Raw genomic sequence first — 144,179 nt, 5'->3', positions numbered from 1 at the left:
GAAACGTACTAGAGAAATCTCTAGGGAATGTCTTCATTTTTGACTCAAAAGACACAAGAAAATTAGAAAGCTTTAACAATCCGGCTAAGGTTTACAAGTAAACTTTGGGGGCTTTTTATCCATCTGTGTGTGGTATGGTACGAAGACTGAACTTGTTTTTTTGTATGTGTTTTTTTTAACTTGTATTCTAACTGTAAATAAAGGAGCCATGTTGAACCACCCCCCTGCAGGACACATTAAATTTAAGTTCTCCATGCTGGGTCTGTGGGATGTAAATTACCAAGTTATTGTCTGTGGACCTTGAATCTTTTGAGCGAAGGAGAAACCTGCCCAGACTCATGTATCTAGTTAACACTTCTAAGGGGACATCTGGGATCCAAATTTTAAATTTCTTTCTTTTGAAAGAAAATGCCCCCGATGATACCTATCTCCTGTGTAGAGGAAACTTTCCCTGAGATAGAGACAAGACTCATTGGTTTCTTCGGGTTTGGACCTGGGGTTCATTTTATTACTTCTCAGGCAGGCAAACCCCCTGCTTTGAGGCTGACAAATGATGGCAGAGTAAACGGCAGTGAGCGTGGGTCAAAAGCCTTTCATTCGGAAGGAAAGGACTTGGGGGAGGCAGTCTCTCTACTGGGCCCAGCTCCGCAAACGGCGACTCGCACACCCCGGGACGGAGGCAGACGCGGACCCTGGCGTTGTGGGCACGCAGCAGACCAGTGCTCGCCTGGCCGGGGTGAGGCCGGGTTCGAGTGAGGAGAAACCCAGGGGGCCTGCAGCTCTGCCAGGGAATCTGAGCCTTCCCTCAGCACCTGCCTTTGCAGGGAAGCTTTTTAAAGTGCGAAACTCACCCAGTCTTTCCTTACAAAACACACTGTTCACAACTACCCTTTTTCCATTTCTTATCTCATAGGAAAGGATGGCTTAAAAAAAAAAAATCTTTGATTTCATCCTTGAAAACAATTCCAAAAAACTCACATGGGGAAACTGGAAATACATACGTGCAGAATGTATTTGGAAAAGGACGTGTTGGTCTCCTTTAAAGACTGCCGAGTATTTTCACAAGTATTTATTTGTTACATGTAATAAGGTGCTGTTTCAAATCAGGGAGGGAGAAAGAGATCTGGGACGACTGGCGATCTTTCTGCATAGAAAAAATCTGAATGCCTGTAGAACTCCACACCAAAATATATTCCAGATGGATCAACTATTTCAGTGCAGTTACAACACATAGCTATAAAAAAAAATTAAGTGCATTTTGCTTAAAATCTTAAATGGCAAGATCCATTCTAGACAAGACATGAAAGTCAGAAGTATAAAGGAAAAGACTGGTAAATTTAACTACATGAGACGTTAAAATTCTTTATGACAAAACTATCATAATCAAAGTCAAAAGAGAAGCGACACTGACAATTTTTAACGTGTGACAAAGATGGAATGTCATGAGGAAATTGAGATTCCTTACAAATCCATAAACAGAGAAAGAGAGAAAGAAATAACCCAACAAGAAAATCAGTGAAGGACCTGAACAAGTAGTTCATAGAAAATAAAATAGCCACTAAATTTGGAAAAGTACTCATAATTAAACGCATTCATAAAGAAATAAAAATTTGGAAAAAAATTACTTTCTATCATCCTACCAAAGATGAAAGCATTTGCTAATTCTCAGTGTTACCAAGGATGTAAAGAAACAGACATTCACACACAATACTCATGAGACTGCAAATTGGTGTGATTTTTTTTTTTTTTTGGCAGTAAAAGGCAACTGGTAAGAGCTAATAAACTTATACCTCTAGAAACTTAACCCATGGATATACAAATATAAACATAAGCAGATATTTGCTACAGCATTACTTATAATAATGAAGATTCTGGAAGCATCTGTACACCGATCAATAAGGAATTGCTCAAATAAATTATGAAAAATATCTACAATACACTGCAGCCATTGTAAAGATTGGAGTAGATCTATATGCACCACTATAAAGAGATATTCAAGGCAGATAGTTAATTACACAAAGGCTAGCTGCAGAAATCTGGGTGTAGTATGAACTCACTTACGAAAATAAAAATGTGCTTGAGACGCAGGTTACTGACATTTCTGGAAAGAGCCATAGGAAACATATAATAGTGATTTTCCTCTGCATAGTGGGAATTTCATTCGTATTTTCCTTCTTTTTTACTCTCTCCATTTTCACCATGGCCTTGCTTTATTTTCACAGTGAAAATCTAGTTTTCAAAAATAAAAAATAAATAGGGGCTCATCTACTACTTAAAATTAATCAAAAGTTTTACTCAATATATTCTGAAGGTAGACTAGTAACCAGACCCTGAAGACAGAAAGATGTCCACAATGCCAGCCCCGTCCTCCATGAGCTCATTTTATGTCTAGAGAGATAGAAAGAGAGCCAGGCACCCAAATAAGTAATCGCTCACCTAGATGGGCACGATAGGAAAGATCTCATCCTTTGCGATACTCAGTGCTGCCTGAAGCAGGACTCCAGAATAGCCCACACTGGACTCACAAGCACAAACCACAGCCTTTCTTGTGATCTCAGACACAAGACTAAAAACCCCAGGAGACAGGGGTCTTCACAGCTCCCCCAGGAACTGGAATACAGCCATCCTTTGAAAGGTCTTTGTCAGTCACTCAGAACGTTAACCTTTGGAACTCATCTCTCAAACGGCCTGGGTCAAGGGATCTAGCTCTCAAATATGAGCCCACGCTCCACGGGAACCACAGGTCTATTAAGCCTTAGCTTTGGAGCAATTATGAGGCAAAGGGAGCTCGAAAGCCTGAGGCTTTCGTGATGGCAGAGGGGTCTCAGCGATGGCTGTGTAACGAGTATTATCCACAAAGCATCACTGCCCCTTCCTTCAACCCCACTTGCGTGCTAACACCCGGCTTGTCAGGAGAACTCGTTTGATAAGGACTCACTCAGCCATTGAGTGAGTCCCCAGCTCCCCACCCTTCTGAATGGCAGGACTCTAAAGTCTGTGTTCCTCCCCATGTGGGCCCCGCTCTCAGAGGGGAAGACTGGGGTCAAGGAACCATCCAGCATCTAAAGACCAACCTGAAAATCAGCAAATGGGACTAATGAGATGGCATGGGCCCATCCTGCTGGGAACATGGCCTTGTGCAAAGATCCAGATCAAAAGATTTCATGGGCTGGGGCAGAGATTAAAGATGAGGAAACTTCCACTAGGTTGGGCAGAGGAAAATGTTCATGGCCCACGCGTGAGTACTTTCAGGAACCCGCCCTGGGCTCTTTTCCGTCACACTGTGTTATCTCCACAGGCCTCCAGGGGGGGCCCTCTCCATGTGAATAGCATGGAACAACCCCCACCTTCACGACCACTCCCCAGAGAGCCCCACAGGAATACCACGTAGGCCACGAATCAAATGGGCAGGATCAGCAGAGAAGTCCTCACTGTTCACCATCAGCATGGCAACGATAGGTCAGGACAAGGGAGTCAAAGACTGGGTCTTCTGGACCGTGGGCAAATCACAGTCTCTCAGGAACACAGTCACCTAATCTGCAAAATACAGCCTGCCTTACAAGCTGTCAGGATAAACCAAGGAGACACTGGTGAATGAGCTTCGTGAATGGAGAGTCATGTTGGCATGTACCCCTTGCTCCCAGACAGCTGACTCAAACATTCCCCAGGGGTGAAACTCTCTCGGACATCATGACTTCAGGAGCAGGGAAATGTAGGATGGAGTACTCCTGCAGAATTTCTGTGCGATGCCTGTGCAAATTTTATACCTGTTTTTAACCTTGGGGGAGGCTCAAGCAAATAATAAAAGAGACTTATTTTACATTTGTCCTCAAAGAGAGAATCAATAAACTTGACAATTATTACTTTCCTTTTCAGCAGGAAATACCACTTAAAGGGAAAGAGGAGTGTCACTGGGACAGGATGCTGTAAGAGCATGATGATGGTTAAGGGCCTCAGGAAGTCACTGAATGGCTCAGGGCCTCAGTTTCCTCACCTGTAACAGTTTACTTCTCAGGCTGTAGGAAATGCTTCGAAGATGCCAAACACCTAGGAAATCCTTACAGCTGCTCCATTATAAAGGCCCCATTTTGTGCTGAAGAATGGATGCTTTTCAATTGTGGTGCTGGAGAAGACTCTTGAGTGTCCCTTGGACAGCAAGGAGTTCAAACCAGTCCATCCTAAAGGACATCAACCTTGAATATTCATTGGAAGAATTGATGCTGAAGCCGAAGCTCCAGTACTTTGACCACCTGATGCAAAGCACCAACCCACTGGAAAAGATCCTGATGCTGGGAAAGATTGAGGGCAGGAAGAGAAGGAGGTGACAGAGGATGAGATGGTTGGATGGCATCACTGATTCAATGGACATGAATTTGAGCAGACTCTGGGAGACAGTGAAGGTCAGGGAAGCCTGGCATGCTGCAGTTTATGGACATGACTTAGCAACAGAACAACAACATTTTGTGCTGGGGAAAATGAGGCAGAGATGATAACTTCCTATTTTAGACACAATAAAGTGAACCAGTTTCTAAAGAATGCATGATCCTGAGTCTGTCTCAAACCTACCCTTTTCTTCCATTTTCTCTACCATAGGGACAAAACCTCCTTACTAGTCTCCCTGCCTTCTTGTCTTGCTCCAATCCTTCTTTAGTGTTTTTTTATCATGTCTTTCTACTTCTCAAAGATCAGGTCAAAACTTACATTTTCCATTTCCCAAGATGTAGTCTACTTCCACTTAGCATTTACAAACTCAGGTAGGATCCCTCCTGGAGGCCTCTTCTACTATCAGGGCACACCCATTCTCAGGTCCTTCCTACAGTCTGGTTGCTCAGCTTCCCTGGTGGCTCAGCTGGTAAAGAATCCGCCTGCAGTGCAGGAGACCTGGGTTCGATCCCTGGGTTGGGAAGATTCCCTAGAGAAGGGAAAGGCTACCCACTTCAGTATTCTGGCCTGGAGAATCCATGGACTACAGCCCATTGGATCACAAAATGTCGGGCATGACTGAGCAGCTTTCACACTCCAACCATCAGGCTCCAATCATTCTCAGGCCCCTCCTACTATCAGGCCCCGCCCACAGTCAGGCCCCTCCTACTATCAGGCCCCACCCACTCAGGCCCCTCCAAATTTGGAATCCTTTCATTCATAGACCCTTTCTACTACAGGGTTCCTCCTACTCATAGAAATACCTACTCTTTTCTTTTATGGTTCTGAAACAAGGTGATCACAAATTTTACCTTCATTTACCACATGTTGGAGACTGGGCTGTAATATTTAACATGGTTTTATTCTAGGTTCAGAGATAAAAATGAGATGCACAGAATAAATTGCAGCTCCTAGATTTGGCTATCTGAAGGAGTCCAAGCCCAGCCCATTCTCAGAAATCTCCATGGGATTTCTCTCCTCAGCAAGCCATCTTCCCTCTGCCTTCTAGAGTGTTCCCAGCATGTCTAGGCTTGTCCATGACCAGGATTGGAGAACAAATCCAGAAACACTCCACTTGAAAGTCTACCATCTTGGAATGTGTTTCCTACTCTCTCCAAAACAAACCCATTACTAGCCACCAGGATGGGCTTGACCCAGTCACCAACGGGAAGACTATTCCAGATCTGAGTCTAAGGAGCATGCAGCATTGAAGGTATAGTCCAGGATGCACTGCCTCATCTTAATCCAGCTCCTTTCTCATTGCCTGGCTCTAGTGCCAGGAAAGATCACTCTTGCTGTGCTTACTGCTCCCTTCCAGTCTCCATACCTCTGCAAGAACAAGTAACACTCTTTAGCCATCAGTTCAGTTCAGTCACTCAGTTATGTCCGACTCTTTGTGACCTCATGAACCGCAGCAGGCCAGGCCTCCCTGTTCATTACCAACTCCCAGAGTTTACTCAAACTCATGTCATTGAGTCAGTGATGCCATCCAGCCATCTCATCCTCTGTTGTCCCCTTCTCTGCCTACCTTCAATCTTTCCCAGCATCAGGGTCTGTTCCATAGGCATGCTGCTGCTGCTAAGTCACTTCAGTCGTGTCCAACTCTGTGCTACCCCATAGACGGCAGCCCACCAGGCTCCCCCGTCCCTCCATAGCCATAGCCCATTCTAAATTAATACACAGAAAAGTAGCATTTTTCTAAAAGAAAAAGAGTCTTCAGAGATGCAAGAAGCCAATAACATAAACATTCACAGTTTAGTTCCTCAGAGTCACAGCCTCTCAAACACCTGACCATGGTGTACATTACATTTACCTAATAAAATTGCATATTTGGTTTCTTTCCAAAACAAAGAAACAGGCTACTTTCAAAAATGTATTCCAGTCATTATTTCATGTGAGATAGAAAATTGCTTGGAGCTTTGAAATGCAGGTTGATCAGCTTCTGTCTCTTCCCGGGAGGTTTTGAGACTCTCAGGGTCAGATTTCAGTCAAGATTCCAATCACAGCACTCAGTGCTTCTCATCTTGCCAAGTTTCTCTGGTAAACAGAAGCACAGAGCTCAGCAGTGACAACTCAGACCTGATCTTACTGCGGCTGAATATCTATTTTCCTCCCCACCAACGTGCTCTATAGATTGTGGCTTTTCCACTCTGCAATTGATTACTGAACTTTCTGGAAAACCCATACTTAGCCTCTTCAGCTTAGAACTTCTGATTTTACCCAAAGTAGCAGTTGGACACGACTGAGCGACTTCATTTTCACTTTTTACTTTCATACATTGGAGAAGGAAATGGCAACCCACTCCAGTGTGCTTGCCTGGAGAATCTCAGGGACGGGGGAGCCTGCTGGGCTGCTGTCTATGGGGTCGCACAGAGTCGGACACGACTGACACGACTTAGCAGCAGCAGCAGCAGTTCAGAATAAGCCTCCCCCAAATGTGTCACTTTTGTGTGAGGATTATCTTTAGCTAAAGGCAACTGAGACCCCGTGGATTCAAGAGAAACCACTGCCCCTCCTGTAACTACCCAGAAGAATTTAAATTGGGGATTTTTCCCAGAAAAGAGTTATGACTGAAGATAAATTGACTTAATGGCCCCATCTATGTGGCAGGGCAAACTACTAATTACCAAACATCTACTTTTCTCCTTATTGTCCTGTGAATGGCCCTCCTGTTCTTGGAAGTCCCAGGCCCCTGTCCCATTCTTTAGCTCAGGATGACATCTATACCTCATTTTATATTTCTCTCACCCTTTCATGCATATGGTATCTCTGACCCTCTCATGTATGTAGGATTCCCATATGGATGGAATTCAGTTTGTTTTTGTCCTATTAACCCATCTCAGGTCAATTTAACTCTTAGACCAGCCGGAAGAAACTAGAAACGTTCCTTCCCTAGAAGGGAAAGTTTTCTTCCTCCCCAACACCTACTTTAGAGCCCAAGAAGTGTCTGATGATACCGGCTTCTGCCATTTCAGACACTGAGAAGGGCAAAATCTCCTTGTCCCCAAAGCAAAATGTCTTATAGAAATTCAATCTCTAAGAAAAGTCCTTATTTTGACACAAATTATATAGAAGGAAGAGCGGAAGGCCTTGAAAAACAAATGAGCAACTTTTTCAAAAGCTTTCAGAATCAAATGTAAAATTCATTAAGAAAAGTAATGGAAATTTTATGGCTGGTGCACAGATAAATTCATTGCTGCCTCTTAATTCATCAAGCACACATACAAGAGTATATGCCAAATTGATTGGAACTAACAGCCTCTTAGACGCTCTAACCAGCTGCAGACTCAGGGTAAACTAGTTGGAACAAAACAAAGAATGCCTCCTCCTTTCCCTTCTTCTCCCAGGTGCTGACTGAATTAAGGGTTAAACTTTCTCAACTCTAAAAATGCTGAACAACTCTGTTCTTCCATGACGGCCAAGCCCTTAGCTGCTCTTCAGGCCCAAGCAAGGTCAGAACTAACACAAAGGAAGTTTCATTGGTTGTTAGGAATCCCAATTCTATTTTTACCATGGCTCTAAAGACACGATTGAAGAATTCTGGAAAAAGGAAAAAGGAAGATGTAGTAACACACTGATACTAGGCGTTGTTCTGATCCAGGTGCACAGGTTAGGGAAAGGAATGTTGAATGAGTCACTGCTTTTTGTTTTTTTTAATTGGCCACACCACACGGCATGTGAGATCTTAGTTCCCAGGCCAGGGATCAAACCCAGGCCCCCCTGCTTTGGAAGCAGAGCGTCTTAACCACCAGTTCAGTTCAGTTCAGTTGCTCAGTCGTGTCCGACTCTGCGACCCCGTGAACCACAGCACGCCAGGCCTCTGTGTCCATCACCAACTCCCAGAGTCCACCCAAGCCCATGTCCACTGTGTTGGTGATGCCATTCAACCATCTCATCCTCTGTCGTCCCCTTCTCCTCCTGCCCTCAATCTTTCCCAGCATCAAGGTCTTTTCAGTGAGTCAGCTCTTCACATCAGGTGGCCAAAGTATTGGAGCTTCAGCTTCAACATCAGTCCCTCCAATGAACACCCAGGACTGATCTCCTTTAGGATGGACTGGTTGGATCTCCTTGCAGTCCAAGGGACTTTCAAGAGTCTTCTCCAACACCACACTTTAAAAGCATCAATTCTTCAGCACTCAGCTTTCTTTATAGTCCATTTCTCACATCCATACGTGACTACTGGAAAAACCATAGCCTTGACTAGATGGACCTTTGCTGGCGAAATAATGTCTCTGCTTTTTAATATGCTGTCTAGGTTGGTCATAACTTTCCTTCCAAGGAGTAAGCGTCTTTTAATTTCATGGCTGCAACCACCATCCATAATGATTTTGGAGTCCAAGAAAATAAAGTCAGCCACTGTTTCCACTGTTTCCCCATTTATTTGCCATGAAGTGATGGGACCAGATGCCATGATCTTAGTTTTCTGAATGTTGAGTTTTAAGCCAACTGTTTCACTCTCCTCTTTCACTTTCATCAAGAGGCTCTTTAGTTCTTCACTTTCTGTCATAAGGGTGGTTTCATGTGCATATCTGAGGTTATTGATATTTCTCCCGGCAATCTTGATTCTAGCTTGTGCTTCCTCCAGCCCAGCGTTTCTCATGATGTACTCTGCATATAAGGTAAATAAGCAGGGTGACAATATACAGCCTTGATGTACTCCTTTTCCTATTTGGAAAGTTCCTATTTGTCCAGTTCTAACTGTTGCTTCCTGACCTGCATAGGTTTCTCAAGAGGCACGTCAAGTGGTCTGGTATTCCCATCTCTTGAAGAATTTTCCACAGTTTATTGTGATCCACACAGGGAATCCTAAATTAACCACAAGGGAAGTCCTAAATGACTCACTTCTCATTACTTTTTAGGATAACCCGGAAAGAAAGCTCTTAACCTCTTCCTTCAAGTTGATGCTTTAGTTCTTGGACATAGTTTCTAAATTAGCCATTCAGCAGATCCAACAAGAGAACCAAAGGGACTCTGAAGGTCATCATAATAATTTGTTGTTTTTTTTTTAAAGTGGAGGTCATGTCCTCCTGTAAACAAATCAGCACTACATACCTTAATCTAAAATAAATTCTTGTCAGAGTTGTGAACATTATTTTACTAGGAAATATAAATTATTCAAAATTAACAATTTAATACAATCTGAGGGCTTGGTCTACACAACGCACTGTGCTAAGCCTTATATATGTATTATCTCATTGAACCGTCACAACAACCTCATGAGACTGATACTATCATAATTCCCATTTTTAAAGATGAGAAAACTGACACTCAATAAGTTACATAACTTCTCCAAGGTCAGACAGCTAGCATATCTGTTCCAACCTAAAGCTAAGCTGCTCAGCCATCAAGTGATGGCTGACAGGTAAAAGTGGAAGGCGGAAGCTTGTAGGTATTTGTCCTCAGAGAAACCACAGACAATTTGGACGAGCAAACAGAGAAGCTTCTTTTAACAATGATTTTATAATATTTGTAATATTTTTATAACAATATATAATATGTATCTGTAATATATATATATAATATTTTAATGATTTTTTAATGTACAATATTTTAATAATATTTCAACCCTGGAAGGTGGATTTGGTCAGAAAGTGTTAAGACTGGATTTTGATCCTCCTGTTTGGGATCCAAATCCCTGAGGCTTCCATCCTCCAACAGTAGGTGTCTTCAGGGTCACCCTCATGCAGAAGGGAGAAAAGGTCCACATGGTTCTAAATGGTTGGAGGGCATCATCATCGACTCCATGAACATGAGTTTGAGCAAACTCCAGGAGATGGTGAAGGACAGGGAAGCCTGGCATGCTGCAGTCCATGGGGTCGCCAAGAGTCAGACCTGACTGAGCGACTGAACAACAATGGTTCTAAGAGGTACTCATTTGGGGTTATTTGTTTCAGAAAGTGAAGATGACATGGAAAGTAACAGATTCTTAGTTACAGTTATTAGAAGTGCTGGGCAGTCACCCTGGGAGGGGAAAATCTTCAGAGGAAAACAACCCCCTAATTTAGGCTGCCTGTTGCTTTTGTCTGTTCACCTCCCTGCCCCATGGGAAGGTCTCAGACAAGTTCCAGAAGGCATCTTTGGGGTAGTGACATCCTGAGCCAATATAGTCTGTGGGCTGGGGCAGCTACTAAAAGCTTGAGGAAGCTTTCCTCAAAAGGGATAAAAATGAACAAATCCTGAATAAGAAGTTATTTTTATTTGCATGACTCTGTCAACTTATTGATGTGATAAACATTTGCTGATTGCTTTCTATATGCCAGGCTCAAGCAAGATCTGGAGACCCAAGGGTGAGTAATCCTAAATGATTTTTTTTTCTCCCCTTTAAATGAACAGAGTGATGATTTGAGTAAGAAATTATTGTCATTTCAAATAAGTGGTTTCTGGGCTGGAACACAAAGGTAAATGATTTGTTTAGTCTTTACCTTTTCAAAGAAATATCTAATTGGGTCTCTGGAGAATTGCTAACTTCAGACTTGTAGTGTTTCGTGTATTTGTTTTAATTGTGTTTCTGGGTGGCTGCTTAATTAGCCATTTGTAGGGATGGGCAAGAAAGCAAAGGCATACTTTGTTTCAGCGGTGGTTCTGTCAGGGCCTCTACATTAGACAGAAATTCATTTTTCTGTCGGTATAAGGAAAGCCAATTAACAGTGGTTTAAACATAAAGTTGTTTGTCTCATGTAACAAGAAGTCTGAAAGTAGTTACGGGGCTGGCAAAGAAGCTCAAAATTGCCATCAGATACCAAATCTATCTTTTTCTCTACCATCTGCAGGGTACTGGCCTTCATCCTCATGCCACCTGCCTCCTGGTGGCCAAAGGGCTGCCACATTGCCAGCCATCGTGTTTGAGTTCCAAAAAGGAATAAGGAAGAAGAGACATTAGCAGATTTGAGCTAATATCTCACTGGCCAACATTATCACATGGCCACCTACTGACTTCAAGGGAGACAAGAAAACTAATGTTTGTTCTTATTGTCTTAATAGCCTAATAGAGTCAGAGAAAAAAAGAGAGAGAGAGAAAGAGATTGGAAGTAAGAGGTTAGTCAGGTAAGAGGATCTGTTATTCTGTTCACCTATAAAGAAAGGCCATTTTTAAAGTTCCTAGATATTTTTCAAAGGGAGAAGTATCAAAAAAAGAGTTGCAATAATTATAACATAGTTCAAATATATATATTTTTACTAACATGTAATCTTTCTTTTCAGTGCAATAACTATAGGTAGAATCTTGTTTGGTGGTACCAGCCTTTGACAAGCCAGGTCAAATGGAGCCCTGCCTTCCCAGTGTTCCTCCAGACCTCCACAGCAAGTACTGGCTAAGAGCCCCATAGCTGTAAATAATGATCAATGTCCTCAAGAAAAATTCATCATGACAGTCTTCACTGCAGAAACCAGAAGGGAATCTGAAATCAAAAGGACAGAGAAAGTTCCTAAAAAGGTCTATAAAGAGAGATCATTTAGTAATGCCACAAAATAAGAAAGGATAACCCTAAGACATTTAGGGGAGATTATGACTTCAATGTTGACATTTGAAAGAAAAGCACAGGTTTTTGCTTTATGCCATTTCCAAATGAGTGTCCTTCTTATAATCATCTAGAACTGTGTGGCCCAGTATCTATGAGCCACGTGTGGTTATTCTGCACTTGAAATGTGGCTGGTCCAAACCAAGATGTCCTATGGGTGCAAAATCCATACGAGATTTCAAAGGCTTCAGCTCAGTTCAGTCGCTCAGTTGTGTCTGACTCTTTGCACCCCCATGGATTGCAGCACACCAGGCTTCTCTGTCCATCACCAACTCCCAGAGTTTGTTCAAACTCATCCATGGAGCCGGTGATGCTGTAGTAAGCAAAAAAAAAAAAAAGTAAGATATTTCATTAGTAATTCCTTATACTGAATAAATATTGAAATGATAACCATTTGGGCATAGAGAGTTAAATAAAATATTGTTAAAATTAGTGTCACCTGTTTCTTCTTTTTTTTTTTAATGTAGCTAATGTAAAATGTAAAACTAGGGACTTCTCTGGTGGTCCAGTCACTAAGACTCCACACTCCCAATGCAAGGGGCCTGGTTCGATCCCAGGTCAGGGATCCCACGTGCCACAACTAGGAGCCTGCCTGCCACAAGAATCAAAGACCCCACGTGTCACAGAGAAGACCCAGCACAGCCAAATAAATGATAAACAAGTAAATGAAGATTCCATACGCCACAGCTAAAGATTCTGCACACCACAAGTAAGGCCCGATGCAGTCAATTGAAAGGGAAAGAAAATATAAAACAACACATATGGCTTATATTTGGGTCTTACATTATATTTCCATTGTACGGTGCTGGTCTCAGAAGGATGACATCTTACTAAAATGAAAGAAAGTGAAGTCGCTTAGTCGTGTCTGACTCTTTGCAACCCCATGGACTGTGTAGCCCACCAGGCTCCTCCATCCACAGGATTTTCCAGGCAAGAATACTGGAGTGGGTTGCTATTTCCTTCTCCAGGGGATCGTCCCGACCCAGGGATCGAACCCGGGTCTCCCGCATTGCGGGCGGACGCTTTACCGTCTGAGCCACCAGGGAAGTCACATCTTACTAAAGCCTATCTGTAATAGATGCTGTTGGTGTCCCTGCCCGTGGCCCCATGGCCAATTTCTGAGTTCACCAGCCACCTCCAAGGACATGCAGACCAACAGGTTCCCAGCTGCCCCCTCAAGGAGATGTCCCTCTGCTTCTCAGCTTACAGGCCTGCTCTGGGGCCTAGGAGCTTGTCAGGCAGCTCAGAAGGGCCCAGTAATGCTCCCAAGAGGAGCCCTGAGCCAAGAGGGGCTGGTGAGTAAACGCCGCCTTCAGCAGCCCCTCAGCAGTGATTTCTACGGTCCCCCTGGGCCCCCAGCAGATCAAGCCCTGAGGTCCACAGCACAGCTTCCTCACTAACACAGATGGTGATCCTTCGTTCCTACCTTCCCTCCCCTCACTAACAGCTCCTGGAAGCTCTCTTTGTCTCAGCTCTGCTTCAGGGAGTCCAAACCAAGAGAACAATTCGAACATTCTCACAATCCCTCCTTCTAGGACCCATGCCAAGTATCCTTTGACTTAACAACTTACACTGAGCTTTTCTTCCTGGGCTATTATCAAAGCTGTCTTTAATTACTATTGTTTTCCATCAATTCATTTTGGAGTCCATTGTTAATGGCTTTAAAAGACAAACGAAAGGATTCTGCTCTAATTACACACAAAGCAAATCATTTGAGTTTGCTTATACTTTTTTTTCTTGCCAAGTCATTTGCTTACATTTAAACTATACTTATGTAGTGTTGTCTTCATTATCAAGTCATTAAGGACATTGATGTGGCCCTTTGAAACATTTTGTTCTGCTCTGGGGCAAAGGCAGATTCTTTTTGCCTGACAAAATCAAAATGCACAAGACTCTCAAACACATTTCTCATCTGATCTGAAAAAAAAGTCATGACCAGCAGGGAATCGGTGTTGGTAGGGGACAGCCACCATTCCCTGGGCCCTGTGAGCAAGGATCAAACACTGATACAGCTGTGGGGTGTTCTGGATGCTCTGATCAGCAACACAGCCCTTGCTGACTGATCCAGTGCTGCTTTGACTATGTGATAGAGTTTTTTTAAAAAAATAGGCTTTAGATTCTGACAGATCCAGGTTCAATCCCGTTGTCTACAGCTTACCAGTGTGACCTTCTTCCAGTCACTCATTCTTTCTGAGCCTCAGTTTCCCTATCAGTCATATGAGGATCAGGGCTCTCATAGAGTGAGCATGGGAGGAACACTGGCTCACGTTTAAGAGTCTTAGGGGCTTCTCTGGTGGTTTAGTGGAAAAGAATCCTCCTGCAATGAAGGAGACACAGGTTCGATCCTTGGCTGGGGAAGATCCCCTGGAGAAGAAAATGGCAACCCACTCCCAGTATTCTTGCCTGGAAAATGCCATGGACACAGGAGACTGGCAGGCTATAGTCCATGGGGTCGCAAAAAGTCTTTACACTGTCTTCAAAAATCTCTATTTGGATACATATTTTAAGGTTTTTTTTTTTTAAAAAACTTACTTTTTAATATACTTTTGTGCATTTCTTCAGTCATTTGCACACTTGTACCTTCCGTGTATCCCAGACCTCTCTTAACCCAGACCATGATGAGAATAGCAATCCTATCTATCCAGCAGTTAGTTCCTTTAACACTAGAAAACATGGGGCTTGTTCCAAACCACTCATCCTTATCTTTCTTCTCATCAAGGTCCATGCATGCCTCTCCCCAGAGCCTCCCACTGTGGTCTTTCTGTGGTCCCCGGAATCCCCTGTACCCTAACTTCACTCTTCTGTGAGGCTCTCCAGTTGGACATTCATGGACTGTCATTCCGGGAGTCAATAAATACTTGGTATGCCCTCAGAATGTTCTCCCTCATGAATTATCGCTATGGAGGGCCTTGACAGTCTCTCTCCCAATTCCTAGAACGAGACCCCAGACCCTGTCCCCCTTAGATAATGTATCCAGCAAGGTCCCCGGCATGCAGTGCTCAGTCATCACAAGGTGTTTCTCTCTTGTACCTAGTAAATTTCTTCCAGTCTGAAACCTTCTCAGGAAGCTGGGACCTTATTCAGTGTCTCATTTAACTAGAAATAACTATCGAGTGCCTATGAAGTGTGGAGCCCATTGCTAGATTCTAAAATAAGGATGAGAAGAGCTGCAGAGAAAAATGTAGCCTCTTGTCCTTCCAGGAATTTACAATCCACCTGACTCTAGCACAGAGAAACCTATTAAGTCCTCAATCAAAGCTTGTTAAAGGAAAAACAGACATAAACACAATGAAAAGTTTAAAATTATTGTCAGGGCTTTGATGGGGCTTAAGACACACTTGTCAAAGGGATCTAGCAATACCCAAATCCTGCCAGCCTTCCTTCCACACCTTGAGGTCCCTCACACGAGGGGCGATGACAAATAGGACTTGAAGAACTGTGCCATTTTTAATTACCTGAAATTAGGCTCTAAAATCCTACGACGAGTTGGTGGGAAGCCTGAAGGGTGCCCATGTTCTACCCGAAGGTCAAATGGGCCTTTGCCATCTTCCTAAACCCAAACCCAAATCTTGGGATTGCATGCCCTCTGACTAGAAGCACAGCCGGGTCACAGAAGATGGGGAAGAAGGAGGGTAAGGCCTCTCCAATTGCTGGTTCAGTACCTGAGCCTTCTTAACACACAGGTACCCTGACCTTGATAAATGTGGCCCTATTGGTGGATAGAAATCTCACCTCTTTCCCCTATGCTAATATGAAACAATACATCATAAACTGATAAGAAAATGGTAGACAGAGAACACTATAAAACAAAGAAGAATGAATTCACTTTGCACCAAGATAATAAAAGAGGTAATGAGATGTTATTTGACAGAGTTGCTTTTGCCTTGAACATAAAAATAGTTCCTCCCATCACAGAAGGCCAGAAATCAACCTGTTCCTCCCCTTCTCCCCCCTCACACATTCTCACAAGGGAGCCCGCTCTGTACTACTCAGCCCGTGCCATCGCAACAAACACGCGCTCAATGCACAGCCCAGTTCTGCGGTCAATTACCAGCAAATTCACAAGCTGCTCCCTCTCTGAAACATGCACGCGAGAGGAGAGCTGCTTGGTTGGTTAATGAAATTCTTTTCTCAACTGCTTTCTGAGTATTTTCCGTAATTGAACTGTCGACAGACAAAACAAGGACGGCTGCTCCTAATAGCGTGTGGCATTTCGTAGACACCTTTGAAGGAACTATAACAAAGCATGTTAAACAAATGTTTATTAGCTGTGCAGTTCTTTTGGAAGGCAGCCCACTACACCTTTCTTAAATGAGAGTATGCCCAAGAAGCACTGAGTAACTCTTGATTCACGAAATATTATAGAAATGGAATCTTTTGACAAAAATTTTTAAGATGGTATTCTTTTTATTTCATTTAATTAATCCATGCATGTAGAAAAATATTACATTTCACATGAGCTAGAGGGAAACACCTTAAAATTTCTGGGATTCCGAACTCCCTTGATCTATTCTATTCCATTCTTTTATTTGCACATCTTTCTGTTTCCTGACATGAAGTGAAAGTCGCTCAGTCATGTCTGACTCTTTGCAACCCTATGGACTATCCAGTCCATGGAATTCTCCAGGCCAGAATACTGGAGTGGGTAGCCTTTCCCTTATCCAGGGGATCTTCCCAACCCAAGGATTGAACCCAGGTCTCTGCATTGCAGGCAGATTCTTTACCAGCTGAGCCACAAGGGAAGCCCAAGAATACTGGAGTGGGTAGCCTATCCCTTCTCCAGCGATCTTCCCAACCCAGGAATCGAACCAGGGTCTCCTGCATTGCAGGCGGATTCTTTACTAACTGAGCTATCAGGGAAGCCCTTCTGTTTCTTAGCCCAGGTCTATAGCCCAAATATGTTTTGCTCCCTCATCTCTGCCTTCATGGACTTGGAGACACTGATAAATGTAATGCAGGTTGAGAACCTATCTATTCCACAGTTACTCAGCTTCTCTATCTGGCATATGTTTGTACCTGTCAGTATTTGTGCGAATTATAATGTTGCCTGATTTCAAAAGAAACATAGTGTATAAGAAATGAAGAGAAAGGACCTTCAACCACTGGAAAACTCAGGCTCTTCTATTCCTACCTAAGGAAATTTGGAAAAACACTCAAAGTATATATATACTTGATACATTTATAATCAAAATGACCTTGAATAGTTTTGCTATTTATATATCTGAAGCATCACGTTTTGATGTTCCCCCAAAACTGGTAGGCAGAGTATGCAAATTTTTGCTAGGGATATATTGAATAGGATAATAATCCTATGTGGCGCTAGTGGTAAAGAACCTGCCTGCCAATGCAGGATATGTAAAAGATGTGGGTTTGATCCCTAGGTCTAGAAGATCCCCTGGAGAAGGGCAAAGGCAACCCACTCCAATATTCTTGCCTGGAGAATTCCCATGGACAGAGGAGCCCGGTGGGCTACAGTCCATGGGGTCACAAAGAATCGGACATGACTGAAGCAACTTAGCACACACTAGGAAAGCCAGTTAGGCTAGCAGTTGACAAATATGGGAACTGGAGATACCCCTATGTTTACCCCAATATTTGACCTGTTGCCTGGTTACAGTAGACACAGAAGTGGGCAGTTTAAGCAGCTGTCACATGATTTAAAAAATAACGCCACACTATAGATTATAGGGCACAAGAGGTGAGGGGAAGAAGACAAAGTGTTTAACCTGAATAATCCAGACCATCTATAGAGAGCACATGAACTACATAATTACCCAACTGACTAATTTGGTTGTTGCTGTGATATGCCGAGCAGATGGACAAAATCAACTGCAGGCACAATGCTAGACTCTAGGATTCAAAAATAAACGAACTATAGCACCTGCTCTTCACAAAGCCAGAACCTAATAGGGACGACCATGGAGGAAGGAAGGGAGGGAGGAAGAAAGGAAGTGGAGGAGGGAAAGGAGGGGGAAAGGGAGGAAATAAGGGATATAGAGAAATAAAAGAGGGGATTGAATCTACCGGGGGGGGGGGCAATAAAGAAAAAGGAGATGACGTTCAAACAGGCTCTAGAAAAAAGTGCCAGCATTTACTCAAAAGACAAGGTTGGTGTTCGAGGACTTTATGTTTGGGCAAGACATTTGCATCTCCTCTTTCCTAGAGTTTACAGTCTGAGTAATGAGAGGAAGACTTCAAAATCAGTAGAACATTCCTCAAAACCAGAAAACTGCTATTGTTGTTGTTTAGTCACTGAGTTGTGCCCAACTCTTTTGAGACCCCACGGACAGTAGCTAGCCAGACTCCTCTGTCCATGAGATTTCCCAGGCAAGAATACTGGACTGGGTTGCCATTTCCTTCTACAAGGGATCTTTCCATCCCAGGGATCAAATTCACATCTCCTGCAATGCAGGTTGATTCTTTACCACTGAGCCACCTGGCAAGCCCCCCAAACAGAAAATATGTTTGAACAATTGCCTCTTTTAATGATTTAGATGGAGAAGGAAATGGCAACCCACTCCAGTATTCTTGCCTGGAGAATCCCATGGACAGAGGAGGCTGGTGGGCTACTGTTCATGGGATCAAAGAGAGTCTGACATGACTGAGTGACTAAGCACAATGATCTATAATCACAAGCTGGAATCAAGATTGCCAGGAGAAATATCAATGACCTCAGATATGCAGATGACACCACCCTTATGGCATAAATCAAGGAATTAAAGAGCCCCTTGAAGAAAGTGAAAGAGGAGAGTGAAAAAGTTGACTTAAAACTCAACATTCAAAAAATGAAGATCATGGCATCTGGTCCCGTCACTTCATGGCACATAGATGGAAAAACAATGGAAACAGTGACAGACTTTATTTTCCAGGGCTCCAAAATCACTGCAGATGGTGACTGCAGTCATTAAATTAAAAGGCACTTGCTCCTTAGAAGAAAAGCTACAATCAACCTAAACAGCATATTAAAAAGCAGAGACATTACTTTGCCTACTAAGGTCCGAATAGTTAAAGCTATGGTTTTTCCAGTAGTCATGTACAGATATAAGAGCTGAACAATAAAAAAGGCTGAGCACTGAAGAACTGATGCCTTCAAACTGGTGGGTTGGAGAAGACTCTTGAAAGTCCCTTGGTCTGCAAGGAGATCAAACCAGCCAATCCTAAAGAAAATCAACCCTGAATTTTCATTGGAAGGTCTGATGTTGAAGCTGAAGCTCCAATACTTTCACCACCTGATGCAAAGAGCCTACTCATTGGGAAAGACCCTGATGCTGGAAAAGACTAAAGGCAGGAGAAGGGGGTGACAGAGGATGAGATGGTTGGATGGCATCACCAACTCTATGGATGTGAGTTTGATCATGCTCTGGGACATGGTGAAGGACAGGGAAGCCTGGTGTGCTGTAGTCCATGGGTTGCAAAGAGTTGGACATGACTGAGAAACCGAACAACAACAATGATCTAGAACAGTGGTTTTCAAAGTGTGAGCTCCAGGCAGGCAGCATGAACATCACCTGAGAACTTGTTAGAAACACAGGTTCTTGCCCTCAGCCACCGACTCAGAAACTTCATTGCTGGGGCAGCAGAGTGTTCTAAGGTGCTCCAGGGAGCGCTGATGCCAACGTTTGAGAACAGCTGCCCCAGAGCGAGTATCAACCTGTAATATGCTTTCTCCATCTTGCCAGTAGAAATAATGAAAGCTTTCTTAAATCTAATTCATAGAAATGCATCAAATTACTGGTTCCTAAACTTAAGAGAGTTCCAGAAAAACATCTATTTCTGCTTTATTGACTATGCCAAAGCCTTGGACTCTGTCGATCACAATAAACTGTGGAAAATTCTGAAAGAGATGGGAATACCAGACCACCTGATCTGCCTCTTGAGAAATCTATATGCAAGTCAGGAAGCAACAGTTAGAACTGGACATGGAACAACAGACTGGTTCCAAATAGGAAAAGGAGTTCGTCAAGGCTGTATATTGTCACCCTGCTTATTTAACTTACATGCAGAGTACATCATGAGAAACGCTGGACTGGAAGAAGCACAAGCTGGAATCAAGATTGCAGGGAGAAATATCAATAACCTCAGATATGCAGATGACACCACCCTCATGGCAGAAAGTGAAGAGGAACTCAAAAGCCTCTTGATGAAAGTGAAAGAGGAGAATGAAAAAGTTGGCTTAAAGCTCAGCATTCAGAAAATGAAGATCATGGCATCTGGTCCCATCACTTTATGGGAAATAGATGGGGAAACAGTGGAAACAGTGTCAGACTATTTTGGGGGGCTCCAAAATCACTGCAGATGGTGACTATAGCCATGAAATTAAAAGACGCTTACTCTTTGGAAGGAAAGTTATGACCAACCTAGATAGCATATTGAAAAGCAGAGACATTACTTTGCCAACAAAGGTCCGTCTAGTCAAGGCTATGGTTTTTCCAGTGGTCATGTATGGATGTGAGAGTTGGACTGTGAAGAAAGCTGAGCGCTGAAGAATTGATGCTTTTGAAGTGTGGTGTTGGAGAAGACTCTTGAGAGTCCCTTGGACTGCAAGGAGATCCAACAAGTCCCTTCTGAGGGAGATCAGCCCTGGGTTTTCTTTGGAAGGAATGATGCTAAAGCTGAAACTCCAGTACTTTGGCCACCTCATGTGACGAGTTGACTCATTGGAAAAGACTCTGATTCTGGGAAGGATTGGGGGCAAGAGGAGAAGGGGATGACAGAAGATGAGATGGTTGGATGGCATCATTGACTCGATGGATGTGAGTCTGAGTGAATTCCAGGAGTTGGTGATGGACAGGGAGGCCTGGCATGCTGCGATTCATGGAGTCGCAAAAAGTTGGACATGACTGAGCGACTGAACTGAACTGAACTGAAACTTCTATCCATGTACAAAATCAATGCTCATCTTGATAAAATTTTTCACTGATCTCCAATGAAATAAGTGAAAAAACCAAGACCTTCTCACAAAGCATATTCCTTTTTTTGACCAAGGAAATTGGGGCTTCCCCAGTGGACCAACAGTAAAGAATCTGCCTGCAGTGGAGAAGACGTGTGTTCGATCCCTGGGTTGGGAAGATCCCCTGGAGAGGTACTCGGCAACCCAGTCCAGTAGTCTTGCCTGGAGAATCTCATGGACAGAAGAGCCTGCTGGTGGGCTATATACTCCGTAGGGTCGCAGAGTCAGACACGACTGAAGCAACTTCGTACACATGCACCTTTTTTACTGTTAAATTTACATTCTTTTTATGGAATAACAGTAGTAAAAAAACAATGACTTTTTTCCAAATAAATTTAATTGGCAAAATAGATTGTTGCCTATGTTGATCCCTAAAAGGTTTTTTTTAATGTATTAGTCCAAAAACTTAGACATCTGTGAACCACTGAAATTGATAGGATATGCATAGCTTTGCCAGGGAGAAAAAAAACATATGAATGTATTTTTCTACCTGAGAATCAATAATGTTTCACTAAGATTTGTGTCTAGTTTTATTCTGGAAACATCTAAATCAAGTTTGAGATTCAAAAAAAACAAGCTTTAGTAGTATATAAATTTAATAAATATCCATCTCTGACTCTTATTCTAGGATGACCATTTTCTTTATGAATTGTCACTTGGAAAATTTCTTATTAGTGATATAATATTTATATACTATATCACCTATGTGTATGTGTGTGGAGGGATGTATTTATTTACTAGCTTTTTTGAGATCCCCAAGCACCTTGGGGAGAGTAGAAAGGGTAAGTAGAGACAGTATCATAAATAAACTATTATTATTTATAATGTACATTCTTCATTCTCACGCACTAATGCACAATGTTATTTATTAGTTTAATCACTGTTGTGAGAACTGTTATTATTATTTCATGATGTAAAACTGAAAATGGAAATTGGAAAAGAGGAAAGAGAAAAATACATTCTGAACTTGAGGACATGTAAGATTTACTATACCTAACTTGTGCATAGATAAACCATATTTATTCCTATTACAATCCCTTATTCATCAAGGTATTAAATTGCCTCCTACCCCAGGAGCCACTGGAGCATTAGTGACCACTGGAACACAAACCTCATCTCCTCTCATCATCTCCGCAACCTTCCTTTCTTATAGTTGCACTATAACATCCTTGTCCCAACTTAACCCTTCAAGCCTCAGATTACAGCAGGCCAGAACAGCTACTTCTGTAGATCCGGGGGGTCCAGGGGGCTCAGGGGATTAAAAAATCCTGAGTGAATCAGTTCAGACATCCCCATCCTATATCTCAGAGTCCTCTCTGCCCCCAGTGAGGGTCATGACCTGATGAAAGGCACCTGCCCAGCTGTGAAATCAACCTTCTTGGAGATCTGCAATTCTTGTCATTAAATACTGAACCTGCTCTTTAGCTTTTTCTGCCCTCTGGATGCAACAGAGAAGAATACAGTAAGTACCCTACCTATGAAAGAGTTCTGCTCTGAAAGCATGTTCATAAGTCCAATTTGTTTGTAAGTCCAATGACGTTAGCCTAGGTACCCACCCTAGGTACCCACACAATCAGCTATATATAGTACTATACTATAATAGGGGATTCCCAGAAGGCACCACTGGTAAAGAACCAGCCTGCCAATATAGGAGACAAAAGAGACATAGGTTCAATCCCTGGGTTGGGAAGATCCCCTGGAGGAGGGCATGGCAACCCACTCTGGTATTCTTGCCTGGAGAATCCCATGGACAGAGGAGCCTGGCAGGCTATAGTCCATAGGGTCGCAAAGAGTCAGACACTACTGAAGTGACTTAGCACATACGCATACTGTAATAGATTTATCATACTTTTCACACACAAAAAACAAATACAAAAAAATATAGAAAACATCTGCAATCTTACAGTACCTTAAAACATACAGTAATACATTCCTGTATTACTGGGCATGTTGGCATCTTTGAAAGTTCGCCACTTGAAGATTCATATATAGGGGACTTACTGTATTTCATCTATGAAAGAGGAACTCTAGCTTTCACTAGCTGGTGACCTTAAATGTGCCACTGATCACCCCCAGTTTCTCACCAGTGTGTACAGCCCCCAGCAAGAGCTATTCCGTTGGTGTTCTTGCAACAACCACTTCCCCCAAAGCATCCCTGTGCCTGAGCTACTGAGCCCACCAGTGTGCCCTCTTTCACTGGGGTCCCATCCCAGTTTACCACTGGTGACAGTTCTAAGAACTGCACCATCACTGCATGCCAAGAGCTAGCATCACTCCACCTGCCACCAGCAAAGGGTGGCAAATGGCCACGGCAAATGTTCGCTGCAAACGGCCTTCTTAGAATCTGCTTTCTAGAACACCTTTGAGCCCAACTGGCTTACGGCAGGTTCCCTAGCAAACAGGTCCTGAGGCAGGAGAACTGCATGTGTCCTGGGGACGCTCCCCTGAACCATACCTGTGAGGGAGTGAGGAGCAGGATCAGACAGAGGGAGACCTTGAACTTGGGCAGAGTACTTGGCCTACCCCAGGGGAGCTCTGAAGGTGAAATGGCTCTGAGGAGTTGGCCTACATTTGGGGGCAAGAGGACCAGTCCATTGCACGCCCACATCAACTAGTCATTGACTCGAGGGCAGACATGGAATGAGCCAGTTCCCTTCCTGGGGACGGGCTCAGACATGAGTTCGTAGCAAGTAGTACGCCTGACAGCTGGGGGAACACGTGTTCAGTCCCAAAGGGGGCCTCCGGGCAGCAGAGCCACTTCATCCCTGCAAGTCAAGAACCGGGATGATGCAAATGATAAAGATGCTCAGTTGCTTCCCAGCCTGGCATCCGCTGGCTTCTCCAACCTCATCTACCACAGCACCTCTACTCAGACCGCTTCGGCCAACTGGTCTCCCTCCAAGAAGCTCCCTAAAGAACCCACAAACCGTCCTGACTCTCAACCTTGGCTCACCGCCTGCCTCCTGCCTGGGACACCCTGCTCCTTCCACCGCTTCTCACTGTTTCTCATTCAGTCCAAGCCCCACCTTCTCCAGGAAGTCTTACGGGTGGCTCCAGCCTGCACCGCCCTCTCCTGTAACTCCTGTACTAATCCTGGGATGCTGAGGGACCCTGAACCCTCTAGTTCACTATTTTGAGATGCATTTTCCCTGACTTCCACCAGACTGAGAACTGCTACCTGCCAAGATGCAACCTTAGAGAGAGTGAGGTCTGGGAGCTTCGCCTTCTCCATTTGTGTTAAACCTAGAACTTATTTACTTGTTGCTGTTGTTTTAGTCGCTAAGTTGTGTCCAACTCTTTTCCAACCCTATGGATTGGACTGTAGCCTGCCAGGCTCCTTTGTCCATGGGGTTATCCAGGCAAGAATACTGGAGTGGACTGCTCTTTCCTTCTCCAGGGGATCCCCCCTACGGAGGAATCAAACCTGTGTCTTCTGCAATGGCAGGCAGATTCTTTACCACTGAGCCACCTGGGAAGCTCTTATTTACTTATTACTGGAATGACTATCTTAAGTACCTACTAAGCATCAGGCCTAACAACAATCCTTTTCTCAATGAGTTAGCAGTGGGGGTGGAGGGGTAATCTTGTTCATGGAATCTTTCGTTCAGAACAGAAAAGCCAGAGAGGCCAATGGACTTGCCACAGCCTCGGGAGGAGGCCAAAAGGGGAACAAGTTAAGGAAGAGAGAAATTCTGCAGAAAATGGACATGGAGGTGAGCCAACCCAACTCCACACCCACCCTCTTCGGCCGTGACCAACTTTGCGAAAGCCATCACTAATACCTGATGTCTGGAGCTATTAGTTTTTACTCAGTTCTCTCAAATCCCCAAGAACACATTCCTCCTCTCTCCAAACATAAAAAAGAAGTTCAGAAAAAAAAAAAGAGAAAGACAATGAAAATAGAAATTAAAGCTGGTGGGGAGGAAAGAGTAACTTTGAGAGTTCGTCTTTAAATCTGGGATAGTTCCTTTAGATTTCAGGGCCTCGGGGCAATGACCATTTCTTATTCCTAATTTAGTTTACACACACAGCTCCCTCACAGGTGTCTGTCTCACCAACTTTAAAACTGTGCCCTTAAAATGAACTTCTCCAGGGCTGGAGTAAATAAACATCCCTCTTCCATGAGATCATGTCTCCTTTTCATAAAGTATCTTTGTTCCGTGCTCCTGGAATTTCAAAATGTGTGCTTTCTGGATTTTGCAAATGGGAAGACCCTGGAGAAAGGAAAGAAGTGAGGGGAGAAGAGGACAGGTGGGCCTGAAGATAAAAATGCAGCAAAGCACAAGCCTCAGCCCAGTCCTGTCGCCAGGGGCTTGGCTCACGAGAAGCACAAACTTCCAAGACACAAGGTGCAGTCACACATGAGGGAATGGCAGTCGGTTAAATTCCCCTACATCTGGAAGGTGGTGGTGGTGGTGATGGTGGTAGTTCAGTCGCTAAGTCACGTCTGACTCTTTTATGACCCTATGGACTGTAGCCCACCAGGCTCCTCTGTCCATGGGATTCCCCAGGCAAGAATACTGCAGTGGGTTGCCATTTCCTTCTCCAGGGGATCTTCCCAGACCCAGGGATTGAACTTACCTTTTCTGTGTCTCCTACATTAGTAGGTGGATTCTTTACTACTGAGCCACCTGGGAAGCACCCTAAGAAGGTTGAAGAGACAACAAATCCTGCCTCCGTGGACCTGTTGATTCCCTTCAGTAAACCTCTTCACTAATCCTCTCATTCTCAGGTTATAAAAATAAACCCACAGAAGAGACCTCAACACTTATGTCTGCCAGCCACCCACTTTGTTTCTGACTATGCTTTTTTGAACTGTGGTGCTGGAGAAGACTCTTGAGAGTCCCTTGGACTGCAAGGAGATCCAACCAGTCCATCCCAAAGGAGATGAGTCCTGGGTATTCATTGGAAGGACTGATGCTGAAACTGAAGCTCCAATACTTTGGCCACCTGATGTGAAGAACTGACTCATTTGAAAAGACCCTGATGCTGGGAAAGATTGAAGGCAGGAGGAGAAGGGGACAACAGAGGATGAGATGGTTGGATGACTCTATGGACACGAATTTGAGCAAGCTCCAGGAGATGGTGATGGACAGGGAAGCCTGGTGTGCTGCAGTCCATGGGGTCACAAGAAGTCGGACACAAATGAGCTGAACTGAATTGATGCTGCTCCCAACCCTCTCACTGCCGATCACACCCTGTCCTTGGCTCCTTGCTTTTGTGTCCAGGAATGCTCCTTGTGCCATATCTGGCTGTATTCCTCCACATGTGTTTTCAAGGCTCAGAAATGCCCATGTTCAAGTCTATTCCACAGACACATCACAGAGAACAGTTATTGACCAGTGGTGCTTCTAGAAATGGACAATGTGCTGATCAGCAGGTGAACTGAGAAGAAGGGAAAAGACACCAATGCCCCCAGACAACAAGGGAGTGTCCCTTTTCCCACAGGGACATGAGCTGCTGGAATTACATCATCCTCATGGGTGGCCCAGAGGCTATGCGAGGAGTGTTCAGGGTCAACTCTCTCCTCCATCTAATTTCTAAGCTTCTGAACTTCTTTACAAGCCAGGCCTTACATTCAACCTGGAGGGTAAAGAGCAACCCACTGCAGTATTCTTGCCTAGAAAATTCCATGGACAGAGGACCCTGGTGGGCTACAGCCCACGGGGTCACAAGGAGTTGGACATGACTGAGCACTGCACAGCCTTCCATTCAAACTCCCCTCCTAACCCAAAGGAGAAGTGCTTATGCCAAGTCAGGACGCTAAGTACTTTTATCACAGCATCACTACCAGTTAGCAATACAGGAAGCAAGCCTCCTTCCCTCTGGGTCTCAGTGTGTTTACCTAGAAAGCAAGGATGGTGGACCAGCTCATCCCTGCACTCCCTCCAGCTCTTGGTACCCAAGCTAATACATGGGTCTCACACACACGTTCTTCTCTTACAGCATCAGGGCTAGAGCACCCCACCCCTCCCTCTGAATAAAGTTTAATTTGGTTTCATTTTGCAGGTGCCCCAGTGGCCTCCCTGTGTTGGTTTAGTCAGTTCAGTTGCTCAGTTGTGTCCAACTCTTTGCGACCGCATGGACCGCAGCACTCCAGGCTTCCCTGTCCATCACCAACTCCCGGAGTTTATTCAAACTCATGTCCATCGAGTCGGTGATGCCATCCAACCATCTCATCCTCTGTCATTCCCTTCTCTTCCTGCCTTCAATCTTCCCCAGGATCAGGGTCTTTTCAAATGAGTCAGCTCTTCACATCAGCTGGCCAAAGTATTGGAGTTTCAGCTTCAGCCTCAGTCCCTCCAATGAATATTCAGGACTGATTTCCTTTAGGATGGACTAGTTGGATCTCTTTGCAGTCCAAGGGACTCTCAAGAGTCTTCTCCAACCCCACAGTCCAAAAACATCGATTCTTCGGTGCTCAGCTTTCTTTATAGTCCAACTCTCATATCCATACATGACTACTGGAAAAACCATAGCCTTGACTAGACAGACCTTTGGTGGCAAAGGTCAACTGTGTGGGTTAGTAATCAGTCAATTTGGAAATCAAGACAGCAGTAAGGAAAAGAGATCATACTTTTCAGGTAACAGCTAGTCGGTGGTCATTCCAGAGAAAAGGAAGAGGTTTACCCTGCTCATCACGTGCATGAGTGCTATGTAGCTTCAGTTGTGTCCGACGCTTTGTGACCCCATGGACTGTAGCCCACCAGGCTCCTCTGTCCATGGGATTCTCCAGGCAAGAATACAAGAGTGAGTTGCCATGCCCTTCTCCAGGGGATCTTCCCTGGGTTGAACTCGCTTCTCTTAAGTCTCCTGCATTGGCAGATGGGATTTTTACCACTAGCACCACCTGGGAAGCTGCTCATCACGTGCTCAACAGCAATTACCTCCCTTGAACTGTTCACTCCTCTTTACATATAGGTCATCATCTGAATCAAACCCAGCAAAGTTGGGCGTAGGCTCTCCACTTCCTAGAGAGTGTAGGAAATAGAAGAGCTGGAGGTAGAAGAGTGGGAATTTGACTTTAAATTTCATGCTCTTTCGACTTTACCTTGCCTGCCTGTCTTAGAGCACCAAGGGAAGGGTCATTCCAGAGTGGCTAAGGACATCAGAACTTGCGATTACTTTTTTAGCCATAGTAGTTTAATGTTTTATTGTTTGGGCATCGTATCCTCTTCCTGTTAATGAAACAAAATCAATCTGCTCTTATTTTTGGTATAAAACTTTTGTTTCACCAGTTTTCATTGACACATTTCCACCCCCCATGATGAACACTTAATAAGCAGAATAAAATTCCATTACAAAGTCAATGAAAAAATTAACACCTATGAGTGTTTCCAGACTTTACTAGGTGTTATGCTTCAATGGGAAAATTGAGTCATGGCATATTTAAGTACATGCAATGATGAATGGGTCTGAGTGTTCTCCTGAAAGCTCTGTGATTCTCCCAGTGCTCTGAAAGGGACTCCCAGCACCCAGACGCTGTCCCCTTTTTCCTGGGCCACCCAAGAGTGGCCCTGTGCCACGCCAGCCCGCCGTCCTGGGGCTTACTATGACAGATGCACTCTGACTAGCCACTCCTATCAACCTGTCCTTGAGCTTCTTAGGCAGCCTATAAACGACACTCACATGATTGCTATTCAGTTGATTTAAGGCAGATATTCTCAGCTTATCCTTCTCACTGACTTCTACAAATTTTTTGAAAATTAAAAAAGAATACAGACAAGTACAAAGAAAAATCTAACAGTGGTCCAATCTCCACCTTCCTGGAGATAACCACTGTTAATGCATCGTATTAATTTCCTCTCTTTCTTTGGTTTTTAAATAAAAATCTACTCTTTTTGATAAAGATGGTACATACGTACTAGAAAAAGTGTAAAGAATGTAGAAAAATCACAAAGCCAAAAGCTAAAAAAAAATCCAAATCCCACAGCTAGGAATAACTGTTAATAAGTTAAAATGACCATATATGTCTTTCTAAGCATAAGTACAGAAAAAAGGAAAGATAAATAGCAAAAGAGAAAGAGGGGAAATGTGTTCATTAAAATGAGCTTATTTTTACATATGTATGTTTTTCATTTAAAAAATATTACTTTGAAATTTACTTTGATTTTACAAAAGTAAAAGAAACTGCAATGAAATAGAAGGAACTGTCGAACATCAAACAAATGTTTTCTTACTTTTTAAAATAACAATTTTAAGGTCTCTGAGGTTAAGAAATGAATTTATTAAAAACATCAGAGAATTTTAGTCTTTTTTAAGGCTGAATATTTCAGTAGAGTTTTCTTCACTCTATTTCCATATTTCTTCCTCTTCTACCCTCCCCTTTCTTGATATTTGCTAGTTATGTTATTTTTACATTGTCCATGTTTTATAACATTTACATTTTGTTCTTTACCTATATTTCCTGTAGTTGCTTAATTCTAAATTTATCTGAATTCAGTTTTCACCACCAGTATTCACCAGGGCTTAAAACACTCTTGTATTCTGTATGCTGATTCACACATTAAGTGGCTAACTTTATTTGCATGTATTGACAGTTTTTTTTTCCCCAAGAAGTTCCTACAGGTGCTGTTCTTTTTTGCTTCAAAATCGCTTTGCACCTGAACGTCATCTTAGGTAAAAGAATCTAAATATTTCCTCATCAGGATTGTAGAGCTCAGGTTCCACTGTCCTCTGACATTAACTATCATTGTGAGGAAATCTGGTGTTCTTCCTCCTTGTAGAGGACTTTATTTTCTCTCTCAATTCCTAAAGAGTTGTTGATCACTGAATTTCAGTTTCTTAACTAACATGTGTCTTAGCGTCGAGCTTTATGCTTCTAATTTCCCTAGAACACAATATAAAGCCAAAAGCCACAGTATTAGGCACACTCAGTCATGTCCGACTCTTTTTGACTCTATGGACTGTAGCCCGCCAGGCTCCTCTGTCCATGGAATTCTCCAGGCAAGAATACTGGAGTGGGCTGCCATTTCCTTCTCCAGAGGATCCTTCTGATCCAGGGATCTAACTCAGTTCTCCCACATTGCAAGCAGATTCTTTACCATCTGAGCCACCAGGGAAACCCTCGAACATAGTATATACCCTTTGGATTTGCAGAATCAGTTTTGTCTTCAATTCATAAAACAGTTTCTTCATTATTTTGTTATTTCATTAGGTTTTGGGGGAAAGATGCAGCTTGAGTATGCCACATTAAACCAAAGTCCTCAAATTTTTCTAGATGTGAAGTCGTACAGCAGCACCCCCATGTACGCTCAGGATTGTGAGAAATCTCTGGCACATGAGCTGTGCTTCCCTCCTTCCTACTCAAGAATGCATTTAAGAAAAGCAAGTGAGCAAACACCAGTTGAAAAACTACTCTGTGGTACCCACTTTCCTCCAGAGGCCCTTCCCAACCGAGGGATGGAGCCCGGGTCTCCTGCATTGCAGGCAGATTCTTTACCATCTGAGCCACTGGGGAAGCCCAGCACACACTATAACCGCCACCAAAACAGCAGTGAGGACGATGCGGCACAGTGCCAGCCCTCGAGGTGCTTAGAGCCTAGCAGGGCACACAGACATCAATCAAAGAACCACACAAATAACATGAAACGATTTCAACTTTGTAAAACGGGTAGAATTCTGAGGATGGATTGGTGGTGATGATGGCATGATGATATGAACGTACTTAATGCCCCTGAACTGTACACGTAAACATGGTTAAGATGGATGATTTTGTTATGTGTACTTTGCCATAATTTTTTTTTTTAATGAGAGTAAGTATTATGGGAGGGAGAAAAATTGTGCAATGAAAGCATAGATGAGGGTAGGTCAGAAGACCCTTCCCTGAGGAAGCAATGATTGAGCTGAAGTCCAGAGGAACAATAGGATGGAAGTTATTATAGGATAACCTTGAAACCACTCCAATTTATAAAAAAGATAAATCATTCACAAATGTGGGTGCTTTATTATTGGCGTGGCAGGATAATGGACTTGAAATATTAACCGGTACTTCCCCCCATGTTTCCTTTCACCCTCCTACCCTTCGCCTCACACCTGAGCAGCAAGCTTGGCCCGTGCTTACTCTGCAGGGAGAAGGAGGGCAGAGAGATGCAGCAAGAGAAAAGCGAACAGCCACTTTGGATTCATTCTAGGGACTTCCCTGGTGGTCCAGTGGTTAAGAATCCACCTGCCATTGCAGGGGACATGGGTTTGATCCCGGTCCAAGAACTAAGATCCCACGTGCCCAGAGTAACTAAGCCTACCACCCACCACAACTGCTGAAACCTGCACACCCTAGAACCCATGGTCTGCAATAAGAGAAGCCGCCGACACGGGAAGACTGCGCCCACAGCTAGAGAGAGTCCCTGTGCTGCAGCAAACATGCAGCGCAGACTACATAAATAAAAAAGAAAAGAAGGAAAACTAGCCTGTTTAAAAAAAAAACAAGAGATTCCTTCTAGATTTGGGGTTTTCCACAAGACTAGGGCTTCCCAGGTGGTGTGAGTGGGAAAGAACCCACCTGCCAACGCAGGAACTATAAGAGACACAAGTTCAATCCCTGGGCCAGGAAGATCCCCTGGAGGAGGGCATGGCAACCCACTCCAGTAGTCTTGCTGGGAGGATCCCATGGACATAGGAGCCTGGCGGGCTACAGTCCATAGGGTTGCCAAGAGTCCCACACAACTGAAGCGACTCAGCATATAGGAATGCAGGTGAACTCCTTCCGGTGAGATGAACTTATCACTGCAAGGAGATCCAACCGGTCCATCCTAAAGGAAATCAGTCCTGAATAGTCATTGGAAGGACTGATGCTGAAGCTGAAACTCCAATACTTTGGCCACCTGATGCGAAGAACAGACTCATTGGAAAAGACCCTGATGCTGGGAAAGATTGAAGGCAGGAGGACAAGGGGACGACAGAGGATGAGATGGTTGGATGGCATCACTAACTCTGTGGACATGAGAGTCTGAGTGAGCTCCAGAGATGGTGAAGGACAGGGAAGCCTGGCTTGCTGCAGTCCATGGGGTTGCAAAGAGTCAGGCACAACTGAGTGACTGGACAATGACACAGCTGTGTGTCGTGCCACATAGGTTTGTAGGCACTGATACAAATGCTCCCTGCTGGACATCACACTGGCAAAGTCTGGCCTCCGCCGTGGGTGAGCGCCAGCGCCGGATCACTCCAACAAGGACATCGACAACAGCCCCAGTTCCAGGGTTCAGCACATTGTGCTGCTTCTTTGTCACTTCTTACTCTCATTCAGGAATTTAATAAATCTCGTATGTTGCTTACTGATAGTGATGATGTGTTTCTTTTAACCTCCTGCTGAATATTTAACACCTGGATCAGCATCTAGTACATAGTAAGTAAAGTGAAAAAGTGAAAGTCACTCAGCCGTGTCCAACTCTTTGCGACCCCATGAATTGTAACCTACCAGGCTTCTCCGTCCACGGGATTTTCCAGGCAAGAGTACTAGAGTGGGTTGCCATTTCCTTCTCCAGGAGATCTTCCCGACCCAAGGATTGAACCTGGGTCTCCCTCATTGTAGGCAGACGCTTTACCATCTGAGCCACCAGGGAAGTTCAGTACATAGTAGGTCCTCAATAAATATCTGTTGAATAAAAGACTGTCTTACACAGAGTAAAGAATTTGCTTTTTTACATGACTGCCAGGAGGCCTGGGCTGAACAGCAGGACCAACTCTCCATAAAGCTCTGGATATACCCACAAACAGCCTGATGCTTTTAGATAAACTTGGCCTAATTTTTAAGATTCAAAAAGCCAGCTCTAGCTGAGTCTTAATGGCAAAAATATTCTCAACATCTGGGATACAGAATACTTAATTGATCATTCCCATCGATACCCAGTTGAACAGAAGCCTGGAGGTTAGAACCTGCCATGTTTAAAACATTGTAAGAAGCTGCTTAGGCCTTTAAATGTTGCTTTAAACTCACAGTAAGAGGGTAACGCTGTGTCCAGCGCTGAGCCCTGTGTGTGGGAAGAAAGGCGAGTTCCGAACACTGTGGTTATGCTGCCCTCTGGTGGTGAAAGGCCATACTATCCGAAACGCCTCTGCGGAAAAACCCACACTAACCATATTCTGTGACTCTCTAAACTTAACAGATGCTTTTTACTTCATTTAATCTTCCTAACAACCCTACTTTCAAGGATGCTACTAAAATTCCCACATTAAATATGAGAAAACTGCTGCTGCTGCTAAGTCGCTTCAGTCGTGTCCGACTCTGTGCGACCCCATAGTCGGCAGCCCACCAGGCTCCCCCGTCCCTGGGATTCTCCAGGCAAGAACACTGGAGTGGGTTGCCATTTCCTTCTCCAATGCATGAAAGTGAAAAGTGAAAGTGAAATCGCTCAGTCGTGTCCGACTCTTTGCGACCCCATGGACTGCAGCCCACCAGGCTCCTCCGTCCATGGGATTTTCCAGGCAAGAGTACTGGAGTGGGGTCCCATTGCCTTCTCCGAGAAAACAGGCTCAGAGAAGTCAGCACGCCCAAGTTCACACCGGAGAGAGTAAAGGAAACAGCTGGGAATCAGACCCAGGTGTGTCTGATTTCAAAGTCCATAGGCTTTCCACTGTTATCAGATGCTGATAGCTGCAACTCCAACTGTACACAAAGTGGGTACAAAATATGTGCTGGGTGGATGAGTAACACCAGCAGCAGCGTCACTTTGCAACAACAGCATTATACACACACACACACACACACACACACACACACACATACTGCTGCTGCTGCTGCTGCTAAGTCACTTCAGTCATGTCCGACTCTGTGCGACCCCATAGACGGAAGCCCACCAGACTCCCCTGTCCCTGGGATTCTCCAGGCAAGAACACTGGAGTGGGTTGCCATTTCCTTCTCCAATGCATGAAAGTGAAAAGTGAAAGTGAAGTCGTTCAGTTGTGTCCGACTCTTAGCGACCCCATGGACTGCAGCCTACCAGGCTCCTCCATCCATGGGAGTTTCCAGGCAAGAGTACTGGAGTGGGATGCCATTGCCTTCTCCGCATACATATACACATACATATAATTAGCATATACATCATGTGTTGAGTGCCTGCCATGCACACATGTCATTTGAGTATGGTGGCATCAGTGGTCAAGAACCCACCTGCCAATACAGGAGACATAAGATGCGGGTTAGAGCCCTGGGTCGGGAAGATGCCCTGGAGGAGGGCATGGCAACCCACCCCAGTATTCTTGCCTGGAGAATCCCTTGGATAGAGGAACCTGGCGGGTTACAGTCCATACGATTGTAAGGAGTCAGACACGACTGAAGTGACAACACGAACCCAAGCAGAGCAAAAGGTGACTTGTTCTGATATGTTTTTTAGCTCATTATTTAAAAGCATTTAAGCACCCTCTCAGAGACACACGCATTCATCATTCAACAAGTGTTCAAGAGGAACCTACTATGCGTGGAACACAGTTCAAGCCGCGGTGAAGCTCGGGTGGCATTCATCGAGCCTCACAGATGGCTGCTGCGTTCACGTCTCATCTACCGGCTGGAGCTGAACCACAGTCCTGCACCTCTTCGCTGCGTCTTGTTTCAGAGCACAGACCTTCGTTATTAACATCCTAGATCATCTAAATTACTTAACAGGCGGTAGCATGCAATAGTACTTTAAAAGGGGAAGGCGGGCCTTGTGTGGTGTTTGTTAATTGCATTCATCACAACAGCCCTGGCAAAACTCGTGTTTGTAAATCTGAACCTTGGGCAGTTTTTTGTTCACTGTCAAGGGACTGGCTTCAGAAGTCAGGAGCCCATGGCAAGACTCAGGTTTAAAGCATAAAGACCCCAAACCACCACCTGTTTCCTAACTGGATGAGCCACTCGACAGCCAGACATTCAGGAAGCCTGAGTAAGGAATTGAAAATCTGAGGGAAGGGCTGTTTGGGTATCCATCCAACAGATATTCAACTCAAAAATGAAAATATTTGAGTATATGTTACTGAACCAAGATTCAGACAGTGAGAAACATACGTCATTAAATAACTATTTGTAAAACAGCCAGGAGACCGAATAATCACTAAGATCCCTTTCATCTTCAAAATATTCCGATTGATACTAGAGGAAAATTGCCTTTCTGTTTTCTTTACTCTGAGATCAGAGAATCAATGTTAAACATACTCCACCATGTTCGGAAATCTCAATCTTCTTTTATTTTTTTTTAACCCAAAAATTTACTTTCAGTCAACGAAGGTCTGTTGAATAACACTATGGGCAGTACTGAGCCCAGCTCTGGGTGTGAATTTGACAGGGAAGGAAACTGACATCACTGCTTTACATTCTCCCTTCATCATCACTCCTGTGACCTCCCTGCCTCTGTCCTTCTCTCCTATTTAAGGGGAGGGGGCGCACAGTAGGTAAGCAGCTTTCCAAAGGCTGAAAGGCCTCCAAAGCATGGCAGAGAGGGAGTGAGGCTGCGGCTTTGGTAGTGAGTTGAAACCTGAAGAGGCTGCTCCCACCTGAGCAGTGGTCATGAGAAGTGGACAGGCGAGGCCGTCAGTCTCCAGACACACTGACCTGGAAGGTGTTAGTCACTCAGTCATGTCCAACTCTGGGACGGCATGGACCATAGCCCACCAGGCTCTTCCGTCCATGGGATTCTCCAGGCCAGAATACTGGAGTAGGTAGCCCTACCCTTCTCCAGAGGATCTTTCCCACCCAGGGATCGAACCCAGGTCTCCCACACTACAGGCAGATTTTTCACCATCTGAGCCACCAGGGAAGCACTGACCCTTCTCCTCCTCCTCAAATCCAAGGTCCCAACCCAATCCTTCCTTCCCCGCAGTGTCACTGCATACAAAGGATGCTTCCTGAGAGATGGTTAAGGAAAGAAAATGGCGAGAATGTCTCTGTGTTCTCCTAACCAGCTGGCCACAGGGGGCAGCCAGAGGCCAGGCTGCAGGGCAGTGCGCATGGGATTCACTTATACTCCCGGGGGCCCTCTGGAGTGTGCCCAGGGGTCAGGCAAGGAGGAGACTCCCCCAAGACAGGAGGGTGGGGGGATTTGAGGGCACCTTCAGAGACCCTGCTGCCCAGCTGGTGCTAGTGGTAAAGAACTCATCTGCCAATGTAGGAGACATAAGAGATGAGGGTTCAGTCCCTGGGTCAGGAAGATCCCCTGGAGGAGGGTATGGCAACCCACTCCAGGATTGTTGCCTGGAGAATCCCATGGACCCAGTAGCCCTAGCAGGCTCCAATCCTGAGGGTCGCAAAGAGTCGGACTTGACTAAAGCGACTTAGCCAGGACTCGGACACCCTGCTGCCCAGCCAGTCACATGAACGCCACAGACAGATTCCCCAGATTCCAGTCCAATAGAGGGCAATGCCTTCAGATGACCAGAGCCTGCCTGATTGTGAGCAAGGGCTTGTTATCCTTAGCAAAACTCTGCCCCAGTGTGGGCCTGTTATGTTTTCTGAAATGACAAGGTAGAACAATCACAACACAGTTAATCGGCCGTAGTCCAGTATTAAATAAAACATTTAAAAGGGGACTTACCTGGTGGTCCGGTGGATGGGAATCCACCTGCCCGTGTAGGGGACACAGGTTGGATCTCTGGTCCGGGAGAATTCCACATGCCCTGGAGCCACTGAAGCCCACCACAATGACTGGAACCCACACACTCTGGGGCCCGGGAGCCACAATGACTGAGGGCCCGACACCTAGAACCTGTGCTCCACAGCAGAGAGGCATCCCAACTGCCTGCAACTGGAGAAAGCCCATGTGCAGCAATGCAGACCAGTGCAACCAAAAATAAACAAAATAAATAATTAAAAAATAAAATCAGGTCAGTTCAGTCACTCAACCGTGTCTGACTCTTTGCAACCCCATGGACTGCAACATGCCAGGCCTCCCTGTCCATCACCAACACCCAGAGTTTACTCAAACTCGTGTCCATCAGGTCGGTGATGCCATCCAACCATCTCATCCTCTGGCGTCCCCTTCTCCTACCTTCAATCTTGCCCAGCATCAGGGTCTTTTCAAATGAGTCAGTTCTTTACATCAAGTGGCTAAGGTATTGGAGCTTCAGCTTCAGCATGTCATTCCAATGAATATTCACGACTGATTTCTTTCAGGATGGACTGGTTGGATCTCCTTGCAGTCCCAGGGACTCTCAAGAGTCTTCTCCAACCCCACAGTTCAAAAACATTAATTCTTTGGCACTCAGCTTTCTTTATAGTCCAACTCTCACATTCATAAATGACTATCGGAAAAACCATAACTTTGACTATGTTTGAAAACCAGACCTTTGTTGGCAAAGTAATGTCTCTGCTTTTTAATATGCTGTGTAGGTTGGTCATAGCTTTTCTTTCAAGTAGCAAGCGTCTTTTAATTTCATGGCTGCAGTCACCATCTACAGTGATTTTGAAGCCCAAAAAAATAAAGTCTGTCACTGTTTCCACTGTTTCCCCATCTATTTGACATGAAGTGATGGGAACAGATGCTATGATCTTAGTTTTCTGAATGATGAGTTTTAAGCCAACTTCTTCACTCTCCTCTTTCACTTTCATCAAGAGGCTTTTTAGTTTTTCTTTGCTTTCTGCCATAAGGGTGGTGTCATCTGCATATCTGAGGTTATTGATATTTCTCCCAGCAATCCTGATTCCAGCTTGTGCTTCCTCCAGCTCAGCATTTCTCATGATGTACTCTGCATATAAGTTAAATAAGCAGGGTGACAATATACAGCCTTGCTGTACTCCTTTCCCAATTTGGAACCAGTCTGTTGTTCCATATCCAGTTCTAACTGTTGCTTTTTGACCTGCATACAGATTTCTCAGGAAGCAGGTCAGGTGGTCTGGTATTCCCATCTCTTGAAGAATTCTCCACAGTTTGTTGTGATCCACACACTCAAAGGCTTTGGCATAGTCAATAAAGCAAAAATAGATGTTTTTCTGGAACTCTCTTGTTTTTCCAATGATCCAGTGGATGTTGGCAATTTGATCTCTGGTTCCTCTGCTTTTTCTAAATCCAGCTTGATCATCTGGAAGTTCATGGTTCATCAGTTCAGTTCAGGCACTCAGTCATGTCCGACTCTTTGCAACTCCATGAACTACAGCACACCAGGCCTCCCTGTCCATCACCAACTCCTGGAGTTCACTCAAACTCACATCCATCGAGTCGGTGATGTCATCCAGCCATCTCATCCTCTGTCATCCCCTTCTGCTCCTGCCCCCAATCCCTCCCAGCATCAGGGTCTTTTCCAATGAGTCAACTCTTTGCATGAGGTGGCCAAAGTACTGGAGTTCCAGCTTTAGCATCATTCCTTCCAAAGAAATCCCAGGGCTGATCTCCTTCAGAATGGACTGGTTGGATCTCCTTGCAGTCCAAGGGACTCTCAAGAGTCTTCTCCAACACCACAGTTCAAAAGCATCAATCCTTCAGTGCTCAGCCTTCTTCACAGTCCAACTCTCACATCCATACATGACCACTAGAAAAACCATAGCCTTGACTAGATGGAGCTTTGTTGGCAAAGTAATGTCTCTGCTTTCTATTATGCTATTTAGGTTGGTCATAACTTTCCTTCCAAGGAGTAAGCGTCTTTTAATTTCATGGCTGCAGTCACCATCTGCAGTGATTTTGGAGCCCAGAAAAATAAAGTCTGACACTGTTTCCCCATCTATTTCCCATGAAGTGATGGGACCAGATGCCATGATCTTCGTTTTCTGAATGTTGAATTTTAAGCCAACTTTTTCACTTTCCTCTTTCACTTTCATCAAGAGGCTTTTTAGTTCCTCTTCACTTTCTGCCATAATGGTGGTGTTATCTGCATATCTGAGGTTATTGATATTTCTCCTGGCAATCTTGATTCCAGCTTATGCTTCTTCCAGTCCAGCATTTCTCATGATGTACTCTACATAGAAGTTAAATAAGCAGGGTGACAATATACAGCCTTGACGTACTCCTTTTCCTATTTGGAACCAGTCTGTTGTTCCATGTCCAGTTCTAACTGTTGCTTCCTGACCTGCATACACATTTCTCAAGATGCAGGTCAGGTGGTCTGGTATTCCCATCTCTTTCAGAATTTCCCACAGTTTATTGTGATCCACATAGTCAAAGGCTTTGGCATAGTCAATAAAGCAGAAATAGATGTTTTTCTGGAACTCTCTTGCTTTTTCACATACATGGAAAAAAGAGAAGGTGGAATCAGATGATACCTCAGGATTAATCAAACCCTAAACTCTCCTTAAAAAAAAAAAAGTAAACTGACATTTTAGGTCACTCCTTAGTCTTTAAATGGTTCAGAAGCTGCAGATTTACAAATATTTACACATTGTTACTGCTGCAGTGGAAAGGAAATTAAAAAAAAAAAAGAGGAATTTTTTTTTTCATCCCCTTTCCTGAAAACAAAGATGACAAAGAGAATAGCAAGCAGATCTGAACATTCCTAGGTTTTTTTGTTTGTTTGTTTGTTTGTTTGTTTTTACTTTGTGTGAGTCACTCAGTCAGGTCTGACTCTTTGTGACCCCATGGACTGTAGCCAGCCAGGCTCCTCTGTCCATGGGATTCTCCAGGCAAGAATACTGAAGTGGGCAGCCATTTCGTTAACTGCTCCTAACTCTGCATGTCTGTAACAAAGTTTGCTTTTCTGCACCGTAACTGCAAGAGGTACACTTCACACCTATTTTCCTTTGACTCTATGTTAAATACATCCTGTATCTGGTGTTCACCTTGGTTGTAGTTACATATCAGAAAGAAGGCCACAGGGTCTCGAGCTGCCCGTCCCGTCTCAATTACTGGGTTAGTGATGCCACCTATGACTGTGAAACAACGCAAGAGGAAAAAGCCAAGGTCCTATCACCATTGTGCTTATCACCGACTCCTGACTGCAAGCCCTCATCTTATACAAGCCCTAGACTCCTCATGGAAGTGGGGCACATTTCTTGAGGCTTGAGGCTACAGTGTTCCACTCTCTGCCAGCACAGAATTAAAGCCACCTTTCTATTTCCTCCAAACTCTGTCTCCGTATTTTTTCATTCAGCTTCAGTGGGCAGAGAAGGCCAGGATTTGGGCCAGCAACATTACCTATTTCCCTGCCAAGCTGCACAAGACACGTACTGTTTGCTTGGCTACTACTAACATTTTGAAGGCCACGTTGTCCCTGGGGTTGGATTTTCAATCTCCTATGACAGCCTGGTAAAAATGGAATCCAACATAAAACTGGATGACTAAATAAGGACTGTGTACAGACTGGCTTACATAGAAATCCACTGTCTGAGCCGTGCTTAGGTCATTTTGGTTTGCGTTGCAGAGATGTCCTCCTTAAGTAAACCCTACTGAGCATTCTCCCTGGTGGCTCAGGCGGTAAAGCGTCTGCCTACAATGAGGGAGACCGGGGTTCAATCCCTGGGTTGGGAAGATCTTCTGGAGAAGGAAATGGCACCCCACTCCAGTACTCTTGCCTGGAAAATCCCATTGATGGAGGAGCCAGGTAGGCCCCAGTCCATGGGGTCGCAAAGAGTAGGACACGACTGAGCGACTTCACTTTCACTTTCACTGAGCACTCACTTAAAACTCCACATAACCTTGGATTTGCAGCAGTGTTTCTTAAGGCTCTGCAGGAAGGCAGTTTGGCCTCCAGGCCTAACTGAGAAGTTTCTCTACCTTGCTTTAGCAGTGGCTTTGTATTCAGCTCCCCTTGGAGCACAAGCTGTTCTGTTTTTGCCACCAGCAGGGACCCTTCATGTGAGTTGCAGGCTTCTGAATCTCAATTTCATTAGAGGTAACAATGGCACCCCACTCCAGTACTTTTGCCTGGAAAATCCCATGGACAGAGGAGCCTGGTAGGCTGCAGTCCATGAGGTTGCTAGAGTCAGACACAACTGAGTGACTTCACTTTCACTTTTCACTTTCATGCATTGGAGAAGGAAATGGCAACCCACTCCAGTGTTCTTGCCTGGAGAATCCCAGGGACCGGGGAGCCTGGTGGACTGCCGTCTCTTCGGTCGCACAAAGTCAGACACGACTGAAGTGACTCAGCAGTAACACTGTTTTTACTCGAGGGACAGAGGTTTATTTGGGAATATCTATGCCAGGTGAGGCCCCCATAGGAGGCCCCCACCTCCTCACTTAATTTACCTTCCCCAGCCAGGTTCAGCTCCTCCTGGTCACCTCCGGGGCCCAGCCAGGGCTGATCCTTGCCTGTCCACAGCCTCACTCAAGCAGCAATCTGACTGTGCGCACCCTCGCTCTGCAAACACATATAGTTTCTACTTGGTCTGAATATTCATCCCAAGCTACCCCCCCCCTTTCATTCTGTTCACCCCCTTCTCGTCTCCCAGTTCAAAGCCCCTGGTGACCTCAGATGACCTCACGAAGAGGCTAACTCTCTCAAGCCATCTTTTCCAGAGGAGTGAAAACCGGCATCTCTCTCATTTAAGCCAGAGATCCCCGATGCCTGCAGGCTCAGGACTCTGCAATCTGGGTGATTCTCTCTCCCCATGAACCCCCTCATTCGGACCTAAATATCCACCTCCCTTGTCCCTAGCTCAACATGCTAGAAAGAAGGGCCCAGCTGTCACAGGAAGTCATTGGAGGACGTGACCATCGGGCGACCCACCAGCCGGACCCGGGTCTTCGGGGACGCACCCCCACCCCCATATCTTCTGCCCTCTGGTTGTGGTTTTCAAGGATGCAGCCTCAAAGAAAGGGAAGGGTTGGGAGGCTACCTGGACAGACTGCACTACACACCTGTACCTTGTGAAGGTCGTGACATGAACTTGGAAGATTCTGGCAGTGGGGTGCGGAATCTTCCAGTCTGGGGGTCGCCCAACTCAAACCTCGGATTAAGTCCCCATGCATATTAAACCTGCCACCTACCGATCTGAAGTGTCTGCTTCCGTCTTCCGGCTCTCCTTGCCATCCAGGGACCCAGGCCAGTTGTAGATTTCACCTGGAGAACGCGCCGGGTTGCTGAACTGACACTGGCTAAGGCGCTGAAAGGAGCCCGTAGTGATCCCATGCGCGTCTGCGCAGGACGCTATACACGGCACGCGCCTCTGCTCTGACCCAGTCCAGATGGTGGTGCAGAGACGCCTAAGTCTTTCCCCTTGCAATTCTACTTCCAGCAGACCGCATGCCTTTTTATCTCCCCATTAAAAGATATTGCGATTAATTATTTTAACCTCTGGAAATGCTTACAGCATCTCCTGGAAAAAGTGGGGAATGGGGCATTGTAAGTACGACTTATACCTTCCCAGGACCCAGATGAACTTAGGAAAACTCAGGCATCTCTCTTTGAATGAGTCATAAACATCAGCACAAGTGGAACTGTCCCGACAGTGTCATCAACGCTTATGTTTTTATTCCTGTCTGACTTAAGTCTTTTATTTCTTAATGGATTCCGAACTCAGAGAAGAAAGGAGGTGGGATTTATTACCTCCCTCAAACCCCCAAAAGGAAAACAAATGGTAAACAGATAATATAAAAATTAAAAATTAATTACACATTGGAATAAGTGTCATGGAAAATAACATTGTGTATAACAAATACCCCAGTCTGTCTTCCGCATGTCTCCTTTTTTATGTACATACTGCTGCTAAGTTGATTCAGTCGTGTCCAGCTCTTTGTGACTCCATGGATTGTAGCCCACCAGGCTCTTCTGTCCATGAGGTTTATAATTTTGTTTTTGGCTGTGCTAGATTTTCCTGTAGTTGCAGCGAGCAGGGGCTTCTTATTTCGGTGGCTTCTTTTGTTGCAGAGCACCAGTGTTCGGGATTCAGTGGTTGTGGCTCACAAGCTCTAGAGCACTGGCTCAGTACTTTCAGTGCTTGGGCTTAGGAGTTGAAGTTCCTGGGCTTATAGTTGGGCTTATAGTTGCTCCGCCATACGTGGGATCTGCCCGGACCAGGGATCAAACCCACATCTCCTGCATTGGCAGGCAGATTCTTTACCACTGTGCCCACCATCCCCTTCCCCAGGAAGCCCTGTGTTTCTCCTTTACTCTCACACTTGCAACACTTCTGACACACATATGCAGACTTTTGCCCCACACCGCACTGTCCTCTGACATTATCTGACATCATCTGGGCATCCTACAACTGACCTCAGTTCAGACACTGTCTCCCGGGAGGCGGCACCGGATCCACAGAGGAAGGTCTCCATCCCACGAGACTGCTTCGCCCCCAACTGCAGGTACCAACCTCAGATCCACGTGGCCACCCATGCTTCTGACCAATCAGCTGCAAATCAGAGGCTCGCTCCACCCACTCCTCAGGTGTGACTAATTCACTAGTGCAGCTCACAGAACTCAGGAAAGCTGTTTACTTACTGTCTACCAGTCTACTGGGCTTCCCTGGTTGCTCAGCTGGTAAAGAATACTCCTGCAATGCGGGAGACCTGGGTTTGATCCCAGGGTTGGGAAGATCCCCTGGAGAAAGGAAAGGCTACCCATTCCAGTATTCTGGCCTGGAGAATTCCATGGATTGTATAGCCCATAGGGTCGCAAAGAGTCAGACATGACTGAGAGACTTTCACTCACCAGTTTATTATAAAAGGACATGATAAAAGACACAAGAGCATCCAGATGGAGGAAACGCCCAGGGTTGGGTCTTCCCTGCGCTCTCCAGGCTCCACTTCCCCAGCATGACCCCTGCCTTAGGGGGATATGGCAGAAAGGCATTTGTCTACAAGAAAGCTCCCACCAAAACCCAGACATGCTGGCACCCTGATCTCAGACTTCTAAGCCTCCGGAACTATGAACAATAAACTTTTGCTGTATATAAGTCACTCAATTAATGGTATTTTGTTAAAGCAGTCTGAGGAGGGACTAAGATTCCTTCAACATAAACTATTGTTTCCCAGTAACGACAAGCATCTATATTTTCCTCCTGCTGCTGCTGCTTCTAAGTCACTTCAGTTGTGTCCGACTCTGTGCGACCCCGTAGGTGGCAGCCCACCAGGCTCCCCCGTCCCTGGGATTCTCCAGGCAAGAACACTAGAGTGAGTAGCCATTTCCTTCTCCAATGCATGAAAGTGAAAAGTGAAAGTGAAGTTGCTCAGTCGTGTCCAACTCTTAGCAACCCCATGGACTGCAGCCTACCAGGCTCCTCCGTCCACAGGATTTTCCAGGCAAAAGTACTGGAGTGGGTCGCCAGTGCCTTCTCTGTATTTTTTCCTGACGCACTTCCTGTTCCAATTCACAGTTCAGAAGAGTCTCACAAATTTCAAGATGTTCACAGCAGTTACAAATGGCATTTTGCAATTTTCAGTAGTTTATATCACCCTTAAATTTGTGGAAATAGGTTTAGGTATAACATGTATGAAGCTTGATATTGATTCTTTAGGTTGGCAGCTATATGGACACTGGATGCTGGAAATGCATCTCGTTTTATTTTTATGAAATATTGAATGTGATATAATTAAATTTTAAGAAAAATTATATTAAAATGTTCTCACTCTTTTTTGTTAAAAGTTTATATTCATTCATTATAATGTATTCATCACCTTTCATTTTGACATAATTTTGAGTCCTTCAAAATAAACATGTTTAATATACATAAAATATTAACTTTTATTTTCAAATTTTAGATGAAAATGTGGCTAAATTCTACATATTTTGAGTTCTATTGCCTAATGCTATAGATCATCGAGATCATGAAAGAAAGGAAATATATGAATGTGGAACTCAGCATGTTGCTTAAATATTTTTAAGCTAGGAACCCAAAAAAATGAGCAAATTTCTGTCAAGCATGACTCACGTAAAATTCCTGAACAATTTACTATATATTCTCTAATGAAAATGTAATTGGTATTTAAAAAATGCAAATTAGCAATTTTTTCTCATCAATTCACAATATGAATAGGTCAGATGAAGTTGCTACAACCTCATGCACGCACGTGTGCTGAGTCACTTCAGTCCTGTCCGGCTGTGTGACCCTATGGACTGTAACCCACCAGGCTCCTCTGTCCATGGGATTCTCCAGGCAAGAATACTCCTCCAGGGCCTACAACCTCATATTCTTTACCAAATAAAGGTACAACTACACAGCGCAAAATATAATTCTCACACAGAAAAAATACATATGCAATTATAGCACTGAAAAAGGGATGTATAAAGTACAGTTGATAATATTCAGTAAACATAAGTGATTCCAACTGAGACCCTTACTGTGATGTTCTTTTAAAAAAATGACCCTCTGTGTCTAAAGCTTGCCAAACATAATAATGCTTTTTGGCTGAATAAAAGTGAAGTATTTACAGAAAACAATGGAAAATGTTCAGGTTTAGTACAAATGGTTTCAATTTGGGGTGCTAAAATAAACAAAAATATAATGCAGATAAACACAATGAAGTGAATGAACATTCTTAAGGACTGAAAATTCAAGATGAGGCCATGAATCTGATGAGTAATAAAGTGAGAAAAGAAAACATATACAACTTTAAAAAGTTATTATTACTCAGTTCAGTCAGGCTGTAGAAGCATCAAAATTCATATCACAGAAATGTGTCTTCATTACATGTATGGCTGCTGAACTACAAGAAAAGGAAAACAAGTCAACATTTATGTATTTCACTGGGTTTTACAGCAGTTGTGAAAATAAGTTTAGACTTTACTGGCAAACTGAGAAAATAGCTTTCAGTTTTAGGGACTGACTTAGGAGACTGATGAAAAAAACAGGTTGAAAGGCTTGCCCAATCTCACTAACATAGCTGGCACAGAAGAAGATGAGTCAGCCAGAATTTTTACCAAAAGTCCAGAAGCATCTGTGCTGTGTGGAACATAGTTAGAACTTACTGCTGGGAGAAATGGGCTTATCTGAACCAACAGGAATGCTGCTCTTTGGAACAATTCCAGAGATTGAATGTAGTGTTTTCTGGACCTGCCCAAAGATGGACTACCATGATGGAACATGAAATTGGACACTAAACCAAAATTTAACACCTCATTACATATGAGGTGTGGAATACATTCTCCTTAAAGTAACTAGATCCCATTTAGACAAGACTAAGATGTACTAGGAGAATTCAGTAAAATAATATTCCCAAATAAAAAGTGAATAATCATCAAAATTGAAATTAATTTTGAATGTGTGCTATCTCTATTCATTTGAATGAATACAAATGATCCATTGCTTATTTTTTAAAAAGAAACAAAACAGATCTATTATAATATTCCACTTCCAAAGCTTTTAAACTATGTATTTTTAATTTCGGAGATTTTTTTTTTCCAAATTGAAAGAAACTGATATAAAATAGACAACGAAGTGAGATTCTAATAAACTATAAAGAATTTAGAAAAATAAAATGAAAATATTTTCATGACTATATATAAACATTTTCAAAACAAACGTTAGAAACCCTCAGTTCAGTTCAGTCTCTCAGTCGTGTCCGACTCTTTGTGACCCCATGAATCGCAGCACGCCAGGCCTCCCTGTCCATCACCAACTCCCGGAGTTCACTCAAACTCACGTCCATCGAGTCGGTGATGCCATCCAGCCATCTCATCCTGTGTCGTCCCCTTTTCTTCCTGCCCCCAATCCCTCCAGCATCAGAGTCTTTTCCAATGAGTCAACTCTTCACACGAGGTGGCCAAAGTACTGGAGTTTCAGCTTTATCATCAGTCCTTCCGAAGAACACCCAGGACTGATCTCCTTTTAGAATGGACTGGTTGGATCTCCTTGCAGTCCAAGGGACTCTCAGGAGTCTTCTCCAACACCACAGTTCAAAAGCATCAATTCTTCGGCGCTCAGCCTTCTTCATAGTCCAACTCTCACGTCCATACATGATCACTATCTTCTGACAAATCATAGATCAGGGTATTTTGTTAATTGAACACAGATTTTTAACAAATTGAATATCTAACCACTACTTTTAAGTTCTATTTATAACACCTCCACATTGAGAAATTTGAAAGAAGATCCATGAATGGACCTAATTATTACTCTAAGGAAAAAATTTAAATTATGATCTAAAATAGCAATTTTGTCATGAATTAAAATATGTAATATTTTCTATAATAGATGCAATTTACCACATGCAACCCTATCACAATATTTGAACATGTTGTATAATATTAGTGGTATATTTCTGAATTTAAGTAGTGCTTTAAGAACTTTATTGGCAATTCAAATTGCTATAGCCTCAGCAAACTGGTTTCCCCAACTTGGAATAAAAAACTCTAAAATCTTCAATGCCTTAAGAAGGATTACCTAATTTGGCACTCTTTAACAAAGCAGAAATGTTGTGAAAAATCATGATTAAACAACCCAAGTGGAGATATTGCTGAATCCAAGACAGGAAAAATTAAAATTTTGGAATAAATGTGTAACTTGTAAATTATCTATGTCTTTATGACTCACCTAAACATGACCATCAACAGAACACCTGGGCATGTGTGATAATAATTAAATTCAGCTGCCTTTGATATTTGCCAGCTTGCAATTATTGACATCCCTAGCTTTGCACATGTTTTTGTGAAGGAGTATTTCTTTTGGCAGGAGGATAGAATATAATTCAACAGCTGGTTTGCTTAATTTATAATTTTTACTTCATTGGAAACACAGTCTATAAGCCTCCACTTCTACTCGCCCCAATCCCTGAAATGCCTGGCACAGGCCTGGCAGGCTTGTCCATTGGTGTCTGTCAAATGAGGAACACGAGTGTGACACGGGCTTAGCATTACCAGTGAAGGCTTCCTTCCTCCTTATGCCCAGCACAAGGCAAATACACCATCTTCTCTTTGCAAGGCAAGAGCCTTCAGGAGCCTGGGTAGCTCTGTTGGTAGAGCATCAGACTTTTAATCTGAGGGTCCAGGGTTCATGTCCCTGTCCAGGCGGGAGGTTTACGCATCCTCTTGTGCTTAGAGGATACCAAGCTTTTGGGCTTCCCTTGTGGCTCAGCTGCTAAAGAATTCCACCTGCAATGTGGGAGGCCTCGGTTCAACCCCATGGTTGGGAAGATCCCGTGGAGAAGGGAAAGGCTACCCACTCCAGTATTCTGGCCTGGAGAATTCCATGGACTGTAGAGTCAGACACGACTGAGCAACTTTCACTTTCACTAGTCATACATGAAAATGGGTCCAAGTATTGTTTTGTAATGTTCCAAACCAGTCAGTCCTAAAGGAAATCCACCCTGAATATTCATCGGAAGGACTGATACTGAAGATGAAGCTCCTATACTTCAGCCACCTGACATGAAGAGCCAACTCATTAGAAAAGACTCTAATGCTGGGAAAGCGGATGAGATGACTGGATGGCATCATCAACTCAATGGACATGAGTTTGAACAAACTCCAGGACATAGTGAAGGACAGGGAAGCCTGGCGTGCTGCAGTCTGTGGGGTTGCAAAGAGTGGGACACGACTGAGTGACTGAACAACAACAATGTTCCTTGCACCACAAATAATAAATTGCTTATGGAGAACCCTGTTAAACAATCATCGCTGGAGACACGGGCTCTTTTCTTTGAGACTCTAAAGTGACAGAAAGGCTTCTTCCTCAGAGTACAGTACAGAAAGGGAAACAATGAGCAAACTTTCAGTGGAGCAAGCTGACAAACATGACCTCGGTCAGGTGAGATCAAGGTCAACCTGAACCTCAGTGATCAGCCATATCGATCGAGTTGATGTGAGTGCCCTCTGTGACCTTCCTCACAAAACCCAATCTAACCATGAGAAAAACATTAGACGAGTCCTAATTGAGGGAGATCCTACAAAATACCCTGCCCGTATCTCTCAAAAAAATAAAATAATATCTCAAAAAATCTCAATCTCAAGTTATCTAGATATTACCTCAATAATATCTCCATCTCAAAAAAAATAAAATAAGTAACAAACAACAACAACAAAGGAAGATCTAAGAAATTCTCACAGGGAAGAGGAGCCAAGTAAGATAAGGTTAAATTCAATATGGTGTCCTGGGTGGGCTGCTGGGCCAGAAGGACATTAGGTAAAAACTACTGGAAACTGAAAGAAGTATGTGCTGTGCTAAGTTGCTTCAGTCATGTCCATCTCTTTGTGACCCCATGGACTGTAGCCCTCCAGGCTCCTCTGTCCATGCAATTCTCCAGGCAAGAATACTGGAGTGGGTGGCCATTTCCTTCTCCAAGGGATCTTCCTGACCCAGGGATCGAACCCACATCTCTCAAATCTCCTGCATTGACAGGCGGTTCTTTGCCACTAACGCCACCTTAGAAGTCTTATGAACTTCAGCTAATAATAATGTATCCATGGTGGTTCTTTCACTGTGACAAGGGTACCTCGTTAACGTAAGAACACATTCACATTAGGGGAAACCAGGTGTGCAGCAATGGGAACTCTGTACTACCTTTGCAAGTTTTCTATACACCTGAAACTATTCTGATTAAAAGTTAAGTTTTAAAAAATGTAACAGAATGTGTCTGAAGGACAAAATGACCTAAAATGAAGCCTCCTAGCCTGCAAGGGATGGACTTCTCTGGTGGTTCAGATGGTAAAGAACCTGCCTGCAGTGCAGAAGATGTTTTGATCCCTGGCTCGGGAAGATTCCCTGGAGAAGGAAATGGCAACTCATTCCAGTGTTCTTACCTGAAGAATCCCATGGACAGAGGAGCCTGGCAGGCTACAGTCCATGGAGTCACAGAGTCAGACACAGCTGAGCACACACACAGCCAGCAAAGAAAACATAAGAAGACACCCCAGAGAGAGAAGGATGGGCTTGGGACAGAGTTATCCAGGGTTCAGATAATCCTAGAAGATGCCTAGTCTGGGCAGAGCAAGGCATCGACTGTGAAACCGTCCTGCTCGGACACCCTGATGCCATGGACATGCTGTCTAGGAAATAGTCGTGTGTATGTCACCAAGATCAGCAACCCCTCAGGACCTTAGATCATTTTTCCTCTGAGCAGCCTCTGACCTTACAGACACTGAGGGAAGGAACATTCTCTCTCCTGCGATGTCAGTCAGTTCAATTGCTCAGTCATGTCCGACTCTTTTCAACTCCACGGACTGCAGCACGCCAGGCTTCCCTGTCCATCGCCAACTCCTGGAGCTTGCTCAAAGTCATGTCCATCGAGTCAGTGATGTCATCCAACCAGCTCATCCTCTGTATCCCCTACTCCTCCCACCTTCAATCTTTCCCAGCATCAGACTCTTTTCCAATGAGTCAGCTCTTTGCATCAGATGGCCAAAGTATTGGAGTTTCAGCTTCAGCATCAGTCCTTCCAATGAATATTCAGGTCTGATTTCCCTTAGGATGGACTGGTTGGATCTCCTTGCAGTCCAAGGGACTCTCAAGAGTCTTCTCTAACACCACAGTGCAAAAGCATCAATTCTTCAGCATTCAGCTTTCTTTATAGTCCAACTCACATTCATACATGACTACTAGAAAAGCCATAACTTTGACTATGTTTGACAACCAGACCTTTGTTGGCAAAGTAATGTCTCTGCTTTTTAATATGCTGTCTAGGTCAGAGAAAGCAATGGCAACCCACTCCAGTACTTTTGCCTGGACGGAGGAGCCTGGTAGGCTGCAGTCCACGGGGTCGCTAGGAGTCGGACACGACTGAAGCGATTTAGCAGCAGCAGTAGGAGGGCTAATCTGGAGAAGGCAATGGCATCCCACTCCAGTACTCTTGCCTGGAAAATCCCACGGATGGAGGAGCCTGGTAGGCTGCAGTCCAAGGGATCGCTAAGAGTTGGACACGACTGAGCGACTTCACTTTCACTTTTCACTTTCATGCATTGGAGAAGGAAATGGCAACCCACTCCAATGTTCTTGCCTGAAGAATCCCAGGGACCGGGGAGCCTGGTGGGCTTCTGTCTATGGGGTCACACAGAGTCTGACACGACTGAAGTAACAGCAGCAGCAGCAGCAGGTTGGCCATAGCTTTTCTTTCAAGGAGTAAGCGACTTTTCATTTCATGGCTGCAGTCACCATCTGCAGTGATGATGGAGCCCCCAGAAATAAAGTCTCTCACTGTTTCCATTGTTTCTCCATCTATTTGCAATGAAGTGATGGGACCAGATGCCATGATCTTAGTTTTTTGAATGTTGAGTTTTAAGCCAACGTTTTAACTCTCCTCTTTCACTTTCATCAAGAGGCTCTTTAGTTCTTCACTTTCTGTCATAAGGGTGGTGTCATCTGCATATCTGGTAGTACATTACGGCCTAAAAAATGAGGGGAATATAACCATTCTAATACATATATTTTTTGAGCGTCTTTGGAGAAAAGAACTGCGGATGCAAACGGGCACCCAGGTAGCAAGGCCAGCCTCAACTGAGAATGTGGGTGAGGAAAACGATCTACAAATTGGGAGGTTAAATGGGCATTAATAGTAGATAATGTTCTATCCAATTTGGGTGTTTTGAGAATAGAAGCTGAAGGTGATTTTAATTATTTTAATAATTTGTAAAAAGGAGCCAACATATCAGTAGTGATTTGTATGTAGGGTCGGGCCCAATTAAGATGACCCAAAAATTGTTGTAATTGTACACAAGAAAATTTGGCAGGCAATGTGAGTTGAGGAATAGCAGGAGTGGCAGCATCTTCAAGAACTTTATGTCCCAAGTATAAATCTGGATAATTTCTTTGACTTTCCTCTATTCTCTATGGCTATGTAAGGCCATAAGAAAGTGACATTTTTTGTAATGTTATAAGGTGAACTTCAGAGAGAGATTTGCCTGCCAACAAAATATGATCCATATAATGATAAACTACAAGATCAGGAAATCAGGATCAAAAAGGATTTAAAGCTTGAGCAACAAAATATGGACATAAGATGGGACTGCTAAGCATGCCCAGAGGGAGAACTTTCCAATGATACCTTTTAGTAGGTTGAATATTATTTAATATTGGTAAAGTAAATGCAAAATTTTTCGATCCTTCTCTGACAAAGGGATGGTAAAGAAACAATCTTTTCAGTCTATTCTCATAAATTGATAATCTAAAGGAATCAAGTTAGGGTCAGGAAATCCACATTGAAGTGTCCCCATAGGTTGTATTACTTTATTAATTTCTCTTAAGTCTTGCAATAGCCTACATTTACCAGATTTCTTCTTTATAACAAAAATGGGAGTGTTCCAAGCAGAAGTAGTCTCTTCTATATGTCCTAATTGTAATTGTTCATTAATAAGGGCCTATGCAGCTTGTAATTGCTCTAATGTTAATGGCCACTGATCAATCCATATGGGCATTTCTGTCAGCCATTTTAAAGGTACTGCTGTCCTTTCTCCTGCAGAAGCCCCTACAAAAACAGCATAATAATCTTTGTATTTAATTGCTGTAGTAAACCTCTCCCCCATACCACAAAGGGAATGTTTAAAATATAAGGTTGTATATGGGCGATTACTTTAGAGGGTTCATTCCCGGCTGCACATGAGACCCTAAGGTGCTCTGTTGAGATAGGGTGTTGCCCCTAATGCCCCAGAGGGGCTTTGTATGTTCCCAAGGCCAGGCCGCAGGCCAGCAAGAAGGAGGGAAATCAGCGCCCGTATCCAATAGACCATTGATTAGTTTCCTGTTAACTGATTGACAAGGTAAGTACTGGCTTATCTGATTTTACAGGTATGGTAGTAGCAACAATGGTAGAACCAAAACCATGATCACGCTGATAATTATCCAGTTTGTTTACAGAAACATAAGGGAGTAAAACCAGTTGGGATATAGATAATCCTGAAATTTATTTTGGGGGGTAAATATGTCCATTCTTGAGCCTTTATAATACCAGTAAAATCCCAATCTGTAACCACCGGGATAACAAAAATGCCTTTTTTTCGTGCATGAGAACGAGGCAATAAAAGTCCCACCGTATCTTGTGGTAGAGGTCCCCGTAACTGAGTAGGAATCAAATATACTCCCCCAGGCAATTGAATGTTGACTTCCTCACCATTTATAAGACCTATTCCTGCACTTCCATGGGTGGCATGAATGGATTGAGAGACGGAGAATTGACCAGGGCAGAGCTGTTTATCGGATAAATCTGAATTCTTTGATTGTTCTTGTATGGAGGGCTCCTTTGGACGGGGGCTGGAGATGTTTCCGTTTTTTTGATTCCCTAATTCTGACTTGGTGATCAGCATTGATTAGCCCAATGATATCCTTTCCCACATTTGGGACATATTTTTTAATATAAATTTATATATTTTAATTGGAGGCTAATTACAATATTGTATTGGTTGTCTTGGGTCTACCAGCTCTCTTATTTCGACATTCCCAGAGTAAATGTCCAATCTTCCCACAATTAAAACAAGTTTTGCCAGGAGGTTTTAAAGCGGCCGCCAATAATGTAGCCCGATGAGTTTCAGAATCTACTGTTTGGCATGCTTGAATCATAGTGGCCAGAGTAGTATCGGGCTTAGTATAGATACCCTTCAAAACCTCCTGGCAGTCTTTATTAGTGTTCTCAAAGGCCAATCGTTTAAGTAAGATCTCAGCAGCCTCAGGATTTTCTATTTGTCTTTGAATTGTGAGTTGCAAGCGATTTACAAAAGCATAATAAGATTCATTATTCTCCCGTCTAACGCTAGAAAAGGATTGAGTAGCACTCCTTCCATTCGGCATCCTTCTCCAAGCTTTAACAGCTATTTCAGCAGCCTGTTGGATGGCCTCCTGTGGAAAGGCCAGCTGTTTTTGAAGGCTGGCAAATGGCCTAATTCCCATTAACATATTATGGTCCACATTAATGCCAGCAGTTAGATTGTTCATGGAGGCAATGGCGGCTAACTCAGAGTATTCTTGTTGCCATACCATGTACTGTGCAGGCATCACCACCATTTTTATTAACTGTTTCCAATCCCAAGGTGTCATCTCATATCCTTCTGCAACTCCCTCCAAAATGCCAGCAGTCAAACAGCTGCTGCTGCTGCTGCTGCTAAGTCGCTTCAGTCGTGCCCGACTCTGTGTGACCCCATAGACAGTAGCCCACCAGGCTCTCCCATCCCTGGGATTCTCCAGGCAAGAATACTGGAGTGGGTTGCCATTTCCTTATCCAATGCATGAAAGTGAAAAGTCAAAGTGAAGTTGCTCAGTCGTGTCCAACTCTTCGAGACCCCATGGACTGCAGCCTTCCAGGCTCCTCCGCCCATGGGATTTTCCAGGCAAGAGTACTGGAGTGGGATGCCATTGCCTTCAACCCATTATCATTTATACTCCTTTTTAACTCTTTAAAAACTGAATAAGGAAGATGCTCAGAGAGGGACTTTCGACCTGGGGCGCGTAGTATTGGACAAACAGCGAATGGAGATAGATCCCCCTGATTGAGAGCTTCCTGCATGCATCCAGTCATGGAGGACTTCCTAGGAGGCGTCTCCATTAGCTTGGGAGAGGGATCGTGAGAGACAAAGGGAGCAACGGAAAGAGGGGGTTGATATTCCACAGCAGGGGTAATAGGGACACCAAAACGAGAAATGGCGTCCCGGCAGAGATGCCATGCAAGAATTGCAACTGGTGCACGAGGCTCCTCATGTAACTTTTGCCCCATTTGTTCCCAATCCTTGATACTCAAGGAACCCACCTCGGGGTACCAAGGACAATGGGAATCGATCTCCATCAACAGCTGGGCACGTATCTTGTGACTTCCTTCATGCCCTGCCTTGAGTAATAAAAACTGAAACTCAAGCCTATGCGCGTCTTGTTTTTCAGAACGGGCATTTCCCATGATGTAGACTCACCGGGATCCTACCATATAGGATGGGCGACGCCCGGAGCCTGCTCCAGGCGGATGAGTCCATCAGGTCCCTGTTCGAGCACCATTTGTCGGGGATGAGGAGTGGTGTCACAGCAAAGAAAAACACGGAGATGATGTAGCGAAGTGGCCACCTATCCACCAGGCAGAATAGGCGCGCCGGTGGAGGCTCGCCGTGTCCTTTTATTGATAACTGCGCATGTGTACGATGTTTATTGCGCATGCAGTGAAATGCCACGCATACAGAGTATCTGTGTGGCGTCTGCCTAAAAGTTTTCTGCGGTTATATTAATACAGACTATTCTTGCCAAGTTTTATCTAATAGCCTAATGTTCTTGATTATAACGTTCCCTTGTCATTTCTTAGGAGACAGACAATGAGTCAGCTGTCTGGAAGTGTGCTGCAACAGACTGCTTCAGAATGTGTCCTGAGGTGACTCTCGGTCTGAGTCCTTTATATCTGAACTAATATTTTTCCATCCAGCAGAGGCAAATAGCCCCTACCACTTTCCTGAACCTTCCTTAATGCCCATATACATCAGGGTCTTTTCCAATTCTCCGCTCTTCACACCAGGTGGCCAAAGTATACCAGTGAATATTCAGGGTTGATTTCCTTTTAGGATTGACTGGTTTGATCTCCTTGCAGTCCAAGGGACTCTCAAGAGTCTTCTCCAGCACCACAATTGGAAAGCAGGAATTCTTCAGTGCTCAACCTTCCCTTGTAGCTCAGTTGGTAAGGAATCTGCCTACAGTGCAAGAGACCTTGGTTCGATTCCTGGGTCGGGAAGATCCCCTGGAGAAGGAAATGGCAACCCACTCCAGTATTCTTACCTGGAGAATCCCCATGAACAGAGGAGCCTGGCAGATTACAGTCCATGGTGTCGCAAGAGTAACGACACGACTCAGCAACTAAACCACCACCACCTCAGCCTTTTTTATGGTCCAACTCTCATATCCGTACATGACTACTGGAAAAACCATAGCTTTGACTATACAGATCTTTGTTGGCAAAGTGATATCTCTGCTTTTTAATGTGCTGTCTAGGTTTGTCATAGCTTTCCATCCAAGGAGAAAGTGTCTTAAATTTCATGGCTGCAGTCACCATCTGCAGTGATTTTGGAGCCCAGGAAAATAAAACATGTCACTGCTTTCACTTTTTTCCCCTTCTATTTGCCGTAAAGTGATGGGACCAGATGCCATGATCTTACTTTTTTTTAATGTTGAGTTTTAAGCCAGCTTTTTCACTCTCTTCTTTTACCTTCATCAAGAGACTCTAGTTCCTCTTTGCTTTCTGCCATTAGAGTGGTGTCATCTGCATGTCTGAAGTTGTTGATGTTTCTCCCAGCAATCTTGATTCCAGCTTTTGATTCATCCAGCTCAGCATTTCACATGATGTATAAGTTAAATAAGCAGAGTGACAACATACAGCCTTGTTGTACTTCTTTCCCAATTTGGAACCAGTCTGTTGTTCCATATCCAATTCTAACTGTTGCTTCTTGACCTGCATACAGGTTTCTCAGGAGACAGGTAAGGTGGTCTGCTATGCTCATCTTTTTAAGAATTTTCCACAGTTTGTTGTAATCCATGTGATCAAAGGCTTTGGCATAGTCAAACGAAGCAAGAGATGTTTCTCTGAAATTCTGTTGCTTTATCTAGATCCAGAGGATGTTGGCAATTTGATCCCTGGTTCCTCTGCCTTTTCTAAATCCAGCTTGTACACCTGTAAGTTCTCAGTTCTTGTATTGCTGAAGCCTGGCTTGAAGAATTTTGAACATAACCTTGCTAACATGAAATGAATGAAATTATATAGTTTGAACCTTCTTTGGCTTTGCCCTTCTTTGAGATTGGAATGAAAACTGATCTTTTCCATTTCTGTGGCCACTGTGGAATTTTCTAAACTTGCTGACATATTGAGTACAGCACTTTCACAGCATCGTCTTTTAGGATTTTAAATAGCTCAACTGGAATTCCATCACCTCCACTAACTTTGTTTCTAGTAATGCTCCCTAAAGCCCACTTGACTTCACACTCCAGGATGTCTGCTCTAGGTAAGTGACCACACCATCGTATATATATGGGTTATTAAGACCTTTTTGTGTGTAGTTCTGTGTATTCTTGCTACCTCTTAGTCTCTTCTGCTCCTATTAGGTCCCTGCCATTTCTTTCCTTTATTGTGCCCATCCTTGCATGAAATGTTCCCTTGATATCTCCAATTTTGTTCAAGAGATCTCTAGTCTTTCCCATTCTATTGTTTTCCTCTGTTTCTGTGTGTTATTCACTTAAGAAGGCTTTTTTTTTAAGTTAATTTTAATAACATTTTATTTAACCATTACATTTCAAATAATCATTCAACATGTAATTAATATTTTAAAATATTGAAATATCTTTCATTCTTCTTGCCATATGAAGTCTTTTAAATCTGTTGTATATTTTACATTTACATTTTTACAGCACATCTCAATGCAGATACTAAGTTTTCATCACAAATCCTTGATTTGTAGTTAGAGTTCATAAAATTCACAATTGAGAAACTACATTTTTTATACACACAAATTGTTTGGGACATATTGTAAAGTTTTCTACTAACCGAATCAAGTACCAAAATATCATATCCCTTTCAAATCTTCACATTTTAAAAACTTGTTCATCCAAAAAGGCTTTCTTAGCTCTCCTTGCTATTCTCTCAAACTCTGCATTCAGTTGAGTATATCTTTCCCTTTCTCCCTTGTCTTTCACGTCTCTTCTTTTCTCAGCTGTTTGTAAATCCTCCTCAGGCAACAGCATAATAATTCAGTATGTTTACAGATTATATTCCATTAAAAGTTATTATGAGATACTGGCTATAACTCTATGCCTTACAATGCATCTTTGTTGCTTATCCATGTTATACATAGTAGTTTGTATCTGTTACTCCCACATCCCTTCCTGCCCCTCCTTCTTCTCTCCCTGCTGGTACCTACTAGTCTGCTTTCTACATCTGTGTGTCTGTTTCTGCTTTGCATATACATTTATTTTGCATATACATTTATTGATGAAAGTGAAAGAGAAGAGTGAAAAGTTGGCTTAAAGCTCAAAATTCAGAAAACAAAGATCATGGCACCCGGTCCCATCACTTCATGGCAAATAGAAGGAGAAACAGTGGAAACCATGGCAGGCTTTATTTTCTTGGGCTCCAAAATCACTGCAGATGGTGACTGCAGCCATGAAATAAAAAGGTGCTTACTCCTTGGAGAAAAGTTATGACCAATCTAGACAGCATATTAAAAAGCAGAAACATTACTTTGCCAACAGAGGTCCATCTAGTCAAGGCTATGGTTTTTCCAGTGGTCATGTATGGACGTGAGAGTTGGACTATAAAGAAAGCTGAGTGCTGAAGAATTGATGCTTTTGAACTGTGGTGTTGGAGAAGACTCTTGAGAGTGCCTTGGACTGCAAGGAGATCCAACCAGTCCATCCTAAACGAAATCAGTCCTGGGTGTTCATTGGAAGGAATGATGCTGAAGCTGAAACTCCAATACTTTGGCCACCTGATGTGAAGAACTGACTTATTTGAAAAGACCCTGATGCTGGGAAAGACTGAAGGTGGGAGGAGAAGGTGATGACAGAGGATGAGATGGTTGGATGGCATCACCAATTCAATGGACATGAGTTTGAGTAAATTCCAGGAGTTGGTGATGGACAGGGAGGCCTGGCATGCTGCAGTCCAGGGGGTCGCAAAGAGTCGGACATGACTGAGCAACTCAACTGAACTGATACATTTATTTGTATTATTTTTTGGATTTTATCCCATGTATAACTGATATCCTACAGTGTTTGTTTTTCTCTGTCCAACTTATCTCACAAAGCATGTTATTTTCTATGTCTGTCCATGTTGGCAGAATTTCATTCTTGTTTATGGTATATCACATCCAGGGAAGACTTTCTGAAGCCAGGGAGTGAAACAGAGCTTCATGTGGGAAGGCAATATTCATGAGAGGTCCAAGCACCCACCGCCTGCAGAGTATACTTTTTCCAGGTATGTTGTGGCCTTGTGTGCAGCTGTAGCAAGACCTGTGTTGCTCAGTGTGCCAAAATCTACAACCAGTGAGGAAAACAAGTTGGTGTTAAAGCAATATGCATCCTATGGCCCCATGCAGTGGCCATGGAGGTGAGGGGTGCACTGTGCTGAACCCCCTTCCAAAGGACCTGTGACAAGGGCACCCTCGGTACGCTGTGAATTCATACAGAGACTATGCTTTTCCCGGGGCTTCCCTGGTGGGTCAGTGTTAAAGAACCCCCTGCTGATGTGGGATATGCAGGTTTGATCACTGGTTCGGGAAGATCCCGTGGAGAAGGCATCGGCCACCCACTCTAGTATTCTTGCCTGGGAAATCCCATGGACAGAGGGACCTAGCAGGCTACTGTCCCTGGGGTCACAAGGAGGTAGACACGACTGAGCAACTAAACAACAACAACAACATGTCTTTCCCAGCTTGGCTTCAGCCAGAACATGCAGGAGACTTGAGTCAGCCACTGTGCCCAATGAGGAATCTATTAGCCTTTGCTCTGGGCACCCCATCAGCTGATACTTTCTCAGACTACAGCTCAAGGAAGGATTTTTAAAGGCAACATTTTGGGTAAGGGTTGCATCATACGGACTTTTTTCTGATTGGGTGGTGGTATTGCCGGGAGAAATATCAATAACCTCAGATATGCAGATGACACCACCCTTACGGCAGAAAGTGAAGAGGAACTCAAAAGCCTCTTCATGAAAGTGAAAGAGGAGAGTGAAAGAGTTGGCTTAAAGCTCAACATTCAGAAAACGAAGATCATGGCATCTGGTCCCATCACTTCATGGCAAATAGATGGGGAAACAGTGGAAACAGTGGCAGACTTTATTTTTCTGGGCTCCAAAATCACTGCAGATGGTGACTGCAGCCATGAAATTAAAAGACGCTTACTCCTTGGAAGGAAAGTCATGACCAACCTAGCTAGCATATTGAAAAGCAGAGACATTACTTTGCCAACAAAGGTCCATCTAGTCAAGGCTATGGTTTCTCCTGTGGTCATGTATGGATGTGAGAGTTGGACTGTGAGGAAAGCTGAGCACCGAAGAATTGATGCTTTTGAACTGTGGTGTTGGAGAAGACTCTTAAGAGTTCCTTGGACTGCAAGGAGATTCAACCAGTCCATCCTAAAGGAGATCAGCCCTGGGTGTTCTTTGGAAGGAATGATGCTAAAGCTGAAACTCCAATACTTTGGCCACCACATGCGAAGAGTTGACCCATTGGAAAAGACTCTGATGCTGGGAGGGATTGGGGGCAGGAGGAGAAGGGGATGACAGAGGATGAGACGGCTGGATGACATCACCGACTCGATGGACGTGAGTCTGAGTGAACTCCAGGAGTTGGTGATGGACAGGGAGGCCTGGCGTGCTGCAATTCATGGGGTCGCAGAGAGTCAGACATGACTGAGCGACTAAACTGAACTGAACTGTACTTGCCCTTCTCTGAAGTCTTGATATCATCAAACATCCTGGAACTCAGGCCTTCACCTTACCCCTCAAAGAGCTATCAAAATCTTTTCCCTGAGTGATGTGACTTCTAAATATTGCAATTTCAGTTGATTTGTTTTTTTCTCTTTTGCTTATCTATATTTTCCACCCCCGCCACCACTGGAAAGACATTTTTAATAAAAGAAAACAGTAGGTCAGGGGGTAGGGGAGGGTGCTGGCATGGAATATATAACAACATTTTTAAATTCTTATAAAATAAAACCAAATGAATGAAGTGTCAAATTTAGTTGTATATATTATATGACTCTGTTTAGTTGTATATACTCTACGACTCTATGTTTATAGAGCTTCCCTGGTGGCTTGGAAGGTAAAGAATCTGCCTGCAGTTTCGATCCTTGGGTTGGGAAGATTCACCGGAGAAGGGACTGGCAACCCACTCCAGTATTCTTGCCTGGAGAATCCCATGGACAGAGGAGCCTGGCAGGCTACAGTCCATGGAGTCACAAAGAGTCGGACATGTCTGAGCGACTGACACTTTCCACTTTCCATATTCCACACACTATGTGACTCTCTGTGAGTCATATAGTGAAAAACAAAGCCCTAGTGGACACAAGGGACAGAAATAAGTACAAATGGCTAGAAAGAAACGCATCAATAAGGTGTTTGGTTTAGGAAATCAAACAGGAAGTGACTTTGTTTTTCTCTGTGGCTGCTTTGCCTAGTTTTTAAACACTAACACTGTGTACCTACCCTGGCCTGGAGCATGGAAGCAAGGCCTTTGGTTATGATGGATGTCACTGCCATGATTAGGTTACATGATATAGCATAAGGGAAGGGGTTTTTACCAATATGAGACCTCTAATCTGTTGGCGCTGAGTTCATCAAAAGGCGGGTTATCCTGTGAGGGCCTGACTTGGTCCAGTGAGCCCTTTGAAAGTTTACTGTACTGGGATTTGAAGCAATAGACTCTTCTGCCGGCTTTGAAAAAGCAGTGAGTTTGCTGCCTTACTCAACTTCTCATTCATTTTCAAAGATATGAATTCTACCAACATCCACATGCACTCAGAGAAGGAAACCAAGTCTGAGACCCCTCAGACCCCTCAGCTACAACCTTGCAAGACCCTAACCAAAAGACTCATTTAAACTGTTCCAGAACTCCTGATCCATGGAAACAATGAGATGATAAATGTGTTTTTAAGCTGCTAAATTTGTTATAATTTGTTTATCAGCAATAGATAAAGATTGTTTACTAGCCAATGAAAAAACATTTTAATAAATAACTTTAAACTGGAAATCAAGAGATCAAGGTTTACATCACCATCATTAACTTGCTATATGATCTTAAAGTCACTCCTTAAGGCATGAGGTTTTAAAAATGCATAATGTGAGAGATAAATCTTGAAAATTCTATGATTGTGAATCTTGCCACAACAGACTCCCAGTTACTGTGCATTTTTCCCTATCTTGCTTATAATGGAGTCTTGTAGTCCTAAAGATAAGTAGTCCATTAGTTAGGTTGTAAAAATCTTTTCATAATAAAGAGATTCTCTTTATAACAGTATTTATTCTGCAAGAAATGGCACTTGCCTCATTACAACCCAGTTATAATTTTGGAATAAAATATGTAGCAAAATGCTTAAGATCAAATACATGCAAACTAAAATAGCACAAAGGAATATTTTATGAAAAGGGAGACGTCCAACAAGAGATGGATTAAACTGGATGTATGCCCACTCCAGTACTCCTGCCTGGAAAATCCCATGGATGGAGGAGCCTGGTAGGCTGCAATCCATGGGGTCACTGAGGGTCAGACACGACTGAGTGACTTCACTTTCACTTTTCACTTTCATGCATTGGAGAAGGAAATGGCAACCCACTCCAGTGTTCTTGCCTGGAGAATCCCAGGGACGGTGAAGCCTGGTGGGCTGCCGTCTATGGGGTCGCACAGAGTCGGACACGACTGAAGCGACTTAGCAGTAGCAGCAATGATTCTTAGACTTTAGAATTTATCTTTGGAAAGGAAGTTTATCAGAAAATAAGGGCAAATAATGCAGCTAGAGGAGAGATAGGGGAAGTACAGGAGAGTCCACGCAGTATTATTGCACCTGAAGCAGAATGTAGTTCTATGGACTGAGTTGTGTGCCCCTGCCACCCAAATTCATGTGTCAAAGCCCTAAACCTCCAATGTGATGGCGTTTGGAGATGGAGACTTTGGGAGGTGATTAGGGTTAGATGAGAACATGAGGGTGGGGTCCTGTGGAACAATTAGTGCCCTTCTAAAAAGAGACATCAGAATTGGAGGGCATGCTTACTCACTTTCCGTGCCTTATGAGGACACAACAAAAAGGCATCTGTCTGCAAGAAAGCTTTCACCAGAACCCAGCAGCATGCACCCTAATCTCGGACTTCCAGTGTTCAGAACTGTGAGAAGTAAATTCTGTTCTTTAAGCCACCCCTGTGTGCATGCTAAGTCATGTCAGTCATGTCCAACTCTTAGCCCACCAGGCTCCTCTGTCCATAGGATTCTCCAAGCAAGAATATTGGAGTGGGTTGCCATACCCTCCTCCACAGGATCTTCCTGACCCAACAGTTGAACCCTAGTCTCTTATGTCTCCTGCATTGGCAGGTGGATTCTTTACCACCAGTGACCCCTGGAAGTCCCTTAACCCACCCAGTCTATATTATTTTGTACAGCAGCCCAAGCTGCCCTAATCCAAATATATTAGGGGAAAAAATATAAGATTGGAGATGTAGAGGGCAGGAGAGAAAAAAGATGCTTGGTGGTCACATGGGGGAATTTGAACTCATTGCCTGTGATTACAGGAAACCCTCATAGCTTCTTTTCTTTTTTAATTATTTATGTCTGGCTGTGCTGGGTCTTCGTTGCTGCATGGACTTTTCTCTAGTTTCAGTGCACAGTCTTGTCACTGTGGTAGCTTCTCTTGTTGCAAAGCACGAGCTCTAGGGGGTGTGGACTTCAGTACTTGGAGCCCATGGGCTCAGTAGTTTCCACTCCCGGGTGCTAGAACTCAGACTCAGTAGTTGTGGCACACAGACTTAGTTGCTCTGTGGCATGTGGGATCTTCCCAGATAAGGGATTGAATCCATGTGTCGTGCATTGTCAGGAAGATTCTTTACTGAATCACCAGGGAAGCGCCCCTTTATAACTTCTTAAGCAAGAGAGTTTGAGGAAAATACATCTGATGAGTGATGGTCCCATCGGCTAGTTTATGTAGCATGAAGTAATGGGAGTTGTGACTAGGACGGTGGCCACTGAAATAGAAAAGGGAGCAAAACTTTAAAGAAACATTAGGGGACAAGACTTGCCAGAACTTGGAGATGAAATTAATTGCTATTAAGCAATGAACTCATCTCTTAAGCCTGACAAGTGAGAGATTCTGATGAGGAAAATGGTGGAGGCCTGGCCAATGAGCACAGAGGAGTGGACATAGGGACCTGGCCCTCTTTCCTAGAGGCCCCTGTTCTGCCTGCTCCCCAACTAAACTCCCAAGGTGTTCTGGAGAATTCATGAATAACTGAAAATGGTGTCAGGTATCTTTAGTGAGACTAAAAAGCAGAGACATTACTTTGCCAACAAAGGTCCATCTAGTCAAAGCTACGGTTTTTCCAGTGGTCATGTATAGATGTGAGAGTTGGACTATAAAGAAAGCTAAGGCCGGAAGAATTGATGCTTTTTAACTGTGGTGTTGGAGAAGACTCTTGAGAGTTCCTTGGACTGCAAGGAGATCCAACCAGTCCATCCTAAAGGAAATCCATCCTGAACGTTCATTGGAAGGACTAATGTTGAAGCTGAAACTCCAATACTTTGGCCACCTGATGTGAAGAACTGACTCATTTGAAAAGACCCTGATGCTGGGAAAGATTGAAGGCAGGAGGAGAAGGGGACGACAGAGGATAAGATCCTTGAATGACATCACCAACTCAATGGACATGAGTTTGAGTGAACTCCGGGAGTTGGTGATGGACAGGGAAGCCTGGCGTGCTGCAGTCCATGGGGTCACAAGGAGTCGGACATCACTGAGCGACTGAACTGAACTGAAATGAACTGAGTGAGACTGCCCTAGGACAAAACACCCAGGTCACCCTCTGTCTTAGTTGCCAACTAATCAGTGCCTCTATTTTTATTTTTGAAGATTTTTTGATGCAGACCATTTTTAAAGTCTTTACTGAATTTATTACCTCATTGCTTCTGTTTTATTTTTTAGCCCCAAGGCATGTGGGATCTTGGCTCCCTGACCAGAGTTTGAATCCCCCACTCCCCCACGCCCCACATTGGAAGGCGAAATCTTGACTACTGGATAGCCAGGAAAGTCCCAAGGGCTTCTGAAAAATTGCTAAAGTTGCTTACTGTTTTCAGATGGTCTCCAATTTTTTCCTCCCCTCTTTTTATCATATATCCTTTTTTGCCTTTATTCCTTGACTTAGCACAAAAACCCACCCCTCATATGTGTGCGTGCACTCCTTTTGCACCTATCATTGTTTAGTTGCTCAATCACATCCTACTCTTCATGACCCCATGGACTGTAGCCCGCCAGGCTCCTCTGCCCATGGGATTTTCCAGGCAAGAATATTGGAGTGGGCTGCCATTTCCTTCTTCAGGGGATCTTCCCGATCCAGGAATAGAACCCACAACTCCTGCATTGGAAGGCAGATTCTTTACCACTGAGCCACCAAGGAAGCTCTCTTGCATGTATATTTGTGTATAAAATATAGAAATGTCTCTAAGTGATTCTGTGATATGGGGAAGATACCTTCTTCCTGTTTGTGCTTGGTCTCTAAAGTCAGGAGCCAGGCTGAAATCCTGGTGCCCACACCCAGCTTGGGGAAGTTACTAACCGTTTCTATGCCTCAGTTTCTCTGTCTACAAAATAGGAAAAACGGAAGCACCCCTCTCGTGTTACCATTAGCATCAAGTGTAAATGACAACCAAGTGTGTAAAGTGGGAGTTCACAGCAAACCTTAGTTACTTTTGTTACTTAGTTACTCCAATATGATTGGACACTGAGCAAATCTAGGATCCGCCCAGATTGCCAGTAGGAGTGGAATGCTGCTGCTGCTGCTGCTGCTAAGTCTCTTCAGTCGTGTCCGACTCTGTGCAACCCCATAGATGGCAGCCCACCAGGCTCCCCCATCCCTGGGATTCTCCAGGCAAGAACACTGGAGTGAGTTGCCATTTTCTTCTCCAATGCATGAAAGTGAAAAGTGAAAGCAAAGTCACTCAGTCGTGCCTGACCCTCAGCGACCCCATGGACTGCAGCCTTCCAGGCTCCTCCGTCCCTGGGATTTTCCAGGCAAGAGTACTGGAGTGGGGTGCCATTGCCTTCTCCAAGGAGTGTAATAAGTAGAAGTAATAAGCACCTTTGAAAATGAATAGATAACCTATTTTGCAATGTCTTTTGAGTCTTAAAGTATTTCAAAATAAAAAGTTGTTTTTAAAAAATGAACAAGAACAGCCTGATAAGTTCTCCACGTGACCTTTGCCCCTCTACTCTAATTATCTTTCGTACCAGAGGGAAAATTCAAACTGCCCAATCACCATTAGTCAGTCATGCATTTGTGATGAATGACAAGTCCAGCAATAATGAAGTTTACCTTTTCGGTCTTCTGTGGACAGAATCTTTTCTTATTTTATTGCTTATAGTATTCATGACAAGTCTGAGAAGCAAGGCAATAGTGATTTAGTGATTCTGAGTTCGTAGATTAAGAAACTGAGCCTCAGGGATGTTGCATAACTTGGCAAAGGTTCCCTGGCTGAGCTAGCAGGTGACACAGTCCAGAATGGAACCCAGGTCTGTTCTACAATGGGGATTTTTTTTTTGGTACCATCTGAGACTGCTCTTTAAGAGCTGTATTTTTAAATAAATTTTAAAATGAGGTATAAATTAGTCTCCTATTGTGGCTATGGACTTTATGGTAGCTCAGCTGGTGAAGAATCCACCTGTAATGCAGGAGACCCCGGTTCCATTTCTGGGTCAGGAAGATCCGCTGGAGAAGGGAATGGCTGCCCACTCCAGTATTCGTGGGCTTCCCTGGTGGCTCAGATGGTAAAGAATCAGCCCACAATGCGAGAGACCTGGGTTAGATCCCTGGGTTGGAAAGATCCCCTGCAGAAGAGAATGGCAGCCCACTCCAGTACTCTTGCCTAGAGAAGTCCATGGACATAGGAGGCTGGTGGGCTACAGTCCATGGGGTTGCAAAGAGTCGGACATGACTGACTGACTTTCACTTTTACTTTTTAACAAACTACCAAAAATTCAGTGGTTTGGGACACAGATTTATACTCTTACAGTTCTGGATGTCAGAAGTCCAAAACTAGACCTTCTAAGGCTGAAATCAAGAAACTAGCATGGCCGTGTTACTTCTGGAGGTTCTAAGGGAAAACCCATCCCTTGCCTTTTCCAGCTTTTAGAGGCTGTCTCCCCCTGGACACATGACTCCCTTTCAGCAATGGCATCACCCCTGCCTCCATCGTCACATCTTCTCCTTCTGACACGGAGCCTCCTGCCTCCCTCTTGTAAGAATGATTGTGATTTAGACCATCCGGATAATCCAGGAGAATCTTCCCATCTCCAGACCCTTAACTTGATCCATCAGCAAAGCCCTACACCTTATAAGGTAACATAGTCATAGGTTTGGGGATTAGGACACCTTCTGGGAGGGTTCCTTATTTTGCCTGCCCCAATGTATTGTTTGCATACAGTAAAATGTATGGATCTGTGAATTCCGACAAATGTATCTACTCATGTGAACTACCCACTAATTAGACTATTGAAGGTGCCATTATCCAAAATTTCCCTCCTGCCTCTTGCCAGTGGCCCTACCCACCCTTACACCAAGCAGCTGCTATTCTGAGTCTCCTCACTATAATTAGTCTCACCTGTTCTTCAGCTCTACATGAATAAAATCATGAAAGATGTACTCTCTTTTCTGTCTGGTTTCTGTCACTCGACATAAGATTCTTATGATTTATCAATGATGTGTACAAACCAGTCTGTCTTTTCCTTTTTTTTTTTTGCTGAGTAGTATTCCATTTGTTTATCCATTCACCAGAAGGTGGGTATTTTGAAAGTGTATGTTTTGATGTATAAGAACTACTATCAAACAATTTTCCTCAGCAGTTGAAAGCCTTTGCAGTCCCACCAGTTATATCCACTTTAAAACATATCTACAACACTTGCACTACAGGTGAACATTCGGGTTGCAAACTTTCAAAGATATGAACACATGTTCTTATGTCCAATCGTGATAAGTTAGTTCACGTGTCTGGCGTTCATTGACATATGCATGCATCCTCTGTGAGTGGTTTTGCTTTGTGTACTTTACTGTATAATACTGTACAGCATACAATAGTATAGTATCTTTCTTTCAGCCCAGGATGTCTAGAAGCAGGCACAAAAGCAGTGGTGATGTAGCTGGTCCTGCTAAGAAGCACCAAGCGATAACGATGGAAACTAAGGTGAAAATCATTGAGAGAGTGGGGCAAGGTGAAAAGATGGTGCACACGAATTCCTTGCTGTGCAGCGTGAGGAGCTCACTAATGAAGGCCTGGTGTGAGTAGAGGGCCAGAGAAAGAACAGAGAGAGAGAAGAGAAAGGAGAAGCAACTGAAGAACTGCAGAGTCATGATGCAGCAAAGGGCAGGGGAGTTGTCTTTATTTGAAGAGGCGCTGTGAGTTTTTGAAGCACAAGACCCAAGTGCAGGCCGGTGCACGAAGTTTGAAGCAGCTGTTCAGAATGCAATCCATTGCTACCGTGTCATCTATGTCGAGAAAAGAAGAGCTAGTACCCTGATATCACTGGATCATTTTTTTCAAGAGTACAGTACTACAGATACTTTCTTCTATTTTTTCTACGGCTCAGCTCTGGATGTCAGATGTTCATTTCCTCAGAGGTTTTAATATATAGAAAGATAAATACAGAAACAGGTACAGATGTGTATGGCTATGTATATGTGAATTATAGGTGTGTGTGTGCATTCACAAGCTTATACACATACAAAGACACACAGACACTCACTTCCCAACTGAGTCCACTCAGAGATTTTAGAAACATTTAACGCCACATAGCGATGGGTATTCCTGGAATGTAAACACCTTCTCCACTGAAAGAAAGCAGGCTTCTCTGGAGAAATGTCTGGTTCCAGTACTGGGTTAGGAAAAGCAAAAAAAAAAAAATGATGGGGACATGTCAAAAAGATGTAGGAGTCAGTTTGAAGGAGTACTCACTGGCCAAATCTGAGGCGATCTGAACATCAAAATAATAATGATAATGAAGATTATAAGCTATTGAATAAAGAAATGGGAATACCAGACCACCTAACCTGCCTCTTGAGAAATCTGTATGCAGGTCAGGAAGCAACAGTTAGAACTGGACATGGAACAACAGACTGGTTTCAAATAGGAAAAGGAGTACGTCAAGGCTGTATATTGTCACCCTGCTTATTTAACTTCTATGCAGAGTACCTCATGAGAAATGCTGGGCTGGAAGAAGCACAAGCTGAAATCAAGATTGTTGGGAGAAATATCGATAACCTCAGATATGCAGATGACATCACCCTTATGGCAGAAAGTGAAGAAGAACTAAAGAGCCTCTTGATGAAAGTGAAAGAGGAGAGTGAAAAAGTTGGCTTAAAGCTTAACATTCAGAAAACAAAGATCAAGGCATCCGATCCCATCACTTCACGACAAATAGATGGGGAAACAGTGGAAACAGTGGCAGACTTTATTTTTTGGAGCTCCCAAATCACTGCAGATGGTGATTGCAGCCATGAAATTAAAAGATGTTTACTCCTTGGAAGGAATGTTATGACCAACCTAGACAGCATATTAAAGAGCAGAGACATTACTTTGCCAACAGAGGTCCGTCTAGTCAAGGCTGTGGTTTTTCCAGTAGTCACATATGGATGTGAGAGTTGGACTATAAAGAAAGCTGAGTGCCGAAGAATTGATGCTTTTGAACTGTGGTGTTGGAGAAGACTCTTGAGAGTCCCTTGCACTGCAAGGAGATTCAACCAGTCCATCCTAAAGGAGATTAGTCCTTGTGTTCACTGGAAGGACTGATATTGAAGCTGAAACTCCAATACCTTGGCCACCTGATTCAAAGAGCTGACTCATTGGAAAAGACCCTGATGCTGGGAAAGACTGAAGGGAGGAGAAGGGGACAAAAGAGGATAAGATGGTTGGATGGCATCTCAAACTCAATGGACATGAGTTTGAGTAAACTCCGGATGGACAGGGAGGCCTGGCGTGCTGCGGTCCATGGGGTCACAAAGAGTCGGACACGACTGAGTGACTGAACTGAACTGAACTGAACTGAAAGAATACATGGGTCTGTACCAATGTAAATTAATTAAATGAATAAATAAAAGATAATGCTCTGCCTACACTAGAAAGCTAATAATAAATACAGAAAGAATGATGGAATTAAAAAATAACCATTTGTCAATCACCATAGTAATTATTGATTCAGGCAAGAAACATGAATACACTGGTAAAGCTAGTAGGTGAATGTTTGAGAGCTAATGAGATGGTTACAAAGTCTCAAAGTACCTTCTACAAGATACATATTAATTACAAATCAAAAATATAGTGGAGGCATCTCTCCTTAACCAATTGATCAAAGTTATTATTGCCAGGATTTGGACTAACCACCAGCATTTGGTTCCTGACGTGATGTACTGAGAAGAATTCAGCATCACCTCTAAGGTATTCTTACCAAGTGTGTGTAATGGCACAAACTGAAATTAGGGCACATTCTAGGAAATAACTTATTTAAACACTTTAAAAACGTCAATATAGTGAGGTTCAGGGAAACACAGTAGCACACACACCTTCAAGAACTGCACCACATTAAAGGATTACGGCATTAAAGGATGTACCACGTTAAATGTACCACATTAAAGGGTGACTAATGAGACATGCAGAGAAGGCAATGGCACCCCACTCCAGTACTCTTGCCTGGAAAATCCCATGGACGGAGGAGCCTGGTAGGCTCCAGTCCATGAGGTCGCTAAGAGTCAGGCACGACTTCACTTTCACTTTCACTTTCACTTTTCACTTTCGTGCATTGGAGAAGGAAATGGCAACCCACTCCAGTATTCTTGCCTGGAGAATCCCAGGGACAGAGGAGCCTGGTGGGCTGCCATCTATGGGGTTGCACAGAGTCAGACACGGCTGAAGCGACTTAGCAGCAGCAGCAGCAGCAGTAATGGGACATGACAAACCAGGACAATCTGAATAACATTGGTAGATTAGATGACAGTGTTTGAATCAGTGGTAAATTCCTAACTTTGTTAACAGTTCTGTGATTATCTGTTGTTGTTGTTTAATAGGTATGTGGTGTGACTCTTTTGTGACCCCCATGGACTGTAGCCTGCCACGCTCACACTCATCTCTCCATGGGATTTCCAAGGCTTTGTTTTCAAAAAATACACACTAATACATGTAGGGATAAAGAGGTATCATGTCTGCAATTCATTCTCAATTGTTTTAATTATATACATGTGTGTTTATGTATACACATGTTTACCATGAATATATGAATATATATTTGATTTCTTAATATATACTTAATTTACTATTTTTATTTAATTTATTGACATTTATTTAGTTAATTGTTTAATTATTAAATTTATTGATATTGATATTTAGTGATTGTTATTTTAATATATGTAACATATAATGAGTTAGATTTATACAAAGTCATCCCAGCATAGGTGGGGCCTATTCAAGTATAGGAGATAATCAAAATTCCTAATTTACTTCAAAACGGATTGTATTTACAGTATTACTTCAATATTTTGAAAATACTTATTTGACCATCCTTCTCTTGATAATGGCTATTTTACACTTATCTATCTCAATTTCTAACCAGTGTAAGAACTTCCTATGAATCAAACTTTTGAATACAATTGTTTTAATTGGTTGCTTTAGCATATGGCTGCGTGCTTATTCGCTTGGTCCTGACAAACTCTTGCAACCCCATAGACCATAGCCCACCAGGCTCCTCTGTCCACGGGATTTTCCAGGTAAGAATACTGGAATGGGTTGCCATTTCCTTCTCCAGGGGATCTTCCCTACCCGGAAATCTAACCCGGGTCTCCTGTATTGCAGGCAGACTCTTTACCGACGGAGCTACGAGGGAAACGGCCACGGTAGCATATGGCCAAACGATGAACAAAGACTTTGTGTAATTAATTGGTCATTGCAGCGCGGCACAGGGGAAAACTCTAGGCCCTTATTCAAGCCACACTTCCAGATAGTCAGTCTCTGAGTATTAAATAGTAGTGTTCTGATTACCCCTTAACATTGACGGCAAATCCCTAAACCATCCGGCCCCATCTCTTCTCTGACCTCCCCTTCACTTGCAAGTCCCTCTGCAACACTGGCCTTCTTGCTGTTCTTAGAGCACAGCAGGTGGGGTTTTCCCCTGGAATCTTTGTTTCCTTCTCCTTATTCCCGAAGGTTCCTCACTCTCACATCTTTATGGCTTAATACGCTCATCAATATAAATCTTTGTTCAAACATGTGTATTACAGGGAAACCTCCTGACCTCCCTTCTTTAAATTTAAGTGGTTCCAACCCTCCCCTTCGAATCCTAATTCCTTCTGTTCTATGTTTTTTCTCTAGAGCATTTATCATCTTCTAATATAGTATATTCTTTTTTTCTCCTCCTACTAGAATATAAACTCCGTAACTTTTGTGTGTTGTGTGCATTGCAGAATCCCCAGCATCAAGGGCCTCCTGGGAAGGGCTGAGAAGGATAAACAAAGAGCAGCCCACGGCATTCAGAAACCGCCCTTGGCTCGCACACCTAGGCCCTGTTGTTCTCCCATTGGACATAAACAGTGTCACAGAATACCACCCGCAGACAGGTTACCCTGAGACCAAGATACAATTATTTCATAATTTTACCCAAACACAAACAAAAACAAGTTCCCTGTGCCACTCGCAAAACACTAAATACGTCCTCTCTTGGCCCAAATGAGTAACTGCTGCTTCTTCACCAATGACAGCTTTATCCTCCTTCTAGTCTCATCTCCCTTAAGATAAGGTTTATCGATTCAGTTCAATTCAGTTCAGTCGCTCGGTCATATCCGATTCTTTGCAACCCCATGAACTGCAGCACGCCAGGCCTCCCTGTCCATCACCAACTCCCGGAGTCCACCCAAACCCATGTCCATCGAGTCGGTGATGCCATCCAACCATCTCATCCTCTGTTGTCCCCTTCTCCTCCTGCCCTCAATCTTTCCCAGCATCAGGGTCTTTTCAAATGAGTCAGCTCTTTGCATCAGGTGGACAAAGTGTTGGAGTTTCAGCTTCAACACCAGTCCTACCAATGAACACTCAGGACTGATCTCCTTTAGGATGGACTGGCTGAATCTCCTTGCAGTCCAAGGGGGTTTATCAATAGATTTCTACCAAATTATAGAAATCAGGGGTACTTCTAATAGCATCCAGTCGAGAGTAAACCTGGCTTCCCTGGATTCTCCCACAAATCACTCAGCTAAATCCCAAATCCTATAACAGTTTTCATTTAAATCCCCCATCCTGAAACACCCTTCAGTGTGTGTGTTCTTCCTCATTGCAGTAAGTACTAAACCCAGTATGTTCAATGACTGGTGTATTCCTTTGGTTGATCTTTGGCTGGAGGCCATTGACTGTGCCACCCAAATATTTGTTGAACCAATGAAGGAAGAAAGGAAAGATTATCCTATGAACATAATGTTCCTAACCCAACATTCACAAATGAAACACACTGCCATCTACAGAGGAGCTAACAATGGGAGCTCCCATTGGTTTATCTCCATTTTCTAAGATTCCCTTAATCAAATTCTTACTGAAATTTAATTATAACCCAGACTTTCTCCAGAAAGAAGTGAAAAGAAAGTGAAGTCACTCAGCTGTGTCCGACTCTTTGCAACCCCATGGACTGCAGCCTATCAGGCTCCTCAGTTCATGGGATTTTCCAGGCAAGAATACCGGAGTGGGTTACCATTTCCTTCTCCAGGGGGATCTTCCCAACCCAGGGATCGAACCCAGGTTTCCTGCATTGTACACAGACACTCTACCGTCTGAGCCACCAGGGAAGTTAAATTTATGAAAAAAAAACAGGTCAAATGATGCCTGTCTGTTTATTCAAGGTATAAAGCTATCCTGACTTTTCCTTTATCTGTTGTGAGTCAATGCTGCTCAGAAAGAATACACACCTCCAAAGTAAATGTCAGTTCTGGATGAAACTTGGTAAACAGAGCCTTACACTCACACACCCAACCCCATTCATTCTGTTGCTACACACTTAGGTAGTATACTGCATACACTTCTCTGCAATCTTGGATCTACACTTGACTTCTACGAGACAGTTATAGAAAGTGAGTGGAACATTTAAAGCTTGTTTGTTTTGATTACTAATTATTGACTTGCCATATACAATCTGGAATTCCAGGTGATACAATGGGATATAAAACCATTATCCACTTACTCAAGGAGCTCAGAATGTGCAGAAAGAGATGCCAGGTTCTACCTTACAATACGATGCAAAGACCTATATTTTCATTTATCCATGAAAAACAAACATAAAAATAATGACTTTGATTCCCCTCATCTACCTGAAAGAAAATATCTTCTTTTCCAAGCCCTGAGGGGAAAACCTACAATTCCTCCTCTCTCCCTAATCCTGCACTGGCAGATACAATAATTCAAGCACTGGCAGCCTTCACACATTTTTGCCAACTCAAATAGATCTCTAAAAATAACATGGGTAAGGATACTTGACTAGAAATACTGATCATCACTCTGTTCTCAGGAAAAGGCTCTGAAGGCTATCTCACCATCCTTAAACGAAGAGCAAGCTGAATTCACATGCTCAACACATTGCAGAGGTTCTGAATAGTTATGGATTGTTTGATTCATTTCAATAGAATAAGGTCACATCAATTTCAACGGAATAACAAGCCACTTATTGTCTACCTCCTCTGGGTCCTATGCTGTGTCGTAATGCAGAGCAAAAAGGTGTTCTGTAACTTGGAAATCTGTAACAATGAACTAGAACACTGACATTAGCAAGTAGAACAGGGTACAGACAGCTGAGCAAATAGTAAAGCAGTCTATGAATTAATAAATAATGCTAACATTTTGTGCAAATTGACTGAGTACACAACTTAACTGGGAATGCTGGCAGGAAACCTTGAGGAATGTGTGCTCAGTCTGGATAAAGCCATGGAAAATCTACTACCTTTTCACTAATTAATCATCATGCAAGGTAGCAGACTGACAAAATAAACCTGGCTTTCCCACACCATTTTAAAGACCTGCTCAGGAGGCTTAGAATTTCCCCAGGGTGTTAAGGTCTCAGAACATGTCAGTAACTCATTGCTGGCCTAAGACAATAGCTTTAGCAGCTCTAAACCCTTTTCAAATTAAGGTAATAAAGTTAACTTTATAAGTCTTAATAAAAACTAATTTTAACTTGTTTTGCTCCTTTGCCTCAAAGAATCAGTAAGAAATAACATGTGTAGGCAATTCTATAACGAAGAAATCACTCCTCCTCACCCCATATCTCTTTTGAACTTCACGATAGACCTAGTGACTTGGTGAAGAGGGAATGAACAACATATCTGGTTTTCAGATGAGGTGAATAGGAGTGAGGTGAATTTCCTGTGTAATAGGGGCACAAGGGCTCCTTAATATTTCCTGTAAGATAAAATTATGGTAGATATTTTAAGACTAATCTATGGTACACAACATGTGCTTTGAAAATATTGTTAGAACACTTTATCGGTAAGGTGTATCTATTAATCAGGGCTTCCCAGGAGGCAATAGTGGTAAAGAATCCACCTGCCATGCAGGAGACTTGGGTTCAATCCCTGGGTCTGGAAGCTCCCCTGGAGTAGGAGGAAATGGCACCCCATTCCAATATTCTTGCCTGGAATATTCCACGGGCAGAGGAGCCTGGCAGGCTATAGTCCATGGGCTCACAAAGAGCTGGACACAATGGAGCAACTGAGCACACACACACATCATTAATCAAAGATCATCTAAGGCTAGTAGATGTTCAATGCTATATACCTATACACTTAATTGTATAATTGTCTTTGGTCTCAGCAAACTACCACAAATTTAAAAGGCAAGTTTGTGACTGTTCTGCAGACACTCAGAGAAATAAGGATTAATGAAGACTGGCCTGAAAGGAGAAGGCTCAGCTAAAATGAACTGCCAGTGAAACTGGGAAGATGCCAGCGTTGTGGCTAAGAAGCAGCAGCAGAGCAGTGGGCAGACAGCAAAGGAGCCCAAGAGAAAACAAGAGAGTGTTAATACAGAAATCGAGAAAATAGTAAAGGAGAAGTTGGCAATTTATCAGTGCAGTGCCTAGCACAGGGCTTGCAATGTAAGAAGCACTCAGTAAAGAAAAAAGATGAAAAAAGATGAAGTTAGATTTTAACCAAGCAGTGAGCTTTCCTCAATCTTATCAATCAGATAATCACTGCTTCTCTTGTGGAAGGCAGAAGTTTCTTTCCCAATAATCCTCCTGAGAAAGTAGAACTATCTGTACAAGTTTCTATTTTGTCAGATGTTCTAATTTTTTTTTATTCTATGACAAAGCCAGCCATTGGAAATTTTTGGAAAAGCAGATGAAAGCAGTGTTTAAGGGAAATTAATCTGGCTGTGGTATGTAGTTTAGGTTAGAGAGAAGATAGAATGGTGTTGGTGAATATGGCTAGAACTCAGGTGCATCAGGCAGGTAAGGGAAAATGAGGGCCAGCAGGGAAGTTTTCAGTGAGAAAGGGGAAAATGGCCACATAATATACTAGATTTTACTCTATAATTTAAAAATCAGAGGAACTCTAAGGAAGCACTTAGTGACAAAAATAGAGATGAATCGTGCTAATACTTTTTAGTATTAGAAAAGAGAACTCTTTTTCATGGGACAGCATTTGTCCTTCGTCCTCTCCAATGTGAATGTTGAACAAGTTTTTTTTTTTATCCTTTTCCTGGAAAAGAGGACTCTTCATCAGAGAAGATGGAACACAAATGGTATGAAGATTCTTGTCCAGAGTGAACTTCTCCAAAATCCCGAACTCAGAATGTCTAGGTTCCAGACCTAAGAGTTGCCTGTGGGTGAATGCTAAGGAAAACAGAATGACCCAGTTTTTGAAGGAGCAGGAGCATTAAGCCACTGCCCTGCTACCTCATGAGAGCATGCTGGAGTTGGTACTTAATACACAAGACTATTTCCACTTCCGCAATGTAATCACTGTCACCTTTATCTCCAAATATGTCAACCTAGATACCTGAACCTAGTCAACCTAAGACCTAGGTAGTCAATGAAGAGAACAATGTAACTGACAAAAGGAGAGTGATGAGCACAAATACGTGAAAGGGTTTTTCAAAGACTGTTGGCCCCCTTTTCAAGATTATTATTATCTGGTGACCCTTGTAAAAATAACTAGTATTGACATGATCTGTTAGTCAGTTCAGTTGCTCAGTTGTGTCTGGCTCTTTGCGACCGCATGGACTGCAGCACGCCAGGCTTCCCTGTCCATCAATAACTCTTGGAGCTTGCTCAAACTCATGTCCATCAACTCGGTAATATCATCCAACCATCTCATCCTCTGTCGACCCCTTCTCCTCCTGCCCTCAATCTTTCCCAGCATCAGGGTCTTTCCCAATAAGTCTGTTCTTCGCATTAAGTGACCAAAGGATCAGAGTTTCAGCTTCAGCATCAGTCCTTCCAATGAATATTCAGGGTTGATTTTTCTTTAGGATTGACTAGTTGGATCTCCTTGCAGTCCAAGGGACTCTCAAGAGTCTTCTCCAATACCACAGCTCAAAAGCATCAATTCTTTGGTGCTCAGCTTCCTTTACAGTACCACTCTCACATCCATACACGACTACTGGAAAAACCATAGCTTTGACTAGATCAACCTTTGTCAGCAAAGTAATGTCTCTGCTTTTTAATATGCTTTCTAGGTTGGTCATAGCTTTTCTTCCAAGGATCAAGCATCTTTTAGTTTCATGGCTGCAGTCACCATCTGCAGTGATTTTGAAACCCAAGAAAATAAAGTCTGTCACTGTTTCTTTCCATTGTTTCCCCATCTATTTGCCATGAAGTGATGGGACCAGATGCCATGATCTTTGTTTTTTGAACGCTGAGTTTTAAGCCAGCTTTTTCACTCTTTCACTTTCATCAAGTGCCTCTTTAGTTCTTCTTCGCTTTCTGCCATAAGAGTGGTGTCATCTGCATATCTGAGGTTATTGATATTTCTCCTGGCAATCTTGATTCCAGCTTGTGCTTCATCCAGCCCAGCATTTCACATGATGTTCTCTGCATGTAAGTTAAATAAGCAGGGTGACAACATACAGCCATGATGTACTCCTTTTCTAATTTGGAACCAGTCTGTTGTTCCATGTTCGGTTCCAACTGTTGGTTCTTGACCTGCATACAGATTTCTCAGGAGGCAGGTAAGGTAATCTGGTATTCCCATCTCTTGAAAAATTTTCCACAGTTTGTTGTGATCTACACAGTCAAAGGCTTTGGTGTAATCAATAAAGCAGAAGTAGATGTTTTTCTGATACTGGGTAGGATTTATTTCCTTTTGTTTTGTAGGGGAAAGGAGGCCGGTTAGTGAGTGCCAACCTGGTATCCCTATACCAGGTACTGTTTCATTTAAGTTAAAAAGAAATACCTCGCGTTCAGTCTAGCCATTGTATTTTTTCCTCAGTGCTGTTATCACTAAGCCCAATCCAAACTCTCTAAATAAAACTAAGAGGAAGAAGAGCTTTCAGTTCAGTTCAGTTCAGTCGCTCAGTCGTGTCCGACTCTTTGCGACCCCATGAATCGCAGCACGCCAGGCCTCCCTGTCCATCACCAACTCCCGGAGTTCACTCAGACTCACGTCCATCGAGTCGGTGATGCCATCCAGCCATCTCATCCTCTGTCGTCCCCTTCTCCTCCTGCCCCCAATCCCTCCCAGAATCAGAGTCTTTTCCAATGAGTTAACACACCACAAACTCTTATTAATCTTATAATGTGTGTTTCTTAATATTTGTGCACTCGGTCGCTTAGTCCCGGGGGACTCTTTGAGGGCCCCACAAACTGTTGCCTGCCCGGCTCCTTTGTTCATGGAATTTTCCAGGCAAGAATACTGAAGTAGGGTGCCATTTCCTCCTCTAGGGGTTCTTCTGCGACACAGGGATCGAACCCAGGTCTCCTGCATTGGCAGGATTCTTTACCACTAGCACCACACCGGAGAAGCCCCTTCTTGATAATTACTTGGCGCCCAAAAAAATAAAACAACAACCTCTGGGTTCATGGCCTTGAGAGGGCGTCTGGTTCAGGTGTTAGCTAAGTTCTCTTAACTTCTACAGAACCGGCGCTTTTAGATATTGCCCCACAACGGACTACGTTTCCCAAGAGGCCACACCGGAGAGAGAGGCCCATGAAGTGCATTGTGGGAATTGTAGTCTCCTGGGTGACTACCCTCGTCCAATTCCGGGCTCTCGCTCCGATTCCGGGATGGTTAAACCAAGGAGCTTACCAATTAGCTGGGGCCATGTCGCTGAGGCCGTGGTCCAACCGAGACAGCCAGTGTGAGAATCGCGCATAGCGATTGGTCGAATCCTTGACCTAGGGGGCGGGGAAATTAGGTGGGCGGGGAGGGCCGCGACGATTGGGCGAGGCGTACGCGGCGGCGGGCGTGGATTGGCTGCCCGCTGGGACAGGGAGGTCTGGGAAGGGGTGGAGGAAGGAGACCAGAGCAGGAAGCCCAGCGGCCAGGCGGCGGCGGCGGCGGAGGAGGAGGCTGAGCTGGTGGTGGCCGAGGCGGAAGAGACAGCACCAGGGGGTGGCAGCGGCCCTTGGGAGCAGGATGCGGGTCTGGGTCGGGCTGACGCTGCTGCTCTGGGCAGTGCTGCTGGGCTCGGCCTTGGCGTCCTCGGGTCAGTATCCGCCCCCCTCGGACTGGAGGCCGGGAGCCACCGCCCCCCGCTCCGGCCTCCTTCCCGTGGCAGGGCCGTGGGGGCTCCAGCCTCGCCCTCGCCTGTCACTCACGGTCCTCTGTTGGGTTTGGGATGCCCGGGGCCAGAGTGTTTGTTGAGGGGAGCTTGCGAGGGAAGGAAGAGAAGGGTCCCCCCCGCCCAACACACTGCCCACGCCTCTCCTCACTTGACAAACTTGCACGACTCCTTAGGAAGGAGGACTGATTCGATGGGCGTGAACCCCGACAGCTTAGGGACCCACGACTGCCACGGAGATGCTGTGCTCCGTCGCTTTAGAAACTTCGCACAACCTGAGCTTGTCCCCTGGGCAGAGCCAGGTCCATCAAAAAAGCAGGATGTTGACAGTGTTTGGTTGGGTTTGCATGGCACCTCAGATGATCCTGTCTCTGTTTATTGAAAAAAAAAAAACAACGAACGAAGGCTTTTGATCTGATCGTCCCTAGTCTGGTACCCCTTTTAAAGAAAAAATTCCTGAGAAAGGGTTTTTTGTTTTTGTTTTTTCACTGTGTCACAGGGTTTCTGAGCTGTGACCCATGTTTGCTGACGGTCATTTTTCAAGAAAAGAAAAAACTTGTTTTTTTTTTTTTTCCATCAGTGTAACATGTATAGCCTCTAGATTTAACTTTTTTTTTTTTTTCATAAATAGATTCATGTGCCTTTGAATTGTTTTCCCAATTAGCTAATTTATACCCTGGCTGTGGAAATTATCATTTCCCTTCTTTAATAGTTTAATCTGCCAACATCTGAAAACGTCTGTTTTGAGAGTGTTGGTAAAGAAGCACTTAGTGTTTCCAAGTGTTGGTAAAGAAAGAATTAGTACAGTAAAGCTTTTGAATTTTAATTGGTTTCAGTTAACGAAACAGCTGTTCCGTGGCTTTAAATTTTTTTGGAACAAGGCAGGGTATAAATGTCAACGCTTTTTTTTTTCCCCAACAGAAAATTTCCCAGATGGTTATTTGAATCCTCAAATTATCTGTCCTAGTTGTAAGTCAGTGTTGTAACGTCATTCTGCTTCTAAAATAAGAGATCTAAACCTAAAATTCTATCCATAATGTGGTGTAAGACACCGTTTCAAAAGCAACAAGCAAGCATATGCCAGTTCCTTTACTGCCAACATCAAGCTTTAAAGTCTGCCCCCGCCTCCCCTTTTCTTGTTAATCTGTGTTCATGACCAGATCTTTAAAACTCGGTGTAACTCCTGAAGCACTGCTCGTAGTTATTTGATCAAAGGAAGTATGAAATCAGTGCAGTGAAGTCCCTGTGGTCCAGGAGCCACCTGCATCATGATTTGTCTTATGTGTTTGTTAAAAATGCAGTTTTAGGTCTGGAATGGGTTAGCAGATCTGTTTGTTTAACAAGCTGCACAAGTGATTCTTCACACTAAAGTGTAAGAAATAGGTAAGAACACAATGTGTATCCCTCTGAATTCAGTTTGCAGAATTTAAAGAAAAAGCATATAAACATTTTCCTGCATTTTCTTTTGACCAGATTTCACATATCCAAAGTGTCATTTCAGTGGAGATGATGACTGAAGAAGTCTTTTAATCAACAGTTGGGATTCCCAGTAGATTATAATAGAAGACTGTTAATAATAAAATTGTTAAATCTTTGGGTTGTGTTGATACAAGCAAAGGACTAGGTTCACAAAACGTCTGCTCTGATTTCCATTATATTAAACTGCAGAAACATTTCTCTGGTAGAGGCTAAAGCCTTACTTAACTCGAACTAGAACAATGTTAGATGTGCATGCTGACATGAAGAGCAAATATGATAAGACACTTAAGTGAGATAGTTTTATAAATTGAGTACATGGACTTTCAGTTGGCTTTTTTATTCATTAAATAGCTTATTTATACAACGTGTTGGCCTCATTTTTAGCTTAAAAAGTTTTGCTCCTATTTAAAAATGAGGTTCACAATTTAGTGTTGACTTAAAATGTTTGACTGTTAGCAGTTACCCGGGGCGAGTCGCATTTTTGCCAGGTAGAATTTGATCAGCCAGCAAAGGGAATCTTGGTCCTGTCGTGGTTAGTAGCTATTATCTAATAACTTACCTTGAAGCTGTGTAAAAATTTTGTACTTTTATTATAAACATTTTCTTTTCCTTCTGAATAAATAAATTTAAAGGAGGAGATTTAAAAGATATTTCTCCTTCAATTTCTCCAGATTATAATGAAACATGCTTTAACTTCTCACATGTTTTCTTGATTTTGACAGGAAGTGGCTTACTGGTTAAAATAGTTTACTGTTCGTTTCTGGTTTTGTTTGTTTTTTTAATGCCAAATAATAATATGGAGTCTTGTGAATTAGGTCCACTGCTAGGTATTTCAGGTAATAGTCACGCCATATATTTCAGATTGCAAAATATGTTTCCTTTCACTCTCCTTTGTTCCTTAAAACTTTATCGAGAGTCAACAGGGCAGGTGATGTTCTTCCCTTTGACACTTGGGATAAGAAGCTGAGCAGGCTTGCCGCATTGAACTGCGTGTGTAACACTGACATGCCATGAAGCCAGGTTTTGAGCCTAGTTGCCAGGCCTTGGATTTGGAGTAGTTAAGAATCAACAGTATCCTAGGATCTGCACAGATTCAGTGGCAAATCCGAAAACAGGATGTCTGATCTCTTTTCACTAAACTTTCCAGACTTTCTGTGTTTAAAAGTGTATCCGTCTGTCTGTTTAATCTACATGACAATTAGAAGATGAATTTGTAGTGACCACTTTCCCTTGAAAGATGATCCTTGATACTAAGCAGTTTTGTTAACTAATATAATAAAACTGAAAATTGGTCTTTCTCAAAGCAGGGGATATGATTACCAAAGTAATGTAAACCATGATATTTGGATACAGTACTGTTGAGTGAGAAATCCTTAACTCTTCGCTGTATCCTTTTTGCATTTTTCTTCTTGCTTGATATATGTAATCTGATAAAAGCACTACTGTATTCTTTTTATTTATATGTAACTTCAGTATTTTTCATCCTTACCTGACTGCCTATCAGAAGTTTCTAGGTTATGAGAAACTTATTTGTAAAGTATTATGTGAATGGACCTATTAGTTTGACAAAGAAAATAGCTGATGCTTTCAGATTACCATCTGGAGTAGGCTTTCCCAGTTTAGTAAGTGAGAATTTTCTTAATTTTCCAGTAACCCGAGTATATATTCCTGGTTTGTTAGAAGAGAAAGAGAAGCATGATGCAATTCGTATGAAATACCCTGATGTCACAAGTTTCCATGTCTCTGGGAGTTCAAAAACATACCCTGCTACTCTGATGCCTAACAGCTTGTAGTGTCTCAAATATACATTTTTTATAATTTATTTATAGGCATCTATATTATTTACCTATTAGCTACATACATGACCTGTTGTGGCAAGGTACTCAGCTGGGTGGTTAATGATTTAAGAGTTCTGACTAATAGAATAAGTTTCAGAATTTGGGGGTATACCCTATACATTTCACATTTAATATCTGCCCTTGATATATTAACTAGTTAAAATTTGTAACTAATTAAATACATTCACACATACAATGTAGTTGTGTAATAGAGGTGAATTTTTTTTCCTTTTTCCAAAGATTTGCTGAAAATGGACTTTGAACCATATGTTAGAACTTGGGCTTTGGGTAATACTTGTGAAGAAGTGAGCCTAAAGAATGACTGTTTATTAATTGACATCACTACCCATAAACCTAAAAGTTATAGGCCCTATGGGACTGATATATGCTGTTCTCCTCTTTTCCCCACCCACCAGAAATAAAATATTTGGAAGGTAATCTAAAAGTAGTGAATGTGAAAATAATGATCATTTAAGTTTTCTTTGAATTAATAGCACCTTTATATGTGGCAGAACCTCACCACTAGACCGATTTCTGAAATATTCAACGGAGACAAAACCTGAAATAGAGTTGAGTATTTGGTACATAATGAGTTTCTTATACTTCTTAAAGTTTAGTTCAGTGCTTTGCTAACACAAACTCCAAAACATGTTTTTGCTGTACTTTGAAGAGTTACAAGTTACCAATAATATTTAGGTTATAATCATATGAAGTAAAGGTAAATGGCAACCATAGCACCACATTTTCTAGTAAAAATCACATAGTTTATAGCATTTTTGCCTATGGTTAATTTCTCACATAACTTGTGGAGCTGGCAGTACTGAAGCGAGTAAGAAGGAAATTTAAAGATCATCTGACACTTGTTTTTTTAATTGGAATACAAAGATCAAATATTTGTGAATGGCCAGTTGGGTTGCTGAATGTGTTTATATAAGGCAGTAAAAAGAATAAGAAGCAGCTAGAATAGAATTAACAGAGAAATACAGAGAGAATAACAGAAGTAATCTTAATCTAATCTGACAAAGCCAAAACAGCTAATATGAATTTGGAAGAAAGATACAAGTAGTGATTGGATTTATTGTTAATATAGGCTATTGATTTCCTAATAATTAGATCTCATGTGAATGGATACATGACAGTGTGATGTTATCTGGTTATATCTTTAGTGAAGTCAAACACAGATCCTAACTGTCTTTGGCAACTCCGCTAATCATTCTCGATGTCCATCTTTAGTAGTCTTGAAAGTGAAGTGAAGTTGCTCAGTTGTATCCGACTCTTTGCAACCCCGTGGACTGTAGCCCACCAGGCTCCTCCGTCCATGGGATTCTCCAGGCAAGAATACTGGAGTGGGTTGCCATTTCCTTCTCCAGAGGATCTTCCCAACCCAGGGATCGAAACCAGGTCTCCCGCATTGCAGGCAGACGCTTTAACCTCTGAGCCACCAGGGAAGCCCATTAGTGAAAGTGGTCTTAGTGAATACTAAAATGCTAGTCATCACTAAAATAAGCTACAGTAACTTCAGATTCTGAGCAGAGGAAAAGAAGGAGTGGAATCCCAAACCACACAATGAGGGCTCTATTTTTATAAATTTAGTAACTCATGCTCAATAGTGGACTAACTGTATACAAAAGAACTGGATGGTATCTGAAGAAATACCTGGTTTTGGTGGTGGTGGTCTTGGTCTTCCTGTCTGTGTAACAGATGAAGCTACTGTCCTTCCTGGATAAAGAGGAAGAAATACCACCCCCAACACCCCTTTTTCCTTTCACTTAGTTTTTTCTGAACAGTTGTTGAATACAACAAATTTTTAAATAATTCTAGATTATCCAGTGTCTGATTATTATTTATTATACTTATCAACTGCTTTCACTTAGTAATACCTGTGATTGCCAAACAAGAAAGACGACTAAATTGTCTTAAAATTTCTTTACAGATGAAGAGGGCAACCAGGATGAATCCGTAGATTCCAAGGTGTGTACTCAGATTTGCATTGACCAGTGTTTGATGCCCAATTTAAAAGCATGAATTATGTATCTTAGAAAGGATATGAAATCTGCATCTTATGAGGAACAGAATTGGATTTCAAAAAGAAAAAGATAGCTAGCATCATTACTAATTCTTCTGGGGGCAGGGAAGGGTGGAAATCACTGACCTGTTGGAGTGCTCAGTCACTCAGTCACATCCGACTCTTTGTGACCCCATGGACTCTAGTCCACCAGGCTCATCTGTCCATGGAATTTTCCTGGCCAGAATACTGGAGGGGGTGGCCATTTCCTCCTCCAGAGGATCTTCCCACCCTGGGATCGAACCTGCATCTCCTGTGGCATCTGCATTGGCAGGTGGATTCTTTACCACTGAGCCACCTGGGAAGCCCCCAGAGAATAATAAATATTTCTGTTAAGAGTGTTGGTTACTAGGTTTAATTTCAACTTAAATGTGTATGTATCTGTGTGTTGAAGAGCCTTAAGGTAGTTATGTTTTACTGCCTAATGAGAGATTGATTTTATTCATTTTTTTTAGTTTTTTAATTTGAAGATTTAACCTCTGTCATTGTTTCCACTTATATAAGTTCTTTAAAAACAAAATCTATTAATGCCCTTAAATTGATTGGTTGAATGAATGAGGTTGATTATTGCCTATTCAAAGAGACCAGTCACAGATGATCCCTGATCTCTAGACTAGGAGGAATGCAGGTAAGAAACAGGAAGTTGTACAGGGCTGTCATACTGGGAAGTATGAGATATACTGGGAGTAAGGAGGGGAACCAAGACTTAAGGGATTTAAGGAAGGCTTCTTGCAGGGGAGGTAACATCCAAGTTGAAATCCGCACAATCAGGTTTAGGCAGGTGACGAGGACACACGATAGGCAGATAACCAAAGTCTGAAGAGGCAAGTAAGTAGGACACGTTCAAGGAGCTGAAGGAGCTATGTCTGGATTAGTGAAAGTAATGGTCAGATTAGATTGGAAGGAGTCTGATTACTATTGGTAACTGAAAATACTTTATATTCTCAGACTTCTGTGCCGTCAGATGAGTCGGTAGAGAACCATAGCCCAGCAAGCAGAGTAATCGCTGGTCAGATATTCCTTGATTCAGAAGAGTCCGAATTGGAATCACCTCCTCAAGAAGAGGAAGGCAACCTCAGAAGCCAAGAAGGGGAAAGCATTGCAGAAGAAATCAGCTTTCTAGAATCTCCAAATCCAGAAAACAAGGACTATGAAGAGCTGACGAAAGTACGGAAACCAGGTAGTCGACATTTTGTTTGCTTTTGTCTGATTTAGCAAGGAGGCAACTGAAATTTTAAAGCTAGTGTAGAGGGTATAGAAGTCCTGTTTTACTGATTATTCATCACATATAATGTGTAGAGTATAATTTTACAGGGTGTGTTACATAAGCTGAATTTGACAGTCAGTATTGCACTTGTGTTTTATTAATATTCAGAACTTCAGTATGTAATAATCCATCAGTTCAGTTCAGTCGCTCAGTCGTGTCCAACTCTTTGTGACCCCATGAGTCACAACATGCCAGGCCTCCCTGTCCATCTCCAACTCCCGAAGTTCACCCAAACTCATGTGCATCGAGTCAGTGATGCCATCCAGCCATCTCATCCTCTGTCGTCCCCCTTCTCCTCCTGCCCTCAATCTTTCCCAGCATCAGGGTCTTTTCAAATGAGTCAGCTCTTCACATGAGGTGGCCAAAGTATTGGAGTTTCAGCTTTAGCATCAGTCCTTCCAATGAACACCCAGAACTGGTATCCTTTAGGATGGACTGGTTGGATCTCCTTGCAGTCCAAGGGACTCTCAAGAGTCTTCTCCAGCGCCACAGTTCAAAAGCATCAATTCTTTGGTGCTCAGCTTTCTTCACAGTCTCATGACCACTGGAAAAACCATAGCCTTGACTAGATGGACCTTTGTTGGCAAAGTAATATCTCTGCTTTTGAATATGCTATCTAGGTTGGTCATAACTTTCCTTCCAAGGAGTAAGCGTCTTTTAATGTCATGGCTGCAATCACCATCTGCAGTGATTTTAGAGCCCCAGAAAATAAAGTCTGACACTGTTTCCACTGTTTCCCCATCTATTTCCCATGAACTGATGGGACCTGATGCCATGATCTTCATTTTCTGAATGTTGAGCTTTAAGCCAGCTTTTTCACTCTCCTCTTTCACTTTCATCAAGAGGCTTTTGAGTTCCTCTTCACTTTCTGCCCTAAGAGTGGTGTCATCTGCATATCCGAGGTTATTGATATTTCTCCCAGCAATCTTGATTCCAGCTGTGCTTCTTCCAGCCCAGCGTTTCTCATGATGTACTCTGCATAGAAGTTAAATAAGCAGGGTGGTACACTAAATAGAAACTCAGACAGGGAGGGTTGTCTAATGTTCTGCTTTGGTTACTTTCAGAACTGTGTTAGGATTTTCACTACAGTAATCTTTTCAGTCATCCTGGATTATTTGATTTAGGTGTTTATCCCTCTCTAGTTGAAGCCTACATAAAAACTTTAATCCAATTCTAATTTTCACTTTCTTGACACTGTAATTTTTAAATTTACGACTTGCTCTTTCTCACAATAGTGTGCTAAATAACCTGTTCTTCTAAAAATTCACTGTTAATGTGTCCCTGCTGCCCTGTCCCACCCCCCTTCTGTCATTTAGTTCATCATTTCAAAGATCAGCAACATTTGCGCTTACTCTGTTAGCAGGCAGTCTCGAGAACTGGTCCAGATTTGACCTTTTAAAAATACAGTTTATTGCAAATATACAAAAAGAGAAACCACTGTTTAAAAATTAAAAGTACCTTAATCCCATCAATTAGAAGTAACAGCCGTTAACATAATGGAGACTCTTTCAGGCTTTTTTCTAGATGTTTGGTTTTAAGACTAAATTGGTTCAGAATGTGTATACTGTTTTACAGCCTGCATTTGCACATAACAGTTAATCTTGAACGTTTCCCCATATTATTCAACATTCTTTTACAATTTGACGGTTAATGCCTATAAATATTTTTTCATGTAAATGTACCGTAACAGTATTTTTTTTTAATGTTTGAAAGTTTCCTTCAGATCAGGTCAGTCGCTCAGTCATGTCCGACTCTTTGCACCCCATGAATCACAGCACGCCAGGCCTCCCTGTCCATCACCATCTCCCGGAGTTCACTCAGACTCACGTCCATCGAGTCAGTGATGCCATCCAGCCATCTCATCCTCTGTCGTCCCCTTCTCCTCCTGCCCCCAATCCCTCCCAGCATCAGTCTTTTCCAATGAGTCAACTCTTCGCATGAGGTGGCCAAAGTACTGGAGTTTCAGCTTTAGCATTATTCCTTCCAAAGAAATCCCAGGGCTGATCTCCTTCAGAATGGACTAGTTGGATCTCCTTGCAGTCCAAGGGACTCTCAAGAGTCTTCTCCAACACCACAGTTCAAAAGCATCAATTCTTCGGTGCTCAGCCTTCTTCACAGTCCCAACTCTCACATCCATACATGAACACAGGAAAAACCACAGCCTTGACTAGATGGACCTTTGTTGGCAAAGTAATGTCTCTGCTTTTGAACATGCTATCTAGGTTGGTCATAACCTTCCTTCCAAGGAGTAAGCGTCTTTTAATTTCATGGCTGCAGTCACCATCTGTAGTGATTTTAGAGCCCAGAAAAATAAAGTCTGACACTGTTTCCACTGTTTCCCCATCTATTTCCCATGAAGTGGTGGGACCGCATGCTATGATCTTCGTTTTCTGAACATTGAGCTTGAAGCCAACTTTTTCACTCTCCACTGTCACTTTCATCAAGAGGCTTTTGAGTTCCTCTTCACTTTCTGCCATAAGGGTGGTGTCATCTGCATATCTGAGCTTATTGATATTTCTCCCGGCAATCTTGATTCCAGCTTGTGTTTCTTCCAGTCTAGCGTTTCTCATGATGTACTCTGCATATAAGTTAAATAAACAGGATGACAATATACAGCCTTGACAAACTCCTTTTCCTATTTGGAACCAGTCTGTTGTTCCATGTCCAGTTCTAACTGTTGCTTCCTGACCTGCATACAGATTTCTCAAGAGGCAGATCAGGTGGTCTGGTATTCCCATCTCTTTCAGAATTTTCCACAGTTTATTGTGATCCACACAGTCAAAGGCTTTGACATCGTCAATAAAGCAGAAATAGATGCTTTTCTGAAACTCTCTTGCTTTTTCTATGATCCAGCAGACGTTGGCAATTTGATCTCTGGTTCCTCTGCCTTTTCTAAAACCAGCTTGAACATCAGGAAGTTCACGGTTCACATATTGCTGAAGCCTGGCTTGGAGAATTTTGAGCATTACTTTACTAGCATGTGCAGTAGTTTGAGCATTCTTTGGCATTGCCTTTCTTTGGGATTGGAAAGAAAACACCTTTTCCAGTCCTGTGGCCACTGCTGAGTTTTCCAAATTTGCTGGCATATTGAGTGCAGCACTTTCACAGCATCATCTTTCAGGATTTGAAATAGTTCAACTGGAATTCCATCACCTCCACTAGCTTTGTTCGTAGTGATGCTTTCTAAGGCCCACTTGACTTCACATTCCCGAATGTCTGGCTCTAGGTGAGTGATCACACCATTGTGATTATCTGGGTCGTGAAGATCTTTTTTGTACAGTTCTTCTGTGTATTCTTGCCATCTGTTCTTAATATCTTCTGCTTCTGTTAGGTCCATACCATTTCTGTCCTTTATCAAGCTCATCTTTGCACGAAATGTTCCTTTGGTATCTCTGATTTTCTTGAAGAGATCCCTAGTTTTTCCCATTCTGTTGTTTTCCTGTATTTCTTTGCATTGATTGCTGAAGAAGGCTTTCTTATCTCTTCTTGCTATTTTTTGGAACTCTGCATTCAGATGTTTATATCTTTCCTTTTCTCCTTTGCTTTTCGCTTCTCTTCTTTTCACAGCTATTTGTAAGGCCTCCCCAGACAGCCATTTTGCTTTTTTGCACTTCTTTTCTATGGGAATGGAAAGTTTCCTTAGAGTTGTTAAAAGTAAACTTTGAAAGTAAAATATAAAATTTTAAGACATTTTTGAGTCATATTGCTCAGTTCTGCAGAAAAATAAGTCTCTTTAGTTTCTTTGAAACCACTCCTTTTCTTCTCCCTCAGTCAGATGTGTATTACCATTTTTAAGTTTTTGCCCAATATTTCTTTTCATTGCTTTCTTTTTTATCAGGGAGACTTCCCAGCAAGTACAAAAGTAGAGCGTGTACTGAGCCCGGCGTGCCCAGTCCCCAGCTTCAGCAGCCGTCAGCGCTTGTGCTCGCTGTGTCTTTGCTACTCCGTGTCCACTTACTCTCTCTTTCTCCTGGAGTAGTAAGCAAATGCCACACTGTTTTACCTGCATACATATCTCTAAAAGTAAGAAATTTTTTTTTTTAACAAAACAAAAATTATAGGTGTTAAAACACTCACAGGATTATCTATTATTCCTATTCCTATCCCCCGACACCCAGATTCTGCTCTGTTTTCCCAGTTGTTTCCAGTGTCTTCTTGGAATTGGTGTCTTTCAGTCAGGATCCACACTAAGAGCTTAGATCTCTCTTATTCTGTAACAAGTCTCCCTCCCTGTTTTCAAGTGCTATTTTATTTGCTAAAGAAAGAATGTCCTTTGTCCTATAGGATTTCCCGCATTCTAGATCTAGTGGATCATATTATGTAACGTAATCGAACTTATTCCACTATCTGCTGTCTGGTCTGTGAACTAGAAATTCAATCCAAAGTCTTGGGTAGGTTTAGTCGTGTGTGTGTGTGTGTGATTTAATATATGTTTATGTTATGAAATGACTACCACAAATTTAGTTAACATCCATTACCACATAGTTAAAATTCTTTTTCTTGTGAAGAAAACTTTAAAGATCTACTCTCTCAGCAACTTACAGATATACAGTATTGTTAACTATACTCAATGTGTTGTATATCTTTGAAGTCAGTTTTTTAATTTATTATTTTTTATCTAGAATCTTTTTTTATTTTTTAAATTATGAAAGTATGATTACATATTTACAGGAGACTTAGAAAATACAGAACAAAGTTACATATAGTTCCACTATTTTTTCCAGTAGATAAATTGAGATTTTTTAGTAGAAATCTCAATATAAAACTCAAAAAATAACAATAAATATACAGAAAAGTAGAAGGATATTGTAGACCTGAAAAGCACCATGAACTAATTCAACATAATTAAGATTTTTGTAATTTCACACAACAGTAGGATACAGGTTCTGTTCAAGTTCCCGTATACTGTAAACTAGGAGACACGGGAACGTATCCAGCGACATGAAACACAGTGCACACATTTCATGGTCTAAAGGCATTGCAGCCATGTAGAGTCTGTTCTCTGATCTCTGTGAGACTGTTTTAACCGATAACATTCATAGACAGTGCCACACACTTGCCGTCGCATTACCTGGGAGGGATGGAGTATTTGTCCCACTTCAGGGATTTGTCAGCAGGCTTGGGTGTTGTCAGCTGATCCAGCCATTGGAAGCTTCCTCACTGACCTTTCACCCAGAGGTTTTGAGAACCATTGCATTCTTTGTATGGATCCATTTTTTTCAGTGGGAGTTGCAGAATATGGCTTTCTAACTTATTCCTTCTGCATTTGTTATCTGGGATTCTTTCATAAAGAACTCTTCCTCATCAACTATTTGGTTACCCAGAAATATAGTCCATACAGTAGGATAAATGCTCGATTCTTTCCCCTGCTGCTGCTGCTGCTAAGTCGCTTCAGTCGTGTCCGACTCTGTGCGACCCCATAGACGGCAGCTCACCAGGCTCCCCCGTCCCTGGGATTCTCCAGGCAAGAACACTGGAGTGGGTTGCCATTTCCCTCTCCAGTGCAAGAAAGTGAAAAGTGAAAGTGAAGTCGCTCAGTCGTGTCCGACTTTTCGCGACCCCATGGACTACAGCCCACCAGGCTCCTCCATCCATGGGGTTTTCCAGGCAAGAGTACTGGAGTGGGTTGCCATTGCCTTCTCCGTCTTTCCCCTGAAATATTTTCAAATAATGATTTGGTAGCCTGCTGCTGCTGCTGCTGCTAAGTCACTTCAGTTGTGTCCGACTCTGTACGACCCTATAGACGGCCTCCTACCAGGTTCCTCTGTCTCTGGGATTCTCCAGGCAAGAACACTGGAGTGGGTTGCCATTTCCTTCTCCAATGCATGAAAGTGAAAAGAGAAAGTGAAGTTGCTCAGTCTTAGCGACCTCGTGGACTGCAGCCTACCAGGCTCCTCCGTCCATGGGATTTTCCAGGCAAGAGTACTGGAGTGGGTTGCCGTTGCCTTCTCTGGATTTGGTACCCTAGCAACCTGCAAAAGAGACCTGTGAATATGTTTTCATTTCTGTTTGTTTTGCTTTGCTTTTGAGCATCATTAGAAATCCATGGGTTTTATATATCTATGCATTACTCTTTTGTAATCATTCTTTTTTATTGTTTACATTTTTCCATTTTTGGCTATTGAGAGTCCCTTTAAGTTTATTCCTTTGTGCTTTTGACTAATTGTAGGTAACTTTTAAAGTGTTTTTCTTTTTAGGCGGCACAAAACGTCCCAAATTCACCTTATATGTTTCCTGACCTAAAAATGAATCTCAGCCTTCCTTTTAGTGGGAAATTTGTTTATTTTGGAGAGTATAATGTAGACACCAAGGATATGCATTGCAGCTGCGTTATCATTACTAATAGGCTTTTTTTTGGTGAAAGGCTTAGGAAATATAACATTCATATTGATTTTTTTCCAGTTCAGATTAAATATTACAGGTGAGATAACAAACGATCAGACTGACAAATTGAGTTCATAAGAATCCAAGATCCTACCTACTGTCCGACTTTACTAATATTTTCATAGATGTGACTATCACAAGACACAAGTCACAGGTCTTAGGCCACCAGAGCCGCTCCCAGGTCCTGTCTTGCCTCATTTAAGATGTGCCCTGGCTGATTTTCACATGCGATTTTAACTTACAACGGCTTTGACCGATGCTGTGGAGTGTCAGCCCCACAGTAGGGAGCTGTTTCGGTTATCAGACATCTTCAGGGTATTCCCTGATAACTGCATGACTTGTGTGGTGTTCTCTAGGAAGTTGTGCCTGGTAGATACTGACATCCTGGGTCTCCACACAGTGAGCAGTCTGATCACACCAGCTGCAGCCGGCTACAGTGCACAAGTAGGGGCGCTCCCGGTGGTAACGGGAAGGCCTCGTGGCGTGTTTCTTAGATGATCTGCCCCCACCGCTCGCTGTCTCTCTGTTTCTCAGACAGTGAAAGGAGAGAATGGATTTCAGGGGATTTCTACCTGTCAGGATCTTTGCTGCTTTATTTTTATGTTGGGGTCTCCTTGCCCTGGTGCTGGTATCTAACAATATGTATGTTATCTTCAATCAGACAAGCAAACAAAGTATATATCATTTCAAAATAACAATGGCAACCGTACTGCTAACAGTAAGGTCACTGAATGTCATTTTAAGATTTCGTTGTGGTTCTTTTTGTTCTTGGTGTATATTTTACTAGTGATTTGTAACATGATGTGTTTTAAAATCACTTCAGTAATGCTGTGTGTGGTCATACCAAGAACTTTTTAAACATTTAGATTGTTCAGCTTTCAGTAATTGTTTTTTTCTTTTCATTCACGCTTGTTTTTAATGTGTTCTCAGTACATGAGAGGACTTACGTATGTACACGAAACTTGCGTTGTGTCTGCATGGCTTGGTGTGTGCGTGTGGTCGCAGTTGGATTAGAACTGGGTTATATGACAGTTAACTTCCAGACTTGCTTCCTCTGGCAGCCTCTCATCCATGTCTCTGCCATACTGATCTTCCTAAAACCCAAATGTGATCCTGTCACTTCGCTGTTTACAACTCCCATTAGCTCCCATTCACCTGTGAAATGAAGTCCTTGCTCCCAGGGTGACTGACAGAGCCTCTCTATGCGCGTGGCCGCCACCTTCTGTGGCTTCATCTCCCGAACCTTCCCCTCCATGTGCCTTTTTCCAAGGAGACTAAGCCCATCACCCTTCTTCAGAGGTGTGTGCCTCTGGGCCTTTGTACAAATTCGCCCCACCGCTTGGGATTCCTTGCTCAACTCCTTGCCCAGATCCATGTGTCACATTTCTGCTCATCTTGAAAGCCAAACTTAGGCTTCTCTTTTCTGAAGCAGTTCCTGAGGGTAGCTGAGAGTCTCTTGTGTGTAAAGACTTCCTATCCAGTGCTCCCATTTGCACTCTCCCGCTGAGGTCAGTTATCTAACAGCAGCCAGACTGGTCTTCCTTCCTTTTCACAAGCCACAGGTGGCTTCCTGCCACGTTGAGAATAAAATCCAAACAAGGCTTTGAATGATCAGGCCCCTCCTGTCTGACCTCATCTTCTGTCACTCACGTGACACAGTCACACTTGCCTTCTGCTGCGTGTTGAACCTTTCACACTTAATTCACAGCTGTCAGGGATCCCTAACACTACACCCCTGGGCTTGATGATTCTCTGGAGAGACTCAACAGGACTCAGCATATAGTCATACCTACAGCCATAGTTTATTACAGAAAAAGAATACAAAGCAAAATCAGCAAAGGGAAGGGTGCACAGAGTGAGTCTGGGGAAGCCAGACACAAGTTGCAGGGGTCCTCCCCCAGGGGAGTCACACGGGACGTGTTTAATTTCCCTACAAGGAGCTGTGACCACACGTGTGAAGTGTCAGGGAAAGCGTTAGAGGCCCAGGACCCGGAGTTTCTGCAGGGGCCGGGTCACTTAAGTGCTCCATGCCTCGCGTTCACCCAGAAGGGAAGCAGGTGTTCAGCATAAGCATGTTGTTTATACAGCTGGGGTGAGTTGCTGGTAACTGTGAGGGTGGTGGGAACCCTTCCATGATCTTAAGTTCTCAGACACGAGCCAAGGGCCAGCCTGGTAAACAGGCCTTTTCAAGGATAGAACTTCAGGCCTGCCGTGCTCACTCTTCTCTGTGTCCCCGCAGACCCCCTTGGTCACTGGCCAGGTTGTCTTTACAGCAAAATTATTATCAGTGTGACCCAGACAGCAAGAATAAGGAGACCCCCTGCAGTATTGATTTCAGCTGTGTTCTTTAACATGTTTTAGCCAACTGAGAAATCCCATTAATCGTAAAGATCTCCCTTGGAAAGGCGGGTTAGCACCCTCCTCAAGTTTCTGTATCAGCCTTTTTTACCTGACTCTAGGCATCAGTTTCCTGGTGGCCCAGTGGTAAAGAATCCACCTGCCAATGCAGGAGACATGGGTTCAATCCCTGGGAAAGATCCCGTAGAGAAGGAAATGGCAACCAGGAATTGCCAGTATTCTTGCCTGGAAAATCCCATGGACAGAGAAGCCTGGTGGGCCACAGTCCATGGGATCGCAAAAGAGTTAAACATGACTGAGCAACTAAACACCACCAGCAGCATGAGTTCAGGCCAAGTACAAGTCTGGCCAGTAAGTTGAAGCTGGCTTGAAAGCCTTCTAGGGCTGAGGCAGTGTCGTGATAGTCAGGGCGCACATACAGAAGTCCCATCCCAGAAGAAATTGCCGGGATTCCCACGGAATCCCAAAAAAACAGTTTATGATCGCCGGGCACCCAGAACAAGACGTTAACTAGCAGTATGATAGACAGGGAGTTCTGGCGTGCTGTGGTCCATGGGGTCGCGAAGAGTCGGACACGACTGAGCGACTGAACTGACTAACGATGCAGCTGCCCACGTGGGTTTCTTGTCCTGAGTTCCCGGTCCATCCCAGGTCATTTAAGTTCAGTGCTTGGTTTCCAAGGGACCGCCAGTCAGTTCCCTAGAGTTTTGTTGTCTGTGACGACAGTTGGTCCACCTCACGAGTGTGATCGACATCTGGAGGTCTTCTGCGTGGAAAGTGCAGCGCCTGGGTCAGCCCCTCTGCCGCTCAGCAGCCCTGCCAGGTGTGATTGTAGGCTGAGTCTGAATTCACAGCACTCTCAACAGCTTGCAAGAGGGCCCCAGAGGGTGTTCCTTCACGAAGAGGAAGGCACTTCCAGAAATAGCTTCGAAAGGCAAGGATCGTAGCGCCCCACCCCTCCCCTGTGCCTTTCCAGGTGCAGGGGCTCTGGCTCGTTTTCCTGGGTGGTTACAAAATCCGTGCTTCCATTCAGCAGTCATTTTATGTTTTCTGGTCATGCCCTACTCTCGTCCTGACCTTCCGTCTGGAGGGATTGTGGGAAAGAGGTGGCGAAACATCTTCCTAGAAATACCCCTTTAAGGACTTCCCTGGGGGTCCAGTGGTTAAGACACCACCCTTCCATCGCAGGGGACTTGGGTTCGATCCCTGGTCGGGGAAGATCCTACTTGCCACATGGCATTACCAAAAAAAAAAAAAAAACACTGTTAATATAGCCGAACCAGAAAAATACCAAATGCACAGATTGGTCAGGACAAAACTCCTGAATTTCCAAAAAAAAAAAAATTAAAAATGGTTTTATGTAACCCCCCAGCCCTTTCACCCTGTGAACATCACTTCCCCAGTGACCAGCCTAGAAAAGACCGGTCCCTTTCTGAGGACGGCTGCATTGGCTAATCAGATTGCACTAAGGCGTACGCCACAGCCAGAGAGAGTGAGGGAGGCAAAGTCAGACATCAGTCCGTCATCTTGAACAGCCCAGGGAAGTTGACCTCTGCTAGACGTGCTCCGGAGGGGTCGGAGTTGACTCAGCCAGTCCAGAGTGATCAGAGGTCACCGTTGGTGTAATGTCCCCTCTCCCCAGTTACAGCTTGCGGCTCCAGCCACAAGTTAAGAATGTAAGTCAGGCTCTGTATTGGAACCATACAGCCTCTACCTGCAGCTTGATTTTGGATGGTCCCATCAAAGATCAAAGTCCTTTCCTGTGGGCCTTTGTAGGGGACCCAGACAGTCCAGCCAAGCAGCCGTGATGCACTGCAGAGAGGCGGCCTGATGCTCAGAGGCCAGAGGGCCTGAGCTGTGTTTACGAGCCAGCCATGCTGGCTTTCAGTTCAGCCCCGGCTCCCATTGAGGCTGGACGCTTATACCAGACGTGTGGGGCCTTAGCTTAGAATCAAGTCCAGGTAGTTAGGATCTGTGAATTCAGGAGTTTTAAAAAAAAAAGGTAGAGGCTTTTCTTCAGTAGCAAAGCCTAGATGCTACAGACCACAGAGGTTTTGGTTTTGTCCCTCTGAAGTCCAGATCAACCCCACTCACACATACACACATCAGCCTTCAAGGGACAGATCTCTACTCTCACCAGCTCCCATCAGTCAACTGAAACCTGCTTTTCAGAACTCCAAAAGGACATCTCCATCTGTAGAGCACCTTTCTTTCTGTTTTTTTGTCTCCATTTTCCCAGAGGCTCCAATTAAGCAAAAACCCCTGTCTTCCATAGCAGAACTCATCAGTTACGGAAGCTGGTTCAGTTTCCAGTACACAGAGTTTCAATTCCAGCCCACCCACTGGCGGCAGAAAGCAACGAAGTTGTGTCCCACTAACACATTTCTTTTTTGGAGCTTGCCTTGATCAGGATGACTCCTCTACCATGCATGCAGTTACAGCATTTAACGTTTTATGTCCATTTTTACTATACATCCAGATGTCATGGCCACAAATCTAAAGTCACAAAAAAATTTCTGTTCCCCCTCCCCCACTGCAAGTTTATGTAAACTCCTAGCAGTAAATTCAGTGTTTTGCAGTGTGACGTCACCGTTGCCAGGGCAGATCCAGGCTGGAATGCAGAAAGGGCAGGGGTCAGATAGGGACTGCCTCAGCAGCCAGGCTGAAAAACTGGCATCCCTGCCATCCCTGGGGTCACTGGAGTCAGCTCCCTCTGCCCGCCTCCCCACTTTTTTCCTAGTTTATCTGAAGTGTAGTTCTAGCCCTGGGATCCGATTTCAGCCCCACCCCCTCTCCTCTTGGAGAAGAGAGCAATGCAAACTTTTAACGTTTTGGCCTCCATTTTAACATATTCACCTCCGGGCATTTAGTGGGGTCCGTTCAGACCCTAAAGGCATGACTTTAGCTGGCCTGGCTAGAAGCAGGTGGTGGCACCCAGCGAGCCCACTCCAGGAGTTGGAGCTCTCATTTCCAAATTCCACAGGTAGCTTTTATTTCTCAGAACAGATAACAGATCGGCTGTTGTTGCATACCACGGAGAATTCCATCACCACCTGGGCACCGGAGATAGCGTCGTACCCGGCCCCTTACCCTTCTTTTCCCAAAATTGCACCCTCGTTCAGTGGGTCAGGTGTGATTTAGGGAACCACGCTTTTTTTTTTCTTCCTTTTTTTAATAGGAGCATAGCCAGTTACCAACATTGCCATGGTTTCAGGTGGACAGCACAGCGACTCGGCCGTACAGATACGTGCGTCCATTCTCCCCCAAACTAAAGAAGCCCGTCTGATGCCAGCCGAAACTGGGGGTCTCCAGGACCATCCCTGGCCTCCGTGATTTGCCGGGAGGACTCAGCATGTAGTTATCCACACAGCTCTGATTTATTGTAGCAAAAGGGTACAAAGCAAAATCAGTGTGGGCGAGGTCCAGAGCAAACAGGCGCAAAGGTTCTTCCCAGCAGAGTCGTGTGAAGTGACGTGAAAGTCGCTCAGTCGTGTCTGACTCTTTACGACCCTATGGACTACACAGTCCATGGAATTCTCTAGGCCAGGATACTGGAGCGGGTAGCCTTTCCCTCCTCCAGGGGATCTTCCCAACCCAGGGATCAAACCCAGGCCTCCCGCATTGCAGGCGGCTTCTTTACCAGCTGAGCCACAGGGAAGGCCTCACTGCTCCCCAGCACAGGTGACACTGTGTGCCTGTCATCTGCCAGGGAACTCAGCAACCCAGCCGGGAGTGTCCAGTGGACTAACCGTGTAGTCACTGTCTGCCTGGCATCCGCTGAAATTACAGATTCCCAGAGGAACACAGGTGTTGAGCATCAACCACATTGTTTGTCCAAGTGGTTTAGGCCCAGTGAGTCACTGGGGTGGCAGGAACCCTCCCCACATCTTAAGTTCCCAGATGCCAGCCGAGGGACAGCCTCTCAAAGGATGACAGTCATGTCTGTTGTGTTATCTGTTTTCTGCATATCATCTCAGTAATAAACATTTGTTGAAAATGAATGAAAAAAGGCCACTAAGAGGCAAAATGGTTCACACTGTGGTATTCCCGTTACCAGACACTCACGATTATTTTAAAAGGGACATGTTTTGTTGGCAAATAACAGAAAATCCACCAAACCCTGGCAGGAGCAGAAGTTTGCTTGACTCACATAATCAGAACTCCATAGAGAAGGTGGTTCAGGACTCATGCCATCAAGGACTCCAGCTCTTTTCTCTCCTGTTCTGTGAATTGACTTCATTGTCATGTCTGTCCCAAGTGATCACACCTGGTGATTGCTGGACCTCCAGGTCCCGGGTCCTTAGGAAGATGTGCCTGCGTCAAAGGAGCAGGAGCCCCCTTCAGAAGTCACTAGAGGAAATGTCAGAACTTATCACTTGGCCTGTCCATCCCTCGCTCTACAGAAGCGAGTTGTTTAGTCGCTAAGTTGTGTCTGACTCTTTGCAACCCCAAGGACTAGCACGCCAGGCCTCCCTGTCCATCACCAACTCCCGGAGCTTGCTCAAACTCATGTCCATTGAGTCAGTGATGCCATCCAACCATCTCGTCCTCTGTCGCCCGCTTCTCCTCTTGCCCTCAGTCTTTCTCGGCATCAAGATCTTTTCCAACAAGTCCCCTCTTCGCAGAGGTGGCCAGAGTATTAGAACTTCAGCTTTGGCATCAGTCCTTCCAATGAATATTCAGGGTTGATCTCCTTTAGGGTGGACTAGTTTGATCTCCTTGCTGTCCAAGGGACTCTCAAGAGTCTTCTCCAGCACCACAGTTCAAAACCACAGTTCTTCAGCACTAAGCCTTCTTTATGGTCTAACTCTCACATCCATACTTGACTACTGGAAACCCGTAGCAGTGAGGAAGGTGTTAAGAATTACTAGCCAGTTTGCACTGGCTGCCACTGGAGGGAGCGTCAGTGGTAAGTGAAAATGCCGTGTCGTAAATAATTCACCTAGTATGATCCTGTATTGGTCAGGGTTCCTCAGAGAAGTAGAACTGAAGGCTCTGCTGGCGGAATTCCTTCTTGCCCTTCTTCTGTTAGGTCTTTAACTGATTGAACGAGGCCCACCCACATTGTGGAGGTAATCTGCTTTACTCAGATAAATCCACTGATTTAAGTGTTAATCTCATCCAAAAACGCCATCATAGAAACCTAGCATAGAGTTTGACCAGACACCTGAAACGCTGTGGCCTAGCCAAGTTTATACACAGAATTAACGCATTGTAGGCAGATTCTTCAGAGAAGGCGATGGCACCCCACTCCAGTACTCTTGCCTGGAAAATCCATGGACAGAGGAGCCTGGTGGGCTGCAGTCCATGGGGTCGCGAAGAGTCAGACACGACTGAGCGACTTCACTTTCACTTTTCACTTTCATGCATTGGAGAAGGAAATGGCAACCCACTCCAGTGTTCTTGCCTGGAGAATCCCAGGGATGGGGGAGCCCGGTGGGCTGCCGTCTATGGGGTGGTACAAAGTCGGACACGACTGAAGTGACTTAGCAGTAGTAGGCAGATTCTTCAATCATCTGAGCCACCAGGGAAGCACCATTAACCATCATAGGTCCCTTATGTGAAAGAAAACCATTTCCCCCCAACATGTTCGCACTTGAGAAATGAATCTCTTTTCTAGTAACGGTCATTACCTTTGGAGAAAAAGGTAGTTTTCAGTGGTAACTCAAGTGTGATTTTTCTTTAAAGTTTGTATACTTTCCCATCACTTGAATCATCTTTTTTGCAATAAGCACGCTATCCTAATAGTCTAAAAAACAAAAAGGAGAAATAACCAGCATCTTTCTCTGTTTTGAGCGGCATAGCGTTGAAACTTACTAAACGTGCTTAAAATTGGGTTCTGGAGTGTGAAAGTTGACTGAGTAATAGCATCGCATTTTTGCTTCATCGTCACGTGCAAGAGGGTGGCAAGGAATAAACAAACCTTAACTTAGTACTCAGACTAAACAGAATATGGATAGATGGTTAAGGAAGCAGGTCATGACCCTCAACAGGTCCGACTTTAAGGATTTCTTTGTCATCGGTGTTTCTTTGTTCTGTCGTCCAGCAAGTTATTTGTGGACGCAAACTCCTCTGGGAGCCCGTCCTGTGGAACAGCGCCCCACCAGCGCTTTTGAAACTCAAGTACCTTTACAGTCATTATTTAGTGAAACTCACTGTTCTTTTTGTTTTTTTTTCTTTTTTTTTTGGCTACATCGTGTCTTAGTTGCCCCACAGCTTAGTTCCCCGACCAGGGATTGAACCCTTGTATCCTGCACTGGGGTCGCAAAGAGTCGGACACGACTAAGCGACTGGACTGAACTGAACTGACCCTGCACTGGATGGTGGATTTGTAACCCTTGGACCCCCAGGGGAGGCCCTCGCTGTCCTTCAGTAGCAGTTTTCCTGAGGAGGTTTCACTGTGCATGGCTTCTGACAGTTCCTGTCACCTAAGTGTCTTGAAGTTTGTCCCTTTCCTCTGGGTGCATGGGCCAGTACTTGCTTCTTCTTCTTTTAAGTGATTGTTTTCACAGAGAGAACTGAGCTTGTATAACCTCTGACTTAATGTTTTGTTCATTCTCCATCTGACTGCGTTTCATTTTTCTTCTGAAAAATCATCTTAGTCCTTAAAGCAGTGCCTTCCTTGGTATAGTGTGTGTATCTGTCTGTCCTCCCTTCATTAACATGTAATTTCTCAACTGTAGTTAGCAATTCTCAACCTTGGATGAAAGCAGTCTTCCTGTAGCAACTAACATAAAATTGTTCTTTTCCTTAGAAGATTAATATACCATATTTCTCAGTCAGCAGTAAATATGCGGCCTGTACCATTTGCTTTATCTCACGTATGCTTGCTTTAAATCATCTGTACCCGTGTTTTGTTTGTACTACTTTTAATAGCGTGAAAGTGAAAGTTGCTCAGTTGTGTTTGACTCTTTGCAACCTCTGGCCTATACAGTCGATGGGATTCTCCAGGCCAGAATACTGGAGTGGATAGCCTTTCCCTTCTCCAGGGGATCTTCCCAACCCAGGGATCAAACCCAGGTCTCCCACATTGCAGGCAGATTCTACCAGCTGAGCCACAAGGGAAGCCCAAGAATACTGGAGTGGGTAGCCTATCCCTTCTCCAGCAGATCTTCCTGACCCAGGAATTGAACCAGGTCTCCTACATTGCAGTCAGATTCTTTACCTACTGAGCTATCAGGGAAGCCCACTTTAATAGCGTAAATGCTCTAAAAATGAAGAAATTTGTAAAGCCAGAACAGTTGCCTTTATTTGTGTGAATCAAGAAGTTGATGTTTTTGTTTTGAATTTTAAAATAAAAATGAGGAAAAGATGTAAGTATTCCAGGGTATTTCATTCAGAACCAACAGCAAAATTCTAGCCACGTTTGTTGTTTTAAAACATGCAACCTACAGATTGCAAATAATACTTTATTCAGGGACCTTGCTGAGGGCTGCAGTGTGGGAGACAGCCTCTCAGGTCGCTCTGAGGAACTGCTCCAAAGAGGCAAGGGCAGAGCCAAGATATATAGGAGTTGTTGTTGGGCAGGGTCAGGGTGGGGAGGGAATGCGGGTAGTCAGTCATCAAAAAATTACTGCTAATCACAAAAGTTGAACTTCTCAAGTTAATGATTTTAGTGCTTTTCTGTGTTTGAGGAGATGTAGGAGTTTGGGCTCGTTGAGATTATCCCTGAGATAATGGTACCTGAGATAATGGTACCTGAAAGACCCAGTGTCCTGTTTTTCTCCACCCTCTGTCCTCACCAACATTCAAACATGCTGTAATATCTGAACATCAGAGAAACCAAAACCTGACCCCCAGTGCCGCTCCAGCACTCTTGCCTCATAGCAGTCTTGCTTGGAAAAGGGGTCTCTGTCCACTGACTTCAGTTCCTCTCTTTCCATTCTTGAGTCTGAGTGGAGTGAGGCCCCGGTCCCCCGCCAGACCATTAAATCCACACCCCTCCAGGCACATCCTGATGGCTGAAGACCTGGGCAGTCCTTGGTCCTTATCTTCCCGGCCCCTCAAGCGTTTTTTCTTTTTTCCTTTCTCTGAGGACGCTTTCTTCACTTAGCTGCGGTTCCTCAGAATCTGTCCGTTGTTGAGATAGAAGGTTGCCCCAAGGACTCAGCTTTTGTCTTCTGTGTCTCCACTAGTCTCTGGTAACCTTTGAGTCATCGGTGTGGACGCCCCTCTGTAACAGCTGCACTGTGGTTGATTTAACCAACCCTCTCTTCCTTACCTCTCTGAGTTCTTCTGGGGTTTATATTTTTAAAATAATGATGATGTGCAAACACTCCTTGGACATACCTCTCTGTTGTATCCTTGTGAGAATGCTTCTCTAAGTAAATATCCCACAATTGAAAAAATCTGATCTAAAGGTGTATGGAACTTTTCACTTCTAACAGATGTTATTAAATGTCCCTCTACACCCCTGCCAATAGTACGAAATTTACGTTCCTGCCATTTACCTATATTCTGGCCAGCGCTGAAGGATTACATATTCAGGTAGGGTAGGTTTTTTTAGGGGGAAAAAAATACCTTTCTAGCTTTCCTAAATGATTTTAATTGAGAGAGCAAATTTCTACTAGTTTAAGTATAAAGTGTTCTGTTCATCATTATAAGTTCTCAAATACCATAAGCTTAATATCTTACTCCCACAGTCTAAATAAATTGTGATGCTATGTCATTTTTGCATGAAGGTTCAGAATTGACTTAATGGCACAGTTTTCCCTTTTGAGTATCAGATTTGATTGCTGGCTGTCATTAATTCAGATTGCATAATCAGTCAGCTTCCATATGCCAGAGCAGTGATTACCATTGTTTTTAAAACTAGTACTGTTTTCATGGCTGTTTTTAAAATTTAAATTCTTACAGAATTTCTCCATGGAAAGAAAATTAACTCAAATTAACCCTATTGTGAGGAATACCTGAGATAATTGACTTGAAACTAGCAAGCCCCAGTCAGTAACTTTTGGAAGACTTTAGGTAATAGCAGTTTCCTTATGGTGGCTTTGCTTGGAGAAGATAACTGAGAAATACAGATTTTCTGTTAACTTACTTATAATCACATTACTTGACCAGTGTATAATTTGACCAAGATTTTTCAGTTTAACCCAACTGATGAAGCAGGTGTACTCTGGGTATTCTTCTAGCTTAAGTTAATGCTGATTCAGTAGTGGATTAAAATCTTGTATTGCCTTTGGATTCTCTTTAGTTTCTTTTCTGGTGTATCGTTCCATCACATGAAAGAATCCTTTCATATATTTGAACTTCTTAAAAAGTACAAGTTTTGGCAAACTAGAATTCTTATGACAAGCTATTTGCCTTTAAAACAGAAATTTCAGTTTTCATAGGAAAAAATTAAATATTCGTTAAACCATTGGATGTTTGAAGTTCAAGTTTACAAACTGCAGTTGTACAAATAGCGTCTTTCTAAAGCAGATTTGACCCCGTTGGCAGTGCACAGGAGTACCTTTTTCGGGTTCTATAGTCATAGTGACCCCTCTGAGGCTGTGGATAAAGGATGCTTTGCTTATAGGTTGAATTAAAGATCATTTCTTAAAAAGTAGACAGATCAAAGAAGAAGTTACTGCCTCTGGTCAGTAATTATCAGGATGGTGAGTGACTTTTATCTGGTATAAAATGTTAGAAATTCATTTGCCTCTCATAAGTTACTGAAACTAGTTTTCAAATTAGCCTTAGGATGTATTCTTCTTTACATTGGAAAGAAGGAGCGTACATTTTCTAGCCTTTCAGAGCAGACATGCCAGTAATAATAACAGATGTGCCATCTCTTAGACTCATCACCTTAAGTGGCAGGCACCGTGAGGAGCCCCTTACGTGTACTGCGTCAGTTCGTCTTTGTGAGTAACTCTATGTGGCAAGGACTGCTGTCCCTATTTGTAGATTAGGAAGTTGTCTGCAAATACTTTTATGAATAAGAGAGATTAAATGACTTACTCAGAGTGCACAGGTAATAATCAGTAGGGTTTGAATTGGGTGTTCTGACTCCAGAACCTATACTGTTACTTACAAGCTCTGCTGCTTAAGTAAATTTTCCATGTAAAAGCAAACCAGTGGACGCTGACACGTATGTACGCATACTCATCGAGTGTGGTTGGAGACCAGGCTCAGGCCTAGCCCTTTGGCATGCTCTTACACTTCTCACTTGGCATTCTTACGCACACTCTCACATTGAAATTTATCTGTGACCTGGAGGCCTTTTTTTTGCGGGGCTACAGCTGAGAAGATGTCTGAGATATTTTCTCTTGTTTTGTTTAGCTGCCTTGAATGTAGCAGGAGCAAAGCTTAATCAGCCTCTCTCCTGATCCACTCCATCCCTGCCCAGTCACCTGCTCCTCCTCTAGTGTGCTCTGTCCTGGTAGGGACAACCCGGTACTCATCCTGCAGCCTCGGAGCCTGGGCACCTCCCTTGGCCTCTCTCTGTGCTCATCTGCGCATCTAGTCAGTAAGTAGGACCATCTCTGTTTGCTTAGCATCACTTGAGTGCATCCGCTGTTTTCATTCCATTGTCTTCTTGAGGCTGTCATCACCCCTCGATTAGACCATTGTCATAGCCTTTAAACTGGTCACTTGGCCTCCAGCCTGGCGTTCCATTGTCCACTCTCGAAAGTGTAAGGATGAGCATGTCACTCCTTCATTAAACTCTTGAGTTTCCATTGTTCTCAGGATGAAATCTGAATTCCTTAGTTAGGTTTGTCAGGACCTCTCTAGTCTGGCTTCTTGGTGCTCCTCTGGCTTTTTCTTTTGTCCCCTTTGATACTCACTCTACATGTTCTGAGACGATGAACTTGATTTTCTCTTACGCACTGTGCTCTCTTTCATTTGATTCTTACACACTTTCCCCCTGGCCTGCAGTGCTGCTCCATACCCCATCCCGGAGCATTCCGTCCACCACCTCCTCCTGGACACCCTTGAGGTTCAGTGTAAACTTCAGTTACTGGCGGGGAGGCTTTCCCCTCCAAAACATCGGTCATACGTTCGTTTAATGTCTCCCTTCCTGGTAAGGCAGCAGGTTCTCCGTAGCGGAGACCTCAGTTCCACCTCATTTCCAGCCCCTGACATAATTCCCAGCGCCTGGGAGATACGTGGAAAGAACTTAGAGAACAAATTAGAGATATGGTTTCTCCCTTAACAAGCTCAGAGTCTAGTGGGAGCCAGAGTATAGTGAAGAAAGAAGCTCAGTGCCGATGATCAGTCCTGTAATAAAACGCTGTGGGATCACAGAGGACTATGTGAGTGATTAACTTGGCCTGGGGGAGCAGTTTCACTGTGTAACTTTATATTATAGAAGAAACTGACAGCATTCAGATTGGGGGAAAAAAAAGAGTTGTGCTGAGCAGTGGAATTGACTCAGTTGTGTTTGCTTTATTTGCTCACTAGTTGAGCGGCTGTACTTTTGACCTTCTAAGGTTGTTATCTCAAGACAGAATTTTAACCTAGATGTAGAGCTAGGTAGCTAGCCATGCTCACTAAGTTGACTGACCTCGTTGTCCCTGAACAGAAATCAGCGCTGGCTCTTTATGTTCCCCATTACAAATCACATGTCTGTGTCTCTGGGTTCTCATAGCTGAAATCGACAGTGTTAATAGCAGAGGTGCTGCCTGTGCTTCCATGTTTTCCTTGCCTTTGCAGCCCTGACCGCCATTGAAGGCACAGCGCACGGGGAGCCCTGCCACTTTCCTTTCCTGTTCCTGGATAAGGAATACGACGAGTGCACCTCGGACGGGAGGGAAGACGGCAGACTGTGGTGTGCCACCACCTACGACTACAAGGCGGACGAGAAGTGGGGCTTCTGCGAGAGTGAGTGTCGTTCAGCAGAAGACAGGTCCACGTCGTGTGGCGTCTTGGCCAGCAGTTCAGAGGCCTTTTGGTAGCTGTCTGTTTTCTCCCTCGCCGAGCAGCGTCAGCACTGATGCTGTGGCTGTCCCTTAAAGCCTGGACGTCAGCACAGGAAGCGGGCCGTGTCCCTACTTCCAGGCCATCACCCAGCAGCTTGTCACGCTCCTGCCTTATGTTGAGCTGGTTTTCCAGGGTGTGTGTGGGTTGTTCTGAAGACTCGTAGGCAGGCTACTGAATTAATTAACATGAAATGTTTTTTTGGCAACAAAGGAAACAGAACATTACAGTAAAGGTTAACTAATAGTGGTGAAAAGAAATACAGAGAATTCCTTTTCTAAATACTTGAGTGAAATGCACTGTGCTAGGTTAACATTTGACAAGTACAGTATATTTAACTGTGTCAGTACAAAGGGGCTGACTTCTCAAGGCAAGCTGTATTTTCAGGAAAAACTTGAAGATAAAGAGCAACAGAAAACCTTGAACATATCTCAGTTGATACCAAATGACATTTTCAGAATAGTGGCTCTGGTAGAATATTTAAGCTGTCCTAGAATATGGCATCTTACATGGTCCATCTTTGGAGGTAGGCCAATACGATTAAATGCTCCAGTTTAATACATCAGATTTTTTTAATATTGTAAAAGCAACTCACTTCTGTTTCTATAAATATTAGTTCTAATGAAATATCCATATGTCTGTCATTTGATGAGTTACAGATTTCTATTAAAATGATATATTACAATAGCAAAATAACTTTTGCGAAATTTATGATAATTCTATTATTTTCAGGGTTGTATTAATGTTAATGTATAGGAGAAAATAGACAACTTGAACATTAAATTGGGATCTATAGTTAATAAAAATCAAAATTTTTTATTAATTTTTTTAGCATAATTAGTCAAATACTTTTTCCTTGTAAAAATATACAGCATTTCAGGTGAGGCAGAAGTGTTCTTTGACAATAATAATATTTTTCTGACTTTATTTTCCTGTCCTGGTTTTAGCTGACCTTGGCATATATAATCATAAGCTCTTTGTGAAATTTTAGTTAAATTGAATACAAAGTTAGAATTACTAGCAGAAAAGTACCTCCAAAAGCAGACTGAGAGTGCTTTCTCTGAAGGAAAGTGATTTCAACAAATTTTGTTTCCCTGAGTCCTATCTTTTGTCAGATAAAGGCCATACTTACAACCATGTATCTTTAGAGTCAGATTTTGAAATGGTGAACAATCATGAATTGTGTTTGCATGCCCACCCAAGAGAAGGAATGTGTTCTGATGTCTGACAAGTAACTGGTGCAGAATTACCCATGTAAATGCAACTGACGTTTTGTTTCAGCTGAAGAAGAGGCTGCAAGAAGACGGCAAATGCAGGAAGCGGAAATGATGTACCAGACCGGGATGAAAATCCTCAACGGAAGCAACAAGAAAAGCCAAAAAAGAGAGTAGGTTGCACAGCCCACTCCATCCTTCCTTTGAGCTAGGCCCTTGCTGAGATAATGGCTGAGTGCTTTTTAAATGGAACGTACTGCCAGAGATAAAAAGATTTCCTAAGTTGCATTACAAGAAAACTTAATATGATATATATGGACATTGGGGACATTACTTTTATTAGATTTTAGCTTGTTGGGATAAACAGGTCATAAATACCAGTCCTAAGAATGAACTGCGAGCAAATGGCTGTATATGATTAAGCTGTAGTCATTTCTCAGTGCCCGGAACACATACTATTCAGAATTCAAAGTGACATAAAACAAACAAAAGGAATTGTTGTCAGGTGTTTTCTGGGGGTTTTTGTTTTTGCTTTGTAATTTTCATACAGACAAAGTCTAGAATTTAGAAATGAAGGAACATAAAACAAGTGACTGTCCTCTAACATTTTGTGTCCCCTAATTTCAGCTGACTTTTGCTATAGTCTGTGCAAAGATTTTAAAGACAGTTGTAGTGGTCATCATTGGATTTTTTTACTGGAGACCATATTATTACTGTTCTGACACTGCAAATCAAGTTAACTTTCTTAATAGAACGTTTTAGGATTACTGTTAATGTAATTAGAATTCCAAGATACTCTAACAACAGAACTGGTATCCTACGTAAAAACGAAAGTAGCCAGAATGTTTTGTAAGTAACACTGCTTTAGTAAAACTATCAAAAGGGTTCTGTACAGTAAGGAAATTAAGCTACATTTTACTAGATCTTGAAAACAAATTTTAATGGTAATTCCAAAATGTTGCTAATTTGTTTTTTCATTACTTGTGTTTACAGAGCTTATCGGTATCTTCAGAAGGCAGCAAGCATGAACCACACCAAGGCCCTGGAGAGAGTGTCCTACGCTCTCTTGTTCGGTGATTACCTGACACAGAATATCCAGGCAGCAAAAGAGATGTTTGAGAAGCTGACCGAGGAAGGCTCTCCCAAGGGACAAACTGTGAGTGTACTTTCTATGGAGATCTCTCTGCACACAGTGCTGTTGTATTTTAACAGCCTGATACTCTCGTTGCCCTGACTTCCTTTAACAAGTAAGACTGTAAATATTAATTTTGTGGCAGATTATTTTACCAGTCTTCTTGGACAGTCTTTTTTCTTTGTTTGAGAACATTTATAGTCAGTAAGGCATTTTTACCCCACGCCCAAGGTAAGAGAAACCCAAGTAAGACGGTAGGTGTTGCAAGAGGGCATCAGAGGGCAAACACAACTAAACCATACTCACAGAAAACTAGTCAATCTAATCACACTAGGACCACAGCCTTGTCTAACTCAGTGAAACTCTCCCATGCCCGTGGGGCAACCCAAGATGGGCGGGTCATGGTGGAGAGACTTGACAGAATGTGGTCCACTGGAGAAGGGAATGGCAAACCACTTCAGTATTCTTGCCTTGAGAACCCCATGAACAGTATGAAAAGGCAAAATGATAGGATACTGAAAGAGGAACTCCCCAGGTCAGTAGATGCCCAATATGCTACTGGAGATCAGTGGAGAAATAACTCCAGAAAGAATGAAGGGATGGAGCCAAAGCAAAAATACCCAGCTGTGGATGTGACTGGTGATAGAAGCAAGGTCCGATGCTGTAAAGAGCAATATTGCGTAGGAACCTGGAATGTCAAGGCCCATGAATCAAGGCAAATTGGAAGTGGTCAAACGAGATGGCAAGAGTGAATATCGACATTCTAGAAATGGACTGGAATGGGTGAATTTAACTCAGATGACCATTGTATCTACTACTGCGGGCAGGAATCCCTCAGAAGAAATGGAGTAGCCATCATGGTCAACAAAAGAGTCCGAAATGCAGTACTTGGATGCAATCTCAAAAATGACAGAATGATCTCTGTTTGCTTCCAAGGCAAACCATTCAATATCACAGTAATCCAAGTCTATGCCCCAACCAGTAACGCTGAAGAAGCTGAAGTTGAGCAGTTCTATGAAGACCTACAAGACCTTTTAGAACTAACACCCAAAAATGTCCTTTTCATTATAGGGGACTGGAATGCAAAAGTAGGAAGTCAAGAAACACCTGGAGTAACAGGCAAATTTGGCCTTGGAATACAGAATGAAGCAGGGCAAAGACTATAGAGTTTTGCCAAGAAAATGCACTGGTCATAACAAACACCCTCTTCCAACAACACAAGAGAAGACTCTATACATGGACATCGCCAGGATTTGAAATAGCTCAACTGGAATTCCATCACCTCCACTAGCTTTGTTCGTAGTGATGCTTTCTAAGGCCCACTTGACTTCACATTCCAAGATGTCTGGCTCTAGGTCAGTGATCACACCATTGTGATTATCTGGGTCGTGAAGATCTTTTTTGTACAGTTCTTCTGTGTATTTGGACATCACCGAAATCATGGACATCATGGACATCACCGAAATCAGATTGATTATATTCTTTGCAGCCAAAGATGGAGAAGCTCTATATAGTCAGCAAAAACAAGACCAGGAGCTGACTTTGGCTCAGACCATGAACTCCTTATTGCCAAATTCAGACTGAAATTGAAGAAAGTAGGGAAAACCACTAGACCATTCAAGTATGACCTAAATCAAATCCCTTATGATTATACAGTGAAAGTGAGAAATAGATTTAAGGGCCTAGATCTGATAGATAGAGTGCCTGATGAACTATGGAATGAGGTTCGTGACATTGTACAGGAGACGGATCAAGACCATCCCCATAGAAAAGAAATGCAAAAAAGCAAAATGGCTGTCTGGGGAGGCCTTACAAATAACTGTGAAAAGAAGAGAAGCGAAAAGCAAAGGAGAAAAGGAAAGATATAAACATCTGAATTCAGAGTTCCAGAGAATAGCAAGAAGAGATAAAAAAGCCTTCTTCAGCGATCAATGCAAAGAAATAGAGGAAAACAACAGAATGGGAAAGACTAGAGATCTCTTCAAGAAAATCAGAGATACCAAAGGAACATTTCATGCAAAGATGGGCTCGATAAAGGACAGAAATGGTATGGACCTAACAGAAGAAGAAGATATTAAGAAGAGATGGCAAAAATACACAGAAGAACTGTACAAAAAAGATCTTCACGACCCAGATAATCACAATGGTGTGACCACTGACCTAGAGCCAGACATCTTGGAATGTGAAGTCAAGTGGGCCTTAGAAAGCATCACTACGAACAAAGCTAGTGGAGGTGATGGAATTCCAGTTGAGCTATTTCAAATCCTGAAAGATGATGCTGTGAAAGTGCTGCACTCAATATGCCAGCAAATTCAGAAAACTCAGCAGTGGCCACAGGACTGGAAAAGGTCAGTTTTCATTCCAATCCCAAAGAAAGGCAATGCCAAAGAATGCTCAAACTACCACACAACTGCACTCATCTCACATGCTAGTAAAGTAATGCTCAAAATTCTCCAAGCCAAGCTTCAGCAATATGTGAACTGTGAACTTCCTGATGTTCAAGCTGGTTTTAGAAAAGGCAGAGGAACCAGAGATCAAATTGCCAACATCCACTGGATCATGGAAAAAGCAAGAGAGTTCCAGAAAAACATCTATTTCTGCTTTATTGACTGTGCCAAAGCCTTTGACTGTGTGGATCACAATAAACTGTGGAAAATTCTGAAAAAGATGGGAATACCAGACCACCTGATCTGCCTCTTGAGAAATCTGTATGCAGGTCAGGAAGCAACAGTTAGAACTGGACATGGAACAACAGACTGGTTCCATATAGGAAAAGGAGTACATCAAGGCTGTATATTGTCACCCTGCTTATTTAACTTATATGCAGAGTACATCATGAGAAACGCTAGACTGGAAGAAACACAGGCTGGAATCAAGATTGCCGGGAGAAATATCAATAACCTCAGATATGCAAATGACACCACCCTTATGGCAGAAAGTGAAGAGGAACTCAAAAGCCTTTTGATGAAAGTGAGGGTGGAGAGTGAAAAAGTTGGCTTAAAGCTCAACATTCAGAAAACGAAGATCATGGCATCGGGCCCACCACTTCATGGGAAATAGATGGGGAAACAGTGGAAACAGTGTCAGACTTTATTTTTCTGGGCTCCAAAATCACTACAGATGGTGACTGCAGCCATGAAATTAAAAGACACTTACTCCTTGGAAGGAAAGTTATGACCAACCTAGATAGCATATTCAAAAGCAGAGACATTACTTTGCAAACAAAGGTTCGTCTAGTCAAGGCTGTGGTTTTTGCTGTGGTCATGTATGGATGTGAGAGTTGGACTGTGAAGAAGGCTGAGGGCTGAAGAATTGATGCTTTTGAACTGTGGTGTTGGAGAAGACTCTTGAGAGTCCCTTGGACTGCAAGGAGATCCAACCAGTCCATTCTGAAGGAGCTCAGCCGTGGGATTTCTTTGGAAGGAATGATGCTAAAGCTGAAACTCTAGTACTTTGGCCACCTCATGGGAAGAGGTGACTCATTGGAAAAGACTCTGATGCTGGGAGGGATTGGGGGCAGGAGGAGAAGGGGACAACAGAGGATGAGATGGCTGGATGGCATCACCGACTCGATGGACATGAGTCTGAGTGAACTCCAGGAGTTGGTGATGGACAGGGAGGCCTGGCGTGCTGCGATTCATGGGGTCACAAAGAGTCAGACACAACTGAGCGACTGATCTTATCTGAAGGCATTTTTGCAATTGTATCTTCCCAGAATTATATTTGCACCCAGCTCTGTGGGGATGGACGCTCCTGTGGTTAGGAACCTTATAGGCCTTGACCTGAGTACCTCTGCACCCAGTTGTTTATCTATATGCTTTATACTGTCTTTTCATTATGTTTATGTGTTTTCGTGTAAAATAAGCAGTTTTATGTAGTTGAGTTTATTCATCTTTTTTATGGTTTCTGGGTCTTTTGTCCTACTTATAAAGGTATTTTGCCCACTTTAAAAAAAATGCCTTCAGTAATAAAGATTTAGCAATAGTGTGGGGTTTGCTTAAAGGTAAAATTTCTGGTCACAGAGGAAGTCTGTTTTCAGGCTATATAAGTAATAATAAGCATTGTGACCATTGTTTTCTACAGGACTGGTAACCAGTCTGCAACTCTTAGATAGTCTTGGTTTTGGTTTATAAACAGGTAATGTGTTAATTGCTCCCCTGTGTTTTCAAGGCTTTTTCCCCCTTCTAAATGAGTTTAGGTGAAATTCACACATACATTCTTTTTTTTTTTTTTTTTTTCATTTATTTTAATTGGAGGCTAATTACTTTACAATATTGTAGTGGTTTTTGCCATACATTGACATGAATCTGCCATGGGTGCACATGTGTCTCCCATGCTGAACCCCCGTCCCACCTCCCTCCCCATCCCATCACTCAGGGTCATCCCAGTGCACTGGCCCTGAGCACCCTGTCTCATGCATCGAACCTGGACTGGTGATCTATTTCACATATGATAATATACACACAGATACATTCTTCATCTTCAGACACATTCCATTCCGAGAAATGGCCTTACTTTTAAGACCTCTTTCTGTTTAATAATAGAACCTTACAGTACTACAGTGCTTTTTTACACTTGCAAAGCACTCTGTCCACTGTAATTAAAGCTCGCTGATGAAACAAAGCGCAGAATCACAGTGGCTTCACACAACCAGGAGTTATTTCTTGCTCACGCCAGGTCCCGTGCAGTGCTCCTGCCTGAGCCAGTCTTCAGATGATGGCTCAGGATCCAGGCTGCTTCCATCGTGTAGCTGTCCTCCATCCAGAGCACAGGACTTCCAAGCCGTCGATCAGGGAGAAGGGGGAACTGGAGGAGCCCAGGATGTTTTCAAGGGCCAGGCCTGAAACTGGCTTGCGTCCCTTCTGGTCACATCCAAGGTAGTGGCCCTCCCTAACTTCAAGGGAGACTGGGCAATACAGAAGAGCTCAGGGATTTGGATGAGAATAGCACCTGCCTTTACAACTTTAGCTTACGCTTTCACGTCATCAAGGCTGATCCTCAGAGAGCAGAGGGTATAACCTTACCAGTGCATTGTTTGCTTGATTGGTGTTTTTGTTTTGTTTTGTTTTTAAGAAGTTGTATATGCTCTAGCAAGGAGAGGTGACTTTTTCCCTTCGCCCCTTAAATTTAGCCCCTTGCTGCCTCTTTTTGTTCCTAGGATAGTGATTCCTTTACCCATTATCAGGCTTCCCTGGTGGCTCAGCTGGTAAAGAATCCACCTGCAGTGCGGGAGACCTGGGTTCGATCCCTGGGTTGGGACCGAGGAGGAGGACCCCCTGGAGGAGGGAAAGGCTCCCCACTCCAGTATTCTGGCCTGAATCTGGACTATACAGTCCATGGGTTCGCAAAGAGTCAGACATGACTGAACAACTTTCACTCACCCATTATCATTGTGTACCACCCTCTACATAGATAATATATTGAAAGAAAATTTTGTTTTTAAATTTATGACAGCACTGGGTCTTCATTACCACACGCAGGCTTTCTGTAGTTCCACTGAGCTCGGGCTTCTCAGTGCGGTGGCCCCTCTTATTTCGAGCACAGGCTCTAGGCTCTCGGGCTTAGTTGCTCCGTGGCATGTGGAATCTTCCCAGACCAGGGATGGAACCCATGTCTCCTGCATTGGCAGGCGGATTCTTACCCACTGTATCACCAGGGAAGTCCAATAGATAATATTTTAATGTAATGATATAGGAGGCATTTTGTTTTCATAGTAGCCGTTCCCCAACAATCAAGTAAGTCATATTTAAGTGTGTTCAGCTTTGGTTTTCTTAAATTGTCTTTAATCTTCAAGCTAAATTTTTTTACTTGTTTAAACTTACATTTCATTGTATAATTTGTAAAACCTTTAATGCATTTCTGAGGCTTTTTAATTCCACAATTGTGCATATTTGCAGCTTTCACATTTTTTAGCATTTAAAGACCTTTGCATCTTCTTAAAGCTCATGACTTTTATCATTTTGTTTCAGGCTCTTGGCTTTCTCTATGCTTCTGGACTTGGTGTTAATTCAAGTCAGGCAAAGGTAACTCTTGTTGAGACTTCATTGTATACACAGTGCGAACTGGGTGACTGTGCACCCGTGTTCAGTTAAGCATCTTTTGTTCTTTCACAGGCCCTTGTTTATTACACATTCGGAGCTCTTGGGGGCAACCTAATAGCCCACATGGTTTTGGTAAGTAAGATTTAAATGGAAGGTAAAAAAATTGCTAACAATTATAATAACATTAATAATTGCAAGTGGCCACCACTTTTCTAGCTTTCATGATTACAATTTACTTACATTTATTAAGACCCAATATTCAATTGAATGTCCTTAAAATTCTTGTTACTGGATAGAGCAGTTGAATCTGCATGTGGATGAAAATTGGTAGAGTCCATGATTTTTCATTAAAATGATTAGTTTGGCTGATTGCCCTTAAAATAAGAATCTGATAAATGACTCTTTCCCAATTTTCTCTAAGTTGGAATTGTTTGTCAGAATCATTTTTTAGATTGGATTATGGCAGATTTTACGTTTAAATCGATGATGGACTAACTATAGAAAGAGCCAGAGTATTCTTTATATGTTACCTGACAGTGCTGATCATTTACATGGCTTGTGGTAAAACATAGCATCTGACCTCTGCGTGCTTTTCTTCTGAGGTGTTTAATCTGCCTTCTGCTTTATAAATTGACTTTAAGAGAGTCATGTGACCTCTGGCCCATATGGGTGGTGGTGGTGGTGGTGGTTTAGTCACTAACTCATGTCCGACTCTTGCGACCCCATGGGCAGTAGCCTGCCAGGCTCCTCTGCCCGTGGGATTCTCCGGGCAAGAATACTAGAGTGGGTTGCCATTTCCTTCTCCAGGGGATCTTCCCAACTGAGGAATAGAACCCAGGTTTCCTGCATTGTGGGCAGATTTTTTTACCAACTGAGCTGAGGGAAGCCCCTGGCCCATATTACTATGTTCCAAATGAAGGTGTTAAGTTCTTGCAGAAATAAAAAGAATAGACTGAGCAGAAATAAGACCAAAAGCAGAGAAACAAGTCCAAAATCTGGAAGGGGTCAACAGGCCTGGTCACTGATAGGACTGTGAGACTTAACAAAGAAGGAAAATCTGGTTTTCTGGCCAGCTGGGTGGATCCTGGATACTTTTCCCTCTGTGTATTCTAAAACACTGAATACTTGTTGTTGGGCTTCTAGTACAATAAGATCTAATGCCAGCCCACAAGCAGCGTTTATTCTCGAGAAGGAGACATGAGTAGGGAGACCATTACAGTACAGCATGGGAACATCAAGGAATCACGGACAGGCCCCCAGCCCACGCTGGCATGGGAAGGAGAGGGAGTTAGGGAGAGCCTTCTGAAGAAAGCAGCAGCTGTCGGTGGAGAAGGGAATGCCAGGTAGATCGTCACCAGGACAGGCCGACAGGGATCGTGTAAAGGGCTGGACGTCACACCAGGGAGCTTGGACTTGGTCCTGTTACAGAGGTAAACCGTTTTCTAATATGGGAAAAATGAGAGTGTCGCTCTAACCTTCTGAAACATTCCTCGCTAACTTTGAAGTTTTTCCATTTGTTCGTCTCATCTCCAAAAATGTTATTGCTCCCACAGTCATTGAAACGTTGTTTTTAGATGAATTTTCAGAAAACATGAAGTATTTTTGACAGAAATCTCATTTTAAAGCTGTTTACCAATCTTCTGGAGAAGGCAATGGCACCCCACTCCAGCACTCTTGCCTGGAGAATCCCATGGACGGAGGAGCCTGGTGGGCTGCAGTCCATGGGTCTCGAAGAGTCCGACACGACTGAGCGACTTCACTTTCACTTTTCATTTTCATGCATTGGAGAAAGAAATGGCAACCCACTCCAGTGTTCTTGCCTGGAGAATCCAGGTATTACTACACGTGTTATTGTATACTTCTGCCCTGAGGACTGTTAAAGTTGGTGAAGTTACATGAGTCTGTGTGACTCCAGAGAGCTCTGTTCTCTTCTCTTCTTCATAATTGGCTGTCTTCCCCTTATTCTGAAGTCATTTATTCCTGGTACTGCTGTGTCTGTCTCTAGTAGTTTCTTGTCTTCCCTAGATTGCTAGTTGGTTGCTTCCTTAAGAGTTATTAATGCTTTGGAAAATTAATCGATTTTTGTTAAAATTGTGTCTGAAGCAAGATTAAAATCTTGTCTAAAAGCAAGCGCCTAGGTAATTTTCTCGTATAGGTAAACGGGCACACACTGCATATAGAAAGTTGATGGCATCTATTTTGATTGCTCTCAGAACTTTAGTATCTATTTCCCAGGTCTTAGCTGTAGTCTGATTGTTAAAAGTTGCTGAATAAGTTACCTCAGAATGTGGCACTCAGGATAAATGAGGTGGCCATGTGTTTGTATCAAAGGATAGTACTGTTCCCCTCTGCGAGTGGTTAACTTTATCTGTTCCCACTAGAATGCCACTGGAGCATGTGAAACTGCCCTCTTCTCACTGAGGTTGTATTTATTACAGGGTTACCGATACTGGGCTGGCATTGGGGTCCTCCAGAGCTGTGAATCCGCACTGACTCATTATCGTCTTGTGGCCAATCATGGTACTTGCTTTTTTTGCCTTTGATGTTACCAAAAAAAAAAAAAAAACAGAGTTAATTTTAAATCTGTTGTACTACTTGAAATACTGTGACTGGCTTACTCAAGTGGAATCGTCTTTACACTAGTTGATTAGGAAGTACTTTTAAAAAGTTTGTTTTGAAAAAAAAAATAAATAAAATAAAAAGTCTGTTTTGGATTCCACTTCTTAATATTGTGTGGGAAAGCAACTGAATTTCGTTGAGATGACTGTTTCGTACTCCGTAGACCACAATAGAAGAAGTTCCTTTAACACCGTGTCTGTTGGCACTTGGAGCTGGAACGGCACTTCTCACTGTGGGACCACCCCTCTGACTCATCCCCGTGTTGCTCTGCCCCTGTTTCAGTTGCTAGTGATATCTCGCTGACGGGAGGCTCAGTGGTGCAGAGAATACGGCTGCCTGATGAGGTCGAAAACCCAGGAATGAACAGCGGAATGCTCGAGGAAGACTTGATTCAGTATTACCAGTTCTTAGCTGAAAAGGGGGATGTGCAAGCCCAGGTATGTGTTTAAAGGTCTCATGCAAGGTTCACTGCCTGTGTGTTAAGCCTCCGGGGGCAAGCACTCGGAGCTATAACGTTTTCACTGAGCTATTATTAGCTATAAACGAGTCCCATTTAGTCTCCAGACCTTCCATTTGGATTCGTCTGGGTTGTGACCCGTGCATTGATGGGGCCCTAAAAGCTGGCCGGGTGACTCCAGCGTGCTCCGAGGTTGGAAACTGTTGCTCCAGTGGAGCGACATTACAGTGATGACGAAGGCTCTTCCTGGAGTCACCAAGATAAGAACTGTCACTTCCTCTAAACAGAAAGTCTCTGGAACACTTGTAATTTCAGATGCTCTTCAGAGCTATTTACCATTCATTTCCTTTGCGTATCTTATCTATAATTTTCTCAAGGTCAGGGACCGAAGTAGGCCTGTTTAATGTGAACTGTGTGACGTACATCAAAGTGGCATGTGTGATTTGTTGTGTCATGGGTGGTTTTGATGATATTAAAAGAAAGAACTTCACCATCCATCTTTTTTTAAGTTGACAGTTCTTTTCTGATTTAGAAACGTATAGGGATGAGCAGTAGATACTTTTCCAATTAATTTTAAGACTAATAGAAGCTAACACTGTAGATTAGTTTGGCCAGGTTTTGAGTCTTAAGCAAAAAAAGAAAAAGTCTTATGGCATTTTTTTGGTATCAGCTTGTTTTGTTCAGTATTGTTTCTGAAATCAATCCATGTGTTTTCGCATAGCTATAATTCATTGATTTGCATTGCTATATAGTATTTTGTTGTATGAAACTACCACAATTTATCCATTTTGTTCTTCCCAGATTTGGGCTATTACAAATAATAACACACACAGCATTATTACACACACAGCATTATTATGCACACATGCATAATACGTCTTCTGCAAATCTTGTCTCAAATTTTCATAGCTTTATAGAACTTGATATCTGATATAAATACATTCTCCCACTATCGTGTTTTCATCATATTTAGCTCTGATATTAATTTTTTTCACTCTTATATAATTTAGAAATGAATTGCTTCATTTCCGTATACAGTCAGCCCTCTGTATACTAACCATGGATCAAAAATATTCAGAAAAAGTTTTTTTTTCCCCAGAAAGTTCCAAAAAGCAGACTTGAATTTGCTACACTTCAGTAGCTCTTTACATAGTATTCACAACTATTTGCATAGCATTTACATTAAATTTTATAAGTAATCTGGAAATGATTTAACATGTACAGGAGGTTGTGTGTTGGCTGTACGCATTTTATGCAAGAGACTTGAGTATCTGAGAAGTTTGGTGTCTGTGCAGGGGAGGGGGGTCCTGGAACCAGTTCCCTGGGGATACCAAGGGATGACTGGACATGAATTTTCTATTTGCCTTTTTTGTTGATGGAGTCTTTCTTAATCCATTGTAGTCAGAATATGCTCTTTGCTGTTTGTTGTTTGGGATTTCTCGAGACTTGCTTTATGCCCCCATCACTTGGTCAGTTTGGGCAAATAGTCCGTATGCTAAAGAGAACATGAATTTCTGCAGTCGGGTATAGTGTTCTGTGTGTGTCAATTGAATCGGGTTTCTTCATTCTTTATTCAACTCTTCTGAATCCCTACTGAATTTGTCTGCTTTTTCTGTGTGGCGCGGAGACGACATGATTGCAGTTTTTCACTCTGTGGATTTCTTTTTTTTTCAGTTCTGTCAATTTGACTTTATATTTTAAGCCATGATAAGTGCATACAGACTGAATACTGTTATCTTTCTGTTTAACTAACTTTTGTATCGTAAAATGTCCTCTTTATCTCCAGAAATATTTTTGCTTTCAATCCCCTGGAGAAGGGAAAGGCTACCCACTCCAGTATTCTGGCCTGGAGAATTCCATGGACTGTATAGTCCATGGTGTTGCAAAGAGTCAGACACGACTGAGCAACTTTAACTCACTAACTTGCTTAATACTGACATAGTGCCCTACTTTCTTTTGGTTAGTATTTACATGGAATATCTTTTCTGTCTTGTACTTTCAACCTTCTAATGTTTAAGGTATGTTTTTTATGAGTAACATATGACTAGTTTTGTTCATTTTTAAAAATCTATTCTGACAGTCTTTTAATTAGAGTAATTAATGACACATTTGGGTTTTAATTTTCTATCTTGTTTTTATTTTGCTTTTCTGTGTTTCCTTTTCTCTCCTTTCATACCCTCCTTTGTTTGATTGGAGACTGTCTGTATTTTAATCCTGTGTATTTTTGAACCCCATGAGATAATTATTCTTTAATACAGTCCATCCAGTAAGTATAGCATTCCTCACAGATGTACCTTTCTGTTGTTCTTTATTTCTTGTCTCATCTGCAAGCTTCCTAAGATAATTTTCTTACTTCCTGAAGAACACCCTGTAATTCAAAAGATGTCAACTTTTCTTTAGTTTGTGTGGAAATGCGTTTTCTCACCTCTTTCAGAAGGATGTTTTGCAACTAAAAGCAGACATTTTTAATTTTTTAAAAAATATAGTTAAAGTAGAGTAGCATCTTAAAGAATTAAGAAAAGTGTTTAATATTCAGTGTTATGGACAGAACCCTTTTTGTGACCAAATGTTTCTTGTTGAGCTAATTTAATTACAGGCCAGATGCAGGTGCTATGATTTACAAACCTTGCCTCCTTTTTGTTCATTTTCAGGTTGGTCTGGGACAGCTGCACCTGCACGGCGGCCGTGGAGTGGAACAAAACCATCAGGTACCCTTCCTGATCTTTGGGCTTAGCTTTTCATGCCATGGCAAGCTGTGACGCTCCAGATGTATTTCTTGCAAAGTCAGTGACAATATCAAGCTTTGAAATTGAGTCACCATCACAAATGAGCTTTCAAGATCTAACCCCTGAGGAACCTAAAGAACAAAAACGTGGTCATACTTTGCAGTGATGCAGAAGGTTTTATTAATTCCAAAACTAGTGGTCGGTGCTGCCAAAAAATGCATAGAACAACGTCTTGGTTTTCTATAGGAATGTGATAGACATATGTCTGAAAACTCCTACTGGAAAGTATTTCCTAGAACCGAGGAGACCTCAGTGTTGAGTTTTTTATAAATTAGGCGTGTGCAGCTGTAGCAGCCACATCCATTTCCAGTCCCCAGTTTTTAATCTGTTTTTTATCAGCTTTTTGTCCTGTGTATCGCTCATCTCTTCCCTTCTGCCCGCATACACCTGTCACTTACATGAATAATTTCCTGCCTGCGTTTCCTAAGCAGTAACTTGTACAGGTTATTGCAGATATAAACGGCATCTGATGGTGCAGTTCCCTTGCTCTAATTTCTTCCGAGTGGTCTGTGATTTCCGATAGTTTGGAAGCCAAAACCCTCAGCTTGAACTCCAAGGCCTTGGACATGGCTGTTTCCCTCGCCAGCCCCTTGCTTTCTGAGTCACAGGCACAGAGACCTTTACTCGGGTCTTTGAAAATACTAAGAAGCTCCGTGTCTGGGGACTTCTGGAAGGCCAGTCCCTCTGTCTAGAGTGAATATTGTTATCCCACCTCCTTTCTTCGCCTGACAGTTCGTACTCATCCTCTGGAAGTCAGGTCCAGTGTCTCTTCCCCTAACACATCTCCCCTGATCCCTACCGCACTGCAGGAACAGGTCGTGTACCACAGTTAGGAGTTCTGCAAGTCTGTGTTCCCTACGGCCTTTGTCACTGTAAATTAGTCAGGGATGTAGTATAGTTGTTTCTCCTGCGGGAAGATGAGGTTCGAAACAGCACGGGCTGTGTCTGCCTTGTTTGCCACCTCATTGCCTGCAGCTGGTGATGCTTACTAAAGAAACCCTGTTTTTCTGCCATGCCAGTTATATGTTCTAATTAAGGTTATTTTATACACCATAATGCATCAGCTTTAAGAATTAGAGCATAACAAAATGCACTTATCACTGAAACTATACCAAATATTGATGCTTTTTAAAAATTACTATTCAGCCAGCATTTTAACAACTTTCAGTGTGTCTCGGTCATTAAAATTTCATGTTAGGCCAGTGAACACACCAAATGAACTGATGAGTAAAAATGTCAGGTGAGAGAACAGAAATCTGGTTAAGAATTTTCTGCTTTCCTTTATACAGCAAGTTTTTGGATATTTTTGGTGCTGTATGCTACCTGCCTGGGAAGCAGTTACACAGGGATAGATTTTCACGGAAGAGAAGGCATCCCCAATACGTAATCGCATGAACTCAGCCAGCACTGAGTAGTACCACGTGTCCCATTCCCCCCGAGGCATTCAGGATGCAACGCTGGACCTTACCTTTGGTTCTTACCTTGGCAGAGCTTCACGTTTAACAGAAGCATTAGTTATTTTTTTAAACAATCACACCAACAAATGTGTAGTAAATTGTGATTATTGTTACAAAGGAGACTTAAAGTGTCCGGTGGTAGGTTCCTGACTGGAAAGTAGCACTTGTCTCTGAAGAAATGTGGTTGACATTTAAGTTGAACCTTGGCGGTAAGGTCATCCCAGGCCAAAAAGAACAGATGTGTCTAGGTCGTCAGGCAGGAAGGAACATGGTGTTGGTGTACCTGGAGAGCAGTGAGCAAAAGGTGAGACAGTGCTGAGATAAAGGGTCTGATCTATTCCTTACAGCGCTTCAAGGAGCCGCAAGGTCCAGCCTGTTGAGACTTAAGAGCAGTCGCTTTGGGTGACCCCAACAATGAAAGCAGAAAGATCAGGGATGGGTGCTTTGCAGAAGTTTTGCCAGGAAAGAACGCCGCTTCGACTGGAGCCATGGGGAGGGAGGGTCGTAGATGCGCTCCAGGCGTGCTCGGCGGTGAAGGAAACAGGACTAGGGGCTGGATTGGCTGCCAGAGGGACTGGGGGGCACCTATGGCAACCAGCAAATGTTGCCTTGCCATTTATTTCAACTTGTGTGCTTCAGTGTAACAAGATTTTTTTTTTTTTTTTTAATGTTTCTGAAGTAACTATTCTGGTTAAAAGCCAAGGGCAGATTCTGTTAATAACTGATTCTTTTCATAAATTCCTTCTCGCAGAGAGCATTTGACTACTTCAACTTAGCAGCGAATGCTGGCAATTCCCACGCCATGGCCTTCTTGGGAAAGGTACTGTACGTCCTGTGAGCGTTTTCTTTGATAGCAGGAGGTGCTCACCTAGTAAGCACATATGGTGTTCATCATCTACAATTTAACAAAAGTAAGCTGGAAATAAAATTTCCAATACAAGCATATTATATTTTAAAGTGCTGCCAAGTCACTTCAGTTGTGTCGGACTCTGCGCAACCCCATGGACTGCAGCCCACCAGGCTTCTCCGTCCATGGGATTCTCCAGGCAAGAACACTGGAGTGGGTTGTCATTTCCTTCTCCAATGCGTGAAAGTGAAGTCACTCAGTCGTGTCCGACTCTTAGCGACCCCATGGACTGCAGCCTACCAGGCTCCTCCGCCCATGGGATTTTCCAGGCAAGAGTACTGGAGTGGGGTGCCATTGCCTTCTCCTTTAAAGTGCTACCCTGAGACATTTTCTTAGGTAACTTAGAGGGAACGTAGCATTTGTTTATCAGTATGTTAATTCTCCACTGACGCTAACTGTCACTGTCTGTGGCCCTGCTTTTGGTGTATGATATGCAGTAATAAGGGATTTACTCTTTACGTTGTGCTGTTTTGCTAAGTCTGTCATAATTGCCTGTTCACTTCCGTGTTGAATTGAGACGATCAGAGTGTGTTGAAATTTATCTGCAGACCTTATTTAATGTCTTAAATATGATAGCCATCACCCACTTCTCAGTGCTATTCTTTTTTCAGCCAAGGAAGCATTTAAGTCTAGAGATTAATGAACAGATTCTATATGTCACGGCATGTTCTCACCACTTCCTTTTTCATTATTTTGAACACTAACACAGTGTAAACCAATGGGTATTTTCATCTTTGGCCAAGTCCTAGGGTTAGGAGGCTCAGCTAGAATATGTCTCAGAAGCCTTTACAAAGAGAAAGATCTCATCAGTATTTGCCACACGATCACAACCGGTCATTTGGGGCCTGAGAACTTTACATTTAGACATTCTAACTATTGCAGTGTAGAAATTTGTATCACCCGTCTATTTTTGTTAGCGTTTAAGAACTTTTCTTTTCAGCCCTCTCGATTCTTGCTCTGAATTTCTGATTTCCCCTATCTCAAAAAAATATTTCCTTTCCTTATTTCCCCAATATACACATGGATAAAAACAGTACTACTGGTCATTCAGTCTTCCTTTCTCTTGGCCCTTTTATCAGGTCCCATACCTGGTACTCTGTAATCATTCAGTGCTTGGAACCTTTTAAAATAACTTTTTGAGTTACCTTTTTTCCTGAGTTTAAGACTGTCCTTGCATCTTATTATGGGGAAAGCAGTGGACAACATTGCTCTCAGCTCTCCTTTTTCTCATGTAATCACTTATTCCTAACAACTGATTGACCATTTGACTGCCCTCGGTCAGCGTGAGAAGAAAGATTTATCTTGGGGTTTAAGATTACTTCTCCTGAGATTGATTAGTGAACTGATTTTATGTAGTCATGTTTATAAATAAGTCGTAAATTTGGCATGACCAAGAATATATTAAAAATATCTGCTGTTAAGATTTTGCTTTTAATTCTAAAATATCCTGTGGGAAACTATGACCCTTTGTTGAAAGATTTCATGAAACCATGAGATGACTTAGGGAAAATGTAATTGCTGAGATGATTACAGCTCATACTGAAATTGGGGTCTGTCTGTTTTCCAGATGTACTCAGAAGGAAGTGATATTGTACCTCAGAGTAACGAGACGGCTCTTCACTACTTTAAAAAGGCTGCTGACATGGTAAGCCTTCTTGACTCGGTGTATTGAAACGTGTGCCATATTCCTGTTATTTTAAGAGATAAGTTTTTAAAGGAATTAATCATAATCAACTTATTCTATAAATTATTGGAAGTGCTTTTGATTCATTTGGATGAATGGATTAGGAAGAAACCTTCTCAATAAAAAGCTATATACATATATGTGTGTGTGTGCGTGCGTGCATGTATGTGTATATTAGGGACCAGATCATTGAATATTAAGTCTGTTTCAGTTTTACTGAGAAGTTTCCTGGCCAGGAATAGAATGGGAGTTATATAATTTTTAATATATATATTTTTATATAATCATACATATATATAATATTTTATATATATTCAATATATAATTATATGTTGAATATATATTATATATATTATATTATATATATTATATTATATATAATGTATATTATAAATATATATTTAATATATAGTATATATAAAATATATATTATATATAATAAATTTGTATATAATTTAATATATATTAAAATATATATGTAATATATAATTTATATAATTAGTAATAGAATGGGAGTTATATAATTTACCCTGTTTGTATTGCAACTTGAGGTTTAAAGCTTCACTGACTAGTTTTGATCATTATAACACACAAGTTAGACTTTCTTTGGCCCCGAGAAAGCTGCCTCTTGAGTATTTAAGACCCTCTGACGCCAGTGTGTGCCCTTACCTCTCTGTCAACTAGTACACGTTACTAGCTGGTAGTACTACTACTAAGTGGATTAGTACGACTAGTACTTGTTGTCCCAAACGACAACCACAGTTAAGTTTTTCCTGAAGGGGCATGGTGACACTTTTTTTAAAGATGCTTCTCTCCTGAGTTTTAGGTGGATACTAGATTTTTCTCTTTAAGGTTTCAAAGCAGTGATTGTCTTTGTTCCACACAGTCCAACAACCTTAAGCATACCCTTGCCACTGATCTCAATGTGTTGATTCTGCCCTGTGGCAGCATCTTCTTTGTTGGGGTGGGAGGCTACCAGTGGAAAACCAACCTCCCCCCCCCACCAAAAAAAAGTGACCTACTTTTAATTTTGGAAAGATTAAACATATCAGTCATGTTTCATATCACATATTTGTGAACCAGATATTCATAAGGTAAGTCACCAAAATTTAATTCTAAGTGAATTTACTCGTTACTGTTTTTCAGCAAATATTGAATGTTAGGTCTCCAAAACTCAGTAACCTGTGTGGTCTGATGGAAAGGAGGAAATTTCTGTTTTGAATTGAAAAACTTACTAAGACATGTTCTGAATATGCTTATAAATTATTTCTCTGCAGTCACTTTTTCTTGCCTATTTTTTTTAATGAATCCTTTCATTTTGGTCTGGTTGGCAGGGCAACCCAGTTGGACAGAGTGGGCTTGGAATGGCTTACCTCTACGGGAGAGGAGTTCAAGTTGTAAGTTCTCAGTCCTAACGTTCTGACTTCAACAAGCAGTCAGCTGGTGACGTAGGAAGTGCTCCTTAACTAGCTCCCAGTCAGCCCAGGTGAGGCCGTTCCGTTTGTAACCAGAGCTCCACTGGGCCATTCTCTCTTAGGTTTGGTTCCTTGCCACCGCTCACCCCGTCCCACCGTAGCAGCTGCCTCTTGGCCTGGCTGTGTCTCTGGTGCCTTCTCAGGGCGTGAAACTGTTTCTCATGTTTCCATCTCTGCTCTTCGCCTCACTTCCTCTCCCATCTCTCTCAGGCTTCAGTATCTCCGGGCCGCATCTTCACTCAGGCCTAAGAAAATTCTCAAGTCCTGTCGTGTAGAGTGAGGAAAGCTCTCTGTGCTACCCCTTGCCCTTCTAGCTGCCACCTCTCTCCTTTCCAGCCCTTTCCTTCAGTCCAGGTTTCTCCAGAGAAGGAGCTCCGTGAGCTGCTGCCGTTCACTCCTCAGCTCTCAGCAGTCAGGCTTCTACCTCCTGTCACTGCGCTGCACGGCTCAGCAGTGACCTCCGTGTCAGCCCACACGGCGCTGGTTCTGCCTCCCTGGACTCTGTCCTCCTCGGGGCCATCTGGGTTTTCCGGGGCCACTGCGCCTCACTCCTCTGCGCTTCTTACTCACACTGGAGGCCCTGGATCCTCATCACCGTCCCCACCTCTGTCTGATCTCCCAAGCCATGTATTCTTTTAATTTGGGCCCAGACTAAGAGCTCGGTAGAGTATTCTAGTCCGTAGATATTCCCTAGCATTAAAGACAGGGATGTGGTCTCATTCTGATTTCCTTCTAATCATTTTAGGGTAGTAGAATCCAGGAGTGTCATTTGTTTCATTTTTCTCTGAGGATATGTATATTTGAAATATGATAATAATGTTTGATAAGCTGTTCAGGGAAGGAACTAATAAGGACAGAATAATTTTTCTTATTTAATGTTTAAAAATTCAGGTTTAAAAGGGTTTGTTGATTAATAGAAAAGCTGTGACTGTTTCTTAATTTTTGATCTGCTGTTTTAGTAGTGTTGTTTTATGTTTTCTGAGAGCAGACATACAAGTTGTTTCACAAAATAATGTATTTGTTTTTCTGCACGGTCTTAAATGTTAATCCACCATGACTGAAAAAATATTACCATCTGTGTATTATTAAAAAGAAGGTCTTTTAATGACTTCAGGAATATTGTGTGCTTTGTGAATTCTTTTTATGATGAATCTCCTGACTTCAGAATATGTCAGCCTTTCGAGCCTTCTCATCGTGTGATCATGTGACCTCTTTTTCTCCAGAATTATGATTTGGCACTGAAGTATTTCCAGAAAGCTGCTGAACAAGGCTGGGTGGACGGGCAGCTGCAGCTTGGCTCCATGTACTATAGTAAGTAATGATGGATACTCCACATCTAAATTCCCTGTTTTCCTCTAGATGTCACTGTGATGTGGAAGTGAGAGCTATTGAGTTTCTATCTGATGAATGTCCTTCCAATTCAGTAATTTGTGTACATCTTGTATTGCCCTGTAGAATGTATTAATCTGTATTAATGTGCAAATCTATGTTAATAAGATTCATATCATTCTGGAGTAAGAATTCTGAGTTTCATTTAGTTTTATTCCTAGGTAGGGCTTCTCTGATGCTTTAGCTAAACCTCACTTAACACTGTTCCTGACCTCTCATGTGATTTTCCTTACAGACGGCATTGGAGTCAAGAGGGATTACAAACAAGCCTTGAAGTATTTTAACCTAGCTTCACAGGGAGGCCATATCTTGGCTTTCTACAACCTGGCTCAGATGCATGCCAGTGGCACTGGAGTCATGCGATCGTGTCACACTGCGGTGGAGGTGAGGGCTCTTCTGCGCTCGCCCGGGAGGAGAGTCTGCGGTTCTGATTCTGGTTCTCTTCGTATGGTTTCTTCTAGAGTAGAGACAGACTCGGTCGACTGGCACTGAGACAATGAGGGAAGGCTCTGACTGTCGCACTTACTGATTCAGTTTGTCTGTCCCCCTGGAATTAGCCTTCATAAGAGCGGATATTATTGTCTGTGGTCTCTCTGGCACCTCAGACAGTATCTGAGACATAGCATCAAAAAGTATATGTTAAATGAATGTTGCAGGGGGAATGCTGATATCTCCCAGCTGGAGCCTTTCCTCTTTAGCTTTCTCATGATTGGCACGTCAGAGGAACATTGTTCAACGCTTAGCACAGTTTCTCAGGGCTTCCCAGGTGACACAGTGGTAAAGAATCCACCTGCCAATGCAAGACGTGAGTCCGATCCCTGGGTTGGGAAGGTCCCCTGGAGAAGGTGATGGCAACCCACTCCAGCATCCTTGCCTGGAGAATCCCATGGACAGAGGAGCCTGGCGGGCTACTGTCCCCAGGGTTGCAAAGAGGTGGACAGGACTGAGCATGCACACACAGAGTTTCTAAACCTCTCTATGCCTCAGTTTCCTTCCTCGTAAAGTGGAGCTGTTACTGGAACTTACCGCATAAGAGGGTGGCCCCTCACAGGAGGAGTGAGTGAGTTACTGTTCAAATTAGTATCCCAGATTTATATATATATATATTTTTTTTTAATAAAACTGCCAGAGATTCAGACAGCAAGCTTAACAATTGCTTGTAGCCAACGTGCAAAAAATGATTTCTGACACACCTCTCTTTTTTCCTGTTCTCACAGTTGTTTAAGAATGTATGTGAGCGGGGCCGGTGGTCCGAGCGGCTCATGACTGCTTACAGCAGCTACAAGGACGGGGACTCCAACGCCGCCGTGATCCAGTACCTCCTGCTGGCCGAGCAGGGCTACGAGGTGGCACAGAGCAACGCAGCCTTCATCCTCGACCAGAGTGAGGCCCACTCCCGTCCTGCCTGGGTGTGGGAACACAGGGTGCACGTCAGGTTCAGTTCAGTCGCTCAGTCGTGTCCGACTCTCTGCGACCCCATGGATCGCAGCACGCCAGGCCTCCCTGTCCATCACCAACTCCCGGAGTTCACTCAGACTCATGCCCATTGAGTCGGTGATGCCATCCAACCATCTCATCCTCTGTGTCGTCCCCTTCTCCTCCCGCCTTAATCTTTCCCAGCGTCAGGGTCTTTTCCAGTGAATCAGTTCTCCGCATGAGGTGGCCAAAGTATTGGAGTTGCAGCTTCAACATCAGTCCTTCCAATGAACACCCAGGACTGATCTCCTTTAGGAAGGACTAGTTGGATCTCCTTGCTGTCCAAGGGACACTCAAGAGTCTTCTCCAACACCACAGTTCACAAGCATCAATTTAAGACATCAAGTTAACTTGTTTAAACAGAAAAGCCACAAAGATACTTCTTTATTGAACTGGACAGCCCACATGCTCAAGTTATTTTACCTCAGATCTCTAAGCCATCAAAGTGAGTTTTATGGAGTTGACACTAGAAATAGATCCAACATTGATCATAAAATTAACTGCTTTCAGTTAAATACATTTGTCAAACTACAGCAAATATAAAAATATTGTTTTTCCAGTGGCATAGAGATTCCTAGTGGTTCAGTGTGAAATGTCAGACTGAATGAAGCACAAGCTGGAATCAAGATTGCAGGGAGAAATATCAGTAACCTCAGATATGCAGAAGACACCACCCTTATGGCAGAAAGCGAAGAACTAAAGAGCCTCTTGATGAAAGTGAAAAAACTGGCTCAACATTCAGAAAACTAAGATCATGGCATCTGGTCCCATCACTTCATGGCAAATAGATGGGGAAACAATGGAAACCATGACAGACTTTATTTTTTTGGACTCTAAAATCACTGCAGATGGTGACTGCAGCCATGAAATTAAAAGAGGCTTGCTCTTTGAAAGAAAAGCTATGACCAACCTAGCTGCTACTGCTACTGCTAAGTCGCTTCAGTCATGTCCGACTCTGCGACCCCATAGATGGCAGCCCTAGACAGCATATTAAAAAGCAGAGACATTACTTTGCCGACAAAGGTCCATCTAGTCAAAGCTATGGTTTTTCCAGTAGTCACACATGGATGTGAGAGTTGGACTATAAAAAAAGCTGGGCACCGAAGAATTGATGCTTTTGAACTGTGGTGTTAGAGAAGACTCTTGAGAGTCCCTTGGAGATCCAACCAGCAGTCCATCCTAAAGGAGATCAGTCCTGGGTGTTCATTGGAAGGACTGATGTTGAAGCTGAAACTCCAATACTTTGGCCACCTGATGCTAAGAACTGACTCATTTGAAAAGACCCTGATGCTGGGAAAGGTTGAAGGCAGGAGGAGAAGGGGACGACAGAGGATGAGATGGTTGGATAGCATCACTGACTCGATGGACATGAGTTTGATTAAACTCCAGGAGCTGGTGATAGATAGGGAAGCCTGGCGTGTTGCAGTCCATGGGGTCGCAAAGAGTCACACACGACTAAGCAACTGAACTGAGTGGTTCAGTAATTAGTCTCATTATTAATTCTGTGGTCAGAACATGCCTCGGGAAGTAGTATTGTCCTGAATGCAATGGTTCCTTTGAACTCAGTATTTTATTCCCATACTCGTTTAATGTCAATAATTTTTTCATTTAATATTTTGTATCCCATTTCTTATTTAAATTATGCTGCATGTATCCACCCTGGTTTGCAGATGAAGCCTAAAACTCGAGTGCCTTTGCTTAAACGCCTGGTTTGTGTTTCATTTTCCTTGCAGGAGAAGCGACCATTGTAGGTGAGAATGAAACTTATCCCAGAGCTTTGCTTCACTGGAACCGGGCCGCCTCACAAGGTGAGTGGTTGGTTAGTTCTAGAATAAGAGTTTAACCTGGGGGCCTTTCTTTATTGTATCTTTGTTTTTATCTTCCATAATAAGGATTCATTCGTGACTTTAAACAGAGATACTGTTGCTTAACTTGTTTGCCTGATTGGTATTCATTCTTAGAATGAGTTCTAATCCCAGGGTTTTTAAATTGAAATGCAGGATCTTTGTACTGGACATTTATATCATCCTATGCTTTACTCTGATTTATAGTTTGAGTCTAGCGTGTTGTGTAAAATGACAATTGAATAAAATGTGTAATAGAATATAGGTGTAAAACGTAAGATTTCAGCCTTTCCCCACTCTTTTTTGTTTGACTATTTCTTTCTCATGCATACTACTCTCAACGTTATCTGCCCATCTTGGCTCCAGTTGAACTATATAAAATGTTAGATGACACAATAGAATACAGTGATCATTTGAAGAGTATTGTTAGTGAAATAGAGATTACACCCACTTTGTTTTGTCTCTCTCTGACTATTAAAAAGCCTTCTTCAGAAGGGCAACTCTTCTGATTTTAATTTTTTACTGAATTTGTAGCTTGGCTGAAGAAATTGCTATAAAGTTTGTGTGTTAGAAGATGGACTTCCCAGGTGGCGCTAGTGAGAAAGAACCCACCTGCCAATTCAGGAGACTCGCGTTCTGTCCTTGGGTTGGGAAGATCCCCTGGAGCAGGAACTGGCAACCCACTCCAGTATTCTTGCCTGGAAAATCCCATGGACCGAGGAGGCTGGCAGGTTACAGTCCATGGGGTCGCAAAGAGCTGGGCATGACTGAATGTGCACATGCACGCTGTGTTACAAATGAACATTCTGTTTTATGGAAGCATGTTAGCAGGAGGAGAAATAAGAGTTTCATCTGCTTTAAACACAGTTTCTGATTGGCAGTTTTACATTTAACCGCTATTTCAGGCTATACTGTGGCTAGAATCAAGCTTGGAGACTACCACTTCTATGGCTTCGGCACGGATGTGGATTACGAGACTGCGTTTATCCACTATCGTCTCGCGTCTGAGCAGCAGCACAGCGCACAGGCCATGTTTAACCTGGGCTACATGCATGAGAAAGGACTGGGCATTAAACAGGTGGGCGTGACTTCAGATGTATGCGTGCTGCCATTTTGATTTGGGGGAAAGCATCTTCGTTTTTATAGGAAATAGGCTTCCTTTGGAGTGTGCTCACGTTTTAGGTGCTAAGTTAGAAGCCAGTCTTGTAGTATTTCGAAAGAGTACCCTCCACCTCTCTCACCCTCAAGCATACGTGCGTACGCTATTTAGGGTATTAGGCCAAAGACAGATCCATAAAAGTGGAAAACCATCGCTGCCTCTGCTGTTAACTCCTGTTTGAGAAACTGTCCATCAACAGCCAAATTCTGTCATTTCTAAATTACTTTGAAATGAATTAAAGTGTTTGCTAGTGCTGAACTTATTCTCACTCCTACACCTTCCTACTGAAGTCATCCTTTAGACCCGTGGTCATGCAAGTTTCTACCTGTGTTAAAATAACTTTGAGAAACGTATCCTCTTACACATTTTTAATTTGACATTTAAAATTTCTCTTAAGTTTCAAAGAGTCTAAGTTCTAGCTATTTTAAACACTAAAATTTTTATAAATGGAATGACTAAATTACTTTAAATCCCAAAATAATTTGATACCCTCATTATTAACTTTTTAAAAAAAGCATGGCAAATTTGTTAATAAAAATTGTATCCTTTACTTTTCTCCCTGAATTTATATTTTAGTCCATTATTCCTAAAAGTTATATACCAGTGTAATATACTGATCACTCTGTCATGCTTATCTGAAACAAAAAGTATGTAAATTCGAATTTGAATTTTATTTCCTGTGATTATAGGCTGTTTTAAGAAATATTATGGGTATATTATTATAGTCAATTATGAATATACTGTTGATCTCATCAAATTCATGATTTTATAAAATTTTACTTTCTCTAATGCATCTTTGAGATGAATAGAGCATTTTAAAAAATTATTGTAAGTATTGTAGAATAGATTTAGCATTCTATTTTCTGTTTTATAAATATATGAGTGGAACCTCGTTCACATAAGTAAGTACATGGGAATGGGAAGAGTTCCATAGCAAGGTTATTGGCTCTTTAAATGGCTTTAGAGTGCTGTGCTGTCTGGGTCAGTGTGGGCTCTGAAACAGTGCCACAGAGCAGTGGCTTAAGCAGCAGGCGTTTATTCTCCCATTTCTGGAGGCTGCGAAGTTGAAGGCCAGGGTGCCTGCAGGTTTGGTGTCTGGTGAAGGCCCTCTCCTCTCTGTGGCCTCTCATGAGGAAAGAGGGAGAAAGGAGCAGCAAGCTCCTTGAGGATTCTGATGAGGACGTTAATTCCTCATCAGATCCCGATAACCTCTCAAAGCCCTCACTTCTTCATACCTTAGGGCATAGAGTTTCACATATAAATATTGGGATAATGCAAACACTTAGTCTGTAACATATGCCAAAAATCAGATGAATCTGTCATCGAAGTTATTTCTAATGATCCATCACTGGATAACTTGGGTAGGTCCCCCCTTCAGTTCTGTTGAAAACAACAAATTAGAAACTAGAGACTTGCAAAAAGAGGTGTTCCCTGGCCACTGGACTCACGCTTTCTCAGTTTCTGGGAGTCACATCTGAAAGGCTTTCCCAGGGCTGATAAGGAGCTAATGATACTCCTTACTCATTCAGTCTCCTAGAGACCTTTTGTGCTTAAAAGAAGGTGGTTCATTTCACTTTGTTAATGCACTGCTTTTTTGTCAAAGTGCTTATTTTATTGAATTTGAGTATTTTATTTCCAGTGTGTAAGTTTTGATACATTTATATGAACATTAGATGTTGAATATAGTTTTATCAAGAATCCGGAGCTGCAGGCTGTGCGTTCAGTTCGTGGACAGTCTGCTGAATAGCACAGCTGCTGAAGCCTCCTTGCCCTGTCAAACCAGTCGGCCAAATCCGACTCGGTTTCTATCAGAAGGCCTGACTTTGTTAATTCAAATAAAATTAATGGGCTTGATGCCTAAAAAGATCACACATAAGTTGTGGTTTTTACACATTTAGTAATAATTTGCAAAGACAATCAGAATTAAAGTGATGAAACTCTTAATTTTTAAAAAAATCTGTATAATAAGCTGTACAACAAGAAAATCAGTGCTTTTCGTGTCATAATTTGTAATGTTATACAAATTTAATTTGTAATGTTATACAAAGCTTATGCAAATTCTTACGAATAAAGACTAATGAAATGCATAGTATTCCTTTGATTAGAGTTAGGGGAGAGACTGCTGGTATCCATAATTTTTTTTAATTTATTTATTTTTAATTGAAGGATAATTGCTTTACAAGAATTTTGTTGTTTTCAGTTAAACCTCAACATGAATCAGCCATAGGTACACATACGCCCCCTCCCTCCTGAACCTCCCTCCCATCCCCCTTCCCATCCCACCCCATAGGTTGGTACAGAGCCCTGTTTGAGTTCCCTGAGACATACAACAAATTCCCATTGGCTATCTATCTTATATATAGTAATGTAACTTTCCATGTTACTCTCGTCATACATCTCACCCTCTCCTCCCCTCTCCTCTTATCCATAAGTCTGTACTCTATGTCTGTTTCTCCATTGCTGCCCTGCAAATAAATTCTTCAGTACCATCTTTCTAGATCCCATATCTATGCATTAGTATATACAGTATTTATGTTTCTCTTTCTGACTTGCTTCACTCTGTATAATAGGCTCTAGGCTCATCCACCCCATTAGAACTGACTCAAATGTATTCCTTTTTATGGCTGAGTAATGTTCCATTGTGTGTATGTACCACAACTTCTTTATCCATTTATCTGTCTATGGGCGTCTAGGTTGCTTCCATGTTCTAGCTATTGTAAACAGTGCTGCAGTGAACATTGGAGTACGTGTGTCTTTTTCAATTTTGGTTTCCTCAGGGTATATGTATAAGAGTGGGATTGCTGGGTCATGTGGTGGTTTTATTCCTAATTTTTTAAGGAGTTCCATTAGTTTTAATAAGGCGTTATGATCACCTTTTCTTATTTGTTTTCTGTTTTTTAAATAAATGACATATTCATACTCTAAAAACTAAGCAATCCAGCATCCAATATAGATAGAAAAATTTAAGTATTAAATTAAGATGAGGATTGGTGATAATTGGAATAAATAATTCAGGATTTGATTGATAAGATTTAATTTCTCTATCGAATCATCCACACACAGGCCATGGATCACATAAAGTTTGATGTGTGATCTTGAAAAATATGACAGTGCAAGTAAAATGTGTTACTTTTTTAAAAAAATCAAAGACACTCACCATCCTGTCACTTTTGTTTGATGCTCTCTTCTTTTTAACTAATGACTTGCCTGGGGACAAGTACAGAGAAGAGCCGGAAGTAACTGCTTCTATTTAACTGTGCAGAAAAAGTCAGTCTTAGTGTTTAGCCTTTCTTTGCCGTGTCATGGAATTCTTACCTACGAATTTAGTATTCTTTGACAATACTCAGGGCATGAGAGAAGTGAGGTTGTTAAATGAGATTTTTGCAACTCACACCATCCCATTCTACCATTTATCTGAAGGCAGAGCGCCCTCATCTGGGCCACAGTTAGTAATAATTTGTTTCCCCCTTTACAGAAATACATCTAAGACAGGGAAAAAGAGGATTGAGAAACCCCTACCACCCCTTAGAAAACTTTTTTGAGTATGTCCACCCCAGGATAAAGATCTCTACTCCAGACAGAAACTAGAAATTCCTTACGCTGACTGGTTTATAAGTAGGAAAAAATTAACTTGAGACCTACAGGTCACCCCAGAAGTCTCCGGGTTAACAGTGTTCTGCACAGACCTCACATACAACTGTGTCCAGCAAGGGGGTGTCAGGTCAGGGACACACAGGTGACCTTTCAAATTGTTTCCATTAGATTCTTCAAAAGCAAGCAGTTAGATAATTAAAAGAAATTCTCCCTAATTAAAGCTTGAGTTCTTTCTTTGAATAAGGGAAATTTTAAAATGAAACTTGAAAGGTAAAATAAACTTTCCGAACATGTAAATAGTAATTATTTTTACTTTAACAAGAAATGAATCTTGGCTTATTACCTCTGTTATAGGATATTCATCTTGCAAAGCGTTTTTATGACATGGCAGCCGAAGCCAGCCCAGATGCTCAAGTACCAGTCTTCCTGGCACTCTGCAAGTTGGGCGTTGTCTATTTCTTGCAGTACATACGGGAAACAAATGTAAGTGGTCCACGAATCTCCTAATGAAAATACACATGCTATAACCTCAACCCACAGGTTTGGTTTTGCTCAGTTGGGGGAGAGGAGAGTAAGTGACTGGTCTTTGCCCTTCTTCCTGGGTAGAGGGACCTCGTCGGATGAGGGATGAGGGTGCCGCAGAGCATTTACAGGTGCCAGGGGCGCCTGACGGGTCCCCGGTGCTAAAGGGCATCCCAGGCGGTACACCAGTGAAGAGCCCGCCTGCCGATGCAGGAGACGCCAGAGACGCGGGTTCAAACCTTGGGTCGGGAAGATCCCTTGGAATAGGAAGTGGCAGCCCACACCAGAATTCTTGCCTAGGACATCCATGGACAGAGGAGCCTGGCGGGCTCCAGTCCATGGGGTCGCAGAGTCAGACACGACTGAGTGACCGTGCATGCATGTATGCCCATTGCTAGTGCATTTCATTGGTGCAGATGTTTTCTGGTTAGGGGAATCTGAGACTAACCCATGACAACTTGAAATAGTAGTTAACTAAGTTCAAAAGCATTTACTCAGATGACTGCCTAGCAGTGACTCAGACCAAGCACTTAAAAAGAGAATTTAAAACATGGAAAGAAGTGGAACCTGAGAGCCTGCCCAGGCTATTGTACTTCAGATTCTTCTGCTAGTGAAACATGTTAAAAACAGCACCGGAAGTGTTTTCTAAAAATACCTAGAATTATTTAAATGTGCTCAACGGTAGATCCTTGCTAGGAGGTGGGTGGGTTACCCATTCTCTTCACAACTACCAGCTTAGTTTCCAACACAGGGCTCTAGGGCTCTCCAGGTGTCTGTTTTGCTTACAGTACCTGTCATTCCTCATAACAGATTCACTGGTGCAGCATTTAACTCTCAAAGTCCTAAAAGGTATGCAGAAAGAAGGGCTGTTTAACTTTAATTCACTCCAGGCCAGGAAGGGATGATGTCAACCTTTTGTTGGCATCTTTCAGGACGAGTTGATGCACCCTTTCACCGTTAGATTCCAGAAGGGGCCTCACTCAGTGTTAACATATGTAGATTGAGGCCTTGGGCTTCAGCATCCAGAAGACGAAATTCGTTTTGCAATCCTAGCGATGTACCAAGGTTCTCCACCTATAGGGCTCCTGAGGGCTGAAGGTGCTGGCGTCTGTCCTGTCCTCTGCTTATACACTCGTAATCAACGTAGGATTGTTTGGTAGTAGGATCCAGGGTACACTGTGCACTCTGCTATCAGTAACTCAAAGGACCTTTGTTCCTTTCACTGAAAAGCTAACAGTGTGGCCACCAGCTCTTACTCTCTCAGGACTATTTCAACTAAACTATTGATTAAATGTGTATTACATTATTATCCATGTTTACCTAATTATCAGTATTGAGCACAGTCTAGGATTTGGTTGTGTAATACTCCATAATAAGTTGTGTTTTAGGAACTTACTCCTAAATAAGGAATAAGGTATAGGAAAACAATCAGATGCCCCATAATCTTACCACTTGGATATTCTCCCACCTTCCCTGTGAAAGGAGTAAGAAGTACTGATGGTAAGAAAGTCAAACAGTACAGAAAAACAGTCTCCTATTGTAGGTCCTACCCCAGGAAACTATTAGTTTCTTATAATTTTTTTCCAGAAAAAATTAGATTCTATACCTACAAATGTATATTGTGGGGACCTTTTAAATGTAGTTTTATTTAAACATTAAGGATTATGCCCCATATTTCCTTTCTTCTTGGTGGGTAAGTAGCAGTCAGAAAATACCAGGAATAACTTAAGCAACATTAAAATATGATATACAAAGAACATAATTTTAAAGTTCAGTTTTAGCAGTCAATTACAGTTAAATCCTAACTAAAATCATTATTTGTGCAGCTGTTAAACATGAATCTAACTATGATTCATATGAAACATACAGAACTAACACCTTCAGTTACAATAAACGGGCGACCGTAGTAAAATAGCCCTGCCGTCATTAGAAGAAAGCGTTTTGGTAGCGAGTGAGTCATCACTGGAAACAGGTTATAGTTGTGCCCATACACTGCTTCCCCAGCCCAGTCCTTGTTCCTAGTGTTTGTTTCAGATATTTCCTGTGAAAATGGTTGGAAATTAGCGCATTGTTACTGACGGGAAGGAGTCCTGAAAGATACTTTGTTGTTGTTTAGTCACTTGGTCCTGTCCGACTCCTAGCGACCCCATGGACTGTAGCCGCCAGGCTCCTCTGTCCATGGAATTCTCCAGGCAGGAATACTGGAGTGGGTTGCTATACCCTTCTCCAGGGGATCTTTCTGCCCCAGAGATCAAACCCAAGTTCTTTTCATTTCTTCAGTTGAACTGATTGTTTTGTCTAGTCCTTAATTTTATTAGATTGTTTACTGTGTTAAAGTCTGGCGGGGTTTAATTTTTAGTTTATTTCTTACTGAAGTACATTTGATGTGCAGCACTCTAGAGTTACATATACAATACAGTGATTCATCATTTTTTTAGATTGCACTCCACGTATGGTTATTAGACATTAGTGGCTACGTTCTCCGTGTCGTAGCTTATGTTGTACGTAACAGTCTGTGTCTCTTCATCCCGGACCTCTGTATCGCCCCTCCCACTCCTTCTCCCTGCTGGTAACCACTACTTTGTTCTCTATATCTGAGTCTGCTTCTTTTTTGTTGTATTCACTAGTTTGTAAATTTTTCAGATACCACGTATCAGTGATATCATACAGCATTTGTCTCTCTGTCGGACTCACTTCACTTAGCATAATGTCCTCCAAGTCCATCCACGTTGCTACAGATGGAAAAATGCCATTCTTTTTATGGCTGAGTAATAATATTCCATTGTGTATATGCACCACATCTTCATTCACCAATTGATGGGCCCTTAGGTTGCTTCCATATCTTGGCAATTATGAATTATGCTACTGTGAACATCGGAGTGCATGTATCTTTCAGAATTAAGTGTTTTTGTTTTTTTCAGATAAATAGCCAACAGTGGAACTGCTGGGTCATGTGGTAGTTTTTATAGTAAAATCTTTTTTCTAAAAAAGACATTGCAAAATATTACTAAAACCAATTGTTTGAATAAATTCTGTATTTATCTCCTAATTTGTGAGGTAACTTTCCTAGCTTTACGTTTAAGTGATCATAATGATTTTTATATTATTCTCACTAAGATTCGAGACATATTCACCCAACTTGATATGGACCAGCTCTTGGGACCCGAGTGGGACCTTTACCTCATGACCATCATCGCGTTGCTGTTGGGAACAGTGATCGCCTACAGGCAGCGGCAGCACCAGGACATGCCTGTCCCCAGGCCCCCGGGGCCACGGCCGGCCCCACCGCAGCAGGAGGGGCCCCCAGAGCAGCCGCCGCCGCAGTAACCCGCCGCGTCCCCCCGACGGTGACAGACAAGGAAAGGGTTTGCTGAGAACGCTTGCATTCGGTGTAGGACTTTGGATCAGTGATTGCCACCTCCTGGAAGAGGCACAAGGAAGCGTTAAATTCCTAAAGCTGCTTGGAATCTGATGCCTTTATTTTCAGGGATAAGTAACTCTTACCTAAACTAAGTTGAATGTCCATTTCAGTGCCGTACGGAATAACAGCTCTCAGTGGCTTCCCCCGCCCCCCTTTTTTCACCCCGGAAACATTTGCAAGGCACTCGCAGTGGTCATGTCCGCTGTGTCCAGCTGTCTTTCTTGGGTCCCTTCAGTCACTCTTTCCCGTTCTGTCAGCCGTCTTGAAGGTCTTATGCATTGACACTAGAACTGATCAATGAAAAAAGGAAAACCCAGTTAGTTGCAAATTTAACCTTAACATGTTTGAAAGTCTGAAAATAGAACTTGCCTTTTAAGTTAAGAAAAAAAAAAAGTCCTCAAAGTGTTCCAGAACTGTGATAACCAAGGACCTTTGATCAGTCCATGTGCAAGTATACATATGCAGCGTATTTGTTCCTTTAAAAGGGAAGGTTGGGCGGTTTCTTATTATTGGTGATTGATTGTCATACTTTATACCATACTTCTCTCCTTCAAAGACTGAAAGGCCTTGTTAAAGAGTTTTATGTGAACTTCATTTCCTTGGAGTGGAGTATATAGAAAACTTTGTGAACTGACTCCTTGAGCTAACACATGAACTTGCCCCACCTACTCACTGTAATTTGCTTGTTTGTTACAAGTATGCAGAGCCTTCATCTGGAGCCAGAGGCTGGACTGAACGGGAGAATTAGAAAGCAATATTGAAGGACTCTGGGTGGGGTACCAGGATCACAGACACACTTTCCCAAAAGTTAACGCTTCTGTTCCCAGGATTCATTTTATTAATACTTTGCATTTCTTACTGCAAAAGAACAGACCACCCTCCTGAATTCTTTAAATGTGAAATATCCTTGCCAGGCTATGGCAGACAGAAACTACCATTACAATACTAAAACTCTAGCGAGTCAGAGATGCATTAAAATCAGTGGTTGAAGAAAGCTACTAAAGTCTCCTTGTTCAGATAGATTTTTATTTCTGCAGCTTGATGTAATGGGAGAAAATCAGCCACCTGCGTAGCTACCATGTTTCATCACCATCCCACTGTTAACAGGAGGAAAAGCGAGGCTGTTACACTTCAGAACTGTCTGCTTAAGGAGTACGGAGAAAAGCCACCACGGCACCAACAAAGACCACTGAGAACATCACATACACAAATGAAGCACGTCAGCCAAACCCATACTCCGTTTTACAGTTGGGTGGCAGCGTTCGCCAGCCTGTATCCAATCTGAGGCCCGTTGAGCGTCTGAGCAGGCTTTCTGCGCTTGCTGACCTCCGTCTGTTTCTATTAATCTTTATACTCTTTTCATAACCCCTCATGTGCCAGAAAACTGGAAGAGTTCCTTACCTGTAGACTTATAAAACTTTGGTTTTTGAAGTGGGGATTGTATTTAGAACTAGGTCTAATCAGTCCGTAAGGAAGCTGAGGGCTCTAAATGTGAAGTTGTGTGCTTTTGTGTGTGTGTGTGTGTGTGTGTGTGTGTGTGTGTAGAGTATTATGAGAAACCTGGTGAGCAAACTTTCCTCCTGGATAGTTGCTTCTAAACCTGAAGAGGTGGTCACAGCGAGAACCATGTGTAAATGCACATCTGAAAGGTAGGCCATTTTACCCTCAGAAATGTAATGTTGCTTTGGGCAGCTCATGTAAATACTGAGACTTCTGTTCGCTCTCTTATGTGAGAGATTCGCTTGCATTTGGTACAGGATGTTCATGTCTTCACCCCTGCCTCTTCTCCCCACCCTTCAAAATAAGTATGATCCACGGTCAGAGCCACTCTCCGTTTCAAAGAAACTGTTTCATTTTATTTAAATGTTTAACAAATAACTTCTATGTTTTTCTGTCATCCACCTAATTTCTCCTTTAGCAGTATTCTTATCTCTTTATCTTTCCTTCCCTCTTAGTACTTGGAAAAAGACAATTCTTCAACAGTGGCCTCTACCCCGAGGCAGACGGGAAAGGCCGGTCTTGTTCTCCAGGTGATGACAGACTTCCTGTTGGCGTACCTCTTGCCCATGTCCTTTTCATTCATCTTCCAAATCGATCTTTTTTCTGTTGGCCTTTGTCCACCTCCTGTTTCACACAGGCTCATTTGCTACTGGCAGTTTGAATGGTAAACCTAAAATAGTTTAGTTCCTGTGACTTCATTCAAAGACTTGTCTTGAAATCCTTGGCTCCCTTCCTCGGCCTGTACAAGGGACCTGATACCTAAACAAATAGGAACGGGGTTTCTCCTAAAATAACGCTCAATACTTAACCTAATCAAATGGCATCCATTTGAATACAATGACAGTAACTCAAGCTAGTTAATGTCAGTGACATTAAACCAACTCCAGGATTCAGGAGTTTTACTGTTAGGATTTAGAGTTAGCAGGTAGAGTGTGGCTTCACCTCTCCGCGGTAGCCCAGCTCTCCCCGTCCCTGTGAGAGGCTGTCTTCCTGCCTTCGGGGCAGCGGCAGCAGGGCCTTTGCTCAGGCTTCACCTCTCCGCGGTAGCCCCGCTCCCCGTCCCTGTGAGAGGCTGTCTTCCTGCCTCTGGGGCAGCGGCAGCAGGGCCTTTGCTCAGCTTCCGTTCTCTTGTGCGTTTGGTCTGTTGCTTATCCAACCGTTCCAGAGTCTGGAGACTCTTTAGCTTTTTGTTTTCTGCTAAGAAGGTGGCACTGGTGTTTGGGGTTTGCTATTGGTTTTCTGTTTTGTTTTGTTTGTTTTTTCCTTTTTGTTCTTGGAGCTTTTGTTTCTGTTTTCTGGGTAAGGCTTACCTTGTTCTTAGTTTCTATTCAATGGCACAGAAAAATCAGGTTTCTTTTCTTCCAAAATGATTTAGCACTTAAAGGAGATTAACTTGCGGATCATTAATCCTAATACTCTTGAGGATGTGTTCCCCTTCTGCATATGCGGTTAATTTGTGAGTTTTACTGCTAAGCCATTGTATCTCTCTATCACTGGGAAGTTGTAGAAACTTCTGCCCATGATCTGTTGCTTTATTTAAGGAGCTGCTGTTGCCTCCAGGAAACTCAAGAATTTTGTATGAGCTTTTTTTTTTCTTTCACCTCCTTTCTTTGCTCCTCATGTTCTTCAAACCAGTGTTTTGGAAGTATGCATGCAAGCCTATAAATGGAGACCACAGGTCTTCATGTATGTGGCATGTGTATTATAGTGTCTAGCTACATCTGCAAACACCTTATTCAGAGGTTTGGATTAACTTTTCACATGCACATTTCAAAACAAAAGTTTTTCAGCCGTTAAACACCCCCCTTACCAAGAAGAGCAGCATGGGCTACATTTACCCCAATAACAGCTACTGTTTGTTTTAAAAGTGAATTTAATTATATGTTATACAATATTATGACTACCACTGTGCAAGAAATAAAGCAAAAGAACTTCTATTTTCATGAAAGTATTTTTCATCAGTCATTGGTCTCAGATATAAGTGAAAATACAAACTTTCTGAATACTGTACTGTCTGAGGCACTACCTGACTTTTAAATGTGTAGTAAAAAGAAGCTAAATTTCTCCTTCCACTTGGTATTTCAAGAAGATTGAAAATATTCCACGTAAAAATGATTTGCACAAGTGAAAAGCCTGTGTGTGCACGAGAAGGATGTCTTGGTTATATGTAGAGTCATCTCACAGCACCAGTTTTCCTGTTTGGAATTATAAGATGACACTGTTCTCTTTGATTTAAAAAAAAATCATAACATTTGATACGATCAAGGTGTAACCACTATTGATACTTAGGAGACATTTTAAAAGACCATAAACTGACATTGGAAAGAACACCATGGTAGACTTTTTGTAAATTTATTTTGTATTTAATTAAATTCAGTATAAAGGCTGGTGAAGTGTAATATAATTGTGTAAACAAATCCTGTTAATAGAGAGATGTACAGATTCGTTTTGTACTGTATCTTGAAACTTGTGAAATAAAGATTCCACCTCTGGTTATCCTGTATGCTAATCATGTACCATGGCCAGGCACCACTCCACACAGACTTTTTTAAAAACCTGAATGATTCAATTTTTTAATGAACCTTTTGGATTTTCAGAAGCTTCTGGAAAAACATTCATTGGGGGCGCTTTGAATCCATCTTAAATTTACTTTTAGCTATTGAAATTCAGATTTCTGTAAGTTGAGTATTATCCTCCGGAGTACAGAGAATATACACTTGCCAAGAAGCGTTTCCATGTTTAAATCCCTGAGATCTTGGACCTGAGTTGGCCTGTGATAGTAAGCGTGATTCACTTTAATCCTGGTTTTACTAAAACTTAGCTACAGTGTGTTTAGGCGTTGCCTTTTCCCAGAAGGTTTTTACAGAGCTGCATACCATGCAGCACAGTGAAATGTGCATAGCATGAGTAAGAGCTCAGTAAAGGGGAAACAAAGGAGAAAACAGTATTGAATCAGGAGTGAACACTGTACAGAGATGCACGTCAGAGCTGGGCTACAGACACAGCCCTGACGTCCTCGAAGCCAACTCAAAAGAAGTTGTTCAGCTTAGAAGCAGCAGATCCTTTTAAAAAGTCTGGATGATGCAGATTGTGGCAGGTGAGAAGTCGCACCTCAGATTTTACTTCTGGAAAGACAGTCAGCCACCCAAGGTGACCTTGACTAACTTTGACTGAAATCAGAGTCGTGAGGAAGTTG

At 42.8% G+C, this 144,179-nt stretch overlaps 1 protein-coding gene and 1 non-coding gene across 2 annotated transcripts; both read left to right on the top strand.

The window, feature by feature from the left end:
• Window positions 1–47,594: 47,594 nt before the first annotated feature.
• Window positions 47,595–47,667, top strand: TRNAK-UUU. The gene has a single exon. It is a non-coding gene; the product is annotated as a tRNA-Lys (tRNA).
• Window positions 47,668–78,752: 31,085 nt separating this feature from the next.
• SEL1L (SEL1L, ERAD E3 ligase adaptor subunit) lies at window positions 78,753–143,477 on the top strand. The gene is made up of 21 exons (XM_027552587.1): window positions 78,753–78,939; window positions 84,265–84,302; window positions 85,345–85,576; window positions 106,043–106,210; window positions 107,588–107,693; window positions 108,514–108,676; window positions 114,622–114,675; window positions 114,766–114,825; window positions 117,132–117,213; window positions 117,595–117,749; window positions 120,421–120,477; window positions 122,764–122,832; window positions 124,487–124,564; window positions 125,938–126,000; window positions 127,302–127,389; window positions 127,703–127,851; window positions 128,685–128,850; window positions 130,677–130,751; window positions 131,693–131,865; window positions 135,895–136,023; window positions 139,180–143,477. The coding sequence occupies exons 1-21, from the start codon at window positions 78,870–78,872 to the stop codon at window positions 139,387–139,389; spliced, it is 2,385 nt and encodes a 794-aa protein (XP_027408388.1). The 5' UTR covers window positions 78,753–78,869; the 3' UTR covers window positions 139,390–143,477.
• The last annotated feature ends 702 nt before the right edge of the window (window positions 143,478–144,179 follow it).

Source organism: Bos indicus x Bos taurus, chromosome 10 (genome assembly GCF_003369695.1).
Source record: "Bos indicus x Bos taurus breed Angus x Brahman F1 hybrid chromosome 10, Bos_hybrid_MaternalHap_v2.0, whole genome shotgun sequence".
NCBI lineage: Eukaryota > Metazoa > Chordata > Mammalia > Artiodactyla > Bovidae > Bos > Bos indicus x Bos taurus.
Note: the sequence above shows the minus strand (reverse complement) of the source record. Positions and strands in the feature narration are given on the sequence as shown.

Coding starts and splice junctions, on each gene's coding strand:
- SEL1L (XM_027552587.1), top strand. CDS start 78,870: ATGCGGGTCTGGGTCGGGCTGACGCTGCTGCTCTGGGCAGTGCTGCTG. Junction 108,677..114,621: donor GCTCTCCCAAGGGACAAACT/GTGAGTGTACTT, acceptor ATTTTGTTTCAG/GCTCTTGGCTTTCTCTATGC. Junction 136,024..139,179: donor AGTACATACGGGAAACAAAT/GTAAGTGGTCCA, acceptor ATTCTCACTAAG/ATTCGAGACATATTCACCCA.